Genomic DNA, 119,574 nt, shown 5'->3' with positions numbered 1-119,574 from the left:
CTGGCACATGATAGCATATTTTTCAATATTTGTGGAAATTTATAGAAAAAAACCCAATGATTATTATATCCACTGACTGCATTTAGCTACAATCTGATGTAACGCCAACATTTTCTGTGTACAAAACAAAGCTAAATGTGCATTTAACTCTGACATTTCCTTCTCAGATATGATGAATCAAGTTAAAATATACACTTAATGTTGGTGTTAGATGAGAAGATGGTGTCATCCTAACAAACAATCGTATCCCCTCATTATATGTGTTCTCATGGCAAGCTAGGCAACAGATCAAACAGACATTTCAGCAGAGCAATAAATGTCAACGAACCATGTACGCCTGACACACGTTCGATTTTTCTGCTGGTGGCACTAGAGGGAACGAGAAAATATCAAAGTTACTATAGGAGGTCAATTCTGATCGGGCATTGTACATATACATGTGTGGCGTCATATAATTCTTGCCTTCACTGCACAACAATTTAGCCAAATCCACGACAAGTCGGACGTATTTGCAAAATGCCTGATATCAATCGTCTCTAAGTACACAACTTGCAGTGTTCAATTTGAGAAATTCAAACATCGCGCAAGTAAGTAAATAAAGTGCACACAGAAGTGCACAAACTGAAGTATACAAATTAAGACTGGATGACTCTTCTTGTGATTTTTTTGTTTGTTTTTTAAAGCAGCTTAAGGTTAAAAAAAAATTAAAGTAGTGGACTAATATAATAAAGAGTACTCTTTTGACCTATGAAGAAGCTATGAAGGAATACATCATAGGCAGTTTGCTGTAGTTCATATTTCGCAGCCCTCTCAGCTCCACTTACTGTAACTCAACTTCCACCCCTGAGTCTCCACAATCAGTAAACTGACCACATTCCCAACACTCAAATCAACCTCATTTCTTCATTGTCCACTTCTCATAGAGCTGCTGCTGATGAACATGATTAATCTATCATTTCCGGCCAACAATAGCGATCTGCCTCTCAAAAGCGATGGCGCTAAACATGGCCATCAAATAGCCCCACATTACAATCCGTGGCTGAGCTTACATCAAAGCAACCCCCATCAGAATCAACAATGTGGTCAGCTGAAGCACCACCCACCCTAACCCAACCCCTTTCTCCTCCATCTACACTGTCTCCCACCCCACCCCCGACAGATCAGTCTGTAATAACCACAGTAAGACCAAACAAAACAGAGACAACAGGCTCTGAATGAATAAGTATGCCTTGGGTTTGGCCGCGCAGTGATAGAAGTAATTTCCTCCTCAATGGGTCACTCCATTACAATTACCCTGTAATACTTATCCAGGAAAACAAAAGGCCTGCTGTGTGCAGGAGTGGCTGCAGGGATCTGATGGATAGACGGAAGGGGAGAGAGAGAAAGGAGATGCTGTAGGTATAGAAGGATGGATATGGAAGAGTTGGGGGTGGGGGGAGGGGGGGGGGGGGCAGTAGGAGATGAAGGGACAGAGGGAGGAAATCACAGCGCAATAAGAGCCCTCTCATTAGGGCCTGTCTTTATCACTGTGCAGCTCCTATGAGACGTGGCAGATGAGAGGAGGGAACAGAAGGCCAGGAGGAGAGCAGGGCTCAGATTAGGATCCTTATTGCTATGATAATCACTGTTTGTCATCCAATGCGCACGTTTCACACCTGTGGTAAATGCAGATGGGTTAGCTAGTTAAGGTCTCAGTCGTTTGTGTGTGTGTGTGTGTGTGTGTGTGTGTGTGTGTGTGTGTGTGTGTGTGTGAGAGAAGCTCATGTATTTGTGCTTGTGAGTGCGAGATGAGCAGAGTGTGTGTGCCTTTCTGGTGCATGGAGGGTGCGCACGTGAACGCAAGTGCAGACGCATTTAGAATGAACAAATAGATAAAGATAGAATTAAATAAATAAGTAACAATCACATGCATTGCTCTCGGTGCCTGGCAACCGGATCTCTCCGTTGCCTTGGAAACAGTTGCTACAGAAAGTGAGGTGATTGGCAACCGTGACAACGAGGAGGGAATAACATTTGACCCCGCTCGCTGACGAGGGGGGGCAAGTTGGGGTGGGGGTTGGGGTGGAGGCAGGAGGGGGGGGGGGGGTAGCAGAGGAGAGAAGAAGAAACATAGAATAGTAGATGGAAGATAGTATCAGATGTGAGCACATTTAGAAATTCAGCCTCTGAAGCCGCTTTGCTCTCACTCCTTCCTTAAGACACACGCACACAACACACACACACACACACACACACACACACACACACACACACACACACACACACACACACACACACACACACATATATATATAATATACACACACTCATGCACACATATTTAATAATCACACACACACACACATGCAACCTCTTCCCCCCTGGCTCAAACACACATGCTCACACATTTACTGATACTGTAAGACCATGCATTATGACACACAAACAAACACACACACGCTCGAGCTTTAACATACCAACACTTGTGCCAACCTGAACTCACACTCTGCCACCCACCACCATTACACACATACACACGGTTGTCTTCAGGACTCGCCACATTTTTTACACTCTAAGTGTACACCTCCCCTATCGTATGTAAAATCTGCACAGGGCGCGTTTGAAAAAATTGCATGAAGGTGTGTCTGTGTGCAAAGTCTAAGTATGTCGTAAAACACCGAGCACGCGTTTAGGAACAAATACCCCCGGTATTAATCTGGGGAAACATCGTTTTGCTCCTAAAGCTTCACTATGTGGAGTCACAGACAACTCTGGTGCCAAGAGGAGAGCCTCTCCCCCACGCCCCACCAGTCTTTCCTCCTCTACTGTTGCACTTTCCACGTCTTTCCATCCCTCTCTTCACTCTTTCCTTCTCTCTGCCTTGCTAAACTAATAAGGGTGTGATTAATGGTCTGCTAATTGCTGTAATCTCAGTTAATTAGTGTGGAGATTCTTCAGTTGTGGAGTGCTTAGGGAAAGATGCATGTTGATCTGGAGGTAAGGAACTGGCAACACTCCTCGTAGATGGCAAGGCAGATGCGCATGCATCCACAGAAACACTGAGTTGTGGTGCTGCTTCATTCCAAGGCTGCTTTTTACACATCAACCTATGCAGTCGAGTGACTGCCTTTAAAACATGAGAGACAGACTCTCGAGACTTCAAAGATATACATCATACTTTGTGCAACAACTCTGTGGTGTGGTGGCAATTCACAATTATCTGGACTTTTTTTGTTGCAGCTCAAATATCAGAAAATAGTGTAAACATCCACCACATTTTGCTAGAGACACTCCCAAATGGCAGTCCTCAGGATAACGATACTTGGACAAAAAACAGAAAATAGGCAGGAAACATGATCATTTGAGAAACAGGAACCAGCGATGAATGTGATGCAGTTAATCAATATGTGACTGATCTGGTATCAAAATATCAAGAAGCAGCTTAGTCACATCTTAGCTCTGTAAAATAACTGTAACATAAAAAAATGAATCTCAATGAAACCTCAGATTAAAACTTCTACATATATAATATATATATGTAGTGATATTTGTTTAATCTTTGTGACTGTCGTTGCTCCCTGTCATGAACAGCCTGACAAATAGAGTTTACACTTCACACAGTCTTCTAATGATTTGCAAAAGACTGGATGACAGTTCTTGGGGTAAAGAGGGGGAGTATGAAAACGCTCTAAACACCTTGGTTTGTCTGATTGTTGACTTCTTGACACTTTTCTAAATAAACCTTGACGACACAGAAAAATAAGACGTTTTTGATCTCAGACATTTATTTGCTTTGATTTTTCTTTTGTAACAATTCGTCTAACCAAAAGAGAATGGAATCAAAAATAAATCAGGGCTGAGAAACATGTTGCTCTCCTGATCACGATAAAATATTTCACTAGAGAAGAACACACACACATCCCTAAAGACTGACATAAACGTTCATAACCACTTTATTAGGTACACCCTTTTTTACCTTCAGAAACTGGTGATGATAGAATCAACAAGAGATTGGAAATGTTCATTAGAGATTTTGGTCTATGTTGACATGACAGCATCACACAGTTGCACATCCATGATGAGAATCTCCACCTTCACCCATAGGTCCCATAGATCCCATAGGTCCCATAGGTCCAATAGGTGCACTATTGGATTGAGATCTTGTGATTGTAGACATCATTTTCAAGAAACCAGATAGAGATTATCTGAGCTCTGGTCTAACCATCAGAAGATGGGTACAGTGCAATCATCAAGGAATGGACACCGTCGGCAACAATATTCATGTAGGCTGTAGAATTTAAACAATGTTCAGGTATTACTAACAGTCCCCAAGTGTGCCAAGAAAGTATCCCTACACCATTACACCACCATCAGCCTGAACTGTTGATACAAGGCGGGATGGAGCTATGCTTTGAATTAATTCAAACCAAATTTTGACCCTACAATTCAAATGTCACAACAGAAATGAATACTAACAGACTAGGCAACATTTTTCTAATCTTCTTTTATGAATTTGTACAAAGGTAGCCTCGATTTCCTGTTCTTAGCTGGTGGCTGAAACACCTGGGATGCTCTTCTGCTGCTGTAGGTCATCTGCTGCACACACATGCACACAGTTGTGTTGTGAATTCGGGGGTGCTCTTCTGCATGTCTTGGTTGTGATCAGCGGTTATTTCAATTACTGTTGCCTTCCAATCAGCTCAAAGCAGTCTGACCCATTTTCCTCTCACCTCTGGCATTAACGAGGCATTTTTACCCAGAGAGCTGCCGCTGACTGGAAACATTTTTTTTCTGTAAATCCAAGAGATGGTTGTGTGTGAAAATCCCCACAGTTTTTTCTTACCCTTCTGGTGCTCAGTTTGAACTTCACCAGGTTATCTTGTGTACCTAGAAAAGTGATTTTAATCTCTGTACTTGCATAAAAAATAATATATATCATTTACAAAGATGTTTCTTGAGGCTTCTAATTGCCAAAGCGTTAGCCTCAGCCTCAGACTACCAAAAGATGAATTGTATTTGTCACATCCATTGGAAATAATCTTTACACATAATATTTATACCACAAACACAATAAAAGTCTGCCGAGTAAAAATTGTTTTCTGTGTTCGCTCTGGTGATGCAAAATGTAAAAACGAAACTAAATTTGCTTCAGGTCATATTCAAGATATTTGCATTGGAAGCGACTCAGCTGGTTCAGATCCATCAGCAGCTTACTCTCTGTCTCTTTAACGCAAAAAGGCTAGATCATTATTGATGCTATCACGTCTTTGTTTCATATTTTAAATTAATATTCTTAAATCTATTTTTCTTGCATAAGTATTTGCTTCATCATGAAAGCCTGAGCTTCAAAAATCTTCCCTCTGAAGCAGAGTCTTTGACCCATATACCCAGCGTGGCTACAGTGCCTGGTGTGTCTTTCTGGGTGTGTTTTCAACTGAAAGGTGTGAAGACTGGAGCCTCAGCCCTGAGGACATACATGTACCCTCAGTGTCACACACACACACTCAACAACACACAGCTTCTCACATACACACCGACACACACACACACACACACAGAGCAGATGTGGTAGTGTGGATGCACATGTAGCCAGTGTCTCGCCTCTAACGGTGAGGTGGGCTCCAGGTAACCCAGAGTGACAGCTAGGTGTCTGCAGGACGCTGTCCAGACGTGTGAAGAATGGGACAGCTGGATTGCCTCCCAGATGTGGCAGGACTCGTCAAATGCACGCCCCGTAAACTGACACACACGCACCAGATGTGGCAGCGGGAGTCATAACACAGAAGGCCCCAGCTGTTCACATGTCAAGAAAAAGAAGGGACCAGCTCTTCTTGTCTGATGGCGCTCATCAAACTTCCCAGGATAGAGGACAAGTGGGGTTAAATCATACTGACAGTAGGTGCCAGTCTGGGTAAAAGGATGGCAGGTGCATATGAATCTGAGCGTGTGTTTGCGCCTTTGTGAATCTGAACACGTTTTGTTTACTCTTGAAAAAGCTTTTCTCCAGCATTTTGTTAGTTGCTACAGTAGTTAGTTTAGTTGTGTGGGTGTAGAATGGAATAGATTGCGGCATGGCACAACACAAACTTATGGCACCCCCCCCCCTTTTTTTTTTTTCTAACGCCTCCGCACACCCCCACACACACACTGGGACCTGGCATAGGCTGTTCTGTTATACCCATTAGAGTGTAACAGCTTTACATTAGCACATCACCAATATTATGTAACGTGGTACAGAGATACATGTTAAAATTCAGCCTCGCAGGCTGATGGGCTCTATCTGGTGGGATTTGGAAGTTTCAGGATTTTCTTTGCTCACTCTTTACTCTCCACTTTCTAATAAATGCAGGCCGCAGATTTGAGTATTCCACTGATGTAGGAGCTGACTGGGAAGGAAAAGCCACCCCTTTCTGGGCCCTCTGAAGTAACGTTACTGGAGGACAGTATCAAGTATGCCATCTTGTGTTCGTCATCAGAACAACAACAACTTCAAAGAGTTGATGGAGGACTAAAGGGATTTCTCCTTATTCCACTGTGTTTTTGTCACTCTGTCATGTGTAATCGCTGTACAGTCGTGCTCTTGTTCTTATTAAAAAATGGGTAGGAGCGATAAATTGGTCAGAAATTACCACATTTGGATGAGAACACAGAGCGCCAATTTATCAGCTAATGATAGCAGTGCTAAGTAATGGGCTAATAATACACTAAAACCTTTCTCACCAAAACTGAAACATACGCCTATTCTGCAGCCCACACCTCACAGAAAACCATATTGTTCACCGGATAATTCTATTAAGAATGCTCCAAGATCTACCACCAGGACAAACATGGTAACAAGGACGAGCTCAGTGACTCAAATTAGCCAAGGTCTCAGTCACACAGGCCCAGAGACCAGTCAATGTGGGATCCTCACAGGATTCCTTGTGATTTTCTTGGTTGGAAGCACATTGCTTTGGTCACTCATTGTTTGAATGATGGAGGCCAACTTGTCTGCAAGCACTCACTAACTACTGAGCAGTAGCAAAACTAGCTCCTTAACTCTGAAACCAACATACTTCAAAAGACTGGACAGCAACAGCTTTCTGTTCCATCACTATTTCTTAGAGAGTAGTTGGCAAGTGTTTGCAGAACAGTCAAAGTGTTCTGTACAAACTACAAGCAACCTCAGCAGCTAGATTTCAGTTTCATAGTGCAACCAGTTGGAGAATACAAATTTTTCCCTAGTGATTGATGGTTGCCAGGCAGTCACCAACCAATCTGACTAGGGCCTAATGTAAGCCCTCAAAAAAACTACTAGCTAGAGCTGCTTAAGTCGTCACACCTCACAAAACAAACAAACAAAAAAACAAAAGCCCCAGATCACCCGTTGTACATTTGTTTTAAAGGTGAACTTATTCATAGAGGCCGACCCCCCTTTTTTGTGTACCAGGCTGAGGTAAATATGATTTTTAATGCTTTAGAACAGCGGTCCCCAACCTCCGGGCCTCGGACCGGTACCGGTCCATGAGTCGTTTGGTACCGGGCCGCGAGAGTTGAGGCTCAGGTGTGAAATGTATGGTTTTCAAGGTTTTTATCGGTTTTCAGCGTTATTTTGTTATTGTTTTTATCGTTAACTCGGTTTTCCTGGGTCTTTTCACGTGTGTTATGAATAAATCTTCTTTTTTTCGGTACCGGTACTAGTTTTATTTTGTTGTATTTATCCGCGACACCTTAAAGGCCGGTCCATGAAAATATTGTCGGGCATAAACCGGTCCGTGGTGCAAAAAAGGTTGGGGACCGCTGCTTTAGAATATGGAGGGCCACTCCAGGACCTGCCGTTTTGGGCACTTCTACAATAACTTCACTATTCAGAGGTTTCTGCTTGGTACTTCCAGACACATTAACGTTAAGCAAGAATAAATTAAATTCTAAGTTCTGGATTTTTTTCTCTCTCCAGGTTTTATAATACAAGTGATAAAAAGTGATAGAAATGAGTCTGAAGCTCTAAAAATGTTTCATTAATGTATTCTGAATCAGTCGTGTTCCTATTTGGCTAGTTAGAAAGCACTTTGTATTACTCATGCACCATTAGCTGGAGAAGCACTTTTACTTCCAGGGTTCTCTACTATCCCTATTAGTATGAGCCTAAACCATTTGCATTTCTTTTTCACATTTTAATTTCAAATAGTCCACCAAATATCATGATTATATGAGCCTTTAAGTAGCGTGTAATATCTGCAAGGAGCTGAAGAAGTTGCCGTTAAACTTAACACCTCCTAAATCAGAGGAGTGGGAGGACTCGACTTTATTCACCTATGGATACATAGATTATAAAAAAAGATATGAAACAGTTTGTCAAAACGTGTCGCAGCGCATCGATAATTGTGCTTTGAACAGAAATAACTATGAGAAGTAACAGGTTTCTGACAAAGATATTATATCGGGCTAAAATTATCATTGTGTGTGCTGCACAGCCGCTCCTACATCTTGACCTTCTCCCACAGCTGAAATGAAACAATTAAACTTAAGATGGATTTAAATTGCATGTTTATTTGTTGAATAATGGCTGTTCTTAACTCACTACCTGCAACAGAGTGCCAATTAGTCTCCTCCCGAGATAATGAAATATTTTGAGCCTTGGTAAGTTCAAACATTGTTCAGAGGGCCCAAGGGAGGTTAATAATTACAGTAATTGACTAAGGAAGGCAACACAATGATTTATTCTGCCAAGTGTTTTCCTGGGATTACAACTAATTTTATTGCTTTATAAATTCCAAACACGCATAAACTGGAGAATAAAGGCGGATCACAGCGTCAATATATTAATAATGCACTACAACGACTACACTTCTGCGCTGTACTCTCACGCAGATAAAGATGTGTTTCTGCACACGTGCACTCAGACGCACTGTCAGACTATAATATTTCAAGCTGAAGACACACTGCATCTGTTAAAATATTTAGGTTTGTGCTGTAGACACTTGTGCATTTGTCTGTTTTCAAACACTCTCATACTCTTTCCTTTCTGGAACAGATGGCTCAGTATTTCCTCATTATTCAGTATACTCATCCATGTCAAGTGCAGTTCTGGGTAAACTTTCATCCTCACTTCTATTTTTCTCTGCTGGTGTTTTATGCGTGCTATTCAGATAATTTCATTATCCTTTGTGGCCTTCTCTTGGCGCCTGATTGTGTTTTATAGGTTATCTGAGAAAAGATCCAATCAAGGCACCAAATGCCCCTGACCTGAGGGCAAAGCTGTTGACATTTCCTGTGAGTCTGTGGCCCCATCTCATGACTGTCTCTATTTCAGTTGGGTTGGGGGGTGTGGGGGGCAGTGGCAGCTTCTTTGCTTTCCCCAGCTTTTATCCACTCGTGCTGAAGAAAAATGAGCAAAGACTTTGGTTATTTAACAGTGCTGTATCTGAGACACAATTATACCCCTAAGTAGCTTTCTGCACGAGCCACATGGTGCAGGGCAACAAAAGATTCATAGACAGAAACAGCTCTTACACAGATACTGCAGTTATGTGGAAAAGAAACAGAACTCTATGCAATCCTGTGAAATCCTAAGTACACCCCATGATTCAGGAGGTTGTAGAGCAACATTTGGCTGCAGTAAATTGAAGTAATCCTTTTCTGTATGACTGTAGGTGTATTTTACCTTTGCTTATAATGCATGCTACTACTAATTAATATTAATATTATTGCATTTTGGTGTTTATTTATAGTTTACACCATAAGCCAGAAAATGCTCAGAATTACAATTAAATAAATAAAAAAATGTAATAGAAAGATAGACTGTAAGACACGTGTCTCATCTTATCTTGTGTTGTCTTATTAAAAATGACTCCTATCATTGCATTGGATGTCATCACTTACTTATATTTCTTGGCACTATCGCACAGATGCTGGAGAATCTTTTTTTTTTCATTACAGTGAGTTGCTCGTTGTCCTCGACCTGTTTTCTTCAGTCAGTTAATCTGTTGTCATATCAACTTTAATGTCCAAACTTTATTTTTTTTGTACTTGAGCTTTGTTTCATTGTGTCCGGGGGGATGTCCAGAAATCCCATTCTTTCAGCCCGATATTTCTTTTTTTTTTCTTTGCTTAAAAAAAAATCACTCCTGTTGAAACAGTTTGGAAAGCTGCGCCTTTTCTGGCTTCCTCTTTGCACGCTATCCTTCAAGTTTCTTCAATTAGACCTTCTCCTGGTTTCTTGATTTAGAGATGCAGGTTTCACTACGTTCTCCACTTCACCTGGATGAAAACATGTTTCCTTATATAGAAAAATGGAGATTGAACAAACATCTTAGTTCTAAATGATTTACTAACATATGCATGGAAGTAAGTGCACAAGCTTCATAAATCCCAGGTAGGTTTCTATGCACTGGGAAGCTGTTGGGACAAAGACCTTTTACATCCTGCATGCACATCTTTAGAACTGTGGTGTTTGAAAATGGCTAAAGTGTACACATTTCCTCTTTGCCACTGGAGTGAAGTCATGGTGTCACAATCAGGCTAGACTCTACTTCAGTATTTCTTTCAAGTGTATTCCTGGTGATAATTGTCCATATAATAACACAAATTATCACCCAGCAGACCAGTTTCAATAGAATAATTGGCAACTTTCTGATTTTAATGAGGTTAAGAAAAAAATGACTCTGTGTGACTAAACAAAAATGTGGACTCATATCTTAAACTTCCATATTCATAAATCTCACAGGTTTAATATTATGGTTGAATTACAGCTATGCATTTACAGAGAAAACAGAGAGAATGTGACCTCAGTGTCCTCAAAGTTGGCTGCAACCCTGGTAAACCTTTTTTTTTAAGATGTCTGTAGCTATCAAATACAACAACCCCTACACTTACTATACACCTCCCATAGCTTTTTCCAGTGATGTGGATACACATACAGTGGGGCAAAAAAGTATTGAGTCAGCCACCGATTGTGCAAGTTCCCCCACTTAAAATGATGACAGAGGTCAGTAATGTGCACCAGAGGTACACTTCAACTGTGAGAGACAGAATGTGAAAAAAAAATCCATGAATTCACATGGTAGGATTTGTAAAGAATTTATTCGTAAATTAGGGTGGAAAATAAGTATTTGGTCACCTCAAACAAGGAAAATCTCTGGCTCTCACAGACCTGTAACGTCTGCTGTAAGAAGCTTTTCTGTCCCCCACTCGTTACCTGTATGAATGGCACCTGTTTGAACTCATCATCTGTACAAAAGACACCTGTCCACAGCCTCAAACAGTCAGACTCCAAACTCCGCCATGGCCAAGACCAAAGAGCTTTCGAAGGACACCAGGAAAAGTATTGTAGACCTGCACCAGACTGGGAAGAGTGAATCTACAATAGGCAAGCAGCATGGTGTGAAAAAATCAACTGTGGGAGCAATCATCAGAAAATAGAAGACATACAAGACCACTGATAATCTCCCTCGATCTGGGGCCCCACGCAAGATCTCATCCCGTGGGGTCAAAATGATCATGAGAACGGTGAGCAAAGATCCCAGAACCACACGGGGGGACCTGGTGAATGACCTGCAGAGAGCTGGGACCAAAGTAACAAAGGTCACCATCAGTAACACACTACAACGGCAGGGAATCAAATCCTGCAGTGCCAGACGTGTTCCGCTGCTGAAGCCAGTGCACGTCCAGGCCCGTCTGAAGTTTGCCAGAGAGCACATGGATGATACAGCAGAGGATTGGGAGAATGTCATGTGGTCAGATGAAACCAAAGTAGAACTTTTTGGTATAAACTCAACTCGTCGTGTTTGGAGGAAGAAGAATACTGAGTTGCATCCCAAGAACACCATACCTACTGTGAAGCATGGGGGTGGAAACATCATGCTATGGGGCTGTTTTTCTGCCAAGGGGACAGGACGACTGATCCGTGTTAAGGACAGAATGAATGGGGCCATGTATCGTGAGATTTTGAGCCAAAACCTCCTTCCATCAGTGAGAACTTTGAAGATGAAACGAGGCTGGGTCTTCCAACATGACAATGATCCAAAACACACCGCCCGGGCAACAAAGGAGTGGCTCCGTAAGAAGCATTTGAAAGTCCTGGAGTGGCCTAGCCAGTCTCCAGACCTCAACCCCATAGAAAATCTGTGGCGGGAGTTGAAAGTCCGTGTTGCTCGGCGACAGCCCCAAAACATCACTGCTCTCGAGAAGATCTGCATGGAGGAATGGGCCAAAATACCAGCTACTGTGTGTGCAAACCTGGTAAAGACCTATAGTAAACGTTTGACCTCTGTTATTGCCAACAAAGGTTATGTTACAAAGTATTGAGTTGTATTTTTGTTATTGACCGAATACTTATTTTCCACCCTGATTTACGAATAAATTCTTTATAAATCCTACCATGTGGATTCAAGGATATTTTTTTTAACATTCTGTCTCTCACAGTTGAAGTGTACCTCTGGTGCAAATTACTGACCTCTGTCATCATTTTAAGTGGGGGAACTTGCACAATCGGTAGCTGACTAAATACTTTTTTGCCCCACTGTAGCTCTGCAGGCACATTGTTCACATCACTACACCTTCTCCTCCTGCTCAAATAAACACTTTACCATCTCACCTCACTATGAGCAAAGGTCCAGGCTATAAGTGACCTGCTCTGCACTCTTGACATTTTAATATGATATATATCTTGCCCTGTTCAGCATATGGATGTCCACTGCAGGGCTACTGGAAACCAACTGCCTCTTTGTCCTGGGCTACAAGCCAACAACCTTTCTCCTTCCAGCAATTACTCTCAAGGTTGAAAAAAAGGCCACTACACCCAGACTTTATGCTTCATCCAAATAGAACCAACAGAGATGGCACCGGCCCAAACTCTCAGCCGGCCTGCAGATCACTACACTGCCCTGCTGTGGCTTGCCCTTACACCTTGATGAGAACAGCCCTCTGTCCTGCAGTGAGATGAAGTAGCCTGCTGTATTCAATTGCGCTTGTAATATAATAAACAATGTCACTGTTGCACTCATTATCATCATCATTACGGGTTAATTACAGTCAGTCATCAGGGACGTGAAATTTCCATGCTTGAAAATGTAAATTAAGGATTTGTTTAGTGAATCTGACTAAATTAATTAAATCTATCAGATAACAAAAGCTTTCTAAAACCCCTCTGAGGTTTTTAGGAATCCAGCGGAGAGTTGACGGGTTTTGTTTGTTGATTATTACCAACCATCTTGTACCTGTTTACCAATTTGGCATCAAAGTGCAGTAAAGAATGTAAATTGCATCATTTTGCACCCAGTTATGAGTCACTCACACCAATTTCACACCATGACTTGAGAATCAGTTTTTCGCACCCAACAACACAACAGGAGCGTTGGAGATCTACAGTAGGCTACGCAATACAATAAACATTTTAAATGAATCTCTTATGTTGCTTTTATAAACATAATCACAGTTTGCTCAAAGGGAAAGGAGCTAAACCTGTTTCAGAGAGTGGGTGATATGCAGGGCTGCTACTGAGACCCAGCAGGAGATAAATTATTTTGAACTGCAAATCCATCCATTCTCTTCCACTTATCCTTATCAGGCTCGCGAAGTGGCTGGAGCCTATCCCAGCTACCATAGAGCGAGAGGCCGGGTACACCCTAGACAGATGGCCAGTCTGTCACAGGCCTAACACAGAGAGACAGAGAATCATTCGCACTCACTTTCACACCTATGGGCAATTTAGAATCTCCAATTAATCTAACTCCATTAATTTCAAATCTTGCAAAGCTAATAAAGTCCAAAAAATGAAGTTAAGGAGCTGGAAATGAGCATAACAGGTTTAATCTGTGTTTTCTGTGCATTTAGGATCTTGTCATGTAATCCTTGGCAAGAAATAGAATAAGTTTATCATCCTTATTAACCGGCTCTTACCATCCTCTCTGATAGTGCTGATTAGCCGTTATTCCTTTTTGAAGTTTATTTATTAATTATTAGTTGAGATGAGGATTGCTAGCAGTCCTGTTTTCAGTATTTGTCTTATCGGTTTGGTTTTCTAATATTAGTTTAGCCCATTGTGTGGTTGGTTCATGGCCCTCTTTCTCTTTTGTTTGTTTCTGCACAGCCTCTATCTTCTTATTTGAGTTCGATTTTTGTAAGTAATTGTTTTTGCATGATTAAAACAATTTTGAACTTCAACTGGGTTGTCCCATCTCATATTTTAGGTTCCTCTGATCCATGGAGTTACCGTAATAAAAAATATTGATTTATTTCTTTAACGTATACTCTACAGGGTAATTGCATCGAAATTAAAAATGTGATTGCACTTTTGGTTTTCTTTGTGCAGGTTTTCACATATGTGAGATCTCTGCTGTCACCCCAATGTAATGAAGTCAGTAAAAATGTGGTTATGGTCACAAAATGTGCAGAATACAGTCAAGTGTTTCCATCAGGACTTTTTGTAGAAAAGATTAAACCTTCTCACTGCAAGACCACTGTCATTTCTGTAGTAGTTTCAACCTGAATTTTATTTGTATGGTGCCAAATCACAACAGCAGGCTTTATATTATAAGGTAAAGACTTTACAATTATACAGAGACATCATATGAACAACCACTTGGTGACAGTGGCAAGGAAAAACTCCTTTTAAACATTTTAACAGGAAGAAACTTCTGGCAGAACCAGGCTCAGGGAGGGGCAACCATCTGTGGTGGCCAGTTAGGTGCAAGGGGAAAGAGAAAATAACAGAGATAGACAGGACAGAAGTCACACTATGGGAGAGAACCAGAGACGAATAATACCTAAGGAATAAATGCAGAGTTGTTTATAAAGCCATAGAGAGGGCAGTGCATCATGGGAAGCATGACAAACAACAACAAACCAAAAGAAAAATGTAGAAAAACTAAGAATCCCTGTGCATCAGAGGCACATACTACCTTTAGCAGAAAATAATTCTTTTTCTTCTTGTTTTTTGTGTAATTGCCTACCAGTCTCTGATGTTGGCTTACTTAAATTTTGTATTCACTTCTTGCAAAATTCCTCCCAGTGGAGAGGTCTGGGGGATTTGCAGTGTGTGCTGCGTGTTTCAAATCCCCTCTGTAGAATTTAAATCTGAGCTTTTACCAGGTTATTTCATAACCATGTCTTCTTTTTAAACCATTCCTTGGTGGATTTGATGTGTGATTAGGATCATGATCCTTGTAAAACGTCTACACTATTTCTGGTTCTGCTTAGCTTTTAGAAAGGTGGCCTCACATTATGTTCAAGCATTTATTGATACGATGTGGAATTTGTAGCTTGGCGATGACAGCAAGCTGAAATCCCTGAGGCAGCAAAGCAACCCTAAACCATTACATTTCCAGGTCCATGCTTCACAGCAGGTTCTTCTCCCAAGGATCTGTCTTTGATCTACACTAAACATGTCTGTTACTGCGGCCAAACAGCTCTATCTTTGATTCATCTGACCAGAAAACAGTTTTCTCAAAGGATCTGCCTTTAACCAAGTGGCAAAGACAATGGTACAGTTTCTTTTTTACACATAAGTCTTATATGTGTGGCTCCATAGTGTGGTTATACATTTGCCTAAAAAATGAACCACAGCCACATGCCCCATGGCCTGGGTTTGAGTCCAGTGTGAATCCCTTAGCTGTGTGTCTTCCCCCCAAAATAATAATAATTTTTTAAAAAAAGTCCCCGATCTGGCCGAGACCTTTCTGCGTGGAATTTACATGTTCTCCCGTGTCTGCATGGGTTCTTTCTAGGTACCCTGGCTTCTCCCACAGTCCAAAGACATGTAAGTAATGGCGTTAGGTTAATCGGTGGTTCTAAATTGCCCATAAGTATGAATGTGAGTCTAAATGGTTGTCTGTGTTAGTCCTTTGTCAGATTGGCAACCTTTCCAGGATGTACCGTGCCCTCTCGCCCTATTATAGCTGGGATAGCAATATCCATCCATCTATCTCTTCCATAGATATAGATGAAGAGATAGATGGATGGACATTGCATTGGAAAGGTTGTAGTCTCATAGCATGACACTCGTGTAATGAAAAGGAGAATGCATATAAAGCATAAATATTTACTACGTTTCTGTTCACCTCCAAACTGTGATGAACTTTAATGTTCTTTACAGAAAGCAGAGATTTTCCTTCCACTATAATTCAGGACTTTGCAACAGCTTCCTTCAGTTTCTGCGATGCGTTTTCAGGTCTCGTTTTATAATAATTTATAATAATAATAATAATTATATCATCTTTTACTGTGTTGAAACTGATCAGACTACCAGTCCTGAACAAAGAAATCTATGGGATGTCAGACTCATATGCATTCACCTCTGTTATTTGCTATAATAAAATTGTATTGAAAAGCTAGATAAATATGGCGTACCTACTCTTTTTATGCATCATTTTTTAAAACTTTGGCTCTGTAGACCATCACAGTGGATTTTAAACCAATCAATCAATGTGTGACTGAAGTGCAGACTTTCAGCTCTAATTAAAGGGCTTTAATAGAAGTATTGTGTGACTGTTGCATTGAAATCTGCATTTAATTATGAGTCATTATTAATCTCTGGCTCTCTTCCATATGATATCTTTTATCTTTTCTCCTTTCCCACAACCCAGATGGCTGCCCCTACCTGAGCCTGGTTCTGCTGGAGGTTTCTTTTTGTTAAAAAGGAGTTTTTCTTCCCACTGTCACCAAAGTGCTTGCTCACAAGGGATTGTTTGATTGTTGGGGTTTCTCTGTATTATTGTGTCTTAACTTTACAATATTAAGCACCTTGAGGTGAATTTTGTTGTGATTTGGTGCTATATAAATAAAATTGAATTCAATTAAATAGAATTACAAAAATAAATAAATAAATAAATAAATAAATAAATAAATAAATAAATAAATAAATAAATAAATAAAATAGAATTACAACCATTTTTATGCACATTCATCAATATTCAAAGGCTCAAAAGGAACTTAACGAACGAACATAACGTTGATTATTGACTGCTTTATGTCTAAAGCCCCTGAACATCACCAAATGCTGTGGTTCCTCCTTTGCTCTACACGTCACCTGCTACTTCTATCAGCAGTCGCATCAGCAATAAACACTCGTGATGCACTTCAAGTGGGAAAAAGGCCTAACCTGACCGTGAAACTGCTTCACAGCCAATTGTCCAATTGCTTTTGAGCTTCTTAAAGTGTATAAAAATGGCTGCAAATCCTAAACAGTTACTCTGATACTTCTGGTAAAACCCTAGAATTAAAGCTGAAAGCCTTCACTTCAATCACATTTTGATTGTTGGTTTAAAATCCAGTGTGGAGTTGCCAGTTAATGCAGAGGCCTGAGCTTCAATCTGCCTGGAGGCTATTTACTACATGTCTTCCCTTGGTCTCTCTACCAGCTTTCCTATCACAAAATTGGTATCACTGTCTAAATACTTATGGACCCAAATGAATGTACTTAATGCACATAATGTGCTTTTTGTGTTGACAACCATAGTAAACATTATACTGTACATGTTTCACTTAGAGTAGGCCACTATGGAAGCTAAATTCAATTGTAATGGTATGGAGGCACACAATTTCTGGTAATGACACTGACACATTGTAACCCAATGCCACTGGGAAACCAAGTGATGGCACATCAACCACTGCTTGCATGCTTGCCTCTGTCATATTGTCTGACATAATTTAAAGGCAGTACATTCCCCACGCCTCTTTATTTCCCTGTGCTACTCCCTTGATTGGCATCTGATCTGCTCTAATTACCAGCTGATGTTTAGTAAATCTGTGAGGCTCTTCATTGTTAGTGTAGGGATTAGATTCATCCTGTCTCGACACACTCTTTCAGTGAACACAAATATCATTTCTCCATCTCTGTATGCTTTCTCACATACCTTCTTGCCAAAGCATTCAGTCACAGTGTCCTTTGTTTCCACTCTGCACATCTGAAAATTAAAATCTAATTCTCTATAAATTTAGATTCTGCCATGTCACAAAGTGATTTTGTGCTTTCTGCTTGTAACCAACCTGTAATTTCTTGTACGTGTGAGATTTCACCTTCGTATGCAGTCTATAAACCTGCACATAAATTTCCTCTTGCATTGTCTCAGGCAATCTCTATCCCTGCATCTGTTCTCGTCTGATACATTTTTAACTCTTTGCACTCCTTCTGCTTTTTTCTTAGCATAAATTCAATAAAAACTGTACCTTCATAAATTTCTTATGAATAATGCATCACACAATATAACCCCACGGCTACTGACTACACACACTGAACATGCTGGTGCACGAGTGTGAGAAGAAAAGATTCCCGTGGTGCAGGTATTAAAGATGTTGTGGGGACCTACATCCATTTACTCACTTTCATTACGAGGACACGTCTTCCTTATGAGGACAATTATATAAGTCATTAATTCTTGGGGTAACATTTTTTTCAAAGTTCTGGAGGCGACGGGGTTAAATGGGTGGCACTTATGCTTAAGGTTAGAGTAGACTGTGATCGTTTGTGTCCTGGAAGAACAGGACAGACAACCTTGACTCAGTGTTATCTCTGCAAAATGACTCAGAAGCTGAAGCAACAAAGAGGTCAAACAGTCACCATGCCAAAAGTCGCCTGATGGAGGAGAAAAAAAGGAAAAGAAAATTCAAAGGGTTACTTTATGCATGGTGTCATTACTCATGAATTTACATTTTTTCCTAAACCTAATTGTGACTCAAGCTGTTTTCCTATTGTCTGTGCAGTATGCTGGTATAGGCTGGATACAGTTGTAACTACTCCTCTGTATCTTTTCAGATTTAAAAAAAAAAAAAAAAACAACCAACCAACCAAAAAAAACAAAAAACAAAAGAAAACGAAAACAAAACAACTGGATTGTCTGGATTGTCAAACTGCTATATGAAAGGAACATAAGCGTATGCTTGTAGCCTGCTTGCTGGTATTTCACTCTGCCTGGAAACCTGCTTCAACAGTAGTCTGCATCGTTTTTTTCCAGCTATGTAACTGAGTGATGTCCTTGAATTCAGACCATGGGTTTACTGACATCTCAAAAGAGACTTTTTATGAATTATACTCACAGCATACATGTATTTTTTTCATATAGAAATGCACACACACACACACACACACACACATATATATATATACACATATATATATATATATATATATATATATATATATATATATACACATATATATATATATATATATATATATATATATATATATATATACATATATATATATATATGATCATGGCCAAGCTTGAAACCTGGATCCCGCGTAGCCGGTTACCAAGATTACGTGAAGTTCCCTCAGAAGGTCTGCTAGATGATGTTAATGCAGCACTACGGGCAATACCTACAACCACGATTACCGACACTAACAAGCTGATCTACAATACGGCAACAGTGATCAGTGAGATGCTTGGCTACAAGTTGAACAGCGACAAGGGGCAGTACCCTCCATGGAGAAGGAGGCTAGAGGGCAAGATCAAAGTAGCACGGAGGGAGGTTAGCCAACTAACGGAGTTGCAGAAAGGTGCGACAAATAAGGTGCCTAAGAAATACAGCAAGCTGTCCATACCTGAGGCCTTGGAAACTGCCAAGCAAAGACTCACAGCCTTGGCCAGTCGCTTGAGGAGGTACACCAGAGAGATAGAAGGCAGGAGAATAAACCAGCTGTTCTCCACAGAACCAGCAAAGGTGTACTCTCAGTGGCAAGGGAACAATAAGAGAACAGCACCACCAAGGCTGGAGACGGAGCAATACTGGAAGAGCATATGGGAGAAGGATGCAACCCATAACGGCAATGCTCAGTGGCTAGAGGATCTGAGGGCTGACCACAGCGACCTCCCTGAACAGGGTCCAGTAACCATCACAGTGGCAGATATCCAAGAAAGGGTCTCCAGTATGAAGAGTTGGACAGCGCCAGGGCCCGACATGGTTCACGCCTACTGGCTGAAGAAGCTGACTGCACTCCACGAGCGTCTGGCAGCACAAATGAACCAGCTGCTAGTTAACGAGAGACACCCGGAATGGCTAACTGAAGGCCGGACGGTCCTGATCCCCAAGGACCCCAAGAAGGGACCGGTCCCCTCCAACTACCGACCAATAACCTGCCTCAGTACTACATGGAAGCTCCTGTCAGGCATCATATCGGCTAAGATGAACAGGCACATGGGTCAATACATGAGCGGGACACAGAAAGGAATTGGCAAGAATACCAGAGGCGCAAAACACCAGCTACTGGTAGACAGAACAATCAGCCGAGACTGCAAGACCAGACTGACCAACCTGTGCACTGCCTGGATTGATTACAAGAAGGCCTATGACTCAATGCCCCACAGCTGGATACTGGAATGCCTAGAATTGTACAAGATCAATGGGACCCTAAGAGCCTTCATCAGGAACTCAATGGGGATGTGGCGTACAACACTAGAGGCCAACTCCAAGCCCATAGCTCAAGTCACCATCAAGTGCGGGATCTACCAAGGAGATGCTCTGTCCCCACTGCTGTTCTGCATAGGCCTGAACCCCCTCAGTGAGATCATTAACAAGACTGGCTACGGATACCGACTACAGAACGGAGCAGTTGTCAGCCACCTCCTGTACATGGATGACATCAAGCTGTATGCCAAGAGTGAACGAGACATCGATTCACTGATCCACACTACCAGGCTATACAGCAATGACATTGGAATGTCGTTCGGACTGGAGAAGTGTAGTCGGATGGTAACAAAGAGAGGGAAGGTAGTCAGAACTGAGGGGATTGAACTACCAGAAGGCAACATTGCAGACATAGAGGACAGTTACAAGTACTTGGGGATCCCACAGGCGAATGGGAACCATGAAGAGGCCGCTAGAAAAGCTGCAACCACCAAGTACCTGCAGAGGGTCAGGCAAGTCCTGAGGAGTCAGCTGAATGGTAAGAACAAGATCCGGGCCATCAACACGTACGCCCTGCCCGTGATCAGGTACCCTGCTGGGGTAATAGGCTGGCCAAAGGAGGAGATAGAAGCCACTGACATAAAGACAAGAAAGCTCCTTACCATGCATGGAGGGTTTCACCCCAAATCCAGCACCCTGAGGCTGTACGCTAAGCGGAAGGAAGGGGGCCGGGGACTGGTGAGTGTCAGCACCACAGTCCAGGATGAGACAACGAACATCCAAGAATACATTAGGAAGATGGCCCCAACTGACCGAGTGCTCAGTGAATACCTCAGGCAGCAGAAACCCAAGAAAGAGGAGGGAGACGAGGAACCATCATGGAAGGACAGGCCCCTGCACGGTATGTACCACCGGCAGATAGAGGAGGTGGCTGATATCCAGAAATCCTACCAGTGGCTGGACAAAGCTGGACTGAAAGACAGCACAGAGGCACTAATCATGGCAGCACAAGAACAAGCTCTGAGCACAAGATCCATAGAGGCTGGGGTCTATCACACCAGGCAAGACCCCAGGTGCAGGCTGTGTAAAGATGCCCCAGAGACAATCCAGCACATAACAGCAGGGTGCAAGATGCTAGCAGGCAAGGCATACATGGAACGCCATAACCAAGTGGCCGGCATAGTGTACAGGAACATCTGTGCCGAGTATAACCTGGAAGTCCCGAGGTCAAAATGGGAGATGCCCCCAAGGGTGGTGGAGAATGACCGAGCTAAGATCCTGTGGGACTTCCAGATACAGACGGACAAAATGGTGGTGGCTAACCAACCGGACATAGTGGTGGTAGACAAACAGAAGAAGACGGCCGTAGTGATCGATGTAGCGGTTCCGAATGACAGCAATATCAGGAAGAAGGAACACGAGAAGCTGGAGAAATACCAAGGGCTCAGAGAAGAGCTCGAGAGGATGTGGAGGGTGAAGGTAACGGTGGTCCCCGTGGTAATCGGAGCACTAGGTGCGGTGACTCCCAAGCTAGGCGAGTGGCTCCAGCAGATCCCAGGAACAACATCGGAGATCTCTGTCCAGAAGAGCGCAGTCCTGGGAACAGCTAAGATACTGCGCAGGACCCTCAAGCTCCCAGGCCTCTGGTAGAGGACCCGAGCTTGAAGGATAAACCGCCCGCAGGGGCGTGCTGGGTGTTTTTTATATATATATATATACATATATATATATATATATATATACATATATATACACATATATACATATATATATACACATATACATATATATACATATATATATATATATATACATATACATATACATATATATATATATATATAAAAACGGACACATTAATATAAAAAAAATCCCTCCACCGCTAAGAGAAAGCAGTTATTACATTACATAAAAAAATATATTGAGCAACAGAGCACTGTATAGCAGACAAAGGAGTTTACTGCAATCCCTAGGTGTGTCTCACCATTAAATTTCCAAAGCAAATCAATCGTGCATTTCAAACCTTTTGCCTGTTTGTTTCATTTGTAAAGGATGAGACGTGCTGATAGCTGCTAGGGCTTTTTTGCCAACAGAGAGAAATCACGCATCTTGCACGTGTAATATGCACAAGTCGATCATTTTCTTTTCTTTGTTTCTCAGCACACACTGCCCTCTGGGTACAAATAAAATACACAATGAGTAACTGTGTTTAAGATCATTTGACAGGTACATTTTGAATCTTTTTTTTACAGAAAGAAGGGTTTATTTTTCTTCCTAGATTTTATTTGCATTTCTTTTTTTTTCAGTTTAAATATAATTAGTGACCTTATAGCGTTTTGGTTTACAAATGACAATTAAATTTTATTTACACAATGCTAAATGATTTATATCAAATATGTAAAACTTTTAAATAACATAGTGCTAAATCATAACAACCATAGTCAACAGCAATGGAGGCACAGATGAAGCGGGATCAACAAAGCAAGGCTGCATTCAACACCCTGCGACCCATCTGGAACTCCAAAGCCTTATCTCAGCGCAGCAAGATCTGCATCTTCAACAGCAACGTGAAAGCAGTCCTCCTGTATGGGTCCGAGATGTGGCGGGTGACCAACATCACTACCAGCAAGATACAGATTTTCATCAACAAGTGCTTGCGACACATCCTCAACATCAGATGGCCTGAGAAGATCTCAAACACAGACCTGTGGAAGAGAACCAGCCAGAACCCGGTCGGTCAAGACATCAAGAAGAGAAAATGGGGCTGGATAGGCCACACACTTCGAAAACCACTCGACAACATCACAATGCAAGCACTGGACTGGAACCCACAAGGGAAAAGGAAAGTGGGGAGACCCAAACAGACGTGGAGAAGATCTGTCGAGAGCAAAGTGAAGGCCGCCGGAATGACATGGACCCAGATGAAGAGAACGGCCCAGAACAGAGTCCGTTGGCGTGGTGTTGTTGCGGACCTATGCTCCAGCAGGAGTCTACAGGAAAATTGAAATCATAACAACAGTCACCTCAAGGTGTTTTTTGTTACAGAGAAAACCCCAGCAATCAGACAACCCCTTTATACAAGCACTTGGTGACAGCGGGAATGAAAAACTCCCTTTTAACAGGAAGAAACCTCCAACAGAACCAGGTTCAGTGAGGGTCAGCAATCTGCATAAAAAGCTTAAAAATCTGCCAAAGCAAACATACTGAGCTATTTGACTCCTTGTGAATATGGGAGGAGCTAAAAGTAGCTCTTATAGTTAATATTATATTTTATATTATATTATATTATGTTTTTATTTTATTCTTTAATGCTTAATTTCAATATTTGAATTTTATTTTTGCCTCAGTGTCTTGAATGGTACTTGTCAAATGCAAAGTTTAAGAACTTCTAATTATGTATGACAACACAAACACTGTGACACACTTCCTACAGTCATGTTGACGTTCCTATCTCAGTAAACACATGCACCAGACTAAATTGTTGAAAAAAGGAGAGATGTCCTGTATATATTTTTTAAATATTACATTTATTGTATTGTTAGATCTGACAAAGGTTCATTTAATTTTTAGCTAAAGTGTAGTTTTCATTTTTATTTCAGTGCACTACGAGTCACGTTTACATAGTTTTCCTTCCATAGGCTTTAAAGTAAGGGGGCTTTTTCAACATTACATTTGACACATACATAAGGAGTGTTTGAGCTCATATTATTTAATACACCTGGGGTAACTTAAATCCTCATGATCCACTTATGATGGATAGGTTTGGTGCTCAACAGTTGAGCCCCTTGAGCATATCTCAGTCCACTCTGTGCGTGTGAGATATCTTCTTGCAAGTCGTTAGTCCATCGGCCAGCAGAGCAGCATGACTTGCAGACTGTACGTCTCCACTACCTGTGCTGCAGCGGATCATCATCAATCATAATATACAGTGGCTTTTGTTCCTGGTGGGTGTAACCCACAGACTGTAGCGTAGACTCTTGTCTGGTGAAGGGGTGTGCGGCGGTGGGGGGCGTGTGCACGCGTGGGCGGGTACGTACCGACGTCACCACTGGGTCCTTGCTGTCAACGCCAAAATAAAAACGAGTAAAAAAAACAAAAAACTTTTCAAGTAGACTCATGACAGCGGGGAATCGGGGAAAGCCTCTCTTCTCCGGGCTGTAATGGTTGTTCTGCCACGTTGTGCTGTAGCAGCGGAGGTTGTTTTTCTTCTTCCCTGAGCTCGCACGGGGAAAGCCTGCGGGCTGCCTCCGATTAGCAGACTTGCTAGCTAACGTCAAGTTGGAAGAAAGTGGAGAAGACACGGGGCGAACCGGGAGCTCATCCGCCTACACAGACGCATGCGACGGATAGCAGGTACGAGAGCTCACCCATCTCCTTCCACCACATCAGACACAGCGCAGACTAAAAGCCTTGCCGTCTTTATTTTACTCAGTTTAGGCAGTTCTCCCCCGCACATACCTTAGGACTGCAACAGCTCCCGTGTCCCTCTCTCCTCCTGCCGTGGCGGCAGAAACAACAGGACACGTAGCAGTCCACACAGTTTGAGCTTTCTTCTGGAGCAACTTTGCTCTCCTGAAATCAGTCCGCTGCGCTTTGGCGGCTTGTTACAATCCGCTCAAAACCTCCTGTCTTTGTGTTGTTTAATAAGCTGTGTTTCTCTCCCCCATTGTCAATGAGATTCCTATTTTTCGACACATTTTTTTTGCCATTCTCTTCAGCCGTCTGCAGTGCTTTTACGATGCATTTGCAACTACAACCCCCGCCAAACATAGTGGATTTATTTATGGGGGTTATTGCTGTTACATAGATCCATTTTTACTGTAAGCCGAACCCGCCAGTCGCCGATGAGGTGGTGCGGGCTGCACAATAGTCCAAATCAAAGAAGAGAGGGTTTGCTAAATCTGGGCATTTCTTCCAGCTTCAAACGGCAGTAGCCACCAGTCATGTATCAGTATTCGTGTCATGATCCTGCATGCTTGCTTGCTTGCGGGGTTTGGTGTGATGAAGGTTGGCCGAAGACTGATCCTCCAACTCGGAGCGAGCCAGACCCATCCCTCTGCTGTAGCAATGCGGTAGACTGGGGGGGCCGGTTTAGATTTCCAAATCAAAAAGGACGGGGGTGGGGGAAGAGTTGAAGCCCTATTATTTATATTTGGTCGATATGTCACAGGGTCACGGTTTGCTGACAGCAGCAGGATAGTCCAGCGGACCAAGGTCGGACGAGGATGGCAGAGCACTTCTCCCGTCCGACCTGTCAGCCGCAGTGAGGAGGCTCCGTGAGCTGCTCCTTCCCATGGGGCGCTATGAACCAGCCTGCCAGGTGAAGAATGCCAATGAATTATTCAGGCACATGCTGCATATGATCAGGGTTGCCCGGGAATGTGCGTAGCTGCTTCTGGGGACAATAAGAGCCCACCCCCCAAAAAAAGAGAGAAGAATGGCCTGCCTCAGCTTCCCTGCTGAACATGCCAGATTTGAGAGAATGGGGCTTTGGAAAGCTGGAGTGGAGTTGCACTTCTTGCAGCGGCTTTGATTCTTGGTAAATGTGTTTATTTACTGCAGAGTGAAGTTTGTCCTACCGATGGGAGTTTGTGCAGAAGATTACTCCAGCGCTGTAATCATGGTCGACACTGAATTGATGCAGTGTTGCTCGTGGCACTTTGGCTTGAGGTGCTTTGGGTTTTTTCAGCAGGTTGTTCTTCCTTGGCTTTCACACAGCGGTGTATATGCACAGCACTGGACATTTTAATGTAGATGAAAAATGTTGGATACACACTTAGTAATATGGGTCAAACTGCTTAGGTTGCTTTGTAAACAGCATGATTTCACAAACTGTACAGCAACTGCTGTGTCTGCCAGTCAAAAGTGGAATCACGTGGCTTGCATAACATTCGTTCATCCATTTATATATTTCTAATTGAGAATGGTAAAAAGACAGTAAATGCATGCCATGTTTCCCACTGTGTTGCAACCCCGCTTCTCTTGTTGAGGAGGCCAGTTGCTGTAGTTTGAAAAGTGAAAGGTTTCCGCTTCGTAGTTTGATATAGGATTTTAGCCACTCTATGGGCTTCCTTATTTTTATTTTATTGTTGCAGAATAATCTGAATGAATTGACTGCAGGCAGTTAAGCACCTGTAGGAGTGTGTGCGTATCCTTGCTGAAACAAGCAAGGCTTTCCCTGACAGAGACTTAATAGCAGTGTATGATGCTACAAATAAATAAGTATTTCCACTAATCCACACTTAGTGGGTTTTAAACTTTGTGCTAATAACAAGCTGCACAGTTCCTCTCCTCTGTAGCCATGAGGATTCTGTGTCCAGAATTTCCTAATGAATTCAAGAGTTTCCACTTTGCTTCACTCGATCCTCAATGAGGCTTGGCCCAGAGGAGGCAGCAACGCTTCTGGATCTCGTTCGAGTTTTAACTTACGTGTGTGGATGTGGTGCTGAGCTGTGTCCACTGACACAGGTTTTCAGACTGTTTCTGAGCCCACATAGTGAGCCATTCAGTCCTGCATTACAGCCATTTAGTGCTGCTTTTCAGGCTTGTCCCTTGACTTCACAGGCTTATGTTAATCTTTTAGTAATATTGCGCAGTAAATGATCAAATCCTCCAGTTGGGGTTGGGCTGTGTCCACATGCACATGATATACACCTTTGGATTTACAAGACCAAATCTGTTTGCCTTGTCCAGGTGTATATGGAGAAACCGAGTTTCTTAAAATCCTTACATTGGAAGGATTTTTGTTTTAAAGATCAGTCACATAAAACACTGTTTATGTGTAAAGAAATGGCAAAAATACATAGAAAGGGCTATGTTTACCAAAAGACTTACTTGTGTACATGTGGGCAGGGCCTTAAATCCTTGAACTGATTAACCGCAAAGGCCTTCCCAGAGTAGTGACGCTTTTCCGGTCTTCTGAAAAACTCAGTCCATTTGGGATGCTCTTTTTAAGCTCAGCTATCTTACTAGTTAGACTAATTAGCAGTGAGATTTTTCACCAAGTCTTCTTTACATTTTTTTTGCTGGCAAATATCCCAATGTTCATGAAAGAACCGCTATCTCATATTTTTATTTTTTTAAGTACATTTGATCAGTTTTAACATTAGATATTACGTGTTTGTTGCAATTTTAAAGTCAAATATAACATTAAATAATTCCAAATATAAACAATGTTAACTCTAAGAATTTAAACTTCTCTACTTTTTACTCAGCGTCACAGTTTTTTGGGAAACGGGGTTTTATCAGGACAGAGTCCAGATCAGTGCTGACACAGGATGTGGTGATAACTGATAACAGGTCATTATGTGAATGCACTTCAGTACCCTCTGTTCCCTGTGAACTTTGGGTCTTTTTTGACCTCCTTTTTTAAAATTGTTTGTTTTAAACATGGACAATTTGGCTGTAATTGTGGTTGTGATCTGTTGAAGGGGGGAAGCTGAGAAATGCAAGTAATTTTTGCTTGCAGGAAACAAATAACAGGAACGGCAACACTCACAAGCTGATAAGTGTCGAGACTTGTAGTGCAAAGTCCTCTTAGAGAAGTGGAACTTCTTTAAATGCTATCTGTTTTTTCAACTTAGGGAAGTTCTCAGAAAAATGTCTGAACTTCTTGTTCTTGTTTAACGTAACAACCAATAGGACTACTGTCTGAGCTTGTATGAACTGATGAAAATCTATAACTACTCAAGGACTCATTAAAAAAAAGTCTCTGATTCAGTGGTTTTAGTGAGCGTGGCACCGTTCCCTCGCTGATTACCTGCGGTTTGAAAAGACTGGTTTCTGGTGCGATGACGTGAGTCAAAGTAAATAAATCTCATAAGCTACTCAAATATAGACTGTTCACAGTGTATGTTTACAATCGGTAGTTTGCTTAGCATTCCCTGGAACGGTTTCCTTTTAGTTCAAATTTGCCTTATCATTTTAAGATAAAGTGTCAGCAACATGGAAGCGAGGCAGAATGGCAAAGATTGAGTTTAAAAAAAAGGGGTTTAAGCCTAAACAAAGCTGTAACAACAAGCATTGTTTTAAGTAAAATACCGCCTGAAATTCTTTATGCAATCCCATGAGCTGAACTTGTTGCTTCATCTTGAAAATCCTCTTTCGCTCAGGCTTTGTTTTCTTCTCAGGGATTTTTTTTGGTGTGTCCTAAACAACTCTCTGTAATCCCCTTGCAAAATGTGCATAATAACACAGAGCCTTTTTTCAGTTCTAAATGCTTAGCATCACGTATTCACACCCAGTAACTTCTTTTCTGTTTCTGCCACTCTGTTATCCATAAAAGCTTTTTACCCCACCTTTTCCCACCGTGCCCTTCTTGGCTAAAGCGCTCATGTCACTTGCATTAGACGGCTCATGTCTTCAGCTTATATTTCTTCCCTCTGTCTCTTTCCCTTTCCTCCTCTTCTTTGTGCGCCGGCTGAACCACAGTTTCCCTCCGCTCTCAATGCCACCTCAGTTTCTCTTCTGGCACTGCCCAGAATGACTGACAGACATCGATTGAACCTGTCCATGTGTATCACTCTCTGTGCATCCCCCCCCCCTCCCCCCCTCCTCTGCTCCCCATTGTGTTTAGGTGAGTGATGGAGACGAGAGAGTTGACCGTGGTAGCTGGTAGCTTTGTGGGTTTCCAGCTTCTCTTCTCAGTGGCCAGCCCGCCGCTCTCCTCCGCCATTACCCCAGGTTATGGACGGCTGCCTCCCACCAAGCTCACTGAATGGAACTCCAGGTACGTCACAGGAAAACGCTGCTCGTCAACAGGCCTTTTCTTTCCACCTGAGCTACCTTGTTTTTTTACAGCAGCGCTGTGCTATAGTGCCATTGCTGGTAGTAATGCCGGCACATTTTAAGAGGAAAGGGAACCGATTATGTTGCATTACCAGCAGAATTGGATGTAATGCCTGTGGGAAGAAAATTATGGTGGACGATCATTGGTGAATTTTTTGCAGTGAAGACAGTAATTTCATCATTTGGGACTGTAATTTTCAGTGAATGTGAGTTAATTATTTATTTATTTTTTTGGTAGAAAAGCATGGAATTGATTCTGGACTGAGCATCAGTACTTGGTTGGTGGAAAATGGGGTATAGCCGGGGATTTCTTTCATTTTTTTCCCCCCTTTTAGGAGGTGATAAAACATTAAGAATGATCGATTAGGATAATAAATGTTGAAATATACTGTACAACAGTCCCTCCTCTCCCATTTCTTAATATTTTGAAGAAGCCAGATCTCCTAATTTTTAAAAGTAGTCTTGAGAAATACCTCTCCAGGCTTTCTGAAGGTCTCACAAATGTTTTTTAGGACATTTGTTGCTTTTTCACCATTTTCAGAGGAATGGTTCTTGGGGGTTTTTTGAGCTGCTTAACACTGACCTGTGAATCATTCAAGCATCAAAAAAGGTCATGTTGTTCCATGGCGAATCGACCCGAGTAGGTACTAATGGAAAAGGGGCTTAAGAGTCCACAGCTATCTGTAAAACACGGTGGAGGCGCTGTCATGGTTGTGGCTGCAATCAGCCAGTGAAAACTGATTTATAACTGAAGAAACACAGTATCAGATTTTGATCCACCATGCAGTATCATCTGAAAAGCTTCTGATTGGGAACAGCTTCATTTTTCAACATGAAAATGATCCCAAACACAGTGCCAATACAGAAAATGCATATCGGGCCCGAAAAAACACACATCAGTCAGGCATGGATTGGCCCCCCAGAACCCGGTTTTTAACATTATTGAAGCATGGTGGGATCATCTTGAAAGAAAACTGAAGAAAAGGCAGCCAACATCCAAAGAAGAGCTTTGAATGTCTTTTAAGAAGCCTGGAGAACCATTCCTGAAGACTATTTAAAGAAATTACATGACTGCTTTCCAAGGACTTCAGGCTGTGCTGAAAAATAAAGGTGGTCAAACCAAATATTGACTTTTAAGCTTGTTAGTCTTTTTCTACCATTTTTTTAGCTTGTATATTGTATTTCCATGCATGTTTGTGCATATTTCAATAAATTGTAACACACACTCCCCTTATTCATAGCAAAATATAAAGTAATGATATTATTTTTATTTTTTTGTCATAAAATTGTACAAGTGAGATGCACTTCCTCAAAAAAAAAAAAAAAATCTGTAGCTGCAAAATGTTATAAAGCCTTGACCGAGCTAACCTCTGTGCGGTTCTGTTGAGATGAACCTCGATGTGCCTCAGGCCAGCTCATTGTTCTGCACAACTACAGCTGTGATATGAACGGCTGGTGGAGCACAGAGTGGTTTAAAGTTTCAAACTTAAACCTCAGGGGTGAGGTTCAGGGGGCAATGTTTTGTAGTTGCGTAACATCTTTCACTGTTTTTATTTTCTTCCTCCATCTGTTTTCTGTAATGTACTGCTCAGAGATTACACTTTCTTCATGCAGCTGTGGTTTACATTAGCCTGCTTCTACCTAATTGAAAGAATGGAGTGCACTGACCAAGGAATCCAAGACAAGTCAAAGGCAAAGCGCTGATGGCCCACTCTAGAGTGGTCTGCTGTTGTGTAACAGCCAGCTCTCAGTGTGTCAGTGTGCTGTTTATGTAACCACAACTTAAGTGCAGGGAGAGAAGGGAGGAAGCACTTCTAAGGAAAAGCAGTATGGTTGTGAGCAAAAAAGTGTGTCCTGTACTTTTATTTCATGTCTTTTCTGTTTTTCCTCATCCTCTTATTTATTATTGCACGTCCTCAAATAGAGTAACTGCATCCAGAACTTTCTGTAACAGAAAATAACTCAGTGGCTAGTCATACTTTTAAGACTGGGCTTGTACAGCAGCCTGCCATCGAGCCAGTTTTGGCCAAGGCTCAGGCTGGCAGCTGCAGTCTGTGGATAGAGGCTGCATGGTGACACTGGAGGAATTGTGATTGTGGTAGAGAAGAGATAAGACCCACTGGACCTCTGGAGTATCTCTTCAGTGGCCCACATAACTCCAAAGGTCAAAGAAAGTAACTTACTTGAACACAGTGCATAAAATAAATGCAGCTATCATAGACTAAACATAAAACTTGGGCTTAGTCATCATGAACTCACCCAGTAGGTTCTAGTCTCTGCATTTTGAAGCCAAGTGTTAAATTTGGGAAACTAAAATGCTGTTTTGTTTTTTGTTTTGTTTTTCAAAAATGATCATATTGGGACCAGATATTGGAAATCCAAGAGTCCGTAAACTATATGCAATGCTACCCACAGATATCTCCTGATTGGTCCTAAGTAACAGACCAATGAAAAAGCAGATTTTACTTTTATTTGTTTTATTTGTTTTTTTGAGCTGTATGCACAGCAGACGATAATCCAACAATGTCAGTGTTAAATATATATATATATATATATATATATATATAACGTGTTATATATAATATAACTGTTACACAACAACAGCGACTGTTGTTGTGTAATGTAATAAAACTGAATTGAATTAGGTGACTCTGCTCAACTGGCTGCCAGCTGGTTGTATTCCTATAAAACAGGAAGGTTGCCGAGTGCAAATGTAATGGTGAAATATGAATTTCTGCCTATGTAGACAGAAACAGATACGTGAATTTGATGATTAGCTGTATTATCAGAAACAGATTGCATGTAATTGCCAACTTGACCCCATTCACTATCAGACTGATGGCTGATTTTAGTGATAGTGTTGATATGTTTGATAATCTCATCTTTCAGCAAAAAATAACTGAAGTGAGAGAACTTTATCTTATTAATGTAACAGATACTGACAAAGTTAAACTTTGAGAACATAATTTGCAGTTTAAAAAAAGGGGATAAATCACAATATAAGTTATTGTAATTCTCAACGGAGTTCAAAATGTCATGTGTTTATACCATATCATGGAGTGTCTGGTGATTGCCACCTGTAATCGGGATTGACTCACTTTTGGAGCTAGCTCCACTTTTTTAGCTCTTTCAGCCCATAGCTTGGTAAACCTGTACACTATGCATGTATGAACAGATGTGTAAAAAAGACTGATGATTGTTCCTGACTGTAAACCTATTAATCTGTTGTCATGTTCACTAATTTGCTCTTGTAATATGTGTGCGTGTGTGTGTCTCCCAGGTTAGTGTCCACAGTGCACGCGTTGATTGTGGGCTTGTTCTGTTTGTACATCCTGTGGTACGATGACGCAGTCAACGCCAACCCTGTCTGGTAAGAGGAACAGAAAGGAGACACTCATGCATTAAAAAAAAACAAAAACCAAAAGCATCCATGAATATCATGTCACGTGCACGAAGTAAGACAAGATTTGCAGCATGCAGCCATATGCTGTCCACATACTGTGCAACCATATAAACAAAAAATACTGAAGTACTGTTAAAGCCGTGGGTGCTTTTGGGAGAAACCTGTGTTCCCACATCTGCCTTTTCAGACTGGCAGCCGGAACTTTCTCACACAGGGAAGGGTGGAAACTGATGAAGGGATGAAGAGGGAGGTGGGGGGGTGGTGAAAAATCGTCGGGATTGGTAGTTAACACCTTTTGGCGCGACAGAGATGGCACTGCCTTCATGAGAACGAAAGAGGGAAGGCGAGAGGATGGATCTAACGTGTCAGTGGAGTCTCCAGAGAGTTGTTGATTTGGAGGATTTAGACTTTGATTTTTGTCTTCGCTGTCTTCTCTGCCTTCACTCTCCCCACCAGTGCTGAGTCTGTTATTTGGATCAGTGAGTCCTGAAAAAGAGAAATGGCAATCTCTCGCTCACTCTCCCGCTCTCTCTCCCCCCATTTCTTTCTCCTTTCTAATATCTCAATCAGTCTTTTGAACACATCTCTCCTCAGCTTTTGCTCTCTCATTTCTCTCACTTACAACACCACTTCCTTCCCCTCTCTCCTCTTTTTCCTTACCTTCTGTTTCACTTCCTCTCTGTCTGTCCAGCAGACTAGAAATCCCACCAACAAGATGCCTTTTTATAGCAAACAGCAGCAGCTAACCCCCCCCCCCCCCCCCCCAAAGAAAAAACAAAAAAAACAACAAAACAAAACCCACTCTCCCTTTCCCTCGCACCACCAGCCCTCACGATCCTCCCCCTGCCTTGGGTTGCCGATTACACATGTCTAGCTGCCATATCAATGCAATGCTCTTTTATTCTGTTTCTCTGGCTAGCATCGCTGATGGAGCAAAGAAAAAGGGGAGAAAACAGCGGTGGGTAGGGGCACGGGCAGGAGGGATGAGCTCTCCCTCCCTCCTCCTGCTGCTAGTCTTCATCTGCTCAGTGTTCAAGTGCTTAATACCTTACCAGCATTTTTGGGGGGTTGCAGGCAGGATTTTTCTTCTATCACTTCTCTGAGACACCCCCCTTGAGCAAAAGGTGACAGTCATTTCTCTGCTGAAATGGTTTCTTTGTTCCAACTTTATTTCTTCACTGCTATTGTTGAATTTCTTAAGCTTATTCCCGTCACCCACCGGCACCTAGCCAATTCCCAGAAGTATCCTAATGCCTTTTTAAAGCTCATCTCATTTCAACACCGGAGTGGAGCAAGCCTTAATTCTCCAGTCAATCTGATTGCGCTACAGCATCATTAAGGCCTGTCACACAGCAGCATTGTTCTCTCGGCGCTGTGCTAAATGGTGGCGCAGCGGTCAGAGCCAAACTGTTAGAAGCCTGCTTTGTTTGCAGCTGCTGCTCAGGCTCTTTCAGGTTGTCACTCCGACTGTCAGCACAGCTTCGGCTGTTATCATAATCCTTTCGGTTAACAAGCGCCGTGTCTGCCGGCCTCGCCCCTGCTGCATTTCTTGATTGGCTTATCTGGACTTGAACTTAACATGTGCATGACAGTCTGAGGAGAATGGAGGACCGCATTTCAGTTTGTTTAAAATTTAGGACAACCTGAGATATATTTTTGACACTAAAGGAAAATAAGCAACAAAAAAAAACAAGATAAGGTGAAAGTGCATTTTGTCAAATCTCATTTAATAAATAAAAAATAATATCTAGTCCTATAAGTCTTCAGATTAGGAGAGTATAAAGTCAGACAGACAGATTGTCTCATTGTTTGTTTAACAAAACTAAGCTAAAATGCAGATGCAGTGTGTAAGAAAATAAGTACTCCCTATGAGTCACCAACTTGTAGAACCACCCTTAGCACCAATAACTTAAGGCATTAGGATTGTATCAGTCTCTCACATTGTGGTTGAAGGGTGTGCTTTCTTTTTACCATGACTCTTTGTTCTCGTGTTGCTTTTCCAGGATGTTTAGTTCAGCAAGTCTTTCTGGTGAGATTTAGAAAACTCAGGCACTAATAGTTATTGGCTTGATAAATCAAACCAGTTTATTCACAGCGCTGTAAAAGAGGTGGTGTTGGCAGCATATGGGCAGGTCTACTGGCAGGCAGCAGACTGGCATATTGTACAAACAACAACCAAGCTATAATATTAGAAAACTGCAAAGAGGTTAATCACATAATACATGCTCCGCAGCAACACAGTTTTTGCAGCCAAAGCATCAGAGTGTGAGTGTGTATCTTCTGCTATAAAAATCTGCTATATTCATTCATTCTTTCATACATACAGTTTAAAGCACTTTAGGCCATCGGGAAGTCTGGAAAGGCATTAGTGGCTGTAAATGCAATCTTATTTGTATCACTGCTCCATTATTAAGATACAGGATTAGAAAAGGGTGTTCCATTAAACTAATGTTTTGCTTCAATGTATTCTCATGGTATTCAAATAGGTTTTAGCCTTCTTTCAGCTGCTGTCCCAATGTTGTTTACACAAGTAAACACCCTTAAATAAATAAAACAAAAAAACAAACAGAATTTAGACTGTTAAACAGGCTGACTTGCTTATTTTAGAAGCAGCAAAGAAAGGTCCCTGTATTGAGAAGACAGAGGGTTTAGGTGCTGGCTAATAACTCAAATCCCTCATGTGACCTTGCAGGAATGATTATGTCATTTAACGGTGAACTGATTGGTCAGTAGGTAATTGTTATGTGCATGTTGATGTCTTATCTCATGCACAACCTTTTTGGAAACAGGTTAGGTTTGCCACAGAAGTTACCACAGCGATTTAAGCAGATAAGATGAGAACTGCATTTGTAACACTGAAAATCCAGAGGTAAACCTCAATTCACCTTACCTAGCAAGGCCCCAAAACCTAATTTATAACACCAGTGTCTTTCCTGAGGAGGGTCAGCATGTCATCATCAGCATCCGGCCCCATTTGTTTGCAAGTTTTATTCAAAGAAATGCAACCCTGCAGCTAAAGGATGCTGTTGCTGTTAAGAATCAATAGAGGTGATGAAAAGAGAGGTCCATCAACTGTTTTTGTCATCCACCTGTATCCCAGCATTCCTTTCTTTTCTATGGTTTTGGTAAATTTGTGCATTTTTCTTTCTCCAAACTTCATTCAAATGTGTTTTATTGTTGCAGTTAAAATGCTTTATTCCTTAGATTTCCCTTAAGGGTCTGCATGCACAACACTAAATGCAAATATCTGAATGAAGAGTCAAACTATCGATAGAGCAAGCAAGTAGAAAGCTAATCAGATTCATATAAGATGTCAGTGTTACCAACATTATCATTCATTCATTATAAGAGACCTGGAGTTGAGTTTGTTTGCCTCCTGGTTGTCACAGGTTGAATAAACGTCCTTGAGAATCATCAACCAATGAATTATATTTCTTTCTTTTGATCTTACTGGAATTAATATTTAAATCAAAAATTGACATTGAATGGGACTTCCAGTATCCATCTCATCAGGTGGAAATGAAAAGCGCTTTCATACATCATAGTTTCACCAATGTGCTGCTATCCGTTTCCCCATTCTTGAACGTCAAAACTTTTAAAACCTGCTTCCCTGAATCTAAACCGTAACCTGTTGAAACACAGCCAGCTAGTTCGTGATTTATCTGTAGATCTAAGTTGTTGATAACTCTGGAATGACTTAATGAAGGGTTGCAGACTAAGACTAACAAAAAGTCTAAGATCCACTGAAAGTCAGACCCTTCTATTCCCATGCTGTCATTTGTCACCACAGCTCCAGATCAGCTGCTGGTGAACATAACTCATAGCCCAAGCACCACCACACTTCCCCCACTTAAGTCTGTGTGATTTTTGGCCATCTGAGACGAAAGTTGTCAGAGTTAAAAAGCGGAACAGTCAATGATTTAGAAGAGCGGCAGTCAAGGGTATGCAGCTGTCACAGAGATAAATGATACAGAGTACAGTACAGACGCTACAGGTAATTCTATACTTTGATGTGCCAGTGAGGATGTTCTGCTGAGCAAAGACAAACTCTGAGAGAGTTAGGTTTTTTCTCGAAGTTGCGTTCAGTAAGAATATAGAGAGTTTATTTAAGTTTCCTTTGCGCTTTTCTTTGAACCACATATAAGCTCAAGGTTCATTCTGATTACTACGTATCTGTAGCCCCATGGAAAAAGCCTAGCAAACTGCTAAGTGCATCTGGTGCTCTTAAATGACTTCTACTTGCCCCTTAACAGCATATCATTTGGCTTTGAGTGTCTTTTGTATAATGCCTGTTGAGTTGGCGCTATTGTAGTACTTCCTGTTTAACATTCTACGTATCTTTCTGGGCCAAATTCCAGTCAGTCAACCATTCATGAAGAGACAACGTGAATATACTGTAGATCTGATTAATCAAAGTTGAGTCACACGGATGAGATTACCAAGAAGTATGTGGATTTTCAGGCTCCCTGACAATCACATTATCAGGCATGATGGGCATTAGCCAACCTGATGTTTGCACGTTGCATTTCTGTCAGAGTGTGATGAACACTTTCCAACAAAACAGGCCGAGGCCATGTTTGTTACATTCATACACGTATACTCATGGAAACAATAATGTTGGGGAAATGTTAGATTAGTAAAACGACAATGTTTTTTTTTTTTTTTTGTCGTCTTTTCAAATAAATACAAATGTTTGAGCAGTAGGCAGCACGGTGGCACGGTGGTTAGCACTGTTGCCGCACAGCAAGAAGGTCCTGAGTTCAATTCCTCCATCAGGCCGGGGTCTTTCTGTGTGGAGTTTGCATGTTCTCCCCGTGTTTGCGTGGGTTCTCTCCGGGTACTCCGGCTTCCTTCCACCGTCCAAAGACATGCAGCTTGTGGGGATAGGTTAATTGATTAATCTAAATTGTCACTAGGTGTGAATGTGCGAGTGAATGTCAGTGTGAATGGTTGTCTGTCCCTATGTGTTAGCCCTGCGACAGACTGGCGACCTGTCCAGGGTGTACCCCGCCTCTCGCCCTATGACAGCTGGGATAGGCTCCAGCGCCCCCCGCGACCCTGAAAAGGATAAGCGGAAGCGAATGGATGGATGGATGGATGTTTGAGCAGTTAAGTCTTAAACTCAAACAAATACTCTTCTTTGACCTGACTGTTCATTTTGGACTGACATCAATGTGTCTGTGTGTTTCTATCACATACATTTCATTAGATATTAAAATGGTATGGTAAAAAGAAAATCTTACATGTAACTTGGTTATATCTCCAGATGTTCAATGCACTTAGTTAAAGTACTTATTTTAAAGTGGGGCAGTCGAAGCTTGGAGATAAAGAATACATTTTGAAAGCAGTGAGCCCAGGGTCATGTTGTTGGTGTGGGTACAGTGTATAGTAGAGCATGTGCGCTGTGCTGCGAGCTCCTGTTACACAAGCAGTCAGCCAGTCATTTGCTATGCGATACTTGTGGCTGATACAAGGATCGGATCTCTATTGAAGCAGACATACCTCCATTGTTATTTTAAACCGATGTTATTTGCAAGGACACTTTAATGGTAAGAGCAGCAGGTCACAGGTTTATGGCCCGAACTACTGATTGCTGATTAAACAGAAACACTGTCAAATGGGAGGAGAGGAACACGGAGTGTCAGCATTGTGGATATCTTTTCTGCAGAGCTATCTGTCATGTTATGGATTCACCACAAGCATTGCTCTTGTCAAGACAGTCGCCTTTATACCGCACACAACAGTATCACAGCAAATTCATCAAGGTTAGACAGTCGAACTTAAATGACCTTTCAGTTTTAATCTGCTAAGAAATGCAAGAGGTGCAGTATTGCAGACTGTCGATCAGGGAAGCAAGACAACGTAACATATTTAACTCATAAACTGAAGCTTCTTCTTCCTGTTTTTTTTTTTTTCTTACTTTCTTTTTTTAAAATCAGGATCAGAAACTTTATTAATCCCTAAGGAAATTATGTGGTTACTGTTTCTCCAAGACACTGTAACAGACTGAGCTACATTTTAATAATACAATATATTACAAAGTTACAAAATATTAAAATGTCTCTAATATACAAGTAGTTTAATTATAAGTTATTTTGACTATACAGGATGTGCAAAACGGTGCAACTATCGCACTGTGTGCTGTGCATTAGGTGGAGGAGTTGTACAGGCAGATATCCACAGCCAGCAATGATTTCGTGTGTTGTTCAGTGGTGCATTTGGGTAATCTCAGTAATCTCAGTCTCTCACTGATTGAGCATTATGGCTTTGTGCCTTTACACTGTATCCTTTGCTTTTCCACAGGGGTGACCCCAGTCTCGTCAAACTAAATGTAGCCATAACCTGTGGTTACCTCCTATATGGTGAGGTTTAATTTTTTCTTCTGTCTTTATTTCGTTTTTTTGCATATGTGGCTGCCATTACCCTTCGTGTGTGTGTGCAAGTAGAGCTTTGTATTGTAATCAAGTTACTGTAGAGTCGGATAGTTTTAATTAAATGTATATTACATGCTATGAAGGATACCTGTGATACGTGAATGCATAGGAGCATCGAAAAAGGACAAAATATTTGACATGTCCGACTTGGAAGAAAGTCATTATTTTGTCTTATCATGTGTCCTTGAATTGGAATTTAAAACACTTCTAATGTTTCCTTCAGAATTCAAACCAAAGGAAGACACACCTACACTTTCTTTTAATAAAAAACAAAAACCCTGTACATTAAATGAAAGAATAGTCAGGAGTCCTTCATTCCCTGGTTGGTGCACTCCAGGTCATTTGTGAACTTGCAACGTTAGTTTTTGTTCTCCTCTGCAGCCTTGGAGAGCTCAGCATTGACATTTTGTAGGTTCTTTACTTTACAATATAAAGTGCCTCGAGGCGATTGTTGTGATTTAGCGCTATATAAATAAAAATTCTAACTTGCATAGAATCTGCAGAACAGGACAAAAAATATTATGAAGTTAATAATAATAATAATGGTAACTTTATTTTTATAGCACTTTTTTAAATGCTTCAGTTTAAATAAAATAACACAAAAGATAAGCGCATGTCTAAAACATACAAGCGCATACTTCCATACATTCAAAGAACAAAGAACATGGGCTGAAGAAGAAGAAAAACTTTTCCTAAAGAAGGTTTAGGAGTTTTTGCCTCTGGTTTTAAAATAGATGTGGAAGTGTGAAACAGTTAGGAGACATTGATCAGTGATTGCAGGCTGAGTGCTCGATTAAGGTCTTAGCAGGTCTGCTAGAAAGGCAGAACCCGGCCATGTAGGGCTTTATATGTCATTAATAAAAAATGAAGAATGAATTTGAGAATATGAGATTACAAATTCAAATATTGGTAAAATACGGTTCTTAACAGGTGACTTGATATTGCTGGATAGCTGGACAATGTAATGACTGATCTTAGAGAAGCTGTAAGAGCCAAACACAAGAACCTCCGTTTTGCCAGTATTGAGATGGCAGAAATTTAAAGACATCCAACAAATAACAGCAGTGAAGCATTCCCCGAGATAGGAGAGGCTCTTCAGGTTGTTTGACTTAACAGAAAAATGTATCATCAGCATAACAGCGGTCGGAAATCCCTGTTAGAAGCTATTTAATAGATAACCCAGGGGTAACATATATACAGAAAACAGAACTGGACCCAGGATTGAGCTCTGTGGAACCCCTCATATGAGGGGCTCTGATAAGGACATACAGTTAATATGAATTCTGGAGTATCTGTCAGATAAGTATGATGAGACCATTTAGGAGCTAGGCCTGAGATACCAAACCAGTTCTGTAATAAGAATGGGATTATCAGTGGTGTCAAAGGCTACTATTACATACAATTCCACATTTTAGGAAACATAACGAAGATCTGTCGTGGAAAAAACTTAGATAACAGAACTCCATGACACAACTGAGCAGGTTGATAGCAACTAGGGTTTAATTGTGACCTGATATAATTGATCTTAACAGACAACAGAAGAGGAAAAAAAATGTTTTTCACATTCAGCCGAGGGCTGGGCAGGAAAACCAGACTGAGCAGGATTAAGGAGTCTGTTCGTGGTGTTAAACAAGAACCTTGGACTGTTTTTCATGCTAATTAAGCCAAAGAAGTAGACTGGTTAGTAACTGGTTCCGTCATGAAAAGGCAGTGATTTGTATTTTTCTATCTCAGCTTTATTACAAATATAATTGACACTTGGTAAGAGAGTTAAAAATGTAGCCACTGTGTTCTCATTAAAGATCCTAGGCTTTATGATTCTCCTCTTTGAAAACGATACTGGCTGCAAAACTGTGGCAAAAATATTACACTTATGGTGAAACAGTAAATATGACATACAGAGAGAGTCTAAAGATGAGCCAAGAGTAAAACAACCAACCAGGATGTGCCCACCATTGTGTGCGACCATTAACATGTTACACTAAATGAAATGCCTTGTGTAAAATTCAGTTAGAGGAATCAATGCGCAAGTTAAAGTCGCATACCAAAATGAGCTTGTCAAATTTAACAATAGATGAAGGTCGATTGGGGAACTCATTTAGGGAAGTTGGTAGCAGATTTAGGAGGTCAGTAGATAATAATATAGCAAACTAGATTTTCACAGTCAATTTTGAACAATAGTAATTTGAATGAATGAAAAGAAGTGGGAGGAAATGGAACACAATTCAAATTGACCTTGTAAACCGCAGCGATTACCCCACCACAGCCCGAGCGCCTCAGGGCATTCAAGAATTTGTTGTTTAGTCAGCAAAATTCCACAAGGGGGCAGTAGTCCTCTAGTTTGAGCCAAGTCTCAGTGGTACAGAAGATGGTAATAAACCATTAATAATAAATGATTCATTAGTAAAAGTTCAGTCGTTTCAAAAGAGCAATAACTGCTGACTTGGGAGGCTGGGCTTTGTCAGGCACGGTAATTAGACTGTTAGGCCTGGTTGCAGAAATTTGTGATGACTAATAAATGGTTTCCATCTGCGCCTTTATAATTACAGGGATTGATAAAACTGTGGCATCAGTCGAATATGAGATTGGGTAATTAGCAGGGGAATCTGTGGAATCTGCAGCCAAATAATGGCCACATGAGTGGGTTGGTCATCGTGATGGTAGGGAAATGTCCAGAGCAAGCTCATTATCAGCGACTGAACTTTTGAAAATACTAGGAAAGGAAATTGTCCACTAGTATACCAATTTGATTGTTCTCTCAAAAGAATGAGAAATAAAAACATATTTCATGGACTTTTTGCTTAAGTCCATGAAAATGCTGCATGAGTGCTGTTGAAAATGGAGGACCATAAATGTCTCCTTCAGTTTCTTCTGCAAATTTGTGTTCCTTGTTCTTTTGTTCTTGCTCTCCTTATCTTCAGTTGCTGTTTTATGACTTGATTCTAGTTTTGAATGTATTGTCAGCTCTCCAAGTTTTGTAACAAGTTTTAATGCATCTGTTGATGAATTGATTATGTCAAAGTCATTTTTAGAGTCAAAGTCCTGAGTATTCTGTGTTCGTGTTAGACTCAGTTCAGCCTGGGCTCTGTTCTTTTCTTCTAAAGTCAGCTGTGTAATGTTTTGCTAGCTTAATGACCAATGTCTCCACCTGCTCTCCAGACCTGGTGCTGCTAGCATGTAATTGGAGCACTATGGGGGACAGCTTTTTCGTTTGCCACCACTTGGCGGCGCTCTATGCTTACGGATATGTTTTGGTGAGTGGCTCATTTTTCTGAAACCCGATTCTTGTTGTTTTTGTGTCCTTCTGCTTCCTAAATTCCTCATCATCTGTGTTGTTTGCTCTTCGCAGACCCGTGGTGTCCTTCCCTACTTTGCCAATTTCCGTCTCATTTCTGAGCTATCCACACCATTTGTGAACCAAAGGTGAGTCATCCTCACTTGTGAATATGTACTTGTCAGGATCCCCTTCACACCATATGGCAGACATATCTTGTTCCCTGACATTTCCTAATGGCTCTTTCTCCTCCAGGTGGTTCTTCGAGTCATTAAAGTACCCACGCTCACACCGGTTGGTGGTATTAAATGGGGTTGCTATGGCTGTGGTGTTCTTCCTGGTGCGCATTGCAGTCATGCCATCCTACTGGGCCAGTGTATTCGCCACTTTTGGCACTCCGGAGTTTGAGCGGCTGGGCTTGGGTGCCCAGGTGGCATGGATCACCTCCTGCATTGCCCTGGATGTCTTGAACATTATTTGGATGTACAAAATCACTCGGGGCTGCTACAAGGTCCTGACTGGGAGAGGAGGGCGAAAGGTCAAGGTAGAAGCAGAGGCGTCATCTTCCTTAGATAAGAAGCACACAAACAACCATACAGACTGAGGAGGTGTAGAGCACAGCATTTGTAGACACAGACAATAAGCATGGAGGGAGGCTGGACAACCAGGAACCTTGCTCTTTTAATAAAGCCTCAGCTTCCCTCTCACCCTCAATCTCAGCCCCTGATCTTCTTGAAGTCAGCTAGTGGCCTGGGCTAAGAGTCCTCAGGTTCTCACCCTGGCACAGGACAAGCACCAGCGTTTGCAACCTTTTTCACTGACAGATTAGTATCCTGCTGGGTGATAGCTTTCAGACGACAAGGTAGAGCTCAAAAGAACACTTTTAACTCTGTCTGTTACTCCTGTCACTACCACCAATCCTCTGTCATCTCCCCCACAGCCTGCTCTCACACTCAACTTCAGCCAAAGCCCAATCCTCTGAAGTGCCTGTGGGAGGGGGCGTGAGGGGAAGGGAAAAAAACAGGAAAGCAATAACAGTAGAGGAGTATATCGCCCATTACATTACTGCTTAGCCCCCTTCCAAAACAACAAAAAAAACAATCGCACTCACTTTTGCTCCTGACAAACTCGAGGCTTCTTCATCATTCCACACTCGTGGCCTGCAGAGTGACTAATTCATCCGTCAGACCCGTACAGTGTTTGTGAATCTATAGGGCTCTTGTCTTAAACTCATCAAACCTCACAAAAAAAGAGACAGGAAAAAAAACACCATGAATGCCTCTTCTACAGTATCACCTGCTGTGGCCTCCTCGTAACAAGTGGCACCTACCTGTATCACCAGCCATGCCCCTCCAGCCTCGTTATCATTTGGAGTTTCTATGTAAAACACAGAATATGCATGCAGGAGAGACAGAGACTCACTCTCTTACACCTTTCGCTCCTAACAGGACAGTTTTGCCTTTTCAGTATTCTTCATGATGGCTCTTTTTTTTAAATTTAACACTTGTCATTAGCAATCAAAGGAATATCATTTTCATTGCAACCCTCTGCCTCACTGGGTAGGGCTCCACAATTGAGCTCCAGCATTTTCGTTCTACCTCTCCCCCTGCCTTACAAAAGAGTCTGTCGATCCCGTCCTCATGAATTAATCAGCTGTTTATTTTTTTTTCCCTGTTAAAAAAGGAAAAAAATGTTTTTATCTTTCAAGACTTCATCTGTGTCAACATTAATGGCTCAGAGCGACTTCTCCCTCTGTCTTCAGAGCTTATCCCAGCCAGTGCAGTGCAGCAGAGCAGCTTTGCTAAACTGCTTCTAATTGTGTTGTTTATTGTTTGTTTGTTTGTTTGTTTGTTTGTTTGTTTTTGTAGTTAGATCCCCCCCCCCCACTTATCCACCCTGTTTTCAGTGACTCTAATAGTGGAAAGCAGACTCACCCACATGTACTTGTTCCACTTGTTTGCACATGCACTGCATAGCGTGCAATCTTACACACTGTATTCAGTGCCCTTTTTTTAAACACCATGGTGGTGCTTGTCCTTTTTGCAGAATCTGAGCAATAGGAATGGTAGCAATATGCCATTTTATTATTTACATTAGTTTTTTCAAAAATTGTCTGGCAGATAAGAACATGAATTTCGATGGACCGGTCTGCGACATCAGAAAGCACCGTGGCAATCTGCATGATTTACTTTACTGTATAAAATGTATCGTCACGATAGAGCATGGTACGATTGACATATTTCTGTGACGCCTTAGTGAATAGGGTAAATAGATGACTAACATCTAAATATTAAATGCATTAATCTAATGCTAAAGGGGTTGGGTGGGGCTGGGCTGGGTATCTTCCAAAATGTGTTGTCCTCTCAGAGCATACTCAAAGCATGTACTACTTGTATTTTTTGATTGTTTCCCCTCAACCTGCATGTCTGTACAGTGTATACGCATACAGTAGGTAAGTTGTGCGTACTGTATGGCTAAGATGTTACCACACTTTCCATAGGCCAGTTGGCATTACTCAGATTTACAGACTTCAGTTCTTACAGATTCATCAGTTCTTCTGTCAGCAAATTCTTAACAGCTGATTTCATGACAGACAGAAACACAGCAGATGTTTCAGGTTTGGGATTTTTTATTTTTTTTTATTTTTGCTATCAAATCTTGAAATAACAGGTTGCAGGTTTGTACTTTCTTCGCTTGAAAGGGTTTTATTTAAACTTGAGCTGCATTCACATCCAAAAATGAATGACAGTAACTACATATCCCTAAAAATCTGCAAGAAAATCTAATTTAATAAATTTTTCCATCCTTGCACAACTTAAACTAAACATTAATTATATAGCATTTAAATAAAACCCTTTCTCTTTTAGCCTCAGCCCCCCCCCCCCCCCCCCCCCCCCCCCTCCTCCTCCCAGCAAATGTTACTTGCACAGACACACACACACTTGAAGTGTTAAACTGGTGGATTTCTCCTTCGAGTCTTTGTCTCGTTGGATCAATGTTTAAAATAGTCTGAGAATCTCTGCTGCTGTTTTCACTGTGGAAATATAAAGCACATTCCCCGTGGGGCTGTGACTCTCCTGTATTTCTGTCTGTCACCGCTAAGGAGGGGCTACAGTATCTTGTGCCTTTTTAGACAAACGGTGGATGTGATGCAGTCAGATTTGAATTAGCATGAACTTTCTAATGTAATATCCAGTGATTATTTCCTCTATATTCCTTATGTATACTCTGTGTATATATATTTTTATAACCTGCCTGCACAGTGATTAATCCGGCCAAGTATTATAATCCCAAAGCTGATCCCAGCAGGGGAGCCCGTTTTCTGGGCAGGGTATATATCTGAATGTTGCGAGAGGTTATTTAGTGGCATTGAAATGATCCTGCAGATGTCGAAAATGAAGTTCTTTTTGTTGTGTTTTGTTTTTTTTAAACACAAGTTCTTTAAGCTGTACACGTAGTGGACGGGAAGGCTAGTGTCTCATTTCTCCAGCCTCCTGAAATCAAAGCTGTGAATATTCAGTCTGAACTACCGAGCACGGGAGACTTTACTGAGACTCGGCCGAGCAGTGATGCTGATACGCTTCTTGTTGTAGCGTATTGCTCTTTTTGGATGAGTTTAGACTGAGACTGCTCTCTGGCACATGTCTCATGCACAATGTAAAAAGGACACAGTTGGGATGTTTGTTGTGTAGCTCTTTTGCGAACTGGACAAATAGAGTTTTTGTACCTGTCAGGGTTTTTCTACAGAATATATTTCAAGATCTCTGTCGCACACTTTGAGGCTTTTTGGAAAGAGAGTGAGTGGAATGATATAAGGCTGTGATCTGTATTCTGTACTAATTATTTTTATTTGTTTACAACAGCCAGATTGCCACTATTTGTTATGGCATTTCATAAAGAGAAATTGCTTAGCTATATGTGTATATATATCAAAAAGTTAGCAAAAATCATCCTGTGATCAAACTCTGATATATTTGGAACAAAATTGCAAGTTTGGATTTGAACCTCCACCAGTTTGCCTGGAATGCGGTTAGGTTGTTCTTCCACATGCTCAACAAGCATATGTTGAAATGAAATACGCTTTGGCCTTACAGCTGAGCTTTTCTATTGGGGTCTCAAAATAGACAGACATTTAGACAAAAAGACTGCTGATATTAAATGGGTTGCTTCTGAGCTGGTGGAAGTTGTATGCTATACTTCAGTTTCTCTCACGGGTATTCACGGTACAAGACGAAACATTCTTTCCTTTAGTTTTGTCGTTCTTTGTTTTCTGGTTGTGCAATGAAATGTAATCTGCTGAATCTGGAAGATTTCTATAATGATAAAGTTCAGTGATGATCACGTCTTTTCTTTTTTTTTTTTTTCCCCTTTTTCTCCTGTGAATGATTTGCCAGTGTGGCTTCTCCTTTTACATCCTCTGTCTGTTTTTGTGTTTTAATGCAATGATCTTGTTATGTTTTCTGGAGATTTTAATGTGAAACAGCCTACACTACACACACACGGAGACGCACGCAGCCTTCGGGGTCCTCGTCCGAGCATTACCTTGTGACTCAGGCTGTTGTTGTCTACAATGACCACTACTAATCATCACATAATTGTAGTGCTGAAAGCTGAGACTTACTTGAAGTGTTTTTTTTCTTCAATAAAGTTGAAAACATAGAAAACCAGTATGTTGGAGTTTTATTTTGACACTAAATTTCTATTTTCATTATGCAAACTTTTATAATATGGCGGGCGGCTACAGGTGCAACTCCCCTCTAATTCAATGGCGCTTCAGTATAATTTAATTACAATGTAATTATACTGTATATACTTAAACCTGTGTACACTAGAATAAAGTAGTAACAATCAGTTTTTTTAATTATACTTTACTTAAATTTACTTTAGTTTGTGTTTGAACAGGAAACAAAAGTAAGTTGGACTTACATATATATTAGTAAAATAAAAGGACAATTGAATAATAGAACACCCATCATGCACATCAGTATAATGAAGATTATTCCACTCCATAATAGGACCCGCACCCAACAAATACGGTGCATTTAACATGTAAGATGGAGAAATACGGTTTGTTTTTCTGCAAAATTACCATGAAATTGCACAGTAAAACATACTTATACATTTGTTACCCCATTATTCTAGTCCACCGACTTTTCAGTATTTATAGGTAAATATAATTAGATTGTAATTTCAAATACAACACACTGAAATTCCATTTAGTTACACTTTTATCAAAAACACTGACGTCAGCATGACCTGTTGTTTGTGGTGTAACCTGTCCAGTCATTTGTCAGCAGTCAGTAGTATGACAGTTCTACTTAGGCAAGCCAAAACTAACTACTGGTAGCTGGCACCACTGCTCTGTGTTTTCTTTTAAAAAGTGTTTGTGAGGAAAGTGATGGAGATATTCAACAAAAAAGGAAAGGTGAAGCACGGACTGAGACGTTCGCTATGAGATAAAAGGGAGGAGAGCATTGCTCGAAATGGGGATGAAAGAGACCCGTGAAGGAGCACGGAAAGTGAAAAATTTGGAGGAGGGGTCTGAGCCACTGTAGAGGTCTGTGATTGAAACCATCTCCTGTGTGTGTGTGTGTGTACCAATCGGTCAAGGGGTTTGGTCAGAGTCCATGCTTGAGAAGCTTTACCAAAAAAGGTCACATAACAGACTCAATGAACATTTCCTCTTGCTACTACAATGCACATTCACTGTTTAACTTCAGTCATGTATGGGCTGAATCTCATCACCTGTGTGTTTTGTACACAGAGAAACACACCTGCCTGTTACAAAAACACGTTATCCGTCAGCGCTTTTCTTTTTTTTTTTAACGTAGCATACATTTTGTACGGGCTCTCTGGTTTTCACAGCACAGCCGATTTCCCCGAGAAAATCACTGTCTCCTTACGTCGACTGTGTGTTTGTAAGACATTTTAACTTAATGAATTCATGTCTGTAAATGCCAAGTCTCCTCTCTCCCTGTCTTTACAAGGTCCAATATCTGAGCTTGCTCCTAGTATGCAGCACAAGCCAGACACAACATTGAGCAAGTAATAGTTATGTAAAAATAAATAGATTATAGGGATATGTCTATTTCAAGAGGAATTTATTCTGAAGACCTTTCCCAGACACGGAGAAACAAAAACAGACATTTAAAAAGAAAAAAGAAAAACTCAAATAAACATTCCAGACTTTGGAGGAGCTATAAACGGAGTCCACTTTTACAAGGTGCTTAAAAACCCCTGGCCTGGGCATCGTTTTATAACAAACACGCTAACAAGCAGCACCTCACTGACACCAGCAATTTTAGCCAAAGGTGTCACTGGCCTGTTCCAGCATGTGAGTGAGAGCCAAGATCTGGACATAGAGGAAAACAAGCGAAAATAAAGACAGGCTGCAAATGTTCACAACTGGAACTAAGGAGAAACCCAGATATTAGAGTGCTAGTGCAAGTGTATAGATGGAAAGGTGTCAGCTGATGTGAAAAGAATAAGTACTGACAGCAGGTGATCTGGTGCAGGTGATGCTTGGAGATCTGAATGTGCCATTCAGAGTGTAAACACTGAAAAGAGTTGACATGTTAGCTGAAAAGAGAGATGAAAGCAGTGCACATGTAAGTGTAAGAGTAAAAGCTGAATAAAGGTGAGAGTTATAACTGAAAGCTGTTAAGAAGTAAAGGAAATTAAAGGCCAGCTGATGTAAAAAGTCAATAATGTCAGCGTTAAATCTCTATGAAGAGGGAAAGTTAAACATACAGTCAGTTAAATGTGCTCACAAAACATACATTGATTAGTGTGTAAAATTACATGTTCCAAAGAATTAAGCATTCTCATAAAATTAGAAATAATCCATTAAATATTGATAGGAGTGGGAGCTGGTTTGTGGAAGATGTCAAGTTCACTTGACTGCAATCTGCAATCTACTGACATCTAGTGCCTAGGGGTGAGATTTTATACTCTGCATCTTTAAAGGCCTTGGAAGAGTTGAAGGAGTTTTTTTAATCTTTTGTTGAAATGTGAAGTCCTAAAGGCTGAAAAAGTTTGAGGCAACATTGAAAGGTATTCTTACAGTCATTGTAAGAATAAGTTACATCCTCTTTCGAGGTTCTATATATATTTATATATATACACACACACACACACAATATTAATGTAGTCCATACCAAGTCTTAAAGTATTTATTAAGTATTTATATACAACTTCAGATGAACAAATATTAGGCTGACTCATTATTTATTTAACAAAATCCAAAGTACACCTTATAAGTCAATAGATTGTAGAACCAGTTTTAGCAGCAAAAACTGAAAGTGTTGGATTTCTAGATGACTTTATAAGAGGAATCTTTGCTCGCTCTTCTTTACAACATTGCTTCAGTTCATTGAAGTCTGTGGGCATTTGTTAATGCACAGCTCTCTTAAGGTGTAACCACTAAAAGCAGCAGCAGTAGAACTGAGCACAGTCCAGGTTCTGCACTGTAAGTGTCAGGTACACCAGCATGGAAAAAGTAAAACCAGTGGAGGTGAATTGTGTATGAAATATGGAGATTGAAGACAGTTCCATTGAAAAACTGTTCATCTTTTTAGGTGTCAGTCAGAGCCTAAGTAATGAAAGGAGCAAAAGAATCGAGTACTGTGATGATCACTGCTATACTGGCTCGCTGTTGAAGTGGCAACAACTTTCACTGTCTAGTGCAAACATAAATAGAGTGCTGAAAGTCCCTGAGTCAGGTAAAACATTTTGTTCAACATTTTATTTTTAAAAGTACCAGAGACACATATGCAAGAATATGACCGGACTGATTGAATAGGTCTGAGCTGACGCCTGAGGGCTTGTTGACCAAATCCAGGTATGTTTAGAGCTTCCTCTCCTACTCTAGCAACAGGTTGGAATTATGATGCCATGAACTCAGCCTTCAGAAGTCCTCAGACAGGCTTCTACCATAAATAGCCAGACCCAAGAGGAGTTGGGAGAGGGGTCGGTGGGTGGAGGAACAAACAGCTTCCAGCAGAAATGCCCTTCTGAGTTTCAGAAACTGCACTAATCTCCTCTTTCCCTCCCATTCTGTATTTTTGCATCTTTCTTCCTTAATAGTTTTAAGCCCCTTTAAACTCTCTGTCTGCACCTCGTCAAGTTTTGTGACTCGGGACTTTTTCTCAACCTCGCGCCTTCAGAGCATATCTCTATAATCCACCCAGATCTCTTCAACCATCCAAGACACCCCACCCCCACCCCAAAGAAGTTTGTCCGATGATGTATCCACTGACTTTGAAATAGTTTCTCTGAACTGGGCCATGCATGTACAGTATGTTTCAGTCACCTTGGAAATTGTAAACTAACTCACCGGTCACTTAAAATTGCTCCTTTGTCAAGAGGACTGATTGCTTAAAGTGAAAAAATGTCCAGTCACAAAATATGACTGACTAAAATACTGTAAATACAAAAGCACATTACTGCAATACTTCTCCGCTGAGTTTATGAAATTGTGACACCATTATCCCTAAACCAAGACTCTTTAGTCATCCATCCACATGACACACAATAAATGTGCCCAGAAGTAGCCTATTAGCCTAGGTGTCAGATGAACTGGAGCCAGTATAAACAGTAAAGCCCACCGTGTCTGACTGTATTCTGTTATTTTTAGTGTGAGGGATTCCTCTTTCACGAGACATTACATTTCTATCCCTCTCCCAGTCAGCTCAGGCCCTTCCCTTCTCCCATCATGCCCAAATAAAGCGTCCAAATTCCATGTGTGTGCTTCTTCTTCTCCCTGTGAAATGTTTATAAGACCCTCGCTTAGTTTGTGTGTGCGTGTGCACATGAGGGAATGCGATTGTGCATAAATGAGCACATCTCCTGGCACGCAGAATTAATCCAGATTTCTATATTCTAACAGGCTGTTTATGGTAATCTACTGTGCTTTGATAATGTTTGATTTGCTTTCAGGTTAGGAGTGTCAGCTTTTACTATGTTGTGAGAGTTTAAGGTTGTGCTTTAACCAGTTCATGAGGTCCATTATGATGTTTCTCTACTCTTTTTATTGGACTTTCAGTAATCTCAGCATTAAGCCTGTTACTGATGCGCTGAACTCAACAGGTAGCATTTTCATAAACTACAATATTATTGTTATATGTTCTTCTCATTGTCCCTGTACTTTATTACATTTCGCATTTTACATTTTTACACTTCTACAGCATAATTCTGGTGGATAACAACTTGCATTAAAAGTGTAGAGCTAAAGACATTAATCTAATATTTAATCTAAAGTGTTTCTTTAATCACAGCTTTGGAGCTGATGCTTCACTTCCCGTCACTGTTACCCTACCAACTACATCAGCTGATTGCAATTCACACATTCATTCAAGGTTTCACCTCGATTCATCTTATAATTCAAGTGCTTTTATCTCTTACTCATAAGTGCTGTAAGCAACCAAACTGTCAGGTTAGGACACTCTGAGAGAGCAAGCAGCATCCGCAGTGCCCCATGGCTGCATTTATGTAGTGCTTTTACCCAAAGTGCTTTACAATTTGCCTCTTTTTCACCTGTTCTCTCCATCTCTCACACACACACATACGCTTAAAACAGATGGCAGTGAGCTACAACACTGAGTGCTACTTGTGACCTCTGGGACAAAATTGGGGGTTTAGTGCTTTGCAGAGGAATTCTTCCAGAGGAGGCTGAATAGCCATCCTTGCAACTGGATGCTATATTTTGCCTTTTGGCAGTATCTAATTGCTTTAGCTGGCATTTTAGCAAATTAGCTGACACCTTAACAAACTTTTAACAAATAATTTAAAGCCTTCTCCAAGTTTGTATTTCTTCCACAAATAAGTCTGCTCCAAAAAGACATGCATTCTAAGAAACAAACAAACAAACAAAAGTCTGTCTTAACTTACAACGTGGAAATTGAGTCTTTAACTCACCTACAGGTACTGAAATGTTTGCAGCCTCACTGCGAGCTACATCCTTATTAAATTTCCCTTTACTCTCTCAGTTTGCATTGATTTTGCCACAAAATTCCAAACTTTCTTTTTCAATAGAACATGGCCAAAATGCAACTGTTACACAATTCATTACAGAATATGCTTTATATGGTAAGTATGGGCAGCAGCAGTACTGGGTGACACACCTCTATCGCTGAATTCATTAATGGTATTTGGTTGTTTTTCCATAGTTGGTTTGAGCCCCTAGTTCCAGCGAAGGGAAATCTTAATGCTTTAGATATTGTGTGAGTTTTTAAGGAAGGCACTTTTCTGTTAATGGCAATGTATTGTTGGTTAAGTTTTATTTGTAAGAACTTTATAGGACTACACTGATCTCTGACATCAACCTTATAAAGTACCTTTGGGACAAACTAGAATGAAGACTGTGAGTCAGGCTCTCTCGTCTAACATCAAAGTCTGACCTTACAAATGCTCTTCAGGATGAATATGCAGAAGATTCCCACAGGAACACTCCAAAATCCAGTAGGAAAACTTCCCAAAAGAGTGGAAGCTGTTATAGCCACAAAGAGGAACCAATTCACAATGAATGTCATAAAAGTTCCTGTAGGTGTACTGTGTAGGTTCTCCTTCCGTCCTTATAGTGTATAAAACAAGTGCTATTTGAATTCAATTTCAGTCAACATACCGTTAAGATTCCTCCATCAGCTGACCCAGAGGTCATCCAAATGAGCATGGCTAACCATGGTCATTGTCCATGGTTAATGCTATGGACAATGACCACCTTCTGCACATGAAGCTAAATGCTTTCAAGCTACTGAGATGTCAATGGAGCAACTTTGAGTTCATGGAACTCAAAACATAATGTCCCAGAGGTTTTCTGTTGGATTTAAGTCAGGCAGGTGTGGGGACTAGTCCATGGTATCAATTCCTTCATCTTACAGCAACTGCCTCTATGCTCTTCCCACAGGAAGCTGAGGATTGTCATGCACTAGTAGGAACCCAGGAACCACTGTACCTGTGTAGTGTTTGACACTGGATTCAAAGAATTTCATCTTGACACAGTTAGGGTGCAGTAGTCTAACCTGTAGAGGTCAGGCTACGGCACCCTATGTGTGTCCCTCCATGGATATGCCTGCCTAGACCATCGCTGACCCATCACCAAACTGGTCACACGAACCGATTTTACAGGTAGTACAAGGTTCTCCTCAACTTCTCGAGACCTTTTCACATCTGTCACATGTGCTCAGGGTGAACCTGCTCACATCTGTGAAAACCAAAGGGCGTCAGAGGTTGACCTGCCAATTCTGGTATTCTACAGCAAGCCAATCAGGCTCCACTGAGCACCGACTGTTTGGACTCCTCCATCAGCTGAATTATGAAAAACAACCACATGGCTCCTTTACCACATTCTTAATGATTCCTTTAAGCTAATGGAATTCAAACCTTGTCCAAGAATAATAATAATGGATACTTTATTGAGCCCCATGGGGAAATTACTTGTTTTTCTCTGCATTTGACCCATTCACTCAGTGAAGCAGTGGGCAGCCCACTAAGCAGGCGCCCGGGGAGCAGTGTGTAGGGACGGTACCTTGCTCAGGGGTACCTCAGGGTAGCCATTAAGTGGATTCGAACCGCCGACCTTCCGATCATGGGGCGACCACTTTACCTACTGAGCTATCCCTGCCCCATAACAGAAACAGTTATGCCTTCCTGTATATAATCATCATTATATGGAGGGAAAATTTTGCCATTAGACCCACTATTTTCCCTTGATCAACACTGGACCATCTGGGTGGATATCAATTGGGTTCTAAACTCCTGAAACTGAGAAGGAACTTTTAGGTCCTGCAATGTTTGCTTTCTGTCTTTGGATTACCATGACAGATTGTAGCTATGGCATGCTAGACTGTGAACATGCCAATCCCATTGTGGTCTCCAAAAGTCTCTCATGCAGACCAGTGCTCTGCACTAATTAATTTCAGCTGGGTCTGTATAAATCTGCCACTGTCTGACTTGAAGCCCTTGCATTGCTACGGTGTAACAGTGTATATCCAATAGTTATTTGCACTCTTTCATTGGGTATCCCAACCACCACAGCCACACATCCTGCTCTCTGTTCCTCTCTTTTTCATCCATCTCTGGCTTTTCCAGAATGTTCCTCTCTGAGTCTGGCATGCCAGCAATAATCTTAACGTTCAAATGCACTCAAAAGAGAGAAGAGGGAATGAATCATGCTACTTGGGAGTCGCTTTCCCTGTCCTCCCTAGCTCCCTGTTACACGGACCCCCCTGAATCTGCTGCATTCCTTTCCTTGTCGTCTGCCCGCCTATGGGGGAAAGAAGAGTTAACGCTCTGGAGTAAAACAGGAAAACCACCTCATTGTTCCCAGGGTGACGTCAGGCACACTACAGTAGCTTTTACGCACAGTCAAACACACGTCAAACACACGGAAAAAAAAAGTCCCACAGCAGTGTACAGGGATGAGTACTCTATTCTTTGACATAACAAAGTATTTTGATAACTTCTCATCCATGTTTGGGGTTTGGGGCGACCGTGATTCAGGGGGTTGGGAAGCTCATCTTGTAACCCGAAGGTTGCCGGTTCAATCCCCAGCTCTGTCTGTCCTGGTCATTGGATCCTTGGGCAAGACACTTCACCCTACCGCCTACTGGTGTTGGCCAGAGGGGCCGATGGCCCGATATGGCAGCCTCGCTTCTGTCAGTCTGCCCCAGGGCAGCTGTGGCTACAACTGTAGCTGCCTCCACCAGTGTGTGAATGTGAGAGTGAATGAATAGAGGAATTGTAAAGCGCTTTGAGTGTCTAGAAAGCACTATATAAATGCAATCCATTATTATTATGTTGGCTTGAAAACTAACATGGAAACACTCATTGGATCCTGTCAAATATTCCAGATCTGTTCTGGAATGTTGTCTTCAAAATCAATAGCAAAACTTTAAATTTCAGCCAGAACCAGTCCTTTAAGTGTTCTGATTACTTCAGTCAGCTGAGGACGATTGAGTCGATTAAGAAACTACAAACCTCATGGTTAGGTCACTTTGCCACATTTAAATTCACACAACTTGGCGGGATTGTAAACTACATTGAACAAAATACTTAATTCTACAGATGGTAGATTGACTGGTGCTGTTCTACTCTACCTGAACACTCATTAGTACTTTCTGCCATAAGACTCATTCACCGGTTCTGTGACTTGTTTAACATCCACACTCTTCAACCCTGGAGAACCCATGGGGTCAGAGTCGACCCCATTGGTTTTCTAGGGAAACCATGGGGTCAAATTTGACCCCATGGGTTCTCCAGGGTTAAGGACACTTAAACATGCAGACTGGAGGAGTCAGGAATCAAACCACCAGCCATCAGATTGGTAGATATCCCGCTCTATCGCCTGAGCCAAGGCCAATGTCATCTACAGCCTAATAAGTTACTGGCTTTTTAAAAAATATATTATTTTCTTGGCATTTCTTGGATAGCAACAGTGATGATAGACAGGAAAGCTGAGAGAGAGAGAGGGTAAGACACGCATCAAGGACTTCTATATACTCTTTACGTTAATGGAGCTAATTCAATCAAACCTATGATAGCACTAGGTTCATACTGATTTTGGTCTATGGGGGGCGACCATGGCTCAGGGGGTTGGGAATCACATCTGTAACCGGAAAGTCGCCGGTTCGGTCCCTGGGCTCTCTGTCCTGGTCGTTGTGTCCTTGGGCAAGGCACTTTACCCTACTTGCCTACTGGTGATGGCCAGAGGGGCCGATGGCGCGATATGGCAGCCTCGCTTCTGTCAGTCTGCCCCAGGGCAGCTGTGGCTACAACTGTAGCTTGCCTCCACCAGTGTATGAATGTGAGAGTGAATGAATAGTGGTATTGTAAAGCGCTTTGGGGGCCTTGAAAAGCGCTATATAAATCCAATCCATTATTATTATTATTATGTATCGCCATGTGAAAGAGAAAATACACCTTTTTAACTGTAATAAATATAATAAACATTATCTGATCTTTAACAGGTTCTAAAGTGATTTAAAAACAACCTGACACGAACAACATCACCATGCATTACACACGGTTACAAAAACTGAGACAAAATGCATAAGCCATGTGTGAAAACTACACACAACCCACGATTCATCACCTTGTAGAGACACCTGATTCTTTTCTTTTTTTCAGTTATTCTGTTGTACATTTGCTCTTGTGCTTGGGATCATTGTCCTGTTGCATGACCTAATTTCATCCAAGCTTTAGCTGTCAGACAAATGGCCTTACATTTTACTGTGAAATACTTCGGTATACAGAGGAGCTGATGGCCAACTCAACAACAAACAGTTGGTATGAGGGGTTTGTATTAATATGCTATGTTTAGTTTTCTTCAAACATAGAGCTCCACATTTTGGCCAAATATCTCCACTTAGGTGTTTTTGTCCAAAGGACGTTGTTCCACAAGATTTGTTCAGATGAAACTTTGCAAACCAAAAACGTGCTGCCATTTTCTTTTTAGACTGAATAGGCTTTCTCTTGCCAACTCTTCGAAACAAGCCGTTTTTGTTCAGTCTTTTTCTAACTGAACTTTCACATTTAACATGCTAACAGAAGCCAGTAGAGTCTGAGACGTAGCTCGTTTATTTTCTGTATTGCACAATCTGACTTCGGGCTGAATTTGCTGGGATTTCCACTCCTAGAAAGATTGGCAATGGTGTTGCATGTTTTGAATAATCTTCTTCAGAGTAGATGGACTTCAAATTGTTTGGATTTGGTCTTAAAACCCTTCCTAGACTGACAGACATCAGCAGTTGCTTTTCTAAGATAATTGTCGATGTCTTTCCTCCTAGACATCGTGTAAACACACACCTGAACACTCCAGACCAGTAAGCAAACTGACACACACATGATAAATTTATTAAGTGCTTGATCAGTGCCTGACTGCTGTAGGGGAAGCTACTTGGGAGCACTTTTTCACATACTGTGTCTGCATTTTAGCTTAGCATTTGTTGAATAAAAAAATCAGTGTAATATATAATGTCTTACTGTTCATCTGAGGATCTGATGGGGTCACTGGAGGGTAGTGGTAAAATCCCTTCCCTCCCACACTCACCAACCTCCATTTTGCATTGTGTTGGGTACTAATTAGCAAATGCTAACATGCTAATTTAAGATACAGTACAGAGCAAACAGTGCCTGCAAAACATGTTAGTATTTTCATTGTGAGTATGTTAGTGTGCCGATTGTTAGCATTAATCTCAAAGGTTTGCTTAGCTGTAGGCTCGTACAGCTCTTTATCACCAACTATGGCAGCTGTGACTACTTTTTGACACTAGCACCGGTCATTTCATGACTGAGATGCAGTAAAGAAATGATTAGGGACCTGATCCTTTTCAGTAGAAAACCGCTACTAGCATTGTCGCTTATCATTGCTTGGTATATTACATACACAATATGGCCAAAAGTAGTCGTAGTCGTAGTTTCTTCAAGAACCACTTTTGTGAAGTCAGACACTAACTGATAAGAAGGCCTGGCTCACCGCCTCCACTCTAATTCATCCCAAAGGTCAGGTTGTCAGGTTGGGGTCAGGACTCTTTGCAGGCCAAATAAGTTCTTCTACACCAAACTCACTCATCCATGTCTTTATGGGTCTTGCTTTGTGCACTAGTGCACACTTATATTAGAATGTGCACACTTATATTAGGGCCCATCCCCAAACTGTTCCTACTAAGTTGGGGGTATGAAATTGTCCAAAATGTTTTGGTATGCTGACGCATTAAGAGTTCCTTTCGTTGGAACAAAGGGGCCAAGCCGGAATCCTGAAAAACAGCCTCACACCACAATCCCCCTCCACCAAACTTTACACTTGGTACAATGACAATGTTAGACAAGTGCTGTTCTCCTGACAACTGCCAAACCCAAACTCATCTATCGGAATACCAGACTGAGAAGCACACGCACTCATGCTTTACACCACTGCAAACAACACTTAATGTTGTGCTTTGCAATATGCGGCTTGGATGCAGCTGCTCGGCCATGGAAACCAATTCCATGAAGCTCTGTATGCACTGTTCTTGAGTTAATCTGATGGCCAATTTGATTTTCTGATGAAATTTGGAGGTCCATGGAATATTTAATACAGAAGAAATTTCACAACTGGATATATAACACGGGTGGTATCCTATCACAGTTCCACACTGGAATTTAGTTAGCTCCTGAGAGCGACCCATGTTTGAAAAAGCACTCTGCTTGCCTAGGTGCTTGATTTAATACATTTGTGGCCATGAAAGTGATTGGAACACCTGAATTCAATGATGGGTGATTACTCAATTTTGGTAATAATGTGTTTTAGTAGTTCTATTAACATAGTAGACCAGTTTTAGACACATATTAGTATTTTTATATATCTAAGCGTGTATTTTTAAGATGTTTTAAGACTTCCTTTTCTAATATGTTACTGTATGACTTTATTGCAGTTATCTAGGCTATAGATCTCCTTAATATTTAATTATTCATATTACTGAATTAAATGTTACTGCTACGTGAATTTCCTTTTAAGACCTTGAGTAAAAACAGAAATTGATCTGAACATGGCAATGACATAACTCCTTCAAACTGCATATTAACACACGTGTGAATTATCCCGGACCGGTATGAAGGTGGAAAAAGTGACACTGATTAAATCCAATACCCGAGCAGTGACATCACTCCCCTCCGTGATGGGGCTGCGTCCGGATTGGACGGAGTTCGCGGCCAATCAGAGAGCACACACATGGGAAGAGTTTTAAAAAGATTCGGAAAAGTGTTGGAAAGTTGTCCAAAAACCTCCGCCAGCAGGTCCGAGCACGACTGGGGCGAATAATAATATTATTAATAAAAAGAAAAGAAAAGGGGGGTAAAAGATACCCGCGGATTTGTTGGGGACTTTCTCTGCGTGCTTTCCCTGCCTTGTTTGGACAGAGAGCTCTAACCTGCTTCTCCATTTTTAAAGCTCCCCCCTAGCTCCACTGTAAATAGCCAGAAAAGAAAAGAAAAGAAAACCCGACAGAATGACAACACATTTCAGGAGCGGCCCAGCCTTCGGACTCTCCGCCGAGGTCAAGAGTAAGGTATGTTTTCTTTCTTTTTTTTAATATTAGTTATCCAGAGTGTGTTTGGATGCTGTAGGTGAAGCATGGGCTCCTCTGGTGGGGGTCAGAGGTCCACAAAGGGTCAGTAACAGGTTGATCTACCCAGTATAATAGCAAAGTAAACAACAAGCTCTCTGTGATTGCTGTAAATACGCAGTTTTTCCAACGAAACTGTGATACAAAGAAACAGAAGAGAGGGTTTGTGGTGGCTGCTTTTATAGTTAAGCATGTTGAAACAACTGGCAGCAAAAGACGTAGAGATAAATACACCTGCTGTTGGCCTGTGGCTCTGCATCAAACAGTTGGAAAGGAACTCCTACATGTATCTTAACGTTACACCGAGAGGGTGGGGGGGGGGAGAGAGATATCATCGGTGATGTGATCTCATTCCAGTTTAATTTCAGGTTGTGTGCTTGGGAAAACCGCTGCGGTGACACACTTCTGTCTTTTGGTAAGAGATCACACCGTGAAGGAGGTGATTGTTTTTCGAGCAGAAAACAGGCTTTAGTGGCCAAATGATTCGTGCGATTATGCAGGGTCAGGGCTTTATAGTGTGCTGGAGTGAAGCACGTGGTGGAGGGAGTGCTCTGTTATTGTTGTTTGGCTGATCTCCCCTCAGAGAAATCAAAAAGTGACTGAAACATGGAAGAAGGTGATCTTACAAAGGCTGAGCTTGAAGCTGCACTGTGCAGTGAGAAAGGGGATTGAACAGAGAAATTAGATGAATGGTAAATGGCCTGTATTTATATAGCGGTTTACTAGTCCCTAAGGACCCCAAAGCGCTTTACATATCCAGTCATACACCCATTCACACACTGGTGATGGCAAGCTACATTGTAGCCACAGCCACCCTGGGGCGCACTGACAGAGGCGAGGCTGCCGGACACTGGCGCCACCGGGCCCTCTGACCACCACCAGTAGGCAACGGGTGAAGTGTCTTGCCCAAGGACACAACGACCGAGACTGAATGAAAACTACACACACGCCAACATTAAAAACTTAGTGTATCATTAGTGAGTGTGCACCCCTCACTAATTATACTACATTAAAATTCACATCCTCCACCTTTTATGAACCTTTTCCTAGACGTAAATGGATGTGCATGTGAGAGAGCAAACTGGAAAGCAGTTCCATATAATTACATATGACACAAGTTTAACAGGAAGTATTACATTCAGTAAGCTTTGAAAGATTGTAATGATTAGGTCAGTGAGAGTATTTATTTTGGGATGTGGAATATTGTTGCTAATATACCAAATACAATATAATATATATATCACTTTGAAAAATTAATTTCTCACTATTTTGGCAGGGTGGAACGTATCTGTGTTGTGCCATTGCACATTATATTACTGATTTTTTTTTTTTTTTTTTTTTTTTTTTTAAACTGGCCGGATCACCTGACAAGTGTTGACTCACATTCCACCTTTAAATCAGTTTGTACCTGGGTAAGGATAAACATGCACAATCCTGATTTTCAAGCTTTTTTTTTTTTTTTGTGTTGTCACCGTTGTGGGGAAGCTAGGCCGTGTTCACTTTGTGAGTGTGAATAAAATTACTGGGATTTTCTGCCTGTGCGGTGACAGCAGTGACTCTGTATGTTTGGATGAGTCACAGCTGCTAACAGCCAGAATGACAAAGGTCAGCCTGTGACTGTTCCAATACCCAGATCATCATCATTATAATCATCATTGCCCTGGCCTCTTCCCTGAATGGTGCCATCTCTCAGCTGTGCTTTAGTCTCATGCAGAGGTGCAGCACACTCTATGAAGCCCGCATTCCTTTCAGCAGTCAGGCTGCTATTTTACCGACACCACAGTGCCATTTCCAAGCCGATCACGTACACGCAGTGAGTGGAAATTGAGAAGTAGGGTCGTGTGTGTGTGTGTGTGTTGGGGGGGATATAAAATTTTTATTTAAGCCTAAGGGCTTAAATGAGAGTAATGGCGGGATGCTGCGTTCCAGCAGCGTGACATCAGAGAGGGGCAGAGATGCAGCAGAAAGACTGACAGGTACATGATCATCATCTAATGGCCTTTTATGGAGTGACTGGGCTCTGACTTGGAACGTGAGAAAGTGTGCTCACTCTAAACAGTTTACATCCAAGTCAAGAATGACAAAACACTGTCCTGATAGAACACAGGTGGACAGGAGACAGATAGGCGATAGATAGCAAAGACAAGGCCATGCCAGTAGTTCACACAGTGAATCCAAGGAGACTCGATGCAAACAAATAAATGAGGGAGGGGCGGAAATCCACATATCAGGCACTAACAGCTCAACTCGCGTATTTACACCAGCGGTTACAGCAAATAGTCTGTGATAGTGTAGCAAAGCTCTGGAGCCATTCTTGTGAGCCTGTTTAATTTTCTCTGTCACAGTCCACTGCTCGGGTCAGTACACCCAGAGTTTAGCTGCAGCAGCCCTACTTGGTTCGAACTGACCGTTAGCTTATGGTGACAAATGCTGGCAGTTTTTCCTCCTGCAAACTGCTGTGTAGGTGACGTGTGTGGCATGGCTGCTTCAGCTTACTGGCACTTTGTAGCTCTTTCCTATTGTTACACTGGTTTTTGAACTCACCACTATACCACTCACCACAGTGCAGGGCAGTCCACATTTTTCTTTTTTTCTTTTTTTTCTTTTTTTTTTATATGTGTTTTCTTAATAAATCCATGCTGTAGCCGCACAGTATGACTCCTTAAATAAAATTGGCTATAAGCTCTAAGATTATTGAATATATATTTATTTGAAGTACAAAACATCTGAAGAAAACACCAAATTAGCAGAAAATTCACTCATAAAACGAAGTGATAAATCTCAAACATGCAATACATCAATGGAGATGAAGCCAGCAATTGCTAAACCTCTTGGTCTTATTGATCCCTGTGAAAATGTTGGGGTTACTGGGGGCTTTTTCTTATTTTCCCTTTTAAGTTTATTGTTCAAAAATCTAAATTATTATAACTATAAAAGAATTAGAGCTATTGCTTTATTTCTTCTCATTTATTAATCATCCTACAATGTCTTGTTAATCCTTTATTTCGATTTTCAGGAAAGGGCCAACCCATGGTTTTAGAATCAATATACTGTAGTATTTGCCTAACTGTATATAAAGCAGACAAACATGGGCTCCACCTCAGTTATCTGCAAAACTGACTTTATATATTGATTCTGGGTGTCCCCTCAGGGATGATGATTTATTATTAAGAGTTTTTTTTTTCAGAGTAATTCATTTGACTTTTCACGTGACATCCAAGATTGTCAACACTTTGCTGACAATCTTGTACTGGTTGTACTGGTTTTTTTTAGCTTCACATGCCACTATTTAACCCTTTAAAAAGAGCCGACCACCATTAATCAAATAAAAAGTTCTATTCATAAGAAATGAAATGCACCAAACTGGAGTTCAGTGCAGTCAGAAGATTTACTGCCACAGCCTTACTTGGTCTGGTATGATCAGCCACACGTGGAGCTACTTTTAGCTAATGCTGGCTAAGCTAAGACAGCTAGCATAATGTTCTGATAGCTTTTGCTATGATCTTACAGTTACTGATTCTTTTTATTTATTTATTTATTTATTTATTGTAATTACCACTCATGGTGGAATTACAAGTGTTACATGCTCTCGATAACATCCGTCAGTATACAGTCAGATCATTTTTTGTTCTGTTTGCCTTTTCTCTCTGTGTGTTTCATGCCTAAAATAGTTTTTATTGTGGCAGTGGAGTTCGGCAATCAAAAGACAAAGCACAATTAAATCAAACCCCCCCCCCCCCCCCCCCCCCCCCCCCCCCCCCCCGACTGGCAGGGGGACCTGTTGACTTGGTGTGCCTTTATCGGACATTGGGTGCCTGAATAGTCAACTCGCTGTAAAAGGGCAGATTCTGGAAAACCCAAAGGGAGAGAAGAAGGAGAGAGATTGTGAGGGAGAAATATGAGCGCAGCCAATCGAATACACAGAGCGAGACAGGCAGAGGGAGAGGGAGGAGTGTTTAGGAAAAGCTGTTTCTCCCAAGTTTGGTGTGATGGACTGGAGTCCACGCTATCCCCTGCTGCTTTGAAATACTTGTTTGTGTTGGCTGCTGATCCCAGACTGTGAAGACTTATCTGCAGAACATTCAGGGTGTGTGTGTGTGTGTGTGTGTGTGTGTGTGTGTGTGTGTGTGTGTGTGTGTGTGTGTGTGTGTGTGTGTGTGTGTGTGTGTGTGTGTGTGTGTGTGTGTGTGTGTGTGTGTGTGTGTGTGTGTGTGTGTGTGTGGTGAAGGGGTGAGGTGGGGGGCAGCCTTAAACCCCCATGCCAGAATTCAAAGTATTAGGGCAGTGTGTTTATGCCAATAAGGAAATGCATGGAGAGAGAGGGAGAGGCCTGTGTGTTTCTGCATGCAGAAATGTCCACATTTCATTTTCCTTCCTGTTCTCTTTACACCTCAGCTTAGAGTATTTTTCAGTATATAGTAAGACTTTCAGATATGGACCGTCATCCTCTGTGAGACTCTGAGGCATGAAAGAAGCTGCTATTCATGTATTTAAGGATTTGAATGTTGTATTTTAGATTACAGAGTCTACTATTCTCATACCAATTTCTCACATACAGTATCCTTATACTTTCAACTATCAGTAAGAATGATAACACTTTATTATACATATGTGTAAATTATACATAGTTTCCTGATAAATCTTTAGGAAGGCACTCCACCTTGAAATAAAACGGAGAGGCCAGTTTTCAATTAGTGCACTTAAATAATCCATCTCATACAGTAATGTGCAAAACTCTTTAGCCACTCATCATTTCTTTATATTTTACCTCCCAGGAGGCTGACTTTGTTGCCATTTATTTATTTATTTATTTATTTATTTATTTATTTATTTATTTTTATTTTAAAAAAGAGGTCCTGAGGAATAATTTTTAAGTTCTTCAGAGTTTTTCTTTGTTTTGTTTTTTATACTTATTTTCAGTCCCATTCTTGTACCTGACTATTTTCAGAGGAATGTTTTTGTTTAAGTCACTTAACGCTGACCTCTGAATCATCAAGCATTAAAAAGTCTTGTGTCGACACATAACAGACAACTTCCAAAAGAACCAATTTTAAATTGTATCTTTTGGCGTTTTGTTACTAGCAGCCTGTCAAAGAAACATATAATTTGTTCATGTTTCTTTTGATAAATAATAAAATAAAATTTGCCAAATATAAGAGTTTGAGGGGAATAAAATTGTATTTTTGCACTAACAAGGTGATTCACAAAAAGCTATTAGCTGAAAATGTAGCAAGCTCAGCCTGTGTGTCCTTAAAAGGAGGGACAAGTAAACAAAAGAAAGTGCTGGGTCTTAAAAAGAAAAAAAAAATAAAGTTTATCTGCTGAAGATATTATTATCTAAAAGTCATTAGGAACATCAAGAAACTGGGGAAGAAATCCAGCAAAGATCTAACTCAGAACCTGAGAGATGTATCTGGTCCTTTTGCTCCATCTCATCAGAAAAGGTGTCAGTGGAAGGATGAAGGAAGGAAGTAGCCATTCTTAAAGAACCAAAACGGGAAGAAAAGGCTGGGCTATGTCACATTATACATGAAAATCAGTGGAAGCCAGTCCCATATGGAAAAGAGAGATAGATAGATAGATAGATAGATAGCTATCTATCAAAAAATTATATAATGAAACTTGTATGTTTTGGATACTTACTAAAACAATGTATGAAAGTAATGAGAAAGTGGCCACTTTCATGAGTAATCACATAAGTTTTTACTATTTCTTTTCCATATGGGGTCTGATGAAGCGATAAATCTGCATTTGAAACTTTTGGTTCAGATCATCTCAATATGTATGGAGAAGGTCAGGAGAGGGGTATAACAGTGGGCGGGGTAAGCCATCTGCAAAACATGGTGGAGGTTAGGGCTACATTTCAGCTAGTGGTGTGATCTTGTCAAAAATGATGGAATTATGAATACTGAAAAAATACTGTCAAGTTTGATCCTTTTAGTACCATAGGGCAAGTATCTGATTGGCAACAGCTTCATTTTTCAGCATGACAATGCTCCCAAAGACACTGTGAATGCAGTAAAAGCATACACACACACACACACACACACACACTAGAGAACTTTATCACTTATGCACTCGCCTCCCAAGAGCCGGGATGTCAACATTATTGAAGCAATGTGGGATCAATTTGACAGAGAATGGAACAAAAGGCAGCTAACATCAAAAAAGAGCTTTAAATGTCCTTCAAGAAGCCTAGAGAACTATTCCTGAAGCCTACTTAAAGAAATTATAGAAAGCTGCCTAAGAGAGATCAGGCTATATTGAAGAATGGTGGTCATACCAAAAGTTGACTTTCAAGCTTGTTAGAATTGTACAAACGTTACCATACAATTCTAACATGCAAACATTTTTCTTTATGTTTGCATGCTTCAATAAATTGCAGCAGCCATTTTCCCAGAAAAATATAAAGACATGAGAGGTGACTTGAGATTTTTACACATATTTCTGTCTCTCCACACGTCTACATGGAGACACAAATATATGAATAGTTGAGTGGCACATGCAGTCTGCTGAAGATTTCTCAAATTTAAAGACTAGAAAATATCAAATAAAATGTATTAGAAGAACATCTAGAGTTGAGTGTACATAAAAGACAAACTTGTGCCGCTGTGACGTCAGCACTGGTTGAAGTCTCATCTTAAAGTCTGAGTATTTTGGTTCTGATTGTGCAGTAACTTTTAGCTTCTCAAACACACATCACAGCAACTTGTCAGTCACAAAGCAGGTCTGCCTTTAAGTGTGGCCTGTTTTATCACTCTTTCTGACAATATTTGGACTTCACTATATGTTCCATAAGACTTGGAAACAAGCAATTGGAACCATATTCTCATTGAAAAAGTGTTTATGGAGGTCATAAGTCAAGGAAACCCAGCCACCGTTTTCCCATAGATTTGTAGACATCAAGGCTTCTTTGTGTTAATGGAGGACTCGACCAGTGTCCGTTTTGATTTAGTTTGTCTTTTGACTGAACTGTTAAATTCTTTGAGTCATAATTTAGGCTTTTAAATTCTTTTAGTTTTGGTTGACTAAATATCATTAGATGTAGTCTACAATAATCTTAAGTTGAATCAGTTTACAAAACGTAAAAGTTTGTTGTGAATTGTATAACATTTTTCTGAACACTATGCAACAGTTGGCAGTCTCTTGAGGAGAGAAGTTTCCCAGCAGATGAAGTAGAAACCTGATGGGGGGGGATAAAACTATGACCCTATGCAGTAACCCCAACGTGACCCCCTGAATGAGGAAATATAATTAAGCCCTTCTAGCACTGCATAATTTGAAATGGTATCACTTGCAAAGTGGCCTTTCTTTATTTTGCTCTGCTTTTTTTGTGTATTTTGTTTGGATGTTTTACAGTTTTGCTCCTGGGTGAGATTGAAACTGGACCTTGTTTTAACTAGGTCCCAAGACTAAACGGAGGCTTCTAATACCCATGTCCTTGCACTATCTCAGCGTGCCTGGAGAACATTGTCTTAGATGAATATTTACAGCTTGTACACAGTTACATTGTTCTGGTCAGAGCAGGCACAGTCTAATACGCACTAAATACAATATAAATGTTTAATGTATATATGATCCACTGGATATTATTTCACTGTAGACACACATTAATGCCTCTTTGTTCTTCTACAGGGCCCATAAAAGGGCAAGCTGTCTTATTTTTATTTATTTAATTATTTAATGTCTTACTGTTTTGAATCAATAAAACCAGAAAAAATCTAAATTCATATCATGTTTGAGCGATCATCTCTGCTCTGTTCTGCTTCTCAGCTTGCAGGAAAATATGACCCACATAAGGAAGAGGAGCTGAGACTGTGGATTGAAGATGTGACTGGCAAAAGGACTGGGGACAGCTTCATGGATAGCCTGAAAGATGGAGTACTATTGTGCGAGTGAGTGGATGGACGCCACCTTGTTTTTGTTTTTTTTAAAGCAGGAACTTTCTTCAAATCTCTCTCTCGCTCTGTCTTTTTGTAGGCTCATAAATGCTCTCCAGCCGGGCTCTGTGAAAAAGATCAACCACTCCAGTCAAAACTGGCACCAGGTAATGCTCCAGCTCTCAAAACTCAGGCCTGTTTTCCACACCGAGTGGAACTCGTCTCCCGCACTGGCACTGACAACAAAGACTTTTATTTACCTTCCATAAAGTAGCTTCCATATCAAATGAGGCTCATCTTAGCACAGCTTTTATTAGCCTAGTATTGGACCAGGAAAAAGCAAACAGAGCTCTTAAGCGTTGATTAAAACGCCTTTCAGAAAGTTCTCGCTGTGATATTGACACTGCCGCACATGCACACAGACCGTCACACAGTCGCACTCTCCAAGGGCATGGGCGCAAGAGAGTCAATATTTAGCAAAAGTTATTGAGCTTGAATCTTAATACTTGGCCCTGGTGCCAAGGTAAGCTGACTGCCCACGAGCTGTAGCCTCAGTTCTGACATGAGATCACAAAAAAAGGCGAATAAGATCATTTCTGAAATTGCAGAGCTTCTTGTGTTACAAGATGGCAACCGTCACAGATTTTTTCTGTTGTTATGCAAGGTTTTATTCTAGGAAAAAAAACACAGGATCTACTCAGACATTTGTAAAAGGCATGCATTGCTTATGAAATTCTGGGCCGGTAACATAAGAGTTTAAAATAATAATAATTTGGTTGATATGCTGATAGATATTTTCATTGTTGATTTTGTTTGTATTGTTTGCATCCCATCATTTGTACCAGGGGAAACAAAGAAATCTAGTTTTAAAAAAAATTCAAGGACCTTTCAGATCTTTTATTACATTATTTTTGGACATTCTGAATTTTGCTGAATGTCACTATTTGCCGATAGCAAATGGGCTGACAGCTGTCAGCAGGGCCAGACTGGCCAGTACCATTGTTCTGCCAATATATCCAGGCATGTATAAATGCCCAAAAGATCTTATTCCAGCCTGTATTCTTGCTCTTTCTCTCAGCTGGAAAACATAGGGAATTTCGTCCGTGCCATCACGGAGTACGGCCTGAAGCCACACGACATCTTTGAGGCCAACGATCTGTTTGAGAATGTCAACCACACTCAGGTCCAGTGCACACTCATCGCTCTGGCTGGAATGGTGAGGGCGGCGGTGCACACACATTCACATACGTCGGCATCTCGCTGAAATCACCACTGGCTGCACATTATTATTTGATCTTGATACTTTTTTTTTTTTTTTGCTTAGATTTCCATGGCAACAGCATGGATCTAATAAAAGCAATGTGGGTATGAAAAGTGCATTCTTATTACCACCATTTTTCCTTTCTGTCACCACCACTTCTGTCTCTCAGGCCAAGTCCAAAGGTTTCCACTCGAGGTACGATATAGGCGTGAAGTACGCAGAGAAACAGCAGCGGCGCTTCGCTCCCGAGAAGCTCAGGGAGGGACGTAACATCATAGGCCTGCAGGTCAGAGTGGCAAAAGGGCTAAACGTGTAATATACTGTGTTATGGCCAAGCTGTCATGGTGCAGTGTTGTTCTGCTGGCCAAGCCTGTTCTCAGTGTGTTGTTATTGTGCCCCCTGCTGGATTCTTGCTGAATGAATATTCCCCAAACAGTCTTCTCAACTTTTTAACAACAAACAAGGAACCGGAATGGACCGGTCAATAACCACACCTCATACGTGATCCTAAAGTGTGATGTTTTTGGAGACACTCCAAAGAATAACTGTGGCAACTACATTGCATGTCATGTAAATCCTGTCTTTTTCCTCTGTATTTAGATGGGCACTAACCAGTTTGCCAGTCAAAAGGGCATGACATCTTACGGGACACGACGCCATTTGTATGATGCCAAAATAGGCATGGACACCCCTGACCAATCTACTATCAGCCTACAGATGGGCACCAACAAGGGAGCCAGCCAGGTGGGAAGAGATGTATAATTTTAGACTAAAGTAACACTTGTTCACTACACAGTTTCTTGGCGATATAGCTCTAGCATGGTTAGTATGTATTATCGTTTTTAAAATGTATCTTGAAATGAACAAAATCCCTTTTATTGTTGCATCAAAGAGATAAAATGTTATTACACAAAATATATACACTTATTAAAAAGACACATTAGAAACATGTTAGGTGAAACTGCAACTTGAGTTGATCTGACAGGGTTTAGTCTAACCAATAGTTGCTGCACTCCTGCAAGCCACTTTGCAACCCACCTCCATCCTCAGTTCCTACATTTCATACTGTGTCCGATCTAAGTGATTGCACATCTGTTGCCAGTACTGCCCTCCCTCATTTGCCTTTTTGTGCATATACATGGAACTCCAAACAGTCATATCACAGATTTGATGACTGTTCTTTCTTTGACTAATGTGGTTCTGACTGGACTATCTTATTATAAGGACACTTAGTGAATCACATCCTCGTGCTTGTTGACTGTTTTTTAATAGCATTTGGAGGACTAAGACACGTCAGGCTGAGATATAGAGAAATTGATTGCTCAGATAACTTCATTAGTTTTGGTGGATTCTTTGGATTTGTTAACACATCTGTCATGAATGCAACGGTATAGTGTATTTACACCGCTGCGCCCTCCATCTTGCTTTTCTCTGCTACAGTCCGGCATGACGGCTCCAGGAACCAGGAGGCATATTTTTGACAAGAACCTGAAGCTGGAGGACTGTGACACCACCACAATCTCTCTGCAGATGGGCACCAACAAAGGGGCCTCTCAACAGGGCATGACCACTTATGGCCTGCCCCGCCAAGTCTACGACAACAAGTACTGCATCAACCCCACTGAGGCCAACTGCAACAATGGGAGCGAGGTGGAGTTTGATGGCTACAACCAGTACTCTGACTAAGGGGAAAAACCATGGACAGCAGCATCCTCCATCCCACCTCCCTCTCCCTCACCCCAACCCCAGCCCCCACCCCCCCACCTTTTTTTTTTTTCGCTTTTACTTTAGACAGCCAGCCGCGACTGTCCTTGCGACGATCAGACCTTTCAGATCGATTGACGTCATTGTCTGCTTCATTTCCCGTCTTTTATAAACAAGTTTTTGACTCTTCAGCTTATTGTTTGGCTTTCCGTGAGTAAAAGAGAAGAAATGTGTTTACACTGACCTTCTGTCACAAAAAAAATGTGGTGGCCAAGTTCAGTCACTCTAGTTAATGATGTTATTGTTACAGCTAAAAATAACCACGCTCTGAAGTGGAGACTTTTTGATCTTTGATCTTTTGCAATTTATAGTTTTTTGTTTTTTTTGTTTTTTTTCCCTAAAGCTTTTTATACTTGCATCGTAATTTAGAAAAAAAAAAATTTTTTTACCCCCGTGTAACCAGTCCAGTTTGAACATAATGAAGCAAAATATGCAAAGTTCCTGGAGGGCAAACAAGTTGGTGCTATTGAACTTCGACCCAGTTGGAACACGTCCACATTAAGAGCTCTGCAGGCTCCAGGATACCACTCCTTTGGATGACACACAAGCTCTGGGTCCACAGACTGATCGCGATGCGCAGCTTTTGTGCGGACATTGCTTTTCTTTTTTTTTCTTTTTTCACCGCGAGCACCTGCGCTAACCAATAGTCATGTTAAGTTTGCTAAATTACCCATTGTGCCATTTTTGCAGGGCTCATTTACATGGCTTGTTGTGGAGCATTTCAGAGTTTATTTACTGAGAAAGTCTTTTTTTTTTTTTTTTTTTTTTTTTTTAAAGGTTTCGACTTTTGGGAACTTTAGCTTTACTGTTGCACTTCTACCTGGCCACACGCCACCAGTGTTGGAATGATGCCCGAACAATTAGTTACACATTCGAGCACCTAAACTTAAATATTTTCCATTTGATGACACTCCTGCTGTACAGTCCAGATAGTGTTTTCCTTTTTACTTCATATATTTATTAGCTATACTTAAAGAATAAAACACAGATACAGTTTACCACACACAGGGGGATATTTTTCATAAGCAGGACCTATAATGAAGTATTATTTTTTTTTTTTTTTTTTGTCCACCACTGGCTGTGAAAAGCAACAGCAAAGCAGACCCATGCGCTTGCAGATATATCCTTATGTGAGTCATGACAAATATGCAGAATTTTTAAAGCTTCTGCAACATACTGTCTAACCCACCGAATGTCTTGAATGTAACGTTATTTGTAAAGCTAGAGGTCCCACTGCCTATCACAGGGTTCATGATATGTGCACAGGGTGTCTGCTTGTATAAGCAAGTTAAATTTCTTGCTTACATTTTAAACTTAAAGATTTTTTTTTTTAAATCCCAGTTTAAATAAAATCATACATGTGATGGAAAAGTGAGAATATGCTCTCTAGATAACCTCACTGACGTCAGTTTGGACAGAACTGTTGGCCAGGCCTGCTACCCTACTATTTTTATGTCAAAACGACTGCTGCAAACTAGGACTGCTGTCCAAAACAAAACAGTCTATACACACACACACACACACGCACACGCACACAGCACAGTTTGTATAAGCACCAAGACTGTTATTTTAAATAAATAGTTTAGCAGGTGGATAACACAGCTATCACCTCTTCATCACACGAAGAACCTACCCATCAAAGATGGGCGTGCCTTTAATAAGTTAAGTTAGCTATTGTATGTACTCTTCCCATTAACGCACTCAAAAACAGCATGAAAGAGGAAGTGACCTTCAGGTTCAGTCGAATTGTTCGATCTGAGGGGGCAAATCTGGCAGCATTACGTGCTGGAGATTGTTGGGGCGGAATAACCCGAGAACATTTAAATCCCGTTTGAGCTCAATTTCAAACTGTTCGCTACTTTCAGCTGTCTGGCTTTCAGACTGGCTTTGGATTACAGAAAGTGGTGCATGCTTTTTCTCCTCTCAGCTCCCCATCATTCAAAAGCTTCCATGATTTATAAGTTGTAGAGGTGTGCCATCTAGTGTTGTACAAGCTTTACAATCTAGCTAAGAATGTAGTGTTTTTTGTTTTATTTTTTTAAATGGCATATAAATTTTTCATCATCACTAACGCGCTGATACTGGCACTGACAAGTACAGATTCATTAACATTTCACCCTGACATGCTGGCTCCTGGTTTCTTTATCAATATGCTTTTCACTAAACATGAAACATTCATAAACATTTGTGCAATAAAAACACACAAAGCATTTTCGTGACTTTATTTTCTTACTACTGTCAGCAACTTGAAGTACACAAATACATCAAAGTAGTGTACGAGAGATACATAAAGTGATTTTGTTTTTGTCTGTTTGTTTGTTTGTTTGTTTGTTTGTTTGTTTGTTTTTTAAGGAAAATCTAGCAGTAAAAATATAAATTGGTCCAAAAGGAAAAAAATGTTTTCAGTGCAATAGTGACACAGTTGGGGGAAAAATAAAGAAAATCTACATGTGACAAGTTATTCTGATTGTGTCACCAGAATCTAAATATGTCAACATCTAGATGCTAAATAAATCTTTGAAACGATCTAAGAGAAGATATAAAGAAATATTTCATAGGTTATATTTTAAACTATTATATAACAATTTGGTCCGAAAGAAGGGAAGGTTAAGTCCTACAATAGTTCACTAACATAAGATATGAAAACATTTACATTGATCTTTTTATAGCTACATGTTACTGTCAGAAGAACATGGCCACACTCTGGCCCAGCCAGAGTAATGTGTCATAATCAGCAAGAAAAAAAACAAACCTAAAAGGAACTAAGAACACCAGGTGACTCAAGAGAAAAACAAAATGTTTGCTACATTGTGCTAGCTCAACAGAAATTACTTCAAGAAGCAGAAATTGAGGTTAGAAGGTCAGTTAGGAATGCTACTGGTTGGCTGCTTCACAGGCATCGATCCAGTCACTGTAGACGTCCACCGGCTCGGACAGATCTATTGAGAAAAGGTTAAGGACCAAACCAAGTGCTCAAAAATTCAACATACACATGCTGCATCAAAGATCAACTTAAATGTATTACTTTAAATGAAAGTACTTTATGTGCATGTGCATCCAGAACTGTATTCAAGTGCAGAGTGTATTTAACCTTCCGAGGTCTAAGTCATCATCACAGACAAACCCAACCCTAACTCTATGCAATCACATGTCTGTGTCACAAGTCATGGCAGCCAGAGAACAAGGAAAGTAATCGTTCAAGTGATTAGTTTAAAAAAAAAAAAAAAAGTATGTTTTCCCTTTTCCCAAAATATAAAGTTGGGGTCGAGTAACCACCTCTGATAACTTAGACCTCGGAGAGTTAATACTTTTTGAAATATACTTCTAAATAAAAAGCAAAATCAAACATCCCTGGCAGCAAGCAGCATCTTTTGTTGATTAAAAGGATACATGTTATGGGAGTCTGAAACTCCTCCAAGCAAACGCTGCAGGATATAATTCCAGTGTTGCGGGTTCGTTCCCTAGGAGACAGTTACTTTAGGCAGGATGTCCCCGATGCATGAATGTTTCAAGAATTTGGAGCGATACTTACATTTTGACATCGCAGGATTTCTCGTGATTGCAAAAAGGGCAAGTGAACTGGGTGTCCAGGTTACCTGTCATTTTCTTCTTGGGAGGTGGCTTTCTTTTTGACTTTCTGCGGCCCATTATATCTCTGTAGACAAAAAAAAAAAAAAAAAAACACAGGTGTTTCCATTACGCTTTCACATTCCATTTCGTTTAGAAGATTTTCTTAGACATGTATCTGTGTGTCCTGCCTAACTTATGTGATCCATGTTATCTGACTAGTCACTGCAGTGGTGTCTTGCACTCACATGGACTTTGAAGTTGTGTTTATGCGCCTTTACATTGATCTCATACGATTTTATTGCTTGGTGTGTTTTTATATTCAACATAGTCACACAGTATATAAACACTTTATCTGCATTGTTGCAAGTATGGCTGTTATAAAACAACTTTTCTGACTAGTATAAGTAGACAGCAACTATTAGTTACTATCCTATATGAGCAGCTAAGATTAGCAAAAACCATAATACAAAACACGAACTTGAAATGTTGATTAAAATTGCAATCAATTATTTACTTTCATCTGCTATAGATTATTTTTTTTAGAGAAAGTCTTGGACTAAAATTTCTCCGAATTTCCAAGTTAGGCCTGAGTGTACATTCGTTTAAAATGTCCCCACAGGAAACTCGTTTTTCCGATTATTTCAACACCACATGAATCTTTCACATATTGTACTAAACAGAGACGGCTCTAACCCATCACTTACATAGCTTACTGTTAACACAGCAGACAGTGCAATCCCAGCACGCAGCTGCTTATCAGTAAAGGTTTATTTTCCAAAACAATGACTGCCGCGAGATGTGGGTTACTTAAAATATCTTAGAAAAGATAACCAACGCTGTTGCCAATGTGTAAACAAAACCTGAAATGTGTTTTATTATAGTCATAGCTTCGAGGTGTGGACACTCCTCCAAAGAGCTAAAATAACTAGAAAGTGCATTTTCTGAAGAAACTGCAGTGTGAATGCTTGAATCTGAATGTATGCACTGAAATGAATTAATTGCTGAATTTTGAGTTAAAAATATTGAATGAGATAAAAAAACAAAAAAAAACAAAAACGAATTTAACCTGAAAACAAAGGTGCTGAACTGCTAAAAGCTGGACGTTACACAGAAGAAGAAGTTGGAAAAAAACTGAAAATGTTTTAAATGTAAATTAGAAAACCCTAAGAAATGAGAAAAGAACATTTAGAGTCAGAAAACATCTGAATGAATATTAAAAGTTCATATTCTTTGAATCACTGAATGACTCAAATGTGATCCCTCCACTTTGATCCACACAGTTTAAAAAGTTTAAATGCCTGAGCTTTGAAAGACACGGTGTTGGAAAGAGAACAATAATGGCGACAATTTGAGGGTAAAATGATGGCTGTAACACTGTGGACACAGCAGCAGTTGAAAGAGAAGTGCTTAAGATGAATCTTGGTACAGTGGCAGGCAGAGCTCGTTAAGCAGGCAGGTGTGAGCCTGGTTGCTATAGTGACCGCACCCAATGGCTCCATACACACGTACACAGACATGCGCCTCACTTTTGCTCCTTAAAATGAACAGAAAAGTCAGGCCGAAACAAATCGTTCCCATATGAAAAGTACAAGTCGTATTGACGAAATTCTTTCACCGTGAGCGACAGCAGCTTCTAGTCTACTGAATTCTCAGTTTTCATGCCTGTGGAGTTTATTATATGGACGTGGTGACAGTGTAAAGACACCATGCTCTTCTGATTTTCAAACGAACCTTCTGAGCCATTTTAACATTAGAGTCTATGGAAGAGTTGGAGGGAGGAGGCTGTGCATTGGTGACATTTATGAAAGAACCATAACACCCAGTACAATAGTAAACACATTGGATGAAAGAGGACAGCCATGGCTACGTTTTGAGGGTAAAATCATACCTGTAGAGCAAACGCTGCAGACACAGCAGCAGTTTTAAAAAAGATTTTAAGATTAATTTTTTTGCTCCTCTCACTCTAGCAGTTGAGCTGCCTCACTCTAGCCCCAACATTCCGTCCCATACACACCCATTATAAACTCTGAAACGGGTGAAAAAACATCATGAAACTTAAACTGGAACTGAAGAAAAAGTATAATAGATATTGAAAAGATAAATACAAGTTGAATAGTTGAATGTCTTGTCTTCGTTTTAAAGTTTGAATGGTGGCTCTATGTCAACGTATGTGGAAGTAGTAAGAGTTTAAAAATGAGTAAGTTGAATGAGAATTTGAAGGGTCTCCCCATTGAAATACATTATAAATTTTTGTTGAATAAATTTGAATAAAATTAAAAATATAAATGTTAAAAATGAGAAAAATAGAAGCATTCATGTCCTAAAGAAGAGGAATCTAATGGTGTTTGAATGGATTTTCTAAGTTGAACGGTTTTGAAGGAGTGAGATGCCAAAAAACGTACGGAATATATAATAATAATAATAAAGATTCGAATAACAATACTGTGAATGCTTTTCAAGCATTCACACTAATAACAGAGGGGATGCGGAGATGCTCGCTCTATAAACGCCAAAAAGCTACCGCTATATGTTAGCAGCTAACGCGCTAACATGCTGCTGTCATGTAGGAGGATTCTGACTGACGCAAAAAGTTGCTTTCCGAAACAACCTAGAAGGTAACCGGTAAACACAAAGTGCGCTTCTCTGCACTACAGCTTTTGACATTTGAGCGACGACGAGACGGTTATCTTACCAACGAGATGTCTTTCGGCAGAGGATGCTCCGCTCTTCAACTTGGTACAGATGCAGCGTCTCACTGAGGACGCTTCTGATTGGTTAGGTGGGAGTTTGGTCAGGCTTTTGATTGGCTGTCTTCTGGGGGTCCAATAGTGGATCTGCCTCCAGATTGATAAACAAGCTGATACTGTAGATTAGGGACATCAAACCGCCCCGGACTCAACAACCGGGCCAACAAAGGACTGGACTGCTTTGTAAAATGTGAAGGAGGGCTGAAATTTTGGACTTGTACCTGTATTTTCGTAAATTTTACAGCTTTCCCTCCTGATAAACACACCCCACCGTGACCATTAAAACCACACCACCGTAATTAAATAATAGATAAATACTTAAATGGCAGAAAAGCTTTTTGGGTTTTTTTTTTTTAATCTACTCTAGAAATGTGGGGTCCACAGTATAAAAATGACATTTTACATGAATTAGAACTACTTTCAGTTTTACAAAGGACCACCTAGGTTATAAGAAATCAGCAGATTTTCTGTAGTTTTACATATTTATTTGTTGCAGTTTAATCCCAACTGCAATCATGCTCGCAGATTTCTTTCAATCACTTTCAATCACTGCTGTTTATAGGGTTGAGGGAAACCTTCAGTCAGCTGAGACTGAAGAAGTCACTTGGATGAGTTACGAAACGTTTTTCCCACTTAAAGCGCTACGTACAGATGAGCAGAATCAACCACAGCAATTTCTCCGTCATGTAGAAAAATGTCTAAATTGCACTTCTTTTTCTGATATTAGGATATCCCCGTGATTAAAGCTTTTGTAATAGAAAGAGGTGTTTCATTGGTCGAGATGATGGTAAAATCATGTGGTAAAATGACTTTGACATCACATATGTAGACTACTGTAGATCATATAGTTCTGTATATGAATCAGTAAAGTAACTTTTCACTTACGTAGAACATGATATTAACTGTGTGGCGCTGCTGGGATTTGCACCCAGCATCTCCTCTTTGCATTTTAACCCCCTATGACACAGCACCTTCTACAGATTACTTTGCAGTGCTCTCCTGGTGCTGAAAAGTGTCCTTAAATAAAAGTAGGGGTTTTTTTATTTAAAAAGCACTCCAGTACTCATGAAAGCACTCCAATCAAAATGTACTCTGAGAAAACATTACACATTACATCCTCCAAAGGGTGTTGAACACTACTGCAAAGAAAATGTGAAAGTATGTAAGAAGGTTTAATAATGCCTGACCATATGACTAATAAATTAGAGGTAAGTGGTTACTAAAGAGTGCATAATCGTCAAATTCTGTATGAGCCACAGCAAGGCTTGTGTCTAAACTGACAGTAAATAATTTCCCTGTATGAAATCACTTTTCTTCTGTGGAAATAACTGATTATGATTATTAAATATTTGACTTCCTGTCTCAAATTCTCATTGGGTTGCAAGGACAAACTCTCAGATCAAACTGCTTCACAAATTGTCCAACATAATATCCCTAATAGTGTTACACAGAAAACTGGGGAACACCCACTCAATCAAGCTGCATAAATTGCTATTCAATTTTACAGAAAAAACAAAACAAAGTCAACATCTTCTCTGTTATCATAAGCTACGTATCATACTGATCCATACACCAGTGGCTAAAGTATATTACGTCCACTATAATTTTAATATGTGAACTGTAAAAGGAAGATTCTGTTATTTCTTGCTTCCAAAGTTGCAAAAGAATGATTATACACGCACTGTGCACAGATTAGATAGTAAATCTTCAATCCACTGTGGCCTTTAATAATTATTCTATGAATAAATAAATAAATCAGTTGATTAAAAATATATAAAAAAACAACTGATACATCTATATTGTAGTGCAAGTTCAGTAACTGCTAAATTTATTTTTAAACTGACGTTTTTTGAGCTAACCAAAAACCTGCAGATTACGCTGGTCTAATCATCCTCCCAACATCTGCAGGGCACACTTGTGTAGCGGGTAAGTACAGGGGAGGGGCCCTGAATGTAAACATCACAGGGGAACCAATGATTAACACGCATATCATAAAATGTTCATTTTCATAGACTACCATTGGCTCGTCTTCGGTGGAGGGGCGGGACCTGCAGGCAAGATAAGTAGACAGAGGAAGCGCCTGATGACCCGCTGAAACTTGGAGTCCATTGACATTATTAGTTGGTCCTTTTCATTCGGAATAACGCAGAGGAAAGGAAAACAGCTAAGTGCAGGTTTGTGTAACAAGTAGTAAGCGCTTGTACCTGTCACAATGAGGTCCAAAACAAAGCCAGCACCGCCGCTAATATAAAACTTAAGCAACTGTTTGTCAGCTCTGAGGCTAAACCTGGCTAGCTTGACATAACGTTAGACTTTTGCCTGCTGTTATCAGAGGACATGCTGCGTGCTTCTCTGCCGTGTTGTGTTCTTTATCGATGTCTTTTAAGGAACTTTTGCATTCGGGCTGCTCGTTTGTCAGTATACTCTGATATGTATTGTTTCTGCTCTGCCTCTCCTGCCATATCGTAATCTGTGGACTTTATCAGGTCTGCTGCGTATGTGGAGAACCACCCTCAAATGACACGTTTATCTCTCTGGCGCAATTTCATTATCACGGATGAATGTTTGGACTCCTCCAGAGCCTTGGACTTTATAGCTCAAAAAAAGAAAACCTAACAATATATTATAAAATGAATGCGATGCCCAGTTGTATGTCTATACATTTGCTTTCAATGAGTCATACTTTCTTAGAATATTTATTTATTTATTTTAAGTGGTCTTGAGCAATAGTTCTCCAGAAACTGTTGCTCAGCATTATTAAAGCAGTAAGGGATCATCTTGACAAATAACAGTACAAAAGACAGCCAATATCCACAGAGGAGCTGTGAATGTCCTTGGAGAAGTCTGGAGAACTATTTTGGAAGACTACTTAAAGAAATGACAAGAGAATTCAGACTGTTTTGAAGAATAAAATATTGACTTTCAAGCTTGTTAGAGTTGTACAGATCTGTTTTTGCGTTATTTCTATAATTTCCCCAAAACAACCTAGAAGGTAACCTTTAAACACATTTCCCATTTTCCAAGCAACACTGTAAAGAAAGGAGGGGTGATGCAACATTTTTGCACAGTACTGCAAGAGGTTTGCCTGTAAAACACTGACTGTAGAACACTGTATATTGATTTCCAGAAGCTGCATCTACATTTGTGATCATATATGGGACATGTATGATCATATGAGCATGCGTCTGTGACTGCTTTTATACAGCAGAAATCCTAAATAAGACTGTTTAGATTTTTGTTATTGGAATTGTTGTCTTTTCTGTTTTATTATCTCAGTCAAATGCAAACTTGGTTTGTAGCACAGCGAAGGGCTCGAATACCATCCATCCATCCATCCACTTCCGCTTATTCTTTTCAGGGTCGCGGGGGGGCGCTGGAGCCTATCCCAGCTGTCATGGGCTCGAATACATTTTTTAAATATAAATTTTAACAAAATCAGAAGGGGGAAAAAAATTAAGTCTTTGCAATTTGCCCAACTCTCTATTAGTTTTTTTGTAGCCAGGACCTCATTTGAACAAGGGTGGAGTGTTATGTTATCTTTAGCATGGAGTAGCAGATGGTTAAAATACTAGAATTTCACTCATAAAACCTGAAAAACAAACACCTTGGCTGGACTGTCCCACACAGCATGTCTTGTCTCTTTTGAAAGGTGACACCATGGTGACAGAGGGGGAGCCAACAGATTTTGTTAAAGTGTTGCACCTCATGGTTCTCTCTTTCACCTGGGGCATGCAGCTTTGGGTTTCCTTCATTGCAGGTAAGTGGGCCACAGAGCAACAAGGCATGGCTTCAACAAAATGCATGCGTTCCTGTTTTGACACCGTGTTAAACGTCTGTGCCTGCAGGCTTTGTGTTGATTCGGCAGGTAACTCGGCACACCTTCGGCCTGGTGCAGAGTAAGCTTTTCCCAGTGTACTTCTACTGCGTGCTTGGAAGTAACTTTGTCAGCCTGGCTGTGTATGCTGTGTACCATCCCAGAGAGTTGCTGGACTGGCATGAAAGTGTACAGGTGAAATATCACACGCTGCTAGGAATGAAAAAACTGAGCACTTTTGATTGGGGGGAAAAAAGAAAAAATTAAACATTTTGTGAGTGAATCGTCATCGAGTTGCAAGCTTTCCCTTTTCATCTTCCAGATGCTTCTGTTCTTCGTGGCGCTGATCACTGCAGGTCTGAACGCCCAGTGGTTTGGCCCAGAGACCACTGAGTTGATGTTCTTGATGAGGGAGGTAGAGAAGGAGCACAACCTCGGGGAAGAGATCGGCCTGGGCAGCCAGAAAGAGGCTTACACCAAGCTCAAAGAACAGGATCCCAAGTACAAAGCCTACAGGAGCAAGTTTGGCAGTTACCATGGGTTGTCCAGCCTCTGCAACCTGATAGGATTCCTCTGCACCACAACTAATTTGGTCTACACAGCTTTGAATTTAGCCACCATTTAAAGACAATGTTTTAGTTATTAAAGAACCAAAATGCCGTGCACACTTTTGTACTTTGTTATCTAACAGTGTTTCTGGTTCAGAACACTGATAAATGTGCAGGATTTGTTGGTTCTTTTATCACTTTATGATACAGTAGGATTAGGACACACACTCATACGACTTGGATTGGAAGTACTTTAGTTTACAAAAATCATTTCGCCAACTCTTTCTCTATCATATCAGTGTTGAATATGAAGTGTGAATCATAAATAGCAGTATATGTGACATTTTGCAAATGTAATTACAGAGAATTCTGCATCACTTTATCTGCCCCAAGTGTCCTTATGTGCAAGAACTATCTCCAGTGAGCATGCAGAACTCATCATGTGCTGTTCACTGCTGTCAGTTAAGCACTCTTAACCTTTTTGATTACAAAATGGTTTTTTTTTTATCTTGTATAATTTTATTTTATTTTTTGTATTTTTTTTTTAATGTAGTTGGTTTTATTTCTCAGAAAGCAAAGAAAAGTACCAAGCGACATGGAAGCAATGCACGTCCCTCCCCAGTAGGGGGCGATATTTGGACAAAGCTTTCAGATCCATCGTAGCACACAACATAATGCTATTTCATGTGCACCATGACTTTCTTGATTTTGTAGTGCATTTTAAACTTGTCACCACTGTTTAATGAAAACTATGACTGGATGATTAAAGTGTTGTTTTGATTCTTCCATTTGGATCAACCGAGTGATGTCAAAGTCTTTCTGGTGTTTGGCCTAGTGACACGAGCTTTAAAAGCAAACACTTATTTCAAAGAATTGGTTTAGGAAGAAGTGGTCCTGTGATTCTTGTGGATGAATAAAGCCAGGCCAAACAGACAGTGCCTGCTTTCAGAATAAGCAGGTTTTAATTAAATTCTCGGTGATGCACGTCAGGTTGTGAGGAGAGCAGCCTTGGATGCGGGGAACAGAGCTTTGCCGGCCAACTACAGGATAAGCGAGGCACCATTGCTATTAGAATATGAGCACTAATGGACTGTAGTGAAATCATTTCAATATAAAAAGCATAGGCTAGAGGCTGAAAGTAAATGAATTACCTTGTCCCCAATGCAATTAATGTTGGTCCTTTAAAGGCTGTGATCAGGTTTTTAATGTTTTCTTCCAACCCAATGAAAACAGCATTGTATAAACTGGCAGAATTGCTGTTGAGCATACAGTTTTATCTTACTAAAACACTGATGTGCCATGCAGTCATGTCACAAAATAAACAAGGAAGTTAGTCAAAGAGTCTTGAGGAAACAGCACAGCTACACATGCCAACCTTTTGAGGAGTGTAAGAGCTTTACCTGCCTATCAGGTTATCTGCTGCAGTGGAATCAGGAAATAAACCTTTTTCAACCAGGGAAGAGGTTTATTCACTGATCTCTTCAATATTTCTCATGCATTTACAGAGCTGTTAGTGATTATCTCAAAAAGTGAATAATGGTACAAGAATTCTTTGTATGAGGAAAAAAGCTGGACACAGAATATGGATGAACACACGATGTTAAAAACAGCTAAAATTCCTCAACTCTGGGTGTGCAAAATAAAACAAAAGAAAGCTAAGAACAAAAGGAATTGTTGGGGCCTCCTCGCAGACAGGTCCAACCATTCCTCCCTCATTCCTGAGTCACACAAGGAAATGAGTCTGTATTTGTTTCCGAGAACGTAATACTACTGCAGTCGGTATTCTGAAAACGCCTGCTAGTTTGTGGAGTCGTGATGGTATTGCAGTGCAGCCCTGCAGTAATATAGTGTGTTAAATTAATTATGAGTCTAGAAGTCTCAAGCTGCTTTATTCCATCATGTCTTGTGGAGAAATTGGTCCAATTTGCAATTGTCTGATTTCAGTGATGGATAATGCACCTATGCATCATAAAACACCGAGCTCCTAATAGAACCATCTGTCAAAGGATTCTGCTGCTCACTTTGATACAAGCATTAAGGGCCAGGTCTCACACAGCTTCACCTTAGACATGATCAAGTTTTCTGCAGTGTGCACCAGAGAAAAAAAATGAGCAAAGCTCCACGTCTTAACTGAGATTTTGTGATAATAGCTGCTGGACATTTTTCCTGATGCCAGTGTTTGCACCATTTAGGCTCTCTTCTAATGTTGAGTATCTATTCTTATCTATCCTTATACTTAACAGGTTCATTTGTATCTCTCATGTTATCGCTTATCTTATCTTATCTTATCTTGTATATAAGCTTAAAGGGTCAATCACAGGACAAAAAAGGGGATGGGGGAGCGGGGGGGGGGGGGGGGGGGGGGGGGGGGGTTACAAAAATCTGCAAGCACAGGTTAGATCCCTGTATATTTAATGTGTATATCTGTCTGTCTCCCCCCCCCCCCCCAGATGTAGTTCCTTCTGAAAGCAGAGAGCTGGTCACTTCTCTTACACTCAGCTGTACTTCACATCACCGAGCTTGCAATCCAAATGCACTTAGCTGTGGAGCCCATTACTGGTAGTTTATTTTAAAATGACACAGAAAGGCTGTGATTGTTTGGAAGGATGAATCTTGGTTACAGTGAATACTACATGGTGAACCTTTGGCTCCCCCACCCCCACTATACCTTGACAAGTCAGTCTGGCACTCAGCATAGAACCACAAAGTATCATTTTACTGGCACCAATTGAACAAAATACAACAGTAAGCTTTAAGCCTGACCACAAATAAAGCAAATAAAGATTTGCTTGTTATCCATTCATAGTAGGCTCTTGCTGTACTCCTTTAAAGGTGCTTGTACAGGGATTTATTATTCATTAAACAAAGAGGAGTTAGCTGTTTCCACCCCCAGTTCTAATCTCCATACGTGCAACAGCTGCTGGGGCAGAGTGATATTATCATCAAACTCTCTGGGGGAAAGAAAAATAACCTAAGTATCACATCTTTCACAAAAAAGGAAACAATTAATGTAAATATCACAGGGTTACACAGCGAACTGGGGGGTGTCGCCATGCTAATGCAGGGCTGCATTAGCATAGTGAAAACATAGGAGTTTTCACTGCATAGTGAAAAACATAGTGAAAACATAGGAGTAAATATAATATAATATAATATAATATTCTGAACTAACTACTGAGTCGTTCACGTCTGCGTAAGGATATTAGAAATTGCTTGTGTTGTTTATTCAGGGTGTGTGGCTCTCGCGCGTGCACTTGCGCACGCACGCTGGACAGCCCTCTCCTCCTCGCGCTGGTGGCAGACCTACACAGTGTCGTGGCGTTTAGGGTGCTTGAGTGTCCGCACCAACTCTGTCACAGCGAGAGCCGCGGCTTCAGCCCCAGCTGTCCACAAACCGAGAGCAGGTTGTAGTACGCGAACAGCGAAGCGAAGGAAAAGAAAAGTAGTTGTTGAGGAAGGGAAACAGGTCGGAGGGATATTTCAGGTGCACTTTATTAGCAGACTTTGATAGGTCGTTTGCTCCGCGTATTACCGGACGGGAGATACCAGAAGTAGAAAGGAAAACGAGTTGGACGTTTCCTTTCTTCCGCAAAAAAAGAGGTACGTTTCTCCCTTTCCCAGCTGTTTTCCTGCACAGTGCTTCCTTCATGTCCGACTACTAACTGGGAACCTTTACTAAAACTTCAATGTTTCCTGCTTTATCCCTAGGCTTTATCCTTTATCTGTGTAGGCTTATCCCTACAGAGTAATAATACACACTCTCGTTTTGCAGGAAATATGTTGACATAAACTAAGCTGTTATTTGTTTTGTTTTGTTTTCACCCAGTATCGAGATAGTACTGAAGCCTAAGCCTGAATTTTCCATCTGTGTTTGTGTCTCGGTCCTGATCCTAATGAGAGAACAGATGTGCTGCTGCCAACTAATCGATAATGGTCATTTCCTGTTGGTTCAGGCAGACTGCTGCCTCTGGCTCAGCAAACAATGCCAGCTGAGGGATCTGGCCGCACTGCCATCAGGCTTTATATACCATAATGGCCTCTATTTGTTTTACTGGGGATAATGACGCTCCTTTGTGCAATAAAGGAGCTCCCATTCTCATCCACTCAGCAGCTCCCTGAATGGCCAGTTTCACTTCATGGAGGATGGCTGGTCTGTGGTATGAGAGCAGGTGCTTGTCTTAGTCTTCCCAGCTGCTCACTGAGACCTGGTCCTGTGGTGATGTTTGAATAAGCTGCTTTTATTTCCTCATATTGTTCTACTTATTTCAGAGACACCATTGGGTACTTTGACCATAGAAAGAAATCTTTATAACTGTCCTGCTTTGCAATTGTCTTTTTTTTTAAAATATCATTTGCATACCCAGAAGTAACTTGACTCTGCAGAACTGAGCAACACCACAACAGGAAAAGCACTTTAAATTCTTGTAATCTCTACAACATGTAATGAACAAGTTTTAAAGTTTTAGTTTCTTAAAAATTTATGAAACGTCAGCAAGCTTATGGGAGTCTGCTTCTGCCTGCAGGCGTTCTACACTGCACAGTAAACACAAAGGACAAGTGACACGGTGTACTGCAGCCTTAAGCCGAGCTCAGTAGAGTGGAAGTTAAGACCGTTAAGAAACATCACTTTAAAATGAGTGAATCAATGTTATGTGATTTCTGAGCAGAAAAATGTACCTCAAGTTGCACAGGCATCATGTGATTCAGGGTTTCAGAGCCAGTATCCTGAGAGATTAGAAAGAATTGGGAGACGTGGTGTGGGGCCCAGGACCTTTAATAACCAGAAACACATTTTTCCATTTAAAAGGATTGTGAGAGGGTATAGCAGGTGTGCCTAGGGCTCACATTCAGCAGGAAAGAAAACTTGTTTTACTTTCACACAGTTTTACAATACAAAACCCACAGAGGCAATTTAAAATGCTCAACTGAAGTGAGGCTTAAAGTCTGGATTAACCCTCCAGCTAAACTGCAGCTACTTTTAAAAAGGTGGTCTTACACTTATATACAGACAGAGTTCTTAACAAGTGAAACACACAGACTTGTTCTCTTATGCCCTGTATGGCAATTATTCTGACAGTACAGAGTGAAGACACTCTTTCCTCCTTATTTTGTTTTCTTTAGCTCTCATGGTAGTGAGATAGATATCTGTGTTGAGCTCTGGAGACCTCCATCTGGCCAGTTAAAAGCTGAGCGTACTGACTGCCTTGACCGCTAATGGGTCTTGCGGGCAGCTGAGTCAAAGTCTGGTCTCCACGGAGACGGGTCTGACCAGAGAGAGGCACAGCTGAGCTGCAACGATTGATCTGCTGTGTGTGCGTGCGTGCGTGCGTGCGTGTGTGTGTGTCTGTTTGAATGGACGCACATGGCCAGCTCTCTGCCCTCCTCCTCCCTGTGTTTGGTTGACTGACAATAAAAGGTTTGATGGCAGGTAATCTCACACTTGCCCCAGAAGAGATTACACTGAGATTAATGGCTGTAATGAAACGATTGGACAGATGGCAGGACGTCCTGTACTTTCATTTAAAGGAAATTTTCAGGTTTTTAGTGTGTGTATAAATGGCACATCGAATGAAAATATATACAATCAGCAATTTTGTTTAGTTAAGTCACAACATCATCAAGCCAACTTCTAGTTGAAGTAGTCATTCAGCGTGCGTACATGCCAATCACTTCCTCCTCTCTGCTTCTTTAAATTAATGATGATTTCTGCTTTTCCTCAGTAGAAATCTGCAAACGAAACATTTTTCTATGTGTGTGAGAGCTGTGAACAGAGGTGTTATGTTTGTGCGTTGATTGTCTGTCCATGCAGCTGCTGCTTTGCTAGTTGTAACCACTAACCAGTGTGAGGGATGTGATAATGCAGTTGTGATGCCGTTAGTTGATTTTGGTAGGATGTTTCAAGCAAGTGCTTTAGTTTATCCTGATTTTTCACATAGACTTTGCCCTCTCGTAAATGCTCCAGATGGCATCAACTGAGTCGCGGCTCCAGCAGCAGCCCTCGCAGAAGGATGCAGCCGACCAGAACTTTGACTACATGTTCAAGCTGCTGATCATTGGCAACAGCAGCGTGGGGAAAACTTCCTTCTTGTTCCGCTATGCCGACGACTCCTTCACCTCCGCTTTCGTCAGCACCGTGGGCATTGACTTCAAGGTCAAGACTGTCTTCCGCAATGACAAGAGGATCAAGTTGCAGATCTGGGTGGGTAGATTTGAGATAAATGAGAAGTTCTCTCTGCCAAGCTACAGCATCAGTTCATTCTGCCGTTTTGTTTGCCAGAATGAAGAGGAGCTTCATGTGTACTCTGTGATAAGCTGTTGTAAATCAGAGTGGATGCTCCATACTTCTAAAGGTGTTATTGGTTTAGAACATGTTAAGTCTTTCACCTCTTACTGAACAAAAGTCTTAAAAATAAATTTTTCTCAAACTGTGGTTTGGCAGTTGTGCAAGTGTACCCTGTGAATTGTGTAAATGTAAAAAGCATGACTTCCTCATGTTTTATACGCATTTATACTTCCTACCCATTATCACGCATCTGCTAAGTGTCAACATTTGTTTAAAGGAGATGGATGGTGGTGCTTACTACAGTTTTAGTTGTAGTTATAAGCCAGGGTTTGCCTGTTTTACCTTAGATCTAGTGGTACCGTGCCTTTAAGAAAAGTTATGGTATGAATGTTTTTTGACACTTTTTTGACCACCTTTTGTATCGGTATGGTGAACGTGTTAGCCTAGAACAGGGACATCGGACTCATTTTACATCAGATTCATTTTACATCGTGGGCCATATTTTGATCTTACGTGGGCTGGACAAGTGGATCTGCCTTTTCTGTCAGTTTAACTACACATTTACATACATGCAGTTTCAACAGTATTTCTTAAGTTTTCTACATGCTAAAGAAATGCTCCTGTGGTAAATGAAAGAAATCTGTCCATACGATTTGGACTTAAGCTGTAAGAGGTAAATGTGTAAAATTACAGAAAAAGTTCTGGTAGCTCAATCTCCAGACTGTGCTGTATTTATAAAACAGAAGGTTTCTGTCAATTAATAGAAAATTTTTTCCAAAGCCGTTTAGTGGGCCGGATTATCTTTCCCGGGTCAATTCTGGCCCAGGCCTTATGTTTGACATCACTGTCCAAGCAGATACAATTTCTACTAAATCTTAAGATAAATTTCTGGATACTTAGCTACTGTTCACATGACTGTTCACTAGCTTTAACTAACTTTATCTGCTGATTACAGTGTCACCTGGATGCCAAGGTGGAAAAGTGTTCTCTATCGTGGGTTATGATGTCCTCTTCATTTAAATATAAAATGTGTTTTGACAAATTGGGCACAAATTCCTTCCTCTTTTGCTTCCAAGGTTGAGAAAGTAAGATGTATTCATTGTTTAGTTGCTGTACATTTCATGTAGACACTGATGCAATACGTTGTGTGCAGCATTTATAGCAGGCAAGGTGTTGTGATGGTGTTGTTTGTAAGTTAAACACCATCTGAAACAGTACAGTAGCTCCACAGTCACATTAGCACATAATGCTTCCTTGTTGTTGAAGTCTTCAGGTGTTGATTCAGCTGTTTTTCTGAGCTACAGTTTGTAGTATTGTTGCGTGTTGCGTTCGACAGTTGATGTTGTTGCTGTAATTCACACCACTATTCCTCTTTGCTAACTCATTTTGTCATGCATGTTTATCACACAAGATCATGATTTTGGAGAATTTGCTATCGATGCTTTTCATGAATTTGTCATTTCTTTGACGGGCAAGCAGACATTACTTCCCCTAATAGTCATACAGTTAAGATAAAAATATCAAAACACACATAATTAGATTGTGAACAGTTTGATTATTATGAATAAAACTGTTAAGCCTTACATTAATTGTATAATGTCTACTGTGGGTCAGCACTGTAGACTATAACTAAAAGATGATGTACTGTAGAGCGGATGCAAACTCCGGGAAGGTCTGAAAAGTGAAGTTGGTGAGATGGTCTTCTGAATAGAGCTGCTCGATTGTGGGGAAAAAAAATCATAATTATTTTGTTCAGCATTAAGGTCTCGAATCTTTAACACAATAACTCTACATTTGAAAACTTTTTGTCAACTAAAGTCTCTCTTTCTGTCATCTTGGCCATAATCATTAGAAGTTCTAATTGTAATTTAATTTAAATGTAGTTGCACAACCCTGGCTTTCAGGAACTACTGCCGTAGTTGCAAAAAGAAGTCAAACTGAGTTGAAGTCTCTGAAAGAATAACCCTGCTTCTCGCTTGATTTATGACCTCAGTAAACACTTTCCCAATGAGTTTTCCGCCTCAGTTATTAACGTCAACACAACATTATGCTTGTTTTTTAAATTTTAGTTTATTTAGAGTAAATTACATGAAAGAGCATTTTGACAGGTCACTATTATATGAGGATCCACCCCACACTGTAACAACAGCCAAAATAGAGTTGGGGCTTCAAAAGGAACTTCAGTGGCTGACCCCACTTTTTAAACTATATGGTAACATCTGGTTAAGTCACTCAAATTTATCTGCAACATGGTGACAGGATGGCATGGGTGGATTACTAGTTTTTAAAAAATCGATGGGTAGTTGCATTATGGGAAATCTAGGATTCAGTGTTGGACCAGGGCTGGGGCAAAAAAAAAGTCAAACTCTGTTGTTTCACCCCAGTTTCTTTTTGTTCTTCTTTTAAACTTCCACCTTCAGAGAACTATAATGGGTACCTTTAAATGCCTGTGCCAGTTTTTGAGATGATACTTTTCCACCTTTTTACAGTTAGCAGTTGAGAAACAGCAGGAATCAGCTTCTATGATTGATCAGCCCCACTGACAGCTTTACTAACAAAGTTAACTTTGGAATGGGCTTTCATATTGTACTATAAGGTGTATCCTGGCAGCTCACCTTCCCTCACACTATGCTACAAATCCTGTCTATATACATTGTTTAGGCTGATCAAACAGATGATTCATTCAAACCAGCAATCTGTGAGCCACTGTATGATCCACAAACAGTGACCCGAATGAATCAGCAGCCGAGAGGAGCCCACACCAAAACACACAGTCACCTAGTGTGTGAATGTGTGTGTGTGAATGGGTGGATGACTGGTTGTGTAAAGCGCTTTGGGGTCCTTAGGGACTAGTAAAGCGCTATACAAATACAGGCCATTTTTACCATTTACTAAAACTGTGTCTCTTATAAATGACATGCAGTGTTAGTGGTGTTAGTCTAACAGCTGATCAGGAGGGAGAAAAAAAACAGCAGTAACTAACTTGACTGTGCACTTTGTATTCAATAATTAGAGGACATTGTTATGGGGTTCTACAGAAGCAGCAGTACTGATGGTGCTGTTGGATGACAAAGAAACCTGGTATTTCCTAAACTCAGGAAGCAGAGGAAGTTCCTTATCAGCGTCTCACTGAGCCATAGCGAAGATCGACTGCGAACTCAGTAGTGTATTTAAAGGGTGTGGGAGCAGCAGGCATGTCTTAAAACAAGCACTCTCTTACATCGTGTTAATATTTAACTCTGTAATAATTCAGGAATGCTAAATTAAAGTTGGCTACCTAACATAAGAGAATTCACCAGAGCCTTTGACAAAGAGAGTTGCAGATTAAGCCATTGTGCCAGCTGCCAGCCTCACTGTGTGTATCATGGAAAGTAGTCTGATAACGCACCACGTGGCCCTTGCACAGTGCATGAACATACAGGAACTCATGTACAATATGAACACACTGTGCACACACACTGTGTACATCCCTGCTCTCATGTCATGGAAATAAATTTCCTTTCTTTAAGCAAACACACACACCTTTTGCACATTTAGCACTACACAGCCGCACATATGCCCGGGCGTGCTATCCCTGGGGATGATGTCCTGTGTGTGCCACTGCTTCATGCCAGTCGCTTATATAAACGCAGGTGACGCATGTTTAAAGATCAGGGTCCCAGAGACGTCAGAGCTTCTGATTGTGCACAAGCCTAATTTAAACTCCTCCCTATCTGTCATCGCATATATGCACACGAGGGAGCAGCTTTTGTTTGGGGTTTATTGTAGCAACCTTGGAGACTGACTGTTTGGTTAGTAATGCTATTATGCTGCCAAATATTTGATCATCCCTTCATGGATGAGATAAAGATGGACCTGGGATATATCACACGTTACTGAAACAAAAATAAACTCTGACAGAGCAGGCTCTGGAAAGATTAAAGAATAAAGCTTGAGCACTCTGCTCGCGGGATTTTACCAGCAGACTGCCCTCTGTGTTGGTTGTTTTCGTAAAGTGAGAAGGATCGCTCTGGTTGTCCACCTAGAGCAGTCCTAGCTGTAATGGAACATTCATAACCTTCAATGCCCTCTGGTTACCTGGACAACCCACTCTTCCTCCTCATCAAAATGAGGAAAACATCAGACACACACAGGCCCCTGATGCAAATTAAGGACTTTAGAAAGGTTACCAGGTAACCACGAGAGTGGCGGCGAGATAATCAACCAACTCACTCTACCTTTTTGATATTTTATGCTTTAATTGTCCAATAAATAAACTGAGCCGTTGGCTGTGATATTACACAGCCTCCAGGTGGTTAGTAATCCAAGCCACAAGTCCCGGTGTGATGAGAAATGATTGTGGCAGGAGCTCGTATCTAAATGCCATCTTCCCCTGGACTGTGTGGTGCAGAGAAATGGCATTTTGAAGCAATGCAGCCAGTTGGTTTGGAAGAAAAAAACTACATGAAGGTCTCACAGAGTGCAGCAGAGCCTTGACCTACCCTGATATTTACCAGTACATGTCTAATAAAACCAAATACAAATCTGACTTGAATTTAACTTAAAAACAATTGAAAAGAACTTACCTAACCAGTACTAACAAGAATCATCAAAGCTGGTGAAACTAGGAGTACTAGTAGCATCATTACATGAAAAATAACCCTATCCCCACCTTCTGCTTAAAATAGCCATCCCTGCAAGATATTTCTAAATTATAGGATGTAAATGCAATTATAGGGCATTAATGCTGTAATGGATGACTGTCAAACTTGCTCTACTTGGACTGTGTAGTGTCAAGTCAAAGCTGACACCTTAGATAACTGTTACTTGGAAAGAGTCGAGGGTTAGTGTTGGCAATACTGCCCCCTTGTGGTTTAAAATCATATACTGGAGATTTTTAACCTTAAAAATGTAAAGTGAATGAAGCAGATAGAATGAAGTATTTCATGGACTGTGTATTTTTGTATAATTGCAGGACACGGCAGGGCAAGAACGCTATCGCACCATCACCACAGCCTACTACAGAGGAGCCATGGGCTTCCTGCTCATGTATGATATCACTAACCAGGACTCCTTCAACGCAGTTCAGGACTGGTAAGTGTGGAATGAGTGAAAAGCTTTACTATTAATACTGTCTACATTAGATTATGTATTTGTAATTTTGTTTTATCTAAAAAAAACAATTAAAAAAATACATTCTCGAGTATTTTATCTAAAGTGTGAAGTTGATGCCAGTTGATGGAACATGAAGTCAAAGTCAAAGTCAAAGTCAACTTTATTTGTCGATTCTGCCACATGTACAGGACATACGGAGAATAGAAATTGCGTTACTCTTCAATCCCTAGATAAATAGCAAATGAACATTTAAATATATTTAAATATAAAAGTGATTAAAAAATGCAAGTAAAATAATTAAAAAGTAAAAATTTAAATAAATACAATTTTACATATAACAAGAAAGCTATATAATATACAATATAATGGGTAAGTGACATTGAGTGTAAACCAGGCAGAGTAGTGCAAATAGGCAAATAGTGCAAATGGAGATTTAGTAGTGTACGGTAAGAGAAAGTGTAACAACAAAGTCTTATGAGGTAATGGCAGTCCAATGCTCCACAAAGTGACTGGTAACTGGTGCAGGCCAGTGAGTGAGTCAGAGAGTGTGCGTGTTTGTGTGTGTGTGACAGAGTTCAGTGAGACCGTGGAGGAGAGAGGGGAGAGGGGGCAGAATCGGGAGGGAGTTAAGCTTCCTGACAGCCTGATGGATGAAGCTGTCCTTCAGCCTGCTGGTCCTGGCCTGGAGACTCCGCAGTCTCCTCCCCGACGGCAGCAGCTTGAAGAAGCTTTGCATTGGGTGTGTGGGATCAGCCGCTATGCAAAGGGCTTTTTTAGTGAGACGGGTGCTGTAAATGTCCTGGAGGGAGGGGAGAGAGACACCAATGATCCTCTCTGCAGCTCTCACTATGCGTTGGAGGGTTCTATGACAGGACGCATTGCAGGCTCCAAACCACACAGTGATGCAGCTCGACAGGATGCTCTCGATGGTGCCTCTGTAGAAAGTGTACATGATGGGGGCTGGTGCTCCTGCTCTTCTTAGTTTGCGGAGAAAGAAGAGACGCTGCTGTGATTTCTTGGCCAGTGCTGTGGTGTTGTACGTCCAGGAGAGATCCTCTGTGATGTGCACACCCAAGAACTTGGTGCTGCTCACTCTCTCCACAGACGCTCCGTCAATGGTCAGAGGAGCATGTTGGGTGTTCATTCTCCTGAAGTCCACAACAATCTCCTTCGTCTTCTCCACGTTCAGAGAGAGATTGTTGTCAGCACACCACGTGGCCAGGCGTCTCACCTCACTTCTGTAGTCGGTCTCATCCCTGTTGCTAATGAGACCCACCACCGTTGTGTCGTCCGCAAACTTGATGAAGAGGTTGGAGCTGTATGATGGAGTGCAGTCATGGGTCAGCAGAGTGAAGAGGAGGGGGCTCAGCACACATCCCTGCGGGGCCCCCGTGTTTAAAATGATGGTGCTGGATGTATTACTGCCAACCCGTACTGCTTGAGGTCTTCCGGTGAGGAAATCCGACAGCCAGTTGCACAGTGAGGTGTTGAGCCCCAGCTGGACCAGTTTTTGAATGAGCTGTTGGGGGATTATGGTGTTGAATGCTGAACTGAAATCTATGAACAGCATTCGAACATATGAGTCATGAAGGGGTTTTTGGTATGTTAGTGCCATCATGTGGTCAGTTGTGAACTGAGACGTAAACGTGACATCCCTGTTCTTCTTTGTCCTTTTTATATACAGTTAGAGCAATAATATATTGTACAAAGTTAAGTAGTTTTATCTCTGTACACAGCCACAGTGGAAACAATCAAGATATGACTGAAGTGCAGATTTTCAGCTTTAATTGAAAGAAATGAACAAACAAAATCTTTAATGGTTTAATAGTAACGTGACTTATAATGAGGCCCAAAGATGGTGCCATTGATGTCAGTGCAAGTGAGGGAGGCCATCAAAAGGCAGAAAAATAAAAGTAAACCTATCGCTGAGACAGCACTATTTTAGGAGGAGCCATTCTTCAAAATAATGAATGCAGTGGCCGCCTCAGCAATACCAAAAAGCCTGAAAGACAACAGAAGACAAAATACATGATTGGAGAGTTCTTTTCACAATTAAGAAAAACAGCCTCTCAACATCTAACCAAGTTAAAAACACTCTTGAGAAGGTATCATTGTCAAGGTCTACAATCAATCCTTTGTGAATGTACATATAGAAGGTATCTAACAAGTCCTTTTATATTTACATTCACGAAGGGTGAATGTGAATATAGAACTTCCTGTTCGTCTCAAGAAGAGGAAGTTCAAAAGAACATCTAAAAAATCTAAAAAAAGTCTGTGCAGTTCTGAAAATAATTCTCTGAACAGATGAAACCAAGATGAACGTACCAGAATAATGGAAAGAGAAAAGTGTGGAGAAGGAGAAAACTGCTCATGATCTGAAGCATACCACAAAGAAATTGGAGATACTTCAAATGCCAAGTCAGTCACATGATCTCAACCTAGCAGAGCGCTTCCCAGTTATTAACTTAAAATTTGAATGCAGAATGATCCACAAAGAGCAGCTGAAGGTGGCCGCAGTAAAGGCAGCATCTGGTGACATCCATGGGTTCTAGACTTCAGGTGTCACTGTCTGAAAAGGATTTTCAACAAAGTTTAAAAAAGTCTTTATATTTAAATTCATGTTAGTTTGTCCCATTCATTTTGAACATCTGAAAACAATGTATTGTGTATAAAAATAGCTGAGTTATAGGTGGAAGTCTGCAGTTCAATCATATCTTGATCATTTAACACCCACTGCAATGGTGTATGTGGGCAAACTTCAAATTTGTGTCACTGTCTAACAAGGTATGGACCTCAATGTATTTTTTTTGCCAGATTTCCCAAAGAGTTTAGTGAATCTACAGCAAATATGCTACTTATCATATTTGGATGATTCTAAATAAAAATGTTTATTTAAAAACACTCAACAGCACTGGATAGCTGGTTTTTACCCCTCAGCCGTAATGTCGTCACCCTGACGTAGACACTGAAGTTTGTGAACTTTAGAACAAAGGGATGTAGGAGTTTCAAATTGATACCGTAGGTATATCTACTAAAAATCTCAAAACAGTTCAAAATCAGTGATCCCAGCGTCAAGATCAGTGGGCAGAGGACAAGTTTTCTGAAAATGTTGTGAATGCGATAATTTGAGAAGGACGTCACCCAGGATTTAGAAATTGATTCCATAAATGTATCTAGTAGGAGCCTGAGGGGTGAACCCCCTGCAGGGGGTTTAGATTCTTGTGGTTTGGAGTTGCAGCCCAAATTAGATGAGAAATGCATTGCCGTGCTATATTAATGCAAGAATTTGTAAATAATGTACAATAAAGTCTATATTTAACTGAAAGTAGTACAAAGTACAGTAGACAATACAAAAAGTACAAAGACAACATATAAACTGTTGAAACTGAGAAATCATATAGCTTTTAGAAAAAAAATGCTCATTGGAGATGAGATGAGATGAGAGACCAGTAATGCATTTGAAATGTATTTGAAATGCATTTCAAATACATTTCAAATGCATTTTAAAAAACGTCATTAACAACAGACATAACTAGGAGTTTAACTCTATGATCTCAGGAACAATTCTGAATACTATTCTCTGTGAACACAATTCTTCACTGCGTCCTTATATGCAGTTTAATCTCTGTCATGCGGCTGGCAGGTGATTGGCCTAAACCTCTTCAGGGCAGTCTGAGGTCAAGTGGAAAACTGTTCTGTGACTGATGATTCAAAATGTGTGAATCATGGATGCCACGTCCTCAGACTAAAGAGGGTTGGGACTGTGTGGGTTGGTATCAGGGACATGTCACATAATCAATACATTTGGTGCATTATAAAATGAAAACTTTTGTGCAGTTGGAATCCTTTACCAAGAAAGAAGAGAAAACATTTAGCTTTCAAAACAACAGTTTTATTGACACTAGGAAAAACTCGCCCTATATATCTTTTTTCTTCTTTATTCAAAACAAGAATGATTAGCAAAAAGCACAAAATATTTAAAATGAAAAATTTTAGATAAAATGTAGTATTACTTGCTGAAGGGTTCATTCAGTCGTGATGGTTGCTAAAATGTCTTTGGCTTTGGGCACTGGCGACCCAACACTGCATTGGCAAGGAGATAACAGAATGAAAAGGATGTATATGAAGATGTAAAACAGTGGGGTTTATAATAAATCGTTTTTTTTAACATATAGATATTAATAGTTGTTGTATATGTAACAATGTTTTGCATATACAATGGTCCCTCGGTAAAACGCGGTTCACCTCGCTGTTTCGCAGATTTTATTTTTGTGTGTGTGTGCAATTTTGCATACCTTTTTACAGCGCATTGTGTTCTGCATCCTGATTGGCTGTTGACTATTTTCAGTTGATCTCGTGCCGTGTCTCCTGCACAGTACAGAATGCGTTCAGCTTGTCAAATTTACATAAATCTTCGATCGCTAGCAACATGACTCTGAAGTGCTGTACTGTGTGTTTGTAAGTTTTCTCCCCAACAAACACAACAATGTCGACGAGACGTCATCACCTGCGGGTGCCTTTGGTTTCATTCTATAATACTGGACTTATTTGTCTGCAAGGTTTGAACTTCGAGTGTTTAAACAAGAAAGAAAAGTGAAAATGTTCATGCCTGTCTGAGAAAACTGTCTAAAGTGTGTAGTGAGGGGTTTTACAGCCTTAAAACATCTATAATAATTGTAAAAAATAAGGTTGGCTACTTCGTGGATTTCACCTATCACGGGTTATTTTTAGAACGTAACTCCCGCGATAAACGAGGGACCACTGTATGTTATTCTGATTGGCTTACCCGTTAAGAGATACAGTTCATGCACACATATGTATATACATATGCTTTGATCATTATAGTAAGAATAGTTTAATCAGAGTGTCCTATATATATATGCATTTTTTTTCTGCTGTTAATCATGTAGACTTTGCAACTCTGGTTTTGTCTTTCAGGGCAACACAAATCAAGACATACTCGTGGGACAATGCTCAGGTGATCCTGGTTGGTAACAAGTGTGACCTGGAGGATGACAGGCTTATACCCACAGAGGATGGCCAGCGACTGGCTGAGGAGCTAGGTAAAAGCCGTTAGTGTCACAGTGTTATTTCTTTTTAGCTTAGAGTCTGCAGACACGTTTGACTTGTCTTTTTTGTAGATTCTGACATTAGTACATCTATTTTTCATAGCACATGAATTGAAATACCATTTAGCTTTTTGACTTTGCTTCATGTCAGGTTTTCAGTTCTTTGAGGCCAGTGCCAAGGACAACATCAACGTCAAGCAGGTGTTTGAACGTCTAGTGGATGTTATCTGTGAGAAGATGAACGAGAGCATGGAAGGAGACGCCAACCTCATAGCCAACCACAGCAACCAGGGCCTTAAAGACTCACCTTCAGAGAGCCACGGGGGCTGTGCTTGCTAAACCATCTGCCTTCTTAGTCTCCCAACACACACACACACACACACACACACACTGAAGAATAACTTGTCTGTGCCTCAACCATGAAAAGTGCCGCACCTCCCCTTTCACTTGAGCCATACCGAGCTCTGCCCCATCCACACAGCACAGATAATCTTCAGCACATCCTCCTCCTCCTCAGACCTGTCTTTCCTTCGAAGAGACCCACTCTGTCACTTTCTTTCTCTTAAGGGAGACTTTAAGCCTGCAGACTTTAAGCCGCCACATACACCTCTTTGACTGCTGTAGCCCCATTAACTACCACGTGAAATCTAGTGAAACATTTATTCAGTGCATTCAGTTTTCTTAGACAAATATTTTTATAGACAGCAACAAGCTAGCTATCAGTTTATCTTGAAATTTTTGATTTGATCGATGAACTGTTTAAATGTGTTATACTGTAGAAACCAGTAATGTCAAGTTCCAATAGGACTTGTCTTCGGTCTAATATTTATTAAGGTATTGATTTCTGATGGATTTTAGCAGCTCCGAGACGTTTTGTGCTTAATGAGTCTTGTCCAGGATGCTCCCCTCTAGGGACTGATTAAAGGAAGGAAACATGAAGGAGTCTTGCACAGCGTGCTGAAAGTTTTCAGCATTGCCAACCCTCAAGGGCAAGTTTGACAAGAACTTTGCTTTCTTGTCAGGAGTAAAAAAAAAAAAAAAAGTACCACTGCTGCATATGGTAAGTAAAACTACTGCCTAGAGCTGGTTAACTTAGCCAAGCATAAAGACATCGATATACTAAACTTCATATTCAAAACATACTTAGACTCACTTAGAATATAGTAAGTCAGTAGAAGCGTAATAACTACTGTACAAACACGTGTGACCAGTCTACTCCAGTCTAGAGCTTCCCTTCACCTCTTCTTCTTGCTGTTTACTAAATGTCAGGTCTGCCACACAGTGTGATGTACTAGTGTCAGCAAGCCCCTCATGTGACATGTCCTCTGTCCGCCTTCTGTCTCACACACACAAACACACACATACTGCTCCCTTAACTGTAGCATGGTACTGTGTTTAGTAGGTGAGCAGTTACAATGTGGTGAATTATCTTTTTTTCCCTTTGTTTGTTACTGACACGACTGTTTTCAAGAAGTGCAGCACATTATGTGTGTTTGTGCCCAGAAAGGGGGACAACCACTGATCTGTGAGGACGATAAGTCCGGACACCAACCGTGCTGTTGCAACTATCAGGAGGAACAGTGAGCCGGTGCAGAGCATCACTTTATTCCCCATTACTGTTATAAATCAATGTGAATAAAATGCAGTTTTAGAATGACTCCACATAATTGTATTTTATACATCTTGTTTTGTTCCTGCTGTTTGGACAAGATTTCAGTGTTGAAAGGTCAGTTTGACCCTCCTGAAAACGTCATCCTGATGGGAAAGATTGAAATTTGGAGCGTCTTTTGGATTTCACCACAAATCAGGGATGGGAATACAAGAATTGTGTGTTGTTGTTTTGCAGACTGTTGACTGTCAGTTAGTATTAACCATAGCCTCTGTACAGCGATAGCAGCCTCACACTGCTAACTGCTGGTCAGCCCACTCCCTGCTACTGTACGAGCCTGCGGCCACTTATCGCTCGTGTCAGCATGTGCTGCTGAATAGTGATATAGTTTGACAGGTATTAGATGTTATCATATCACGTGTCTGTGGCATGCTGCGCTTTGATGCAGGGGTCTAAAATAGGGAAGTTGTGTGCAAGATCAGTAATTCATAACACTATTTGTATTATATCATGCAGTTTTGCAGTGTATTAAAATGGCATGCAAAAACCATGTTTCTCTTACTGAGCTTCTGATGGGGACTGCTGCTTGAAACATGCTGTTCTGCTCTGTCCACTGATATCACATTTTAGTTCAGCAGGTATCTGCCATTGTGCTCAGACGCTCTTGTGCAAACAGGTTTGAACCTCAGCTTTTAGTCCTAGAGATGTTCTTTCTTTCTTATGCTTATGGCATATATATTTTAATGTCTTACATTCCTGATTGATAGCTTTCTAAAAGATGGGAGATTAGACCCTTTGTGCTGTTTACTATATATTCTGAATGTGCAGGGTGAACCCATTGTTTGGAAAGAAAAAAGTGCATCTTGTAAACAAGGACAAATGTAGAAATCTGTTTATGAAAATAAAGAATATATTCACTACAAAAAAGACTGGGGGGAGCACAATAGTCTCTTCAGCTCATAAATGAGTTCTGAAACCTGCACACGTGTCTTTGCGGTCATGGCTACATCTAAGGTTTAATTTATGACCAGGAATCACACATCCTAACCCCAAACATCTGTTTTATCTGAAGAAACAGAGAAACCACATTCTGTCCTTGTCCTCCGCAACAATACAGACGTCTTCTTCCTGCCATAAGACACAACTTCCCTTCCCTATGCAAGGGAGGCCTCTGCTTCTAAATAGAATTCTCACTTAGCTGACTGGAAGGGATGTGAAACTGAAGTGAGCAAATGTATGCAAATGTGTCATTATTTAAACAAAACGTAGCTCTTTACGTCGGTGCCCATCTCACAGTCATCATACTGCCCTTTGTAAGTGATGTAAACACGTGCTGAATTGCATTTAAACTGACGGGGATGGGCTGAGACTACTTATCTTGGGTGAAGAAACAGGGCTGTCTGCACCTCTGATAATACTAGCCAAACCAAGAAAACACGGGGGTGCAGTGAGTAGATAAGGAACCGTTTAGGCCTGCTTCGTACAGAGTGTGAGTGGGTACTCAGCGGTTTCTGTTACATGAGCACATGCAGGAATGAAACTGTCCCAGGAGACAGCAGGGGACTACAGACCACCTCCTCGGGCCAGTCAGTGTTTGCGCACCATTTCCTCAAAAAGGGCTGTTATCTATCTATCCATCTAAATAACCATCTATCTATCGATCGAACTCTCTATCTGCGCGCCTTTACGCAATACAGATCTCAGACGTCGCAAACATGTTGTAAACATCAATGAGCGCGTGATTCCCGCCCACCATGCCAAAAAGTTCTGAAAGACTTTATTTGCCCCACCTCTTCTGTTCTCACTCAAGGAGAAAGTAAACAGCTCGGCGTATAAGCACCTTATCGCTCACGAGCAGGCGCGTAATAACCGCGCAGCGCTATGCATGGTATCGAAACACAAAACAAGCGAGGAGAGAGCTGCGGCAGATGTGTTTGTGGCAGGTTGTTTTCCGGTGATGCAGGTGGACAATAGAGGGCCGAGGTCGTTCTGTTCCCCGAGAAGACATGATGACATGTGAGATTCTGAGAAGACTGTTGGCACTTTGCGCGATAGCCTGCATCGCGCGAGCGGGTTCCACCCTCCAAGACGCTCGAGATTTCGAGGAGAAAGGTAAGGCATCTTTTGGTTTTGTTTTTTTTCTGGAACTTTTCAGGAAGGCGTTAGTGTGCTCCTATCATGCCATTTCACATAGTGCTCTCACATTTCCAATTTGCCACCCTCAGTGTCCATTCTCCTGAAAGAAGAACCAGAAACCCCCAAATGCTTTGCTGAAGGGAGGAAGGACTTCACGTGCTTCTGGGAGGAAGATGAGGAGAGAGCTGGCTCTGTGCATCAGTACTCCTTTACATACACCTACCAGTAAGTCACACTTATTATTAGATAAAATGAGTCTATGTGGTGATTTTTCCTTTTATCTCTTTTCATATTACACAACCTACAATGAAAGTATTTCAGGGTGGTTTCAGGCGATACCCCTTATACTTTTTTAGGGTTTTTTTTTACCGCTTCAGTTCCAGAGCCTATTATTAAAAAATAATCCAAATGCTTGATTTGTTTACAAAACAAAAACTAAAATACAATATTATTATCACAATGTTCCCATTTTCCTCTATCCTGAGCAGAAATGAAAACAGCAGCAGGTGCCCCCTCAGTGCCGTCCCTGCAGCAGGTGGGAAAATGCTGATTGTATGCCATCTGAACCGAATTCAGATGTTTGTCCAAATGGACATCCAAGTTCATCGGGAGGGAATACTGATACACAATCGCAGCCTCCTCATCGAACTCGTCTGTAAGTGATGTTTTTTTTCTGCAAACGGTGCTCCTGCCAACAACTTCTGCAAAGCTTAGCACTAGATTAATGCTTTTTAAATACGTTTTTAAGTATTTGTGCCTTACATTCTGCACTAACATGGTTCAAAGTGATGGTTAAAGGGGCTATGCACCTGCTGAGTGCCTAAAAACAAAATTGTGTACTGTAGGTTGAAATAACTGCCATCATCTGCCCATTTCTACTAAGTATGCATGCAGCATTGCATCAAGGTACCTATAGATTGAGGGGAAGTGTTTCAAAGTGAGACTTTGCAGGGAACAGTCTTCCCTTAACTGCTATGCAACTCTATGTCTGTGTGCAGTTCTTCTGGATCCTCCTGCTAATGTAACAGTGAGCAGCACAGGTCAGCAAGGCCAGCTGAATGTCAGCTGGGTGCCACCTCCTCTGAAGTACATGGATGACAGCATGATGTATGAGGTCTTCTATTCTCTGGCTGACAGCCACATTGGGCAGGTAAAGCAGCCTCACCCATTTGAACATTAAACTCTGAGCAGCAGGTTTAATGATGGCCGCACATGGACTTTTTGGGGCTTTTTTGCAGGTTGAAGTGGCCCGGGCATGCTCAGAATATATCTTGAGAGGCCTGCAGTTCAGTAGAAAGTACAAGGTTCAAGTCCGTGTAAAACTGGATGGAGTTAGCTACAATGGCTACTGGAGTGCTTGGAGTGACCCAGTGTTCATGGAAACTCTTCCTACAGGTGGTTATTCACATCAAAATGCATAACAAAAATGTATTATGTACCCCAAAAGCACTGGCAACTCATGAAAGGGACTAAATGATGCCATGTTTTTTTTTTTTTACCGTATTCAGTGATCTAACACACATTGATCATTCTGTTCCTCCCCTAGAATTTGATCCACTCATCATCTCCCTGACGCTCATCATCTCTTTCATCTTCATTGTCCTGTGTCTTGCTATGCTCCTGTCCCATCATAGGTCAGTCAGCCTGGCCCACACAAACAGATTGCTTACTGTCTGGTCTCAAAAAATGTCCTTCAAGAATTTTAAGTGGCAATAACAGAAAACACAAGTTGTGAAATATATCTTAAGAGTCTGTTCCTTTTCTAGGTTCCTTATAAAGAAGATTTGGCCAGCTATTCCAACTCCTGACAGCAAATTTCAGGGTCTTTTTACCATTTATGGTGGGAACTTTCAGGTAAGAAAAATATTAAGAGTCTACAGCCATGCAGACTGAGCCTTAGCCTGGCACAATGACACTTTGAGCTTAATGTAACATGCTCACATCAACACCATCATATTCTTTTTGTTTTTCTATAGGAGTGGTTAGGGCAAACCAATGGAGGTTTGTGGTTGACGCCAGCTTTCATCTACTCAGAAGAATGCCCCTCTCCTCTGGAAGTACTCTCAGAACTGAGCCTATGCCCCTCACTGCCCTCTCCACCTCTGCCACCCAAGGCCTCTAGAGCTTTGAGTGCAGTCAGGAATGAGGGCAGGGAATTGAGGAATGGGGTTGAAGAGAGAGCACTGTTGGTAAAAGACAATTTAGATGGCGAGACAGATGGGGAAAGAGCCGCACCGCACCACCACTGGTTACTGGACCGCTTGCGGGCACTCCACCAGCACCAGGTTCCCTGCTCGCAGTCTTCTCTGCTGGAGTCTCAAGACACCTACGTCACCCTCAGTGCCAACAACAACAGTAACGATGAGCGCGTGGATAGCAACCTTGAGGAAGCCTTGCCCCTTGAGGCTCTTTTTCCCTCTGGAAATACAGCATTGTGTGAATCTCACTCTGACCTGGGATCAGCGCCTCAAAGCTCTGGATCAGGTTGCATTTCTTCCCAGTCCAGTTTTGAGTACCCAAACCATGCCTGGATGGCCAAGGGCCCCGGGTACACCTACATGGCAGTGGCAGACTCTGGGGTCTCAATGGACTATAGCCCCATGAGCAGAGTTGATGAAAATGGAAAAGTGCCCGTCTACACTAACGAGTACAAGAACATGATCCCTGCTCACAGGAAACCCTTCTTGGTGAGGCAGTACCCTGTCCATGGTGATGGCTGAGAGGAAGCTAAACTGTTTTAAAACAGACTCTGTAAGGGAATTTGGATATTCACCCAAGGCAACATGGCTTCCCATCAACTGTTACAAAAGTAACTGGGGAGGTGACTGACACCACAGTGTAAGCTAAAGAACTCTGTACAGGACACTGAGGGATTGAACTTCTTGAGTTTCTCCACCATGAAGAATTTTGTAAAGCTTCATGTTAAGGCATACATATTGACCATTAACAGGTTTCTTATTAGCATGCATACTGGTAGCAGACTGGTTCTTTATTAGTCACTATAAAGCACTTTCTGATGCTGCAGTCTGCACCATATTCTACAAATATAATTAATTTGCTATCTAATTACTGTTCATTGATGGTAAATAAGGAAGTAGTTATTCATAACCTATTGCCAATATAATAGCAGTTTTCCTTTTATAGCATTTAATGAATACGGGGTATTCTTGTGAAAGACTGCACAAAAGTAAGTGTTAATAGTGTTAAAAAACCTGTAGGTTCACAGAGGTGCAAAGGAGCAAGAAGTACAAACTTGGCACAGCTAACACCATTCTCCTTATTAATTGATAGCATACTTTTGTTTTCATATCATGTTTAAGGTATAGAATAAATGTACTGCTTTAACTAAATTTTATAATTTTCAGCTGATAGAGCTTTTATATTTCTCAGCATGTGGCACCGTTTAGCACCCTAATTCACACATCACAAAAGCTACACAGACAAAAATGAACTTGCTTAAAGCAGTTCATGCTGCTTGGTTAGAGCAGCATTCGCTATATAATGCTTTCCGTGCAGCATAACAGAATTTTAGGTGAACAAAGCAGTAGGAGTTATGTCTTCTTGTTAGAAGTAATGCGACTTTCACATTTTTTACATTGTTATAAAGTCAAACTTCAAGTTTCGGCAATCTTTGATAAATTGTATCATTACCGACATTAAACTGTGAAATAGCACCTACGTACTCAATCATCCAATTACCAGAAGAAACTTTGTACAAACATCATCATTGTGCAAGAACAAGCTCGTCATCACAGCTGTTGCTACTTAATTTTTCATCATCACTGCTGTGAAAAAGAAAGTTGTGTTGTTTTTTTTCAAACTCAGATTACTCAGCATCAAGTGTATATTCCAAAACGACAAATAAACTTAGCTTGGCTAACATTTGCTAAAATCTATAACGCTCTCTGTCTTTTTAAAAATAATTATGGCAAATCTGGCAGCCATCTGCAGTTATGAAAAAGCATGCCCTCTTTCAGTTAATGGAACCTCCATTGTATTATTGTAGGGTCTTTACCCCACAATATAAAGGGCCATGAGGCAATCTTGCTGTGATTTGACGCTATAAAAATATAATTGAATTGATCTGAGTTCTCGAGCTTTAAGTGACAGGTGTACTCAGTCTTTCTATACTGCTCCTGCATTTTGGCTTTGCTTTTGATAAGTAATATATATTTTTAATATGTTATTTGTAGGTGTTCATTTGAGGTTTTTTAAATTTTAAGAACTTTTGGATATTTTGGATCATATCCAAGTGTGAAACTCACTGTACTTGTACATAATAATACAGTTTTTGTTTTCTGTTTTTATCACAATTGTTTGAGAGGATGATCAAATCTGTAAATTGCTGCCATTTCCAAGAAAACCTTGGATCTTGAAGTAAAAGAAATCTAGTAACCACTACTAATGCAGGGCGTGGGGACATTTTAAGCCAATATCCATTTTCATCAATCACTCCAAAAAATTGATTTCCATACTTTTGCACATCCTTGTTTGATTTTGTTGCTCAATAACATCTAGCAACTGAAATTGTAGTTACTCTAAAAGCACGATTCTCAACACTGTTGAATTATTTTAGTCCAGCAAAGTGTGAAATGGCAGGAAAACAAATTTTATAGCGCAAAAACTGACAACTCGCTAGCTTTCAGTTAGTTTGCGAAAGCTTTTCTATAATAAAGTTGTCTTTTCCCCTACAAACAGGATCTAGCTCTTTACTAGGGGGAACTCCCCAATGTGTATTTCTTTATGCTTAAATATACATAATAAGAGAAACTTTTTCATTTTGTAATTTATTTGAATGTGATATCAGCTACTGAAGTCTCGAGTTTCACAAATTATGATAAAAGAAAGACAAACAGAAAAGCATTACACTGTGTGTTTATTGGAATTTACAATGTGTTTTAGAGACTTTTTGCTCTGTGTCATTTTGACTTGTTATTAAGGCACTCTCAGCCAAAAATGTTGGAAAACCACTGTTTAGTTTAAGACATTCACATTCCTTAAACGTCTTTGTAAAGACTGTTAATGTTTTTGATTAACCTTCATGTCATTTAAAATTCAAACTCATTAAATATTGTACTGTTACAGCTGTTATGGTCCTTTTACCTGATATCTGAAAGGAAGAGCTTTTTCCCCCCATTTTTTGATAATCCTGTGACACTGTAATGTAGCTGTGACTACCGTCTCTACACAAAATTTCTCTCAGACCAACTTAAACTCCATTAAACCATCAGGAAAAATGAAGAGCTTCCACTCTTGGGCTACACCTGGCCTGTCGTTATAGTCTTCAGTAAAAGAAGGGTCTGTGATTCCTCTCCCAGAAAGGTAAATGTGCCACACTTCCTGTACAGCAGCTGCTGTAGCTTCATAGCCGCTGTCCTGGTCCAGAGTACAGCGTACCTGGAAATAGCGGTCAAGTACATCAAGGATAGGATCTGTTCCAGATGGATCCCCACCAGCGTTCACCTCCGACAAGAAAGAGGCAATAATGCGGCAGGGGGCTGAACTTGAACCCCGCTGTTCCAGGACTTGCGTGAGAAAGGCAGCAGTGTCACACAGCAGCGCAGCAATGTGCGCAGCGCAAGACCTCTCCCCAGGGTGAAATCCACTTTGGCTGCTGCCCCCAGGACCAGACAGGAAGCTCTCGAGTCTGTCGACTATGATGAGTGAAGGAGGTGTAGGGGACGTGTTGGTAGGCTCATGAAGGCTAGCCACCTGCTGGAGGAGTTCCTCCACTGTCCTGGGATAGGAAAACTTGATTTTCTTTGACAAAAAATATATAAATAAATAGATTATTAATAACAACAACAATAATAATAATGATAAATACATAAACACACAAAAAATGAAAAGCTAAATAAATCATGGTAGATTATTGATTTAACCACCTAATTTTATCACACCTAAAATACTTTTTAAATCTGGGGCTACAATTACATTTTTGTTTTAATTGCTGGGTAACTTTTCAGGCAATAATTGTTTTGACATTTTAATAATTGATCAGCAAATTATTATGGCATTGTTGCCTGTTTTGTATTATAATCATAACCTGCTCCATTTCATCTACAAAGGCTTAAAACACAATTATAATACTAGTGTTTTTTGCTTTATCCAGCTCCACGTGACACGTGGTAATAAATGCTCAATTGTTCAATTACTTGTGATTACATGTGAGTTTCTAATTTTCTAACTGCAATCAAAGATATTGATATAACAGATATTAACAAGTCAGTGACCAGTTAAAATTATGCACCATATCCATGGTTGTAAAAGTGTATTAAATTATTATGTGCTTTGATTGAGCCGTACAGTAATTGTAACCATGGCAGTGGCTGGTGTCTTTCTGCTGTGTTGCAACCCTAAACCACTTTCAACCTAAACTAGACCTCAGTTATTTCTTATAATATTTATTTGTTTCCCTGACCCAAAAAGGTTAACAGATAACAATAAAAACGGGAGTTAAAAAAAGAGGGGTATCACGTCTGCTCAAATGTCATTTTAAACACTTACAAATGTCTGTAACGTTTATATATTCATATCATAAAACGTAAATAGCATTCACGGATTGGATGATCTGCAACTAAATGACTAAATAATTAAATAAAATGCAAGCACCTATGTTGGAAGATGAAAAAACTTCCATGACAACAACCCTCAAAACACTAACACACAAGGCACCCTGGGCTACTAAAATGTTGTTTATCACGAGTAGTGAAAAAAACAAGCTTTTGCGAATTTGGGCACAGTTTAAACATAAAACGACCCCTACCTTTAGACTTTCTGGGCTCAGGTTGGGAACACATCTCTGCAGAGACGGTGGAAGGCTCTGGATCTGAGTCTGGGTAAAGAACATCACTTTTATGCCCATCTCCGCGGCAGCTGTGACGGAAGCCAAAAGCAGCACGGAGCGGCTGAGGCTGTGGTCTCCGACCACCAGGGTGCTGCAGGTCGTTGGTGACGGAGTAATAACTTTGACGTCCTTCTTTAAATCGGATTGTGACATAAACGTCCGAAAAACGAGCGACAAAATATCAGCCATGTGTCACAATCCCACAATCAACGCTTTACTAACCAAAAATGATGCTCTGGCTCAAGCTTCCCGCGTTTGTTTACATGGTGCACGATGGTGTTCGTGCTACTGTAGTCCGGATGCAACGCATTGTGTCCATTGTAACGTTCCGCTCGGTCCACACGGTTCATATTTCTATTAGCATTTCACCGATGTCTTCGCCTAGCTTAAAAGGAAAAACTAGATATTGCCAACGCAAAGTTTATGAATCTATAGCGCGAGGAAGACGAGCTCAAAATGCATTGATATCAGTGTTTCCTGCGAGTCCTTACACAACTTCCGGCATGTCGGATAATCAAAGCATCAGCTGTTATGGCCAAGATGGCGCATCAGCTGGCAGAAGTGGAGGCTCCCCTGGACACAAACCAAGCCGGGGAGCAAGGAAAGGGTGTTTTGAGGCGCTGTAGGGGGCGACCCAGGCTCACAGACTCCGACCGAGCGCAGAGGCGGCTGGAATCCAGAAAGAAGTACGATGTCAGGAGGGTGTACCTCGGAGAGTCGCACAAGCTGTGGAGTGATCTCCGCAGGCGGACCGGTCTGAGCGACGCCGGGCTGGCAGAATATCTCATCCTACTCAACTCCACCTATGGAGAAAAATACCAGCAGAAATACTGCGGGTAGGAATGTGCTGCAGACACGTTATCTAATCAGAGTGGTATATTGACTAGCTGTTTTCTTCTGTCAGACATTGCTCTTCACATTTGTGCTAGTTTTAATCTTAAAGGGCACTTACTGTTATAACTGGACTCCACGAGGGTATATTTTCATAATTCACTGTTCAAAAATAATCTTTGTTTATGTCCTAGTTCACTGTTCATTCTCACTCCCCCTCCCCTTAAGCCAACTCTTTCCTGATTTGCTGCATATAGCAAACGGAAGGTTTGAAATAAATGTTGCAATTTGTAACATCATATTTAATACGAGTACCCACCATTGTAACAGTATGATAAAAAGCAAGCAAAAGCACAATAGTTCAACTTTAGATAAGTACTGTTTGTTTGTTGTGACTAATCTGTTTTTTCCAAATGATGTGTTTCTGTGTTGCAGGAAGAAGATTGCCCCAGAAGTCTCGGCAAAACAGAAAAGAGGTGTGTGGAGCCATTATTACATGGAAATATTTCCAAATTAAGCACGTAGGGTTTGAGGTTGGGAATGAAGTCTGTTTAAAGCGGCTCAGTTATTTGGTGTATCAAACTGGAGCTTGCCTAAATGTTTTCTAGACAAAAGTGCTTGCATCAAGTTAAATACACAGACAATAAAGATCCAAAATTTCACAAAGATCCAGAAGAACAGTTTTGAGGTTATAACTTAAAATGAGTATTGTATTACACATTTGTCATTATTTTTTAAGCAGTGTGTGAGTATTTATTTACTTATTCAACATAAAACTTGAGTACAGTGCCACATCCCAACACAAATCCCTATCCTAAAGCGGATATGCATGAAATGTTTCTCATAATGTTTAAGTGTGAATGCAAATGTTACTGCATTTTCTAATGTTTTATAACTAAAAATCAAGTTTTCAACATTATCAACATGTTATGAAAAATGAAAAAATAAAAATAGTATTAATTACATAATTGTATGTGAAATGTAATCAAAGCAGTCAAACAACTAGAACTTCTTTAAATTTCGGCTGGTCTCCTTTTCAAGGGGATTGATCTCTTTGTGCACCTCTTTTAGTGCTGCTACTATTCTTAGATCACACCATAGGTGTCTTGTTCTGCACGCTTGCACCCTCCATCTTCAAATTATCCATCTACTTCAAACCTGTGGCATAGAGCAAACAGTCATATCTGTGTCAGACTGATCAGACGTTCACCAGTCATTAGAGCCAAGTCTGCAACTCAGAAGACACTTTCAAACATTGGAAGATGTCTTCCATGTCAAAGCCTGAGAAGCATGCTCATTTCTGTGGTGCTGCATGGAGAAATCCTTCAATAATCAGAAATCAGGATATTTCCTGATCTGTGGCACTTTGGCACTTGTTGTGCCATCATGCTGCTTAGGGCAATATTGTTCTTCACTACCTGCAGTACTTGCCTCATTTGCATCCCTGCTTCACCAAAGTGAACTTGTACTTGAAGCATTGCTTCAGTGGAGGAGATCTAGTGCAAGAGTTATGTTAGACCAGGACTTCCATGGAGTGATCTAAAATAGGCAGCATTTCTGCAAAAAGAAAGGTCACCTTGAAGCCAACTGTGACCAAATTTAAATCTTTTTGCTTTATGGATGTTTACACTGACTCAACATTTATTCTTCTTTGCTAAGGAATCAACTTTCATGTACGCTATTACTGCACGTGTTGAGTCTTAGTTGATATGTGGTTAATCTCATTCTATAAACTGTTTATCCAACAAAAATTAATCTGCCATTCATCATCCATCTCATATGCCCCCCACCCCGCACCCTGGCATATACGCTCAGGCAGGAAGCAATGTGTGTCCAGCCTCCAGAGCCTGGTGTGTTGGTACCAGCAGCACTCGCACTCTTGCCCACACGAGCCCCAGCTTAGAGCTCTAGAGACCCAGTCCAACTTCTCCACCACTGCAGTCTGGCAATGTGAAGGCAACCACTCGTTTGTGCAATACCTTTTCTCACCTCTGGGGGAGGCAAGTGACTCTGAGCATGAGGAGGGAGTGAACAGGGACAGCGATGGAGAGTGTGCAGTCAAAACAGACGTGTCTGTAGCAAAAAACATAGTAAGCCGGAAGAGAAGGAAGGAGGCTCACAGACAGTTGAAAGGTGTGTAGAATCGTACTGTAAGTGTTTGTTTTGTTGTGTAGACTTCAGTAAATCCTACATTTCTTAATGACCAACTTGCCCTTTTATTAATCATTTTCTTTTTGTAGACGTGGGAGAAAATGTGGATGTTTCTGAGGAACATCAGGAAGCTGTAAGCCAGGTAGAAGAGGTTGTAGTTCCAACCCCTGAAGCCAGCGTACTGGCCTCTTCCAAGGATGTTCCGCTGACAGGGCAGCCTATCTGGAAAGTGGAGATGGTGCGACAGCAAGGCTCCCTCACAGCGGCTTTTCACTCCGTCCCCACAGAGGAAGAGGAGGAGACTGAAGATCTGAGGCAAGGTAAGGATGGAGGGGAAGAAGAACGCCTCACAGAAGAGGAAGTCAGGACTGTTAGGCACGATTACGAGTGCGTTATGACGGCATCCTTAGCTGATGAACTTGACAAGTCTGATGAGGACTTGGTGCTGTCGCAGAGCTTGAGTGGCTCAGTGCGCCTGAGTGCTCAGACAGAACTGTCAGTCCCACCGACCATGCAGGTCCAAGAGCAGAGCGAACTGTTTGAGCCTCAGACTCTGCAAACGGTGGTGACCGGCTGTGAGATTCCTGACCAGAGGACGGCTTTGGAGGGCTCACAGGTAGGTAAACGAGTATCTCACAGAAATAAGACTGCAGGAGGAGTGTGTTACTCTTTTTCATAAACTACATTTCCCATCGTTCCTAGTTAATTATCATCACTGGCCCCAGCTACGAAGCCCTGGCATCCGAGGGAATCCAACTCAACATGGGAGGCGGAAATGTGGAGGAAGTCACCTGCACCGTCATTGGGGGCGTCACCTACAACCAGGTGTGCACGGCTGACTCGAAAATCAGAACAGCAGAGGATGAGGACTCCATGACAGGTGCGCTACTTTGGAACTCGAAATTTCTGGACTTTGAGATGAAATGTTCCTATATCTGTCAGTCTTTTGATGATCATTTGATACTCAAAGTGTTCAGTCTTATTGTAATAAATAAAGCATAATTAAAATTATCTGATGTTTTATGTTTGAAATGTAACATTTGTTGCTAAAAAATGAGCATAAAAGCTCTGAAGAAGTTTTGAAGTTGTAAGTTGTTGTAAGTTCCTAATAAAAACACAGCAATTAAATATTAAAATATTCAACTGTGCACATCTTGAAAACTGTAAGCATTTTGTGAAAGTTTAGGTTCTATTAGGAATCACATCCATTCTGGGAATGATTTCCACTTTTAAAAGATGCTTACAGTAATCGGCTTCACTAAGTCTGCTGGCTGACTCTGTGAGAGACTGTCACATGTCCATAACTGACATCACTGGACATGCAATAAAGTGCCTCTTTTTGTTTTGGGTTTATTTAGTGTCAGCAAACTCCAGAGAAGTATATTTATATAGATTTGAATCATACCTGTTTCATGTAAACATCCCGTCCATTGATTTCCATGTGAATAAAACACAGAACTTGAATGTTATGATATGTTCGTGCTACTGAGATGTGTCAATTCAAGTTATATAAGCATATATTTGATTATGTTTATATAAATTTATATAAATTCATGCCAGTGTATATATGTCTAAATCACATGCATTTTAGCGCCACTGCTCGCAGTGGGCATGAACTTTGTAAAACAGGAAGTTCTAGATTACCTGTGTGAATCCCTTTTGCTCTCCTGCAACATGCAGCACCAGTCTGATAGTTTCTGACTAAATCCAGCCAACACCTAATACCAAGAAAGAGTAGCTGAGTGTAATGTGCACTGATTTGCATTTTGTTTTCTTTACACTTTGGATATTGACTTAAATGATTTGAATTTTCTTCCCAGCACTCAGATTTGACTAATGGGAGTCTTTATGTTTTCTCTAAAAGAATTTACTTGTCGTTTCCCTGCAGGTATGACTGACAAACAACTGCTGCAGCCCAGTGTTGACACTTTGGAGCTGGGCAGTGACAGACAGCTGCAGAGGAGTCTGAGCAGGTTTGAGACTCACGTACTCAACATCATCTTAAAAGCAAATAGAGAATGCCATTGTCATCAGGTCACTGTTTTAAGTTGGTCTCCTTAGTGTGCCGCTCAGTCCACTGTGCCCCTTTTTGCAATGTCAGGTCAAAGAGAAGCAGACGAGGCCCGGTGATCGAGGCTGATGGGATGCTCAAGATGTTCCACTGTCCGTACGAGGGTTGCAGTCAAGTCTATGTAGCAATTAGCAGCTTTCAGGTAAAGTTAATTAGTCGTGCTCTGCATTTGAGCTTTTTCTGTTTCTACACGCGAGCTCTAAATGTCTGCTCTCTGTAGAATCACGTGAACCTAGTTCACAGGAAAGGAAGGACAAAGGTTTGCCCCCACCCTGGCTGTGGAAAGAAATTCTACCTGTCGAACCATCTGCATCGCCACATGATCATCCATTCTGGTGAGTTCGCAAAAGACACCCCTGTGTATTGCCTGCGTGTTATCCGCATATACTTCCAAATGTAAACATGAATCTTCCTACAGGCGTTAGAGATTTTATCTGTGAGACTTGTGGAAAGTCATTTAAACGCAAAAATCACCTGGAGGTTCACAGGCGGACGCACACAGGAGAAACACCACTCCAGTAAGTTACTAATGCTTCAAATAGATCCTATTGTTACTCTTTTTAGTAATTAAACACTGAGAAGTTCAGATCACTGTTGCTTTATATTGGAATTAAAATGTGGAGCAATTGTTGAGTCACTAGTCTCTCTGGGAGCTAAATTTATTACATGGCCCCAAATATTAACATTCTCACATACATCTTGTCACCCACGTCATCGTCATCATCTGTCAGATGTGAAATCTGTGGCTACCAGTGTCGCCAGCGCGCATCCCTGAACTGGCACATGAAGAAACACACTCCAGAGGCCCACTACAACTTCACCTGTGAGTTCTGTGACAAGAGGTTCGAGAAGCTGGACAGTGTCAAATTCCACAAGTTAAAGAGTCACCCAGACAAGCAGGCAACCTGAGGTGCATAAGCATTACTGGCTGGACACCTCCGAGACCAAAGGAAGTCTTCCAGTGAAGAGAGAGACTTTGCCGCGTCTGTATTGCCTTGCACGTCCAGGGCGATGAACATCAGCCGTGTTCTTACAGGCTGAGGATGAAGGCAGGAGTGATTTGGACTAACAGCTGTGCAGGACGCATGCTGTGTCAGAGGCTAATTTCCTCATTTGGTAAAGAGTGATTCCTAAATATTTCAAGCAACTGTTCACATACCAGACTTGGCAAAATCAGTCAGAATTAATTTGATATGTTTTCTGTTTTTGTTTTGTTTTTCAGGACAATTTCCGATATTAAAAAAGAAGAAGTGATTAAACATAGCTGTAAACATTAGCAAGGCTCGTTAACTAGCTTGCTAGTAACTGTTGCTTTCTGAGCTGGTTGTGCTTTGTTACATGTTCATTTTTATTTGGGGTTACAGATTAAGTAAAAGAACCGGTCACATTCATGACCAGCCCACACACCGTGTAGTATTTCCCCACTCTGTGGGAACCAATTCAGAATGCTTCTAGATCTGAGATTTGGCTAATTATTTTCAGCAACCATATTTGTTCCCTCTGGCGTGAGCAGACAGTCGTGTAATAGTAAATGTTTTTGTAGGCTCTGGAAAGTGTCCTGCAGTTACATAAAGGGCATATTGAAAACATACAAAAAAAATGTATTTTTTCATGTGTAACCATGAAGATCTCTGTTTCCTTAAACAATTCAGTTCAGTTTCATTTATACAATGCTAAATCCCAAAAGCTGTCACCTTAAGGTGCTTTAAATAGTAAAGTCAATATAAAGTCCAGCAATCCGACGACCCCATATAAGCAAGCACTTTGCAAAAGTGGGAAGGAAAAACTCTGTTTTAACAGGACGAAACCTCCAGCAGAACCAGGCTCAGGGAGGGGCAGCCAGCTTTAACTGGTTGTGGGTGAGTGGGAAACAGGACAAAAGACACTAATGGCATAGAGCTAAAAGGTCAAAGTAGTGCATCACGGGAAGCCTCCTGGAGCTTAGGTTTATCACAGCTTAACTAAGGGATGGTTCATTGTGACGAGCCCTAGTTTATAAGCTTTATGAAAAAGGAAAATTTGGGTTGCTCTGGACAAAAATACTTCATTGGTTTCTCGGCTTTGCCCGTTAAAAAGCAAGATCCTCAGCTGATTTTAATATAGCTAAACTCAAATTTGCAGTCCTTTTCCGAAGCACCATTGCTACGTTTGAATCGATCCCTGGAAGTCTCATTCTGACCACTTACATCTGTGCTCCTGGTAAAATCGACTTTCGTGTCAAAATGACTAAGAAAGTACTTTCAGTTCCTTTGGTATTTTCCAAGTTGATGAATCTGCAGGTTTTAATGTAGCACAGATATTATGTGAGCTTGGTGCAACTCTAGCATATATCTTGCCTTGGGAGCAGTACCAGGACTACAGTAGCTTTGGACCACCTGAGGCTGGGTTTGTGTCTCCTCCTGGAGTTGATTTAGTGATCTTTTGCACATAAGATGAATGTGCTAGCCACAACACCATGGACTCACTAGACTGACCTATGAGTCATAACTGTTAAGGAGACCTGTATCTCTGTCTGTGACCTGGAAAACAAACGACCATTTTCAGTTTTCTTTGTCATTTACAAGTTAGAGTTTAAAGTCCTGAGCCATCTGATTAGTTGGAAATGGCCTCCTCAAACACAGCAACTATTGTTTGCTCTCTGTCAGTGCAGTAAAATTCAAATTTTTATCCATCCTGACAAAGTTAATTCACAACCCTTCTACTTGCTTCATTTGGCTTCCTGCTTATGCGCCAAAACTAAATTCAAATTGGAAGAGAGTGGTTTTGGCACGTTTGCAGAGAGGAGCGATTTGCTTTTTATGGGCAGAATCACAGAACTGATCGATCCAGGTAACATACCTGGTCTGTAGGTTGTGTCTGTCTACACTGCATGTACAAATTCAAATGTAGGCTTTTCTGTTTTAGTCACTCAAGGCGACTGTTAGCTGCGTTGCTCGGGAGAGCAGTATTTATTTGACAGAGTCCAATGGGAAAGCTTGTGAGATTGATGTGACAGTTTCTCAGGAAAATTCACCTTTGTCTTCTTGTCCTGTGATATTTTTTTTGTATTTTTATTTTATTTTTTTTAAGAAAATGCACTTTTTCTTCTCTTCTGTCACTTTGGCTAACTGGTGAATCAGTAAAAAATATGTCACCATGACTCATGTTTGTGCCATTTCTTTCTTTTTTCTTAATGACATCTATTTGACACATGATTAATATGCAGGCTGTTTGTGCCTGTTACATAATGCAACCCAGGGTGTGTGTATGTGTGTGTTTTTGAGTGGGTGTGCATAAGGAATAAGCAACATCATGAAAACCATGCAGATGACACCTAGTTATGAAATCTTTTCACAGGATCTGGACCCTGTGAGTCAGAAGAATATTGAACATTAGAAAATGGTTTCAGTAAAACGTTTAGCTTGGGGCACATTAGAATCCTCCTGGTCACATTAAAATATTGAGATGAGATGCTTAGGAAAGAAATTACAGGTTTTCCAAGTGAAATATGAGGTCATCCAATAGGCTACCAAGATTTATTTAGTCTTCACATCTGCTGCGCCTTAACTCAACATTTTTCTAGTGTTTTTGATCTGTTCTTCTTTCTTTAACAATTTTGAGTGAGTGGTTTTTGACCCTCTTTGATCTTTTTTTTATTAGCTTGTGTGATTTTCAAGTAAAACAAAAGTCACAGTGTAAGCAACATGAGGCCAAAGTCTCAGGAGCAGTCACCTTGCTGAGTACTAACTTTCCATTTATTTAAAGTAAACCTATTATGCTTTCATATACAGAAACCAGTTTGAGGTGATTTAAACTTTGTTACGTTGTGTGTTAGCAGCCATCAGAAGTTTGGGTGCGCTGTGGCCATAAATGGGTGGACACGGTCAGCAACAATACTCAGGTTAGGCTGTGAAGTTTAAACAGTTCTCAATTAGTGTTAATTTGCCAAGAAGCTATCCTTATGGCACCACCAGCGTGAACTGCTGATGCAGCAGAAATCAAAACTCATGAGACCAAAACCTTTGGAAAGGAAGTACAGGACATGGCAAACAGCAACAACTGGAAAGGGAAATAAAAATACCCCCCACTCACAGATGAACAGTTTCCATCCACTCTATAAGCACAAACACATCATAAACAGACACCTTAGTAGGACTACCAAATGTAGTGATGAAGATTTTGTAATGAAGGACGGAATATATTTGATGTGTGTATGCGTACAAACAAAGCTCTATTTAAATGTCAAGAAGCAGTCCTATTGTTCTGAGAAATATCACAGAGAATAGCCGCTCTGCTGATGCTTGTGCAAACTGGCACTCCCTCAGTACGTCATCATGGTAAACAACTTCTTTCACATTATAATAGAAAAGCACTGTCCCATATTTTCCCTGCCTCTTTCATAGGTGGCCTGCCCTGCTCGGATGGAATAATCGGGTGCCCCAATTGAGCACGAGACACAGATCGTTTTGTTTTTCTTTTGTTTGTTGGTCCAATTGGGAAAAAGCTCATATCACTTTGGTATAAAAATCACTGTTAATTATTAGTGAGCTGACAGTTAATTGAATTTCTGCAAATGGTCATTTCAGTTTTAACAAACAAGTTTGGGTCTTAGGAGGTTAAAGCAAGTTAAACTCTTTGTTGATTCTAAAGTTTGTATATGATTCAAGACATAATAAATTATCTTGACCTTACCAGGTCTTAAAATTAGGTAAATACAACGTCAGATGAACAACAGCATGTGTGTTATTCTATTTAACAAAACCTAATCCAGCGGCAGAGTGGGGAACGTATACTTCATGATTCAATAGCTTGTAGAATAACCTTCAGCAGCAATAACTGAGCAGTTTGTAATGAGGTGTTTGAGCTGATATGCTGTGTTTGGTTTTCTCCAAATATGGCGCTGTGCATTATAGCCAGTCATCCCCACTTTGGTCTCGTCAGTCCAAAGGATTTGTTCAGATGCAGCTTTGCAAACCTAAACGGTGTTTGTTCGTTTTATAAACAAGTCACACCTTTTCACTCTGTTCCTAATTATACTGTCATCAGCTTTAACATTTAACATGCTAACTAAGGCCTGTAGAGTCTGAGAGATAACCTTTGTTTTTGTTTTTTGTTTTGTTTTTTTGTTTTGTTTTGTTTTGTTTTGTTTTGTTTTGTTTTGGGTTTTTTTGGGGGGGGGGAGGGGTGTCTTTTTTTGACAGTTTTTCTGAGCATTGCACAGTCTGATGTTTGGAAGATATTGATACGATATTGTGTTAACACACATGTGAAAGCTGCAGAGCAGCAAACAACTGCCAGAACTCCTGCTTTTATAGAGGTGCTCACACTCGCTGATGATCAGTTAAGCAACTGCATTTGATTATCAGCACCTGGTCGGTACTTACCCTTTTAATTCCTATGGAAGCTGTAAGGGTGTGCTTTGTTTTTCCACACACTGCTACCGCATTTTAGCTCACTTTTGTTAAATAACTAACGACACAGCACTGTAATGTGTTGCTGTATTTACTTTTATGCGAATCATTTTGTATTTTGTACATATTCATGTTGTTTTCTTTGTTCTTTTTAAGTGTACTTTAAGAAGTTTGTGATGCAGTAAATATCAGATACGGGTAACATGACAAATGTTCAGTTTATAAAGGAGTAGGTAATGGATGATACTAGGTTCTAATTTATAAATAATCGGGTATGAATAACTTGAGTTTACTATATAATATTATACTGCAGTATATTTCTAACTAACTAGGCAGTTCATTCTGTTTCTCTTATTTCTCTTCTTTAACACATTTTTTCTAATGACAACCTGAAAGAAAGGAAGACTTGAAATTAGAGGTCAAGTGTGTGGCATGATCTTTGGATGCCAACTACATAGTGGGATATTTAGACATGTCATTTAGTAGTATCATTTCCAAAGTCTTGCCAATACAAACAACGGCAGCAGAATTCAAAGCAAAGTTTTAAATATAAAAAAGACATTCTCTCAACATTTGACCTTATTTGACCTTGAAGAAGAGGTCAAAGGTCAAAGGAATATTATATTTATAATCCCTATATATCACTCTCTATTTGTCTATATATTGTCAATACAAGCAATGGCAGTGCTAAACATAGTTTTAGAAAGCTTTATGTAGTATTGTTGTCACTAACCGTCAGATTAATCTACCGGCCTTTGAGAAAAGGTCAAAGGCCAGATGTGACATGATTTTTTTTCAATCTAAATTCTAAATAAATTATTTTTCTTTTTTTTTGTTCATGTTTTTGTCTGACAGCAGAACATAAAAACATTGACTACAGGAATAGTTATCCCCATACAGTCACGTCTCTGTCCTGTTTTTTGAATAGTACTTAAAAAACCATAACGCACAAAAGTGAAAACAAAATCACAAACAAACAAACATTTAAAAAAGTAAAAACAGAGTATTTATAAACTTAGCTTGAGCTTGACCTCTGGCATATACTAAACGTTTACATCCAATACAAAATACATATCACAATATCTGTCTAAACAGACCTATCCTCTATGTAGTGCAAGAAGGGACCCCAGACCTGATCAAAGATATCTTCTCTCCTCTAAGTTACCTGTTCATATATAGCCATTTTTTTCAGTCCATTCCTTAAAGCA

General features: G+C 40.7%; 8 protein-coding genes across 11 annotated transcripts; 6 read left to right on the top strand and 2 right to left on the bottom strand.

The window, feature by feature from the left end:
* The first annotated feature begins 24,320 nt into the window (after positions 1-24,320).
* Positions 24,321-45,081, top strand: tlcd4b (TLC domain containing 4b). 2 transcript variants are annotated; one of them, XM_085270311.1, is made up of 8 exons: positions 24,321-24,657; positions 25,475-25,624; positions 28,880-29,032; positions 32,372-32,461; positions 38,798-38,856; positions 42,088-42,182; positions 42,278-42,351; positions 42,458-45,081. In XM_085270311.1, exons 3-8 carry the CDS (start codon positions 28,887-28,889, stop codon positions 42,804-42,806), a joined length of 813 nt encoding a protein of 270 aa, XP_085126437.1. In that variant the 5' UTR covers positions 24,321-24,657; positions 25,475-25,624; positions 28,880-28,886; the 3' UTR covers positions 42,807-45,081. The 2 variants fall into 2 exon arrangements, with proteins under 2 accessions (XP_085126437.1, XP_085126436.1); XM_085270310.1 differs by lacking the exon at positions 25,475-25,624 and having other exon boundaries at positions 24,324-24,657.
* Positions 45,082-58,918: 13,837 nt separating this feature from the next.
* Positions 58,919-72,416, top strand: cnn1b (calponin 1, basic, smooth muscle, b). The gene is made up of 7 exons (XM_085270307.1): positions 58,919-59,244; positions 67,075-67,196; positions 67,282-67,348; positions 68,260-68,397; positions 68,612-68,728; positions 69,043-69,186; positions 69,883-72,416. The coding sequence occupies exons 1-7, from the start codon at positions 59,185-59,187 to the stop codon at positions 70,126-70,128; spliced, it is 894 nt and encodes a 297-aa protein (XP_085126433.1). The 5' UTR covers positions 58,919-59,184; the 3' UTR covers positions 70,129-72,416.
* Positions 72,414-76,556, bottom strand: elof1 (elongation factor 1). Its single transcript, XM_085270309.1, has 4 exons — positions 76,469-76,556; positions 73,739-73,861; positions 73,597-73,667; positions 72,414-73,145 (listed from the first exon to the last, which is right to left on the bottom strand). The coding sequence occupies exons 2-4, from the start codon at positions 73,852-73,854 to the stop codon at positions 73,081-73,083; spliced, it is 252 nt and encodes an 83-aa protein (XP_085126435.1). The 5' UTR covers positions 73,855-73,861; positions 76,469-76,556; the 3' UTR covers positions 72,414-73,080.
* Positions 76,557-78,545: 1,989 nt separating this feature from the next.
* Positions 78,546-81,679, top strand: tmem205 (transmembrane protein 205). The gene is made up of 4 exons (XM_085270308.1): positions 78,546-78,697; positions 80,173-80,280; positions 80,369-80,532; positions 80,660-81,679. The coding sequence occupies exons 2-4, from the start codon at positions 80,181-80,183 to the stop codon at positions 80,960-80,962; spliced, it is 567 nt and encodes a 188-aa protein (XP_085126434.1). The 5' UTR covers positions 78,546-78,697; positions 80,173-80,180; the 3' UTR covers positions 80,963-81,679.
* Positions 81,680-84,152: 2,473 nt separating this feature from the next.
* Positions 84,153-99,817, top strand: rab3db (RAB3D, member RAS oncogene family, b). 2 transcript variants are annotated; one of them, XM_085270305.1, is made up of 5 exons: positions 84,153-84,485; positions 86,822-87,084; positions 92,123-92,241; positions 97,201-97,325; positions 97,483-99,817. In XM_085270305.1, exons 2-5 carry the CDS (start codon positions 86,839-86,841, stop codon positions 97,668-97,670), a joined length of 678 nt encoding a protein of 225 aa, XP_085126431.1. In that variant the 5' UTR covers positions 84,153-84,485; positions 86,822-86,838; the 3' UTR covers positions 97,671-99,817. The 2 variants fall into 2 exon arrangements, with proteins under 2 accessions (XP_085126431.1, XP_085126432.1); XM_085270306.1 differs by having other exon boundaries at positions 86,848-87,084; positions 97,483-99,814.
* Positions 99,818-100,029: 212 nt separating this feature from the next.
* On the top strand, positions 100,030-105,945 carry epor (erythropoietin receptor). Its single transcript, XM_085270303.1, has 8 exons — positions 100,030-101,052; positions 101,166-101,301; positions 101,565-101,731; positions 102,075-102,226; positions 102,315-102,471; positions 102,623-102,710; positions 102,843-102,930; positions 103,053-105,945. Exons 1-8 carry the CDS (start codon positions 100,947-100,949, stop codon positions 103,794-103,796), a joined length of 1,638 nt encoding a protein of 545 aa, XP_085126429.1. The 5' UTR covers positions 100,030-100,946; the 3' UTR covers positions 103,797-105,945.
* Positions 105,936-108,454, bottom strand: swsap1 (SWIM-type zinc finger 7 associated protein 1). The gene is made up of 2 exons (XM_085270304.1): positions 107,843-108,454; positions 105,936-106,836 (listed from the first exon to the last, which is right to left on the bottom strand). Exons 1-2 carry the CDS (start codon positions 108,110-108,112, stop codon positions 106,276-106,278), a joined length of 831 nt encoding a protein of 276 aa, XP_085126430.1. The 5' UTR covers positions 108,113-108,454; the 3' UTR covers positions 105,936-106,275.
* znf653 (zinc finger protein 653) lies at positions 108,455-116,187 on the top strand. 2 transcript variants are annotated; one of them, XR_014892159.1, is made up of 11 exons: positions 108,455-108,759; positions 109,190-109,230; positions 110,570-110,887; positions 110,995-111,521; positions 111,608-111,785; positions 112,794-112,878; positions 113,007-113,118; positions 113,197-113,311; positions 113,395-113,494; positions 113,708-114,092; positions 114,199-116,187. XR_014892159.1 is itself a non-coding variant. In XM_085270302.1 (10 exons), the coding sequence occupies exons 1-10, from the start codon at positions 108,455-108,457 to the stop codon at positions 113,883-113,885; spliced, it is 1,959 nt and encodes a 652-aa protein (XP_085126428.1). In that variant the 3' UTR covers positions 113,886-116,187. The 2 variants fall into 2 exon arrangements, 1 of the variants encoding a protein (XP_085126428.1); XM_085270302.1 differs by having other exon boundaries at positions 113,708-116,187.
* The last annotated feature ends 3,387 nt before the right edge of the window (positions 116,188-119,574 follow it).

Source organism: Mchenga conophoros, linkage group LG4 (assembly GCF_057382185.1).
Source record: "Mchenga conophoros isolate Kocher_MC1m ecotype Shallow Benthic linkage group LG4, M_conophoros_male_GT1.1, whole genome shotgun sequence".
In the NCBI taxonomy this organism is placed as follows: Eukaryota; Metazoa; Chordata; class Actinopteri; order Cichliformes; family Cichlidae; genus Mchenga; species Mchenga conophoros.
This window is presented reverse-complemented; position numbering and strand designations above follow the sequence as displayed.

Coding starts and splice junctions, on each gene's coding strand:
- tlcd4b (XM_085270311.1), top strand. CDS start 28,887: ATGGAGACGAGAGAGTTGACCGTGGTAGCTGGTAGCTTTGTGGGTTTC. Junction 29,033..32,371: donor CTCACTGAATGGAACTCCAG/GTACGTCACAGG, acceptor TGTGTCTCCCAG/GTTAGTGTCCACAGTGCACG. Junction 32,462..38,797: donor GTCAACGCCAACCCTGTCTG/GTAAGAGGAACA, acceptor GCTTTTCCACAG/GGGTGACCCCAGTCTCGTCA.
- cnn1b (XM_085270307.1), top strand. CDS start 59,185: ATGACAACACATTTCAGGAGCGGCCCAGCCTTCGGACTCTCCGCCGAG. Junction 68,398..68,611: donor TCATCGCTCTGGCTGGAATG/GTGAGGGCGGCG, acceptor TCTGTCTCTCAG/GCCAAGTCCAAAGGTTTCCA. Junction 69,187..69,882: donor CCAACAAGGGAGCCAGCCAG/GTGGGAAGAGAT, acceptor TCTCTGCTACAG/TCCGGCATGACGGCTCCAGG.
- elof1 (XM_085270309.1), bottom strand. CDS start 73,854: ATGGGCCGCAGAAAGTCAAAAAGAAAGCCACCTCCCAAGAAGAAAATG. Junction 73,668..73,738: donor AAATCCTGCGATGTCAAAAT/GTAAGTATCGCT, acceptor ACTGTCTCCTAG/GGAACGAACCCGCAACACTG. Junction 73,146..73,596: donor GTTTCAGACTCCCATAACAT/GTATCCTTTTAA, acceptor TTTTCTCAATAG/ATCTGTCCGAGCCGGTGGAC.
- tmem205 (XM_085270308.1), top strand. CDS start 80,181: ATGGTGACAGAGGGGGAGCCAACAGATTTTGTTAAAGTGTTGCACCTC. Junction 80,281..80,368: donor TTGGGTTTCCTTCATTGCAG/GTAAGTGGGCCA, acceptor CTGTGCCTGCAG/GCTTTGTGTTGATTCGGCAG. Junction 80,533..80,659: donor ACTGGCATGAAAGTGTACAG/GTGAAATATCAC, acceptor TTCATCTTCCAG/ATGCTTCTGTTCTTCGTGGC.
- rab3db (XM_085270305.1), top strand. CDS start 86,839: ATGCTCCAGATGGCATCAACTGAGTCGCGGCTCCAGCAGCAGCCCTCG. Junction 87,085..92,122: donor GGATCAAGTTGCAGATCTGG/GTGGGTAGATTT, acceptor GTATAATTGCAG/GACACGGCAGGGCAAGAACG. Junction 92,242..97,200: donor TTCAACGCAGTTCAGGACTG/GTAAGTGTGGAA, acceptor TTTGTCTTTCAG/GGCAACACAAATCAAGACAT.
- epor (XM_085270303.1), top strand. CDS start 100,947: ATGATGACATGTGAGATTCTGAGAAGACTGTTGGCACTTTGCGCGATA. Junction 101,732..102,074: donor CCTCCTCATCGAACTCGTCT/GTAAGTGATGTT, acceptor GTCTGTGTGCAG/TTCTTCTGGATCCTCCTGCT. Junction 102,472..102,622: donor CATGGAAACTCTTCCTACAG/GTGGTTATTCAC, acceptor TTCCTCCCCTAG/AATTTGATCCACTCATCATC.
- swsap1 (XM_085270304.1), bottom strand. CDS start 108,112: ATGGCTGATATTTTGTCGCTCGTTTTTCGGACGTTTATGTCACAATCC. Junction 106,837..107,842: donor TGAGCCCAGAAAGTCTAAAG/GTAGGGGTCGTT, acceptor TTTTTGTCAAAG/AAAATCAAGTTTTCCTATCC.
- znf653 (XM_085270302.1), top strand. CDS start 108,455: ATGGCCAAGATGGCGCATCAGCTGGCAGAAGTGGAGGCTCCCCTGGAC. Junction 110,888..110,994: donor GGCTCACAGACAGTTGAAAG/GTGTGTAGAATC, acceptor TTCTTTTTGTAG/ACGTGGGAGAAAATGTGGAT. Junction 113,312..113,394: donor CCACATGATCATCCATTCTG/GTGAGTTCGCAA, acceptor ATCTTCCTACAG/GCGTTAGAGATTTTATCTGT.